General features: G+C 46.3%; 1 pseudogene; it reads left to right on the top strand.

The window, feature by feature from the left end:
- The first annotated feature begins 48,725 nt into the window (after window positions 1-48,725).
- On the top strand, window positions 48,726-101,565 carry LOC144762370 (uncharacterized; annotated as a pseudogene).
- The last annotated feature ends 42,614 nt before the right edge of the window (window positions 101,566-144,179 follow it).

Genomic DNA, 144,179 nt, shown 5'->3' on the forward strand with positions numbered 1-144,179 from the left:
ATGATCCCTGTTTGCCCCGTTTCTAATGTCCTGATGAAGACTCGCATGGCCCAGGCTCAAATAACCACAAGGCCCTAAGACGAGTCGAAACGTCGACGCTCTATATATAAAAAACCTGGACCACCTTTCTCTCTATACTTATGTGCAGATATTAATGACATATAATTTGTCCTGAATAATCTATGAGAGAGTTCTTTTTACTAATTGCGTGGCCAGGTTACGCAGTACGGTTGAATGTGGATCCGTTACTGTTTTATATAAACCAATTTGATAATTTTATGTCACTTCTTTGAATTTCTTTTTCTTTCTAATCACCTCACATATCTTACTGCACCCTTTTGCTATACTGCACGCCTTGTTCGGGGCAACCAATATTTCATATTGATGTATAACCTGAAATATGTGTTTTGTTTGACCCAGAGACAATAGATTCAAATATTGCTCCTGTATCTCAAGTTGATGCTGTTGCCTTTATGTTTTTATGAATATATGCATACAATGGACAGAGCTGATTCCTGTATATGTTCGAAATTTATATAATCAAGGATTGGTTACTGATTGATTCAGTTTATTTAACTATAGAGGTCTTGGACCACTGTTGTTTAATACCGTACTCCAGTTTAAGGCATGACAAAATATTTCTTTCGGTGTGCCTGTCACAGTTTCAAAGGTAATCCATGGGCCACAGCTGATTTGCAGTTCTTCCACCTTAACCAGGGTCACCAAATTACCCCAGAAACAGTATGATCTCCATAACTTGAATGCATCCAGGCCCAAATGTATAAAAAGCTCGCTGATGTGAGGATGTAAACACTGTAGTTTTTTCCGAAGTCGATAGGGATTGTTTTATTCAACTTGATGTGACGCACATGCCCTCAAACTTGCCTCTGCCTGCTTTGTGACACCAGTGGAACACAAGGGGATATGTGTAACGACTTTAACAACAGACATTTGCAATGCAATAGGTCTCGCAATTGCGAGATTTTGAGCTATTGGCATTGTAAATGACAATGCCTTTTATTTCTGTGTTTTGAAGCTACAAATACAAGGTATTGCCATTTACAATACCAATAAGTCAAAGTCAAAGTATCTCAAATGCAAGACCTATTGCATTGCAAATGCTTGCATTGTTGTAAAGTGCTCTTTTTTTTAATAATGGGAGATGCACAAAAAGCGACGCAAAGAATAAGCAACCAAAACAATCAGAGCAATGAGGTGGCGGTGGTGTTCCCACAATGATGGCTTTGATAATAATTTAACTGTTCATCAATGTCAGCTACTTACAAAAAACAAAATACATTGGCTTAGACTAGTTTACACTACCAACCTTATAGTCAGTACAAGTATAAGAAACATTTAGCAATGCAGGCACAGACACCTAAACGTGTACAAAGAGTTACTGTGTGTCTTTCTTAAAGCTGATAATTACACAGCCAAACATAAAAACTGGAGACAACAGGGCTATTTCAAATACTAGTGCACTCAGTACAAGCAAAGGTAATGAACACACAAGTTAGGGTCCAATCCTTGAGCTATCTCAGCAGAGAAGGGATAGAAAGTTATTTCCAACAGGTTGCATGTTTACGCTTGTTCTCTGGGCAGGTGCGGCTGCTCCGTGTCGGTGTATTTTATCTTCAGCACTTTCACCAAAAACAGATAGAAGTGGGGGCGGGTGGGGGGTGTCAGTTCAACAAGTCTCTTAGAAGAAGTTTGATGCTCAGAGTCAGATGGTGCCACAAATACTACTTTAATTTCATTAATATCTTGTCTGGTTTTGTGTTTAAATACATGTCATCGCCATTTCAGACAGGAGTAGACACAAGGCCCCCACTAACTACATCAGCCCCCAGCCCTGGCTCCTGACCCCATCCAAATCCTGTTCTCCAAACCCCAGGCAGCCCCAGTCGGGAAGCAGCCCCATGGCCGTCCCCTCGCCTGCCGATGAGGGGGCCTCGGTAAACACAATAAAAAGTTTGTGATCTGCCATGGAGGGGCACTAAAAGGAGCCATTCGTCTCCCACATTCTCCACATCTGTAATAATAGTGCATTTAGAGCTGCCATTTAAAGCTAACACACCAGTGGCCCATAAAGCGGGAGCCATGCAATTAAAAACAAGTAGTCCCAAAACAAAACTGACAAATCCCTACAGCGAAATAGAACTGTAGTTGGTCAGTGCTGCTTCAGATAAAAACAGAAGTGATGCATTGGACCAGCAACCAATAGGGATGCCGGAAATAACAGGGCTGCATAAATAAGCGAATTGCAAGAAGCAGGAAAGCAGCAGGCGGGATGACTCTCGCTATACAGATTACTGTATGTTTCGGAGAGGCAGCGCAAGCGCGCTGCCTACGTGAGACCTAAAAATGTGCGTTTCACAGCATCAGGCATTTCAGTGCCTTCTTCCCAATAGTAAAACAGGAATTCTTCTCAGCGCAGGCAAAATTCCACAAGCGCCCTGCTTCGACATAAGCCTGATATGTTGCCTCATATAATGGTATGTTCTCCAAGTGCCAGCAAGCTGTTTATTCCACCTCATCCATTAGCTGTCTTCCTCAACTGTTCTGACAGCTTGAATAATACATTAATACATTACATTTCCCCGCAACATTCCGATGTAGAACCTAGCTACATCACAATACTCAAAGTTCGGCCCAGGGGCAGCATGTGGCCCTCTTGCCCTTTACATGAGGCCTCCGGGTCAACAGTAGCACCGGGCTGCTGTTTACTTGACTCAGCACTAACATTTTGAATATGTTAATTAAACAGACAAGCATTTATTTACAGGTTAATTGAAGTCAAAGAAAATAAGTAACTAGCATGTCCTGCACAGCTTAACTTTAGAAATGCCTTCAGCTCAAAAAAATTATTGTAGCAAAAGGGTAAAAATATCATAAAGTCTAATAAAAAATAAAAAATGCATTTCATTAACATTAAATGTTTCACCTTCTTACATCATATTAGAGCAGTGCATTGAAAAGTGATAGTTTTCAAACATGAGCATTCTCCCCCCGAGTACATTGCTAATAGAGAACTATGAGGCAAGTCAGTTGTTATGTGCACTCTCTGGGTGACCTGGGTTTCTATTTACATGAACAACATCATAGCTTATTAAATCTAACACAGGAAAATGTTTTGTACAGCACATACCCTGAAGTCCTGTATTTTGAGGTCCTCTTATATGCGATAATGAAGAAAAAGGAAGGAGAAATAAAACAATTACCTAGGATTACACAATTTGGTTAGGTGGAGAAGTCAGGATGAAGTCCAAGTTTTTAGTTTCAAATTGTGTAATTCAGACACTAGGAGGTTCATTACGATGTCGGGTGGAACGCCTCTGCCCAACACCGTCTCGGATTCGGAACTGACTGACTTGCAGTTGGCAGTTCTGACCAGCGGATTACGATGCAACTGAACACTGTTCGGTCGGATTCCCATTGTTTCCTCTGGGAGCTCGTGTCATGCCCAAGAACCGGCCATAACACAGTCTCCTATGGGGAAATGGGGTGTGTTTGGAAAACCGTGCACCTTGTCACAGGCACTACATGGTGCCTGCGACACAGTGCCGGGTTTTACAGGGGGGTACCTTGGGTACCCCCTCGGCCACCAACCGTAGGCCGTAGGGGCAAAAGGGGCCTTCCGACCGAAATCACTTTCCGACAGCCTTTCTGTGTCGGATAGGCCAACGCTGGGGTTATGGTGTGGTTCCGGCTGACAGGAATAATCCTCGAGTCAGTCGTAACCAAGACAAAATGACCAGTCGGTTTACGTTCTGACCGCAAACATCGCAATCGGGCGGTCGGACCGAAAAACTGACCAAGTTGGTCGAAAGGGCTCCAACATGGTCACGAAGATTCCGACTGTCGGGCAGAGGCTTTCTGCCTGTCATCATAATGAGCCCCTAGATGTAGATGCTTCACTTCCCCTAAAACCCAACCCATGACCACCCACCTGCTGACTTCAATGGACCCCTTGGTCACATCACAGACCAAGCTTTGTGGCCCCTGGGAAAATGATTGTGAGTACTCATGCTCTATTACAAGTGTCATGGGAAATAATCGACTTTTAATTCTAGGGATGGTATATCTGTTATATTAGTCACTGAGTAAGCATAAAAAACCCTGTTTATCACCCTTATGTGTCGCCACAATGAGTGATTCAAATAACAATGCTTTAATAAATATGTGTCTAGCTTTGCATGCTAATATGTATGGACATCAATATGTGTAGTAACATGAGGGTGGAGCCTACAGAAAACACTTGTTTTTAATAATAAAGAGTGTGATTTTAAGTTTGACCGGTGATATCCTTCTGCCTTAATACAAGTGCATTACAATAGATTAAGGCAGAAGGGAGAGCCATCAGGTTTATAATGCAGTAATGCAACTACAAAACTTTGAATCATACCCAACGGCAATAATGTTTTGTAATGGGGCAGATGGGATATCTGTCACATTACTGATGTAGTATGCCCTCAAGAAAACTGCAAACTTGGCTTTTTATCAAGTGGTTCATGAGCCTCACACTCCTGTGGTACACCTAAAAAGTATTGGACATGCTCATATCTCAATTAAACATGACATGATGTGTTGCCTCAACTTGAAATTAGTACATGAACAGACATTGTGCATAATTTTGGCTTTAGCATATGGGTAGACGGTCACAAAAGTGACAGATGTTCCATCTGACTTTCTACAAGCGCTATATAATATACAATTTTAATAAGGAAGACAGGATATCCATTATGTTTGTGATGCAGCAACCAATCTGGCAACATCAAAATCAAACCACTTATGATGTCAGATTGCGTGCCCTTTCTTGAGATTAGTAACCTAAAATGTATAAATTATGGACCTCTTTGATGTGTGCAGCTTTTATTTACCTCTGTAGTATGTAACTGATGTGTGCCTGTGTCTGATTTCAGCTTTCTTCAAGGCAAGCAAAGGAGAAGATGCTGGCCACACTTAGGGGGAACAGAAGGAAGACCTCTGGGAGGTGTAAGGGGGAGCATTCAACACCAAGGGACCCACTGTCAAAGAAAGTGATGGAGCTGGCCAAAAGGCTAGTATGCATCCAATTCTGAGGCCTTTGACTCATGGTGACGGCCAAAAAATCACAGGCTACTACATCTGTTCCTATGGCCGCTACCATCACTAGCATCCCCAACTCACTCCTGACTCCCCGATACACAACCAGCACCCACTCTGTAAACAGAGTAAGATCCCTGTCACTCCAGGCACCCATCCTTCTGCCCCCACCCACCAGCATTGAAATCAAAGGAGGCACTGAAGGTTCTTAAGAACCTCTCTCTGGGGCAGACAGGCTGCCAATCTTCAGTTGTGTGAAGTGATTGATATCCTAAATGACATACGTTTTTTCTATTTGCCTCACAGAGAGTTCTTGTATCTGCTAGTATTTCTTCTGACACCATTGCTTCCAGAACACCTGTCCCTATACCTCCATCTTCCCTATTCCAACCCCTGACCCCATTCCACCCCTGATCCCATTCAGAGCCCACCGTGATTTCTCCTGCTGATCCAATTCCTCCACCTCCCTCCTCTTCCACCTGTCCATGTATCAACGATACCCCAAAACACTCTCATACTCCCACATCTCAACATTCCTGTAGCAGTCCTCTCCAGAAACTCCTGAACCTGCACCCCCTAAACACAAATCCTGAAAACACCACCCTGACCCACAAATTTAGTACCCGAACATCCATATGCTCCAGGAGGATGGAGAGCTCTATGAGGAGTGCACTACTGCTAAGAGGCAAAGGAAAGCTAAAGGCCTGGAGCTTATTTATAAGCCTGTGATACAGCACTATGTTTTCTTCCCCAAACCAATGCTTTGATTTCTGTTCTTTTTTTGTTGAAATACTTTTATAAACCCAGAGGAATAAAATTGCGGTTTTCCGTTTTAGTTTTATAAAAAGTTCTACTTGAACCTTATTGTGCCTTTTGTTCACTTCCATTTCCAGGTCTTATAATTTCATAGGTGTTGCATTGTGTAAGATGCCATTTATTCTCTTTCGTATGTGTGTTAAAGAAACTGAGAAATGTTCTTGTGAGGGCCTGGTGCATGTGGCCTTCAGAGTGGAGTGAGTACGACTACATTTAACTTTATTATGTGGGAATACTTTCACATATTGGAATTCAAATATCGTGCATGCTATACATTATGTATGCCTACACTTAGGTTAAGTATATGACCAAAATGTGTGTCATGTCAGTGTGCGTTCTGACCTTGATCTTATGTGCCAAATTAAAAGACATCAGATGGTAGTGATAGTAGCGATTGGGTTGTGGTAATATATACTTAGGGTACATGGATGCATCATATGATTGTCGAGTGTGTGATAAGTGGATAAAGGGAGATCAAGGGAAAGCTCAGAATAATTATGCGATTTATTCTGTAACACTTCAGTTTGGAGATATTCTTAGAATCCATTTATGCTGTAAAAACTGTAATCAGCTTAGTTTTATAGTGCTAGCATTGTGTATACCTGAACAGGAAGATTTAAAAAGAATTGTGCATTTACTTGCTGACTGGAAGGGTAGGGAATAACAAACTTTTATTAGGAAAGTATTTACTATGGCTATGTAGTGTGAGGCATGTGATCAGATATGGTAAATTGATGTCAGTTATGGTTTGGTGTACATAAACGATATTTTAGTGCCATTAGAAGTTAACATAGTGAATTTAAAATAGCTTAGAAAGTTGTACCTACCATCTATTTTGTTGTGCTTTGTATAGTTGTTCATCCATCACTATCATTATTATTTTGACAGAGTAGGTTTTGTGGTTGTTGTGGGCATTCTTCATTGATCAGACCAAACAACTAAGCATTCTGATAGTTGTAGTTTCACTTTACCTATTAGAAGTATGGGCTTCTAAGTCTCATTATGCACAAGGTTGGTGCCTGAAAAAGCACACCAACAGGACTGCCAATCCCTTCCATAACAACGTAAACAAATGACAGCTAAAGTATTTCAGTGCCACATAATAGTTTGCAGGTGTCCCAAATAATATTGCTTGTGAGAAATTAAATCTCATTATACAAATATAGCAATGCCTCTTGTCTCCCACAAGCCTCGTACTATTGGAAAAATGTGAGTGAGTTGGGAGACCATTAGGAAAACTAACTTGAGGACATTCTTACCTGCCAGTGACATGGGTAGCAGGGAAACGTTCAGGCAGTCTTGTTTTTTTTACCTCTATGCATGCTGGGCCTTGCAGATCCCTAATTGTGTCATTGTCATTATAGTAAGCCTTCTCATAAGCAAAAGGGTGTACTTGACCTGTGTCTTCCATCAGAGTGCACAATAGGTCCGGATCCAGGAATTTTTATTTGGGTGGGCCAAGGGTGCATTTGGGTGGGCCACTGCGGCAGTCATGGCCGGCATGACTCGCAGGGGGGAAGGTAGGAAGGGGGTCGCGCAGGGGTGGTTCAATTTATTATTATTAATTAAAAAAACATTTTAACTTACTTTACGTCGGCCGGGTCCCACGCCTCCTTGGCTCCTGCTCCCCTGCCTCCAGCAGGAACAGGAAGCAGGCAGTCAGGTTACCTCACCAAAGCCAATCACAATGCTGTAACCAGCGTTGTGATTGTTCGGTACGCCGCCCAGCCTGCATGGAGAAGGGCAGAGTGCACATGACTGGTTTGGGCGGCACGAGAGGGCCGACAAAATAGTCCTTGTGCACTCAGGAGTGGGCACACCACTCCTCCTATGCCCTGCTCACAGAGCAGCCCCCTCACCCGCAACCAAACATAAAATGGTAAGAACTGAAAGTTATTACTATTTTATGTTTCTGCTTCTTGCACTGTGAGAAAGCAGTGGGGCGACGCTCCTCAGTCCTAGTGGAGGAGCCGACCCTGCACTGCGGGCACAATTTGTTGCTTCTGGAGGTAGCCTACAAGCCCTACATTACATCATATCCTCCTCAGACTCCCTCACTACCACCCTCCACCAGTTTTCCTCATCTCTCTGTAGCCCCCCCATGGTCTCCTCCTCAGATTCCCTAATTGCCACCCTCCAACAGTGTCCTTCATCTCTCCGTAGCCCCTCTCTCATATGCATTTCATTTGCTGTTCAGCGCAACTCATAGTGTAGGGTGTCACCGTACTTTACATCACGCACACATTATGCAGTGACAATGAATCATACAAGTATGTAAATCAGCCTATAGGGAATGTCACATAAGCCAATGAGTATTATCAGGTGTAGGAATCACGTCATCCATACCGGTGGGCAGTATATTTTAAGAGGGTTTGGTCTGGATAAGCACAACAACAGGATTTAAAGCATACCGCAGTGGTGGAGGGGAGGGTGGATTTACTAATTAAAATGTATAAAACCAAAAACAAAGCACAGCACCAATAGAAGAACCAACTGACCAACAAAAGTCAGTAATGTGTTTTAATTGCCCAAGTACATCATGACTGAAAACAATCCAAATGGCAAGAACATAAACAGCAAATATTTATTTAAACAAGTTGACACGTAGTTGTAGAACATCCCCTGCCGACACATGTTTCGTCGATAAACGACTTTCTCAAGGCTGTTGATAAAACAAATACATCTGATTCTCTAACTAATCAAGTAAGCATAATAGTACAATAGTTCAAGTTCAGGCATTTGTATAGCGCACTACTCACCCAGAGGGTCTCAAGGCGCTTGGGGAAGGGGTTCATTATTTGTCGAATAGCCAGGTTTTAAGTTCTTTTCTGAAGGAGATGTGGTTTTGAGTAAGGCGGAGGTGAGTGGGGAGTGAGTTCCAGGTCTTGGCCGCAAGGAAGGAGAATGATCTGCCACCCATGGTGGATTTTCGGATGCGCGGGACTGCGGCGAGGGCTTGATTGGACGATCTCAGTTGGCGGGTGGGTTTGTAGAAGGACAGTCGGGTGTTGAGGCATTCGGGTCCTAGATTGTAGAGGGCTTTGTGTGCGTGGGTGAGAAGGCGGAAAGTAATTCTTTTGTTTACGGGAAGCCAGTGGAGGTCTTTTAAGTGTCCGGTGATGTGATCTTGGCGGGGGATGTCTAATATGAGTCTTGCTGATGCGTTTTGGATGCGTTGGAGTTTTTTCTGTAATTTTGTTGTGATTCCGGCGTAGAGGGTGTTCCCATAATCCAGTCGACTCGTGATCAATGCGTGGGTGACAGTCTTCCTTGTCTCGAGGGGGATCCAGCGGAAGATCTTTTTGAGAATGCGAAGTGCGTTGAAGCAGGAGGATGAGACTGCGTTAACTTGTCTGGGCATCGAGAGAGAGGAGTCTAGGATGAAGCCCAGGTTACGTGCATGGTCTGTGGGAGTGGGTGCTGTGCCCAAAGCAGAGGGCCACCAAGAGTCGTCCCAGGCAGAGGGGGAGGATCCTAGGATGAGTACCTCGGTTTTGTCTGAGTTGAGTTTTAGGCGGCTATGTTTCATCCATTCGGCTACTTCTTTCATGCCTTCGTGAAGATTGGTTTTGGCGGTGTTGGGCTTTCTGGTGAGGGAAAGTATTAACTGGGTGTCGTCGGCGTAAGAGATGATGTTGAGGTTGTGTTGACGTGCGATGGAGGCAAGAGGACTCATGTAAACGTTGAAGAGGGTGGGACTGAGTGAAGATCCTTGTGGTACGCCACAGATGACTTCCGTGGCCGCTGAGTTGAATGGGGGAAGTCGAACTCTTTGAGTTCTCCCAGCGAGGAATGAGATGATCCAGTCCAAGGCTTTTCCTTGTATGCCAATGTTGCTGAGGCGTTGTATGAGGGTGCTGTGGCAGACTGTGTCGAAAGCGGCGGAGAGGTCGAGTAGAATGAGGGCCACAGTTTCTCCGTTGTCTAGTAGTGTTCGGATGTCGTCGGTCGCTGCGATGAGGGCGGTTTCGGTGCTGTGTTTGGACCGAAATCCGGATTGAGATGGATCGAGGGAGTTGTTGGATTCCAGGAAGGCGGCGAGTTGGCTATTGACGGCTTTCTCAATGACTTTGGCCGGGAATGGGAGGAGGGATATGGGTCGGTAGTTTTTAAGTTCCGAGGGGTCTGCTGTGGGTTTCTTCAGAAGGGCGCTGAGTTCTGCGTGTTTCCAGCTATCTGGAAAGGTGGCAGAGTTGAACGAGCAGTTGATGACGTCACGGAGATGGGGTGCGATGATGGAGTCAGCTTTGTTGAAGATGTAGTGGGGGCAGGGGTCGGTTGGCGAGCCAGAGTGGATTGAGTTCATTAGGCGGGTGGTGTCTTCAGTGGTGATTGGGTTCCAGTTGCTAAGGTTGTTAGTTGGCGAAGTAGGATCAGAGGGGGGTGGGGGGGGCTGATCGCTGGGGGTATTCTCGAAGCTGTTGTGGATGTCGGCAATTTTGTTGTAGAAGAAGGAGCATAGCGCATCGCAGAGTTCTTGGGAGGGGGTGATGTCGTTAGATGCAGCGGTGGGGTTGGTGAATTCTTTGACGATGTTGAAGAGTTCCTTGCTGTTGTGAGAGTTGTTGTCGAGGCGATCCTTGAATGCTGATTTCTTGGCGGATCGAATCAGTTGGTGGTGTTTGCAGGTGGCTGCCTTGAGGGTGGCCATGTTGTCGGTGGTTGGGTTTTTTCTCCATGTTTTCTCCAGGGTGCGGCGTAGTTTCTTGAATTTTTTAAGGTCTTTGTTGAACCAGGGAGCCTTTTTGCTGGCTGATTTGATCTGGTGTTTTTCAGGGGTGCTAATTCGTCAGCACTGTGGGTGATCCATTGCTTGAGATTGGTGGCCCCTTCGTTTGGGTCCAGTGAGAGGGAGGGAGGGTTTTGGTTTAGTGATGTGAGGAGTTGGTCTGAGGTGATTTTGTTCCAGCTTCTCCGAGGAATAGGTTGTGGGTGGTTGTGGTTCAGGGTGGTTTTGTAGCTGAAGTGAACACAGCTGTGGTCCGTCCAATGGAGAGCTGTGGTGTGATCGAAGGAGATATGCTTGCTGGAAGTGAAGATAGGGTCGAGTGTGTGTCTGGCTGCATGGGTGGGGGTGTCAACAAGTTGTTTGAGTCCGAGGTTGTCCAGGTTGTCCAGAAGGGTGGTGGTGTTGCTGTCGTGTTTGTTTTCAAGGTGGTAGTTGAGGTCTCCCAGTAGAATGTAGTTCTCGGAGGCGAGGGCATGTGGGCTGACGAAGTCCGAGATGTCATCGCTGAATTGAGTGCGGGTACCTGGAGGTCTGTAGATGAGGGTGCCTCTAAGTGTTGTCCTGGGGTCGGTGTGGATCTGGAAGTGGAGATGTTCGGCGGTTGCAAGATTATCGTCGGAGCTGGTCGTGATCTTGATGGTGTTCCTGTGGACGATGGCGATGCCTCCTCCTGTTTGATTGAAGCGGTCTTTTCGGATAATCTTGTAGGCGTCCGGTATGGCTATGGCGATGTCGGGTGCTGATGATGTGTTCATCCATGTTTCTGTGAGGAAGGCGATGTCCGGTGACGCAGTGTCGAGTAGGTCCCAAAGTTCAGTAGCGTGTCTGTGGATCGAGCGGGTGTTCAGCAGGATGCATTTCAGGTGGTTAGAGTCGGAGCTGTGTGTGGAGGAAGTGGGTTTGGTGAGGGTCCTGAAGCAGTTGAACTTGCAGGAGAGGCAGGTGAATGGGCCGTGGGTACGTCCTGGGGTGGCTTCGCAGCATTGTGGTGTGCGTCCGGGGTTGAGGGCGAGGAGAGTTGCGGCATCATATGTGATTCTAGATCGTTGGGTACTGCGGGGAACAGGGGGTCTGGCACTGGGCGCGGTCCAGGCGCGGACGGGCACAGACGGGCTTACCTTTGGCGCACCTTCGGCGCGCATCGGGCGCGACCGCTGCGCGTGACCGCTGCGCGCATATGCATCTGTCATTTGTGGATAGTGGGAGGGGAGGGGCGAGGGAGGGTCAGCTGGGAGGCGTGGGCGGGGTGTAGAGACGGGCCAGGAGGCTAAACAACAACAGCAAAATGGCCGCAAAATAAATGAAACCAAAACAGGACGAGATTGGGGTGTGGAGTGAAGCTATGGGCAGTAGTGGCACCGGCGCGATCAGTCAAAAAGTAATTTGCAGAACAGTGCGAGCAGAGCGGTGATGGAAATGTGCAATAGAACACTACGATTGAATTCAGGCGCAGAGAAATATGAGATGCACAGTGAAGCTTACGATTTTAACCAAGCACAATGAATGCAGTTTCAGCAGTTAGCACAATAGGGAAGGCACCTTAAATTAGTCCATGCAACACCGAAAATATTTTCGCAGAAAGTGCCAATAGAAAAAGAAACTGAGAACCGGAGAGACCCGTTAGAAAGAAAAGAAAAAGAAAGTGAGTTATGAAAGGAAAAACAAGATCTTTCCCCAACTTCATAGAAATCCGTGATCAGATGAAACAGAGCTTAGAAACGGTTAGTGCATAGAGAAAACCACCACCATGTCACATCTCTACATGAGGTCATACCTCCATAGTCTTGTGAGGTTAAGAAGAGAGGAAAAAGCAAGGATTTTAAAGCTTATAAGTATGCGTACCTTAAAATTGCAACTGAGTGGTGTAGAGTCCACAAACACAAGCTATTTAGTTAACGATCAAACATTTGCCAACAGTACTAGGCTGTCTCTACTGATCCGTATGAGTAAAGACCTGGCAGCGAAAGGGAAAATGTAAAGAAAGGGGAAGAAAACAAAATGGTAAGTAATATAATAAATAAGTAATCAATTCTCAATTGACCTTGCTCAGAAGTGAACCTAACATACCTTTAGAAATATCATGAAATCGGGAAATCCACATAGGCACCCCCTTTTTTCTCTCTCCTTGCGACTTCCCTGAAGTAATGGAAGTAACTGTAACGGTCTGTGAACACAAGACATAAAAAACTACTTGCTCAATAAGCGTGAAAAACCGAATGTATCGACCTAACCCTTCAAACCTCCCTCGGCGTGTACTTATTAATAACCTGAAGGCAACGTCACAGAGCACGAAAGTAGGAACAAACACAGCCTCTCAGTTGCACAAAGCAAGAGAGTATAAACAAATACAGCCTCTCAATTAACCCCACTTCTAAAATCGCTTCAATTGTCAATATAGTTATCCCGTCATCTTATTTGTTTAGTTAAAGTAAGTTCGGAATTGCCCATTGTGCTAGTCGGTTCACAAGACAACGACAACAAAAGCTCCTTGATAGATTCCCGGTCCATTCCCCAAGATCTACAGAAAAATAGTTACAGGGGTATGGAAATAATGAAATAATGTTGCTCCGCATTTAAAGATACTGCCCACAGCACTTCGCAATAGGCTACTCCGTACTGAGAGACCGAGCCTGCCCGACCACCCAGATAGACCCGCTTACCAACAATTATGCCACAAAGTAAATATGGGGGCATCTTACTTTGGATAGTAAAAAATAGAGTACAAGGTCCCCTTTACGCTGGACGTTTGAAAAACCAGGATTAAGGGCTTCTAGATAAATGATCTGTCTTGCTCCGACATCTATGGGAAGGTAGTACAAAGAGAACAATGTAGAAGTGTATCTCAACACCTCTCGCGCAGGCCATCCCAATTTAACAACTTAGACATAACCACCCTTGCTTTAACACTCACCTGTGCTGTATGCCTAACTAGTTCCCGACGTATACAGAGGAAGTGCAACCGTTCGCTAGGTCAGCACTGTCTATAAAGCAGGAGGCATTTGGCGTGCGTCAAAAACAGAGCAGTGTGCTTGTGACGTGCTAAGCACTGTACCCCAGTGCATTGCCATACTTGTAGTTTAAGTAGATCCCTATCTAACTACGCAACTGTGTTTATAAGTGTTTGTTGCTCGTTCTTATAGTAGCTTGGAATTCAGTCTGTTCCTTCACAATGGTATATGGTATAGGCAACATCGAGAGGTAGCCATGGGCCCTAAATTTTCACCCTCCTTTGCAAATCTGTTTGTAGGCTGGATAGAAAACAATTTCATTTGGTCTAAATGTCCAGCATCTCTGATGAATTATGTAATTTATTGGGGTCGCTGTATAGACACCGTCCTCTTAATTTAGACAGGTGACATTGCCTCATTAAATGAGTTTTGTTCCTTTCTTAATTCCAACACGTTTGACATCCAGTTCACGCACCATCTACATAAGGAAGAGATTAGCTTCCTTGATCTCAAGCTGTATATCAAAGACGGTTCCATCCTTTCTGCACTACATAGAAGAATTCTGTTTTGCATGTCAACTCGATACCACTCCGGGAATTCACACGTCTAAGACGGAATCGCAGTGAGGATGAGATATACAAGAAAGAACTATGTTAGGCAATCAAAAGATTTAAATCTAGAGGATAGGATGGGACAACACTCGAAAAAGCTGGAAGGAAGGCACTTGGTCTAGATAGGAGCCGTCTGCTGACCCACAAATCTAAGACAAAGATTAACAATAAATATAAATATAGGGTGTCTCTGGTTACCACCTACAATTCAGCCAGTAATCAATTCTACAAAATTGTTCATATGCATTGGCATGTACCAAGATTGGACTCAGATATTAATAAGGTCATAAATGAGAGACCTAACATCATTTACAAACAAGGCCAAACTCAGAGAAATATTCTAAGTCCGAGTTTTTACACTCCCAAGCAGGATAAGAGGGGAATTACCTGGCTAGGTACACCTCCACTCGGATTTCACAAATGTGAACACTGTTCCGTCTGCCCACATACATTGGACAGAATTAAGAGTTTCATATACAATACACCGACAGAGCACAGGATCAAATCCTTTTTGAACTGTAACACAAAATTCATTGTCTATTGCATTGTCTGCGTATGTAAGGGAATCTACGTGGGTAGTCCAATGCAGTCGGTGAAAGAAAGGATACAGAAACACTTACAGGAGATCAGAAATGGAAACATAAGTTATCCATTAGCAGTGCATTTTAATGCTATGCACAATGCAGCTGAACTACCCAGTGTGAGAATTCATGGACTAGAGACAGTTTTGGATAACCCTAGAGGGGGGGACAAAGTTCAGCACTTAGGCAAACTAGAGGCCTCTTGGATTTGTAAATTGAGATCTGTAGACCAGGGCCTCAATACTGACAGACAAATGTATGGATTTCTTAGAGACTGAAGCTCATGTAGAGTTTCACCTGTTTATTGCCATGTATGTGTTACCTGTAAGTGTCTGCGAATCATATGATAGGCACATGTCAAGAGATCCACTACTATCGGTCTCCATGAATTTCTTTAGAACGCTGTGACTGCCTAACAGTCATGATTGTTGTTATTATCAATGGATATCAATTGCATGCCAATGCATATATGTACTTTTAGTATAACCTTAGCCTGTCAGGCCTTATGTTTACTCAGGAGTGGTTATTATTATTATTGTTATAATTGCATTTATTGAGCGCACAGCTACCCGGAGGTTTCCCGGCGCTAAAGCAAACAGAAAGTGAGTTAAGTTTAAGAGGGAATGAGCACGCATGTTTAAGTATTAAAAAGCCAGGTCTTAATTCCTTTACGGAATGTCAGGTGACAAGTTTCAGATCGCAATGATTGAGGCATGGAGTTCCATAAGGAAGGTGCCAGTAAAGCGAATGAGCGACCGCCCATTTTGGCTTTGTTGACACGGGGAATCTGAAACTTGTTTTGCGTTGAGGATCTCAGCATACGGGACGGGACATAGTGCTGGACTAAAGAGGACAAATATTTCGGAGCTTTACCTGTTTTAATGTGGTGCATTGTGCAGAGATCTTTGAATTTTACTCGGCTCTCAATGCGCAGCCAATGCAGCTTGCGCAGATGGATGGCGGCCGAGGACCTAGTAGGCAAATTACAGATAAGGCGCACTGCCATATTCTGAACAACCTGAAATTTCTTTGTTACCTCCTTACAGGCACCCAAGAGCAGAATGTTCCCGTAGTCCATCCGTGAGATGACAAGGGCCTGGACCACAGTCCTCAGGGTGTCAGCTGGAAGCATCCACGAGATTTTTCTCAGCCACCTTATGATGGTGGTGCAGTTGGCAGAGACTTTTACAACATGTTGCTTCAGTGACAGCTGGTTGTCAAGAAGGACCCCGAGGTTACGGGCTGTAACTGAAGGGGTAGGAACAGGGCCCATCTGATGAGGCCAATGTTGCGGGCCCCAGAGCGATGGATTTGGGCCGAATAAAAGCAGCTCTGTTTTGTCACCATTCAGTTTTAATTTATGTCTGTGCATCCAATTGGAAATTTGTATCAGCCCGGACTGCAGGGAAGACGTGGGGAGATGTTTATTAGTGGATAGTGAGTAGACGATTTGTGTATCGTCTGCGTAAGAATAGATCGTGAGGCCTGCTTGCTCTGCCAAGAAAGCAAGAGGTCTCACATAAAGATTGAAAAAAAGAGGGCTGAGGATAGACCCCTGGGGAACACCGTGAGGGGAAGTGAAAATAGAGGAGACAGAAGTGGAGGAAAGGACTTGAAAAGTGCGATTAGAAAGAAAGCTAGTAATCCAGGCCAGAGCAGGGCCATCAATACCCACCGATTTCAAGGTGGACAGCAAGATGGAGTGGGAGACGGTGTCAAATGCGGCACTCAAATCTAGCAGAATGAGTGCCACTGTATCCCCGTTGTCCACCTGTCTTCTGATGGTTTCGGACACACCAAGAAGCGTGGTCTCAGTGGAGAAGCCAGCCCTGAACCCGGATTGTGAACAGTGAAGAAGGTTAGAGGATTCAACATAAGAGGTAAGAAGAGAGTTAACGTGCTTTTCAAGAACCTTAGAGTAGCAAGAGAGCAAAGAGATAGGATGGAAATTAGAGGGATTGTTTGGGTCCGCGTTGGCTTTTTTTATCAATGGAACCACCATCGCATGTTTCCATTCGTTGGGGACCGTGGCTTCGGCCAGTGAAGCATTCAGAAGATCCAGAATGATCTGGAGTGTGGCTGGATCCAAGGTGCACAGTATTTGTGGAGGCATAGGGTCAAGAGGAGAGCCAGATTTTATTTCATGCAAATATTTGTGAAAAAGTGCGGGTGAAATCGGCTCCCAAGAGTGGAGTTGAGGGGCAATGGGAGTTAAACTAGATGCATCGACGAGACAAGGGATGGGTAGTTGAGGATCAAGAGTGGAAAATACACTGGGAGTAGCGCTACAAATAGCATAGATCTTCTCTATTTTCTCCAGAAAGAAATTTGCCAGGGCATTACATTGTACTGTGTCCAAACAAGGGTCTTTAGGTGTAGAAGACATGCCTGAAAGATCTTTTACTACTTTAAACAAGGCCTTCGGTCGATTCTGGGCATTGAGTAGAGTAATATTAGCATGGTTAGCTCTGGCAGTATCACAGGCAGAGTGATAAACAAGAAGGGCAGCCTTATATCTTGCTTTATTATCCGTACAGTAATTGGAGCGCCAAATGCGTGGTTAGGATGATGGACCTGCATACAATTTGTGATTCGCTTCATGGAACTAAATTTGATTGATGAGGGTCTGTATGAACCCCGGTACCATTTCCTATACTGCTTAGTCTGAACGAATATATGGCCACATCATATCATTTGATGTTAGGTGTTGTCTGGTCTCAAACATACCACTGAAGTTGCAATATTGTGTGTTTCCTCCCTCAATGAAAATTTGTAATGTTCATAATGATATAGAACAATGAGATACAATTATCACCTGCTTTCAACTTTCTTTATGGGACTTTTTTTTCACTTCTATTAACTAATACCGCATATATTAGTGACAGTTCTCAGGCAGGGAACTGTTTAGTGATTGGGTTACTTTCAGATTCTCTGATGCTCGTGTTCTTTACACTACTTATATACTTTACTAGATAGGACTTGCTACCGATATCCATCAGCTTCGGTGATTTCTCCGCTAAATCGATACATTTTTACGTTACTAGACTCATGTATAGACTTTGTATAACCTACCCTATTGTTAGCTCTCTCTAGATTTTTAGACTTTGTAATTGTTTCTATGGGACTTTTCTCCTTTACTAACGAATACCGCATATTTTAGTGATGGTTCTCAGACAGGGAACTGCTTAGCGATTGGGTTACTATTGGATTCTCTGATGCCCGTGTTCTTGACACTACCTATCTACTTTACCAGATAGGACAGGTTACTGCTACCTATTAGCCTCGGTACTTCTTTGTTAGATTGATCAATTCTTTACCTTACTGGACTCATTTATAAACTTTGTGTGAATCTACCATGTTAATTGTACGCTCTTGAATTTTGGACTTCTTAAAATGCACTGTTAGTATTCGATCTTTTATCGAATTTTGCCACTTATCATAATGATTGGGTTATGCTCGCCGGTCGGTAGAAATGCTACAATGGTCATGAATAGGTATGCAAGGGTGGGCCATTTGATGACAGATTTAATCAACAGACTGAATTCCAAGCTACTATAAGAATGAGCAACAAAAACTTATAAACACAGTTGCGTAGTTAGATAGGGATCTACTTAAACTACAAGTATGGTAATGCACTGGGGTACCGTGCGTATTAGGTCACAAGCACGCCGCTCCGTTTTTGAAGCACGCTAAATGCGTCCTGCTTTATAGACAGTGCTGACCTTGCGAACGGTTGCACTTTCTCTGTATACGTCGGGAACCAGTTTGGCATACAGCACGGGTGAGTGTTAAAGCAAGGGTGGTTATGGCTAAGTTTTTTAATTGGGATTGCCTGCGTGAGAGGTGTTGAGATACACTTCTACATTGTTTTCTTTGTACTACCTTTCCATAGATGTCGGAGCAAGACAGATAATTTATTGAGGAGCCCTTGAGGCTGGCTTTTCAAATGTCCATCGTAACGGGGACCTTGCACTCTATTTTTTACTAGCCAAAGTAAGATGCACCCATAATTGCTTTGTGGAATAATTGTTGGTAAGCAGGTCTGTCTGGGAGGGTGGGCAGTCTCTGCCGCTCCGTACGGCGTAGCCTATTGCGTAGTGCTGTGGGCAGTTTGTTGAAAAGCAGAGCAACATTATTTCCTTATTTCCATACTCCTGTAACAATTTTTCTGTAGATCTTGGGGAATGGACCGATGTTTAAAGTTTAACTTTTTTCTCTTGGGATGTTTAAAGTTTAACCTTATGTTTAAGGCCAGATATGTCCCAGGGGTGAATAATAATATCACTGATGCACTATCTTGTTCACAGTGGCAGAGATTCTATAGGCTTGCACCAAGAGTGGGTGCAATGAATACAAGGAGCTTTCGTTGACGTTGTCTGGTGTACCGACCAGCACAACGGGGAATTCGGAACTTACTTTCACTAATGAAGTAAGATGCTGGGATAACTATATTGACAATAGAAGCGTTTTTAGAAGTGGGGTTAATTGAGAGGCTGTGTTTGTTTATACTCTCTTGCTTTGTGCAACTGAGAGGCTGTGTTTGTTCCTACTTTCGTGCTCTGTGACGTTGCCTTCAGGTTATTAATAAGTACAGGCTGAGGGAGGTTTGTATGGTTAGGTCGATACATTCGGTTTTTCACACTTATTGAGCAAGTAGTTTTTTATGTCTTGTGTTCACAGACCGTTACGGTTACTTCCATTACTTCAGAGAAGTCACAAGCAGAGAGAAAAAAGGGGGTGCCTATGTGACTTTCCCGATTTCATGATATTTCTAAAGGTATGTTAGGTTCACTTCTGAGCAAGGTCAAGATTACCTATTTATTATATTACATGCCATTTCCGTTTTCTTCCCCTTTCTTTATATTTACCCTTTCGCTGCCAGGTCTTTACTCATACGGATAAGTAGAGACAGCCTACTACCATTGCCAAATTTTCTACCATTAACTAAATAGCTTGTGTTAGTGGACTCTTCAACACTTAGTTGCAATTTTAAGGTACACATACTTGATAGCCTTTGAAATCCTTGTTTTTTTTCCTCTCTTCTTAACCACACAAGACTATGGAGGTATGATCTCATGTGGAGATGTGACATGGTGGTGGTTTTCTCTATGCACTAACCGTTTGTAAAGCTCTGTTTTATGTGATCTCAGATTTCTATGAATTTGGGGAAGGGTCTTGTTTTCCCTTTCATAACTCACTTTCTTTTTCTTTTCTCTCTACCGGGTCTCTCCAGTTCTTGGTTTCTTTTTCTATTGGCACTTTCTGCTAAATTATTTTCGGTGTTGCACGGACTAATTTAAGGTGCTTTACCTCTTGTAATATTATGGTTACTTGAAAAATTAGACAATCAGATGTATTTGTTTAATCAACAGCCTTGAGAAAGTTGTTAACCGACGAAACACATGTCGGCTGGGGATGTTCTACAACTACGTGGCAACTTTTTAAAATAAATATATGCTATTTATGTTCTTGCCATTTGGATTGTTTTGAATGATGATGTACTTGGGCAATTAAAACACATTATTGACTTTTGTTGGTCAGTTGGCACTTCTTTTGGTGCTGTGCTCGGTTTTTGGTTTTCTAGTTTGTACGTGCATGGAGGAATTTTCCTTTCTGCCCATGGGGACACCGTGGATGGCACAGTGTTGAGTTGAGCACGCCACATGACATATAGGTATATAATTGTGAAATACGTTAACAGAGGTGCTGACTGTTCTCTTAGTTACTAATGCCATCACTCCGATATTATAATTAAAATGTATATCTGCCCAAACAAACTCTTTATAGCAACATTAGAATAATGAGTGACTGGGGAAAATCTAACTATATCGGAACACACAAAAAAAGAAGTTCTAATTATATCATTCAGATTTATAAGCAGCTCTTTGATGACAGTTCGTAGGTCACTGTCCTGTTAGGATTGTAACTTCTGAACTGCAAGTAACAAAAGGATCTCTGTAACAAAGACAGTAACCCACTGAGCTATCCACTGAAAATGCAGTTTATCTGCATTTCAAAAATACCAACAGACAAAGGATTGCTCTCTAGCAGGATCATTAATCACCAGGGTTATCTGGACATTTTTACTGTTGTCTTGCATTCGTGGCAGAGCCAGTCATGAAAATGATACAAACGATTTAAATGAAATATACACGGCATACACGAAGTATGTGTCTTGCTGGGCCCTCATAGATTTTAACAATATGAACAAATAGCCACACATTCTCAAAGCATACAAAAAGTATGTATCTTGCTGGGTCTTTGCAGATAAAAAAAAACGGAATAGCCACACATTCTCTTACCTACTCCGTTGGAACTCTGTCTCACAGCCTGATATGATAAGCAGCTGATGCGTTCAGGAAAGGTGACTCAGGATAAACAAACTCCTTTTCTCCAGGGCTGAATAGAGAAAAGAAAATATCCACACAGCATGCAAAGGTTACCTGGTGCTAAAGAAAGGATTTACCCCCTTCCCCTTACCCTTATTCTACCTGCACGAGGGGGCGGGGACACAGCCCACCTTTCGCAAAGGAGATGCGTGATTGGGGGTGTCTGTGAGAAAGAGCGCACGCCCAATCATGCAACACATAGAAAAAGAAGAAAAAGAACGTTCAGAGGAACGTTTTAAATTTCAGTGGCATTTTCTGTTGGCCTTCATGTCGTCACTGCGAGGGCCAAGGTTCATGTTTGGGTGGGCCTGGCCCACCCAGCCCACCTGCCAGAACTGGGCCTGCCATACAAGACTAGTCATGCGAGCTAGCATTATCCCTATTCTGGTCACTGGAGAGCAGTCCAGAAAGAAATATGAACCTCATCCACTGAATTAAATCACATTTCGGAATCTTGCAGCGTCTAAAGCCTACTGCTGTGAGGCTGGACAGATGGGCTGATGGAAGACCCTGTCACACCTTCAACAAGAGAGGAAAGGCAGTGGCGTAATGCAAAATGATGTCCCCCGCAGAATATGATGAGTGCCCCTAAGTCTCCCATATGTCACAGATATTCATTAGCCTGCCGCTGAAAGGGGGCCCCATGAAGTATTGGGTAGGCCCCTGAAAGGTTGCCCCCCCCCCCGCGGCTCAGGGCTGCAGGGGTCTGCGTTAAACCCCTGAGGAGAAGCAGACTTTGAGAGTGGCAGGAGAGGCAGGCGTTCTTTCAGTTTATGCATTTGTAGTACTGACTGCTACCACTGGCGAGTCTCGGGCAGAAGACATTTTTAAGAAACACTAGATTTCGAAATGGAGGCTTGGAGAGAGACAGACTTGCCCGGTCTCCTCCTGGGCTAGTTGGGCATGGTGGTGCATTCTGGCAACTTTCCGGGGCACTGATTGGGCAGACTAGGTGGGTGGGAGGTTTAGTGGGTTTTTTAGTTACTGAGGTGGCTGTGGGCAGCCTCTTTGGCTATTATCACAGCCAGGTGTAGTGTGTGGTTAGCATCTGTCATCTAGGTAAGTCAAAGAGGTAACACATTCATTGGTAGGTGGTTAGAGCTAATTATAATTTGGAGATATGGCAGGAGTGAGCAGAGGAGTGGAGGCTTTGAAGATACTCCATGATGAGGGTAATAAAGACTTATTGCAGAAAGGGGTTTTAGAACAGGCCTAGGGTGGTATAAAATGCCCTAAGAGGGCATCTTCTGGGGGTGTGGCTGCTGCCGTTTTAGCCTGCTCCTCACCTTTGGTGAAACCGAACAAATTTCAACCAAAAAGTGCCAGCAGGAGGCAGGAGTATTCTGTACCTGCTGTGGCTGTTAATGGTGATGAGCATGAGGCCGTGTTTTTATCCATGCGGTATGGAGGGAGGTGCGTCGTTATAGGAGCGAGGAGGTCCGTGATTGGTGTAGTTGTGCATGCTATTACGAGAGCGCGTTGGTCTGGGGACGAGGCCTCCTGCACGAGGCTATAGTGGTAGCCAAGCACCAGCAGGGGGATGAGGTTGCCAGGTTGAGTGCACATGCACTGAGTCAGGCAGCGCTTGGCGAGTGTAAGAAGGAAAGATTCTTCTAGCATGGTTACCCTACTTTTTCCCTGGTGTCAGTGTGTTTCTGACTTATTCTGACTGGGAGCCTGCTAATTAGGACCCCACTCACTGTGCTTTCTCCGTACATTGACCATGGCAAGTAGTTTTGTACATCCACAATTGGCTACTGGTGTACCCTTTTAAGTCCCTAGTATATGCTACTAAGGTACCCAGGGCATAGGTACACCAGGAGTCTCCCATGGAGCATGTATTGTGCCACCCATTGGAGTCCACTTAAATTGTGACTACAAGCCTGCCATTGCAGCCTGTGTGAGTTTGTGCTTGCACCTCTCACAACAGAGTTTCCTCATATCTGAGGTCACTACACTTAAAAACCTATAAGTCACCTCTATGAGTGGCTCTGCAGTCCTTAGTGCAGGGGGCTTGGTTATAAGTGTGATGGTGCCCCTGCATGAGCAGGACACCCCTACAAACCCTGGAGTCAATTCTCCAGGCATTGTAAGTGCAGTCAGCCATTTTAATGCAAATAGTGCACATCATTCATTACGAAATGTCTAACTATACAGTGGCTGCACCGAACTAGGTCATGTTTGGTATCCAACATGTTGAAATCATACCCCCAACGTCGATTTCAGTGATGGAAGTATGATCCCATGTACTGTGGCTCCCTTGGGATACCCCCCTGTACTCCTAGTAACAGCCTTTCAGGGTCTGACAGCAAGCTAGTGATGCTGCTGACCACATGCACAATCCTTCCCTCCTGCTGCTTAGCCAAGCTTTAGTAGGCGAAGGTAGAACAATAGGTTTCCTGTCACAGAGAGGTATGACCACCTCCCAGGTAGAACTTAGTTTATTGGTCTGGGGTGGGGGCGCTGGGGCGCTTGCTTGCTTCACTAGAGTGCTTTGAAGGAAACATTTGGTGCCCTACTTGCATGCTCCAGTTTGAGCCAGTTCAGAGAGCCCTCAGGTCATGCTCTAGTGCGAAACTGGACAAACAGCTTGGGAGAATTCCCCTCTCTGTCCAGCCCCTCCTCAGGGAGGGAGCCTTGAGTCTTTCCAACCCTTTCCATAGGGTACTTAAGGGCTTACCTGTGGGTGAGTAGTCTGATTAGTAGTGGGGCAAGACTCAAGACTGAAACCATGTTACTCTTCGACCATCTGGACACTATCCGTTCACCCATGACTCGTTTCCTAATACCTTTAGATTCGTATAAACATGCTTCAATATTATGGATCCCCAACAATCTAGTAAGCCACATTTGAAAAGATGGTGGATTTACATCTTTCCAACCAGCAGAAATCAATATACGAAGAACTGCAACAAAAATAAACATCAAAGTAACTTCATCTTCTCCTAATTTTAAATTTGCATCTACACCAAAAATCATCAATGTCGGGGATAATAGGATGTTGTGGCCGGTTAAGCTTTCCCAGAATCTCCCTATCTCATTTTTAATGGTCTCAAGACATATACAGGAGAAAAACATATGCAGTAGGTCCGCTCGTTCCTCATTACAACGGGGGCATTTATCATTTTCAGTCAATCCCCAAGCATATAGTTTTGATGGCGTATGATATAAATTAAAAACTGTTTTATAATGTTGTGCACGTAGGTTAGATGCTCTTAATACCCGTTTATTCATTACCAGAGCAAGGTCTAGATCTGCCTCTTGGTCGTTTAATTTGGAAGACCAGTTAGTTTACATCTTTTCAATATCGTCAGGAACGATTTCCAATAAACAGCTATAAATAGTTTGGATCTTATTTCTATCCCTTTCTAGAATCTTGATCAATGGAAGTTCCTGAGAGGTAACAGCTCTTGGTCTTAAAGATTGTATAGTACGAGCTAATTGGCCATATAGAAGCCATTGACTCCTAGGAATGCCATATTTATTCTGGAGTACCTCAAATCCCAAAACCTTGCCTTCTTCCATAATATCTCCCAAAGTAAAAATTCCCATTCTTTCCCACATCATAAAATTCCTATCGCCTTTCAGCTGAAAGAAGATACTAGAATTACGTAACAGTAGGTGAGGGTTAATTCTTGAGACATGAAAAAATTTTAGAACAGTATTCCATGTCTGCCACTAGCTAAACAGAGTTTTTAATCGAGTTTTTTTGTAAAATGTCCGTGCTAATTCCCTCCGAAGCAGCCCTGGTGCTCTATCACCCATAAGCATTCTAAAGATTGGGATAGGATTTTCTTCTGATAAGGATCCAGTTCTTACCTCAGCTTTTGACTGCACTAAAATATGCATTTGAAGCAAAAGGCATGACCAATGATATAGCCGCAAATTCGGTAAAGCCATACCCCCCTATCTTGCGAAAGGGACATATAGTTAGTGGATCGCCTTATCCTGCCATATTGCCATATAAATCTTATAAATGTGGACTCCAGATTTTTCAGGATTTTATCTTCAATTAGTAATGGGATTGCTCTAAATAAGTACAGCACTCGAGGAAACATTAACATTTTAAGAGCATTAACCCTCCCTATCAGAGAAAGGTGAAGCACATCAATTCTCCTTAATTCCTTATCAATAGCATTTATTAAGGGGATATAATTCTCCTCAACTATTTTTTCCACTGAGGCATGAATCTTAACACCCAAATAAGTTGCGGATTCTACAAATCTATAATCAGGCCTGGTTATGTTTTTGGAACAGATAATCTGGGTCTTTGTATCTTTTGCCACCTTGATCAGGATAGATAGAGCCTGTTGCGGATTGGTAGTAATCACAGCTAAGTCATCCGCATACGCCAGGATTTTATTAGAGTACCCATTATGTACAACTGGTTCAATTCCTGGATTGGCCAAAATCTCCTGAATTAGCGGGTCAATGTACAAGGCGAAGAGAATCGGGGAGCAGGGGCAGCCCTGCCGCGTCCCTCTCTTGATGTTTATTATCCCTGATTTCTCACCATTTACCATCACTCTAGCTCTTGGTTCTACATACATTGCCCGAAGGGCTTCGATAATTTTTGGACCAAAGCCTCTACCAGCCAATATATCCCATAGAAAGCTCCAAGTAACACGGTCAAAAGCTTTCTCTGCATCGAGCAGGATCATTGCCATCTCTCTTCCCGCTGCAGCCCGAGCATCAAATAGACTAATGGCTCTAATTACATGGTCCGTCGTTCCACGGCCCGGAACAAAACCGTGTTGCCACGGAGAGACAAGACTACCAATGATCCCACTCAACCGATTAGCTAAAATTTTTTAATATAATTTAGTATCTGAATTTATTAATGTAATGGGCCGATAAGAACCCGGACTGGTCGCTGGTTTCCCTTTTTTATGGAAAATTATAATAGTCGTTCCTGCGCTCCTGCGCCAGAGTAAAAAATCCCATTAAATAGATCCAGTAGTAGAGGAGAGATCTCATCTTCTATAGTTTTAAAGACTTTCAAAGGTATTCCATCTGGTCCGGAAGCCTTCCCAGAGCTTAGCCCCCGAAGTGCAGCAAGAACCTCGTTCATTGTAATATCTTTATCTAAGTCCTCCTTGCATATTCTGTCTAATTTGGGGCCTCTGTCACAAATTTCTCCACCTTCATTGCTTCCAAGCTTTTCAAATTAATACAGCCTTTGATAAAAGTGTTCAAATACTCTACGAATATCCTTCTCTTCCGTATACTCTATGCCTGCTTCTTCAATTTGAGTAGTAGTCGTCTTTGTCTTCGCTTGCCTTAGTCGGAGGGCTAGAGCCTTACCTGCCTGTTCTCCAGTCTCATATCTCTTAGCTCTTGAAGATTGAAACTCCCTGATTGTCTTCTGTGTTATTTCTTTCTGAAAGTCAGCTTTCACAACCATTAAAGCTTTTAAGCTCTCTGCGCTGTCTCTCCCCATCATAATGTCCTTCACATGTTGTTCCTCTGCGCTCCCTACTTTCAGCATTAAGTTATCAACTTGTTCTCGATCTTTTTTCCTAAGTCTTGCAGAGCAACTTATTGTTTCTCCCCTTAGAGCAGCCTTAAATGTATCCCACACTATATTCCGGGAAGCACTACATCTATTATTATCAAAGAACTCTGTTACCCATTTTTTAAGATGTTCAGTAAATCTTTTATCCATTAATAATTTTTTTTCAAAAGACCATGGATTTCTTTTTCTTTTCAAGCTGCTCACCTCATATGTTATTAATAGTGGATTGTGGTCCGAGATTACCTTTAGGAGTTTCGTGATATTTACTTTTGACAATTCTGAAGAAGAAATAAGGACATAATTTAATTTTGTATGTTTCTGGGCTGGATTGGAAAAATATGTGTACCCCGAATGTTGTGGTTGTTTAACTAGCCATATATCCTGTAATCCATGAGAATTTATAAGAGCATCAACTGAGCGATAAACCTTAGGTTTCCGTCCAGTATATGGTTTTAAGGTCCCCCAATCTGCCGAGATATTAAAATCGCCGGCAACTATTAGCGGGGTGGGCCATCCTACTAATTCTGCCTCTAAAAAGTCAAATATATCAGGATCATCCTGATTTGATCCATAAATTATACAAAGTGTTACACCCAGTTCCAGTTCTGCTATTACCCACCTACCATTACCATCCGACAGTACTTTTTTTGCCTTCCCCAGAGATGTTCGAACCAAAATTGCTACTCCCCTAATTGTAGAAGTCTGAGTTGAACAAGCAACTAGCTCAAAACCATTGAGATAAAGCAAATTACGCTTAGCCCACGGAAGGTGAGTCTCTTGTATACACAGGATGTCAATATTCTCATGTTTAACTAAGTAGGCCAACCTCTGTCTCTTTTTCCAATCATTCATGCCTCCCACGTTTATAGTACAGATCTTAACATTTGCCACTTGATGGAGTTAAGGTTCCAACAGCTTGACCCAACTTCTTTTTAAATAACCACAGCCAACAATTTTGCATTTCTTTGTATAATTGATCAACAATAACAGGTACTGAGTCCCTTACTTTACCACATAACAACAAAAATACGTTTTGTCTTATCCTGCACCACTCTCCATTTTTTCCCTTTCTCCCTCGTCCCTCTCCCCTACCCCCATCACCACCTACCCCGTGCTCCCCCACCCACTCCCCCTTCAGGTGGCCCCTGGATCCCCCCTACCCTCCCGGAAATGCGAGGCACTCAGTCCTAGCTGAGTGTATGATGGAATGCAGTGTAGGCAGTGAGGACAGATTTTTAATAAACATCAAAACATTTCTAACTAGTAGCTCTAATTGAGTCTAAAAATTCTTTAGCTTTTATCTCCGATTAGAAAAACAAAGTTTTCCCGTTATGAATAATTTTTAGTTGAGCCGGATTAACCAGGTATGCCTGCATATTTAAGTCCTGAAATTGTTTTATCATTCCTCTCAGACGCCAGCGTCTCTCCACTGTAGTGTGGCAAAAATCTGGCCTCACAAAAAACGAAATTCCTTCCACATTACGTTTAGCATTGGGTCTTGCTTTGTCAGAGATGGCTTGTCTTAATATAAAGTTCCCAAAGTAAATCAGAATGGCTCTTGGTAAGTTTCCTTCCTTAGCACCTCTCCTCAGATTTTGCGGTGTACGATGGACTCTTTGAATTTCATTGGGCCAGTCCCACTCATTAAGTTCAGGAAATGCCTGTCCGAATAATTTAGTCACAAATGTTCTAATATCGGAGCCTTCGGCCCCTTCGGGAATTCCCAGAACTCGCAGGTTATTCCTGCGTTGTCGATTTTCCATCTGTTCAAGTTTCCATTGGATATCCACCAATTGCGCATTTTGTTGTTTAGTACTGGAAACAGCCACTGCCCCATCGGATTCTACCACTACTATCCGATCTTCCAGGTTAGCCACCCTATCGTTGGTGTTAGAGCATGCCTTTGACAATTTCCGCACTACACCTTGCATCTTTTTCATCGCGGAATGAGCCTTCTGATTATCTCTACGGGTTTCTTCCCGGTGGGCTATAATTTCTTGATGTATGGATTCTAACAGCGATATCTGGGTATGTTCGTCATCCATGTTATCCTGGTGAGGGTGGTCGAAGGGGAGCTCCCAACTTAGCTCCCGTCGTGTGGTCTGCAAGCCATTATTCAATACTCCAGGTGCTTTCATGGCTGTGGCCGGTTGATCTATCTCAGGGTCACTTTCTGAGTCTAAATATGAGGAGCAGGCCTCGTCTTCCTCCTCAGACCCTTCTTGCTCATCAGATGCCGAGAAAAAGGCCTCATTAGAAGCATTTTCTTTACCTTCTTTGCCTTCTCCTGCATCATCTATAACCCCTTCACCGCCTTTAGGCAGGTCTTCATTACTCTTGCCACACTGAGCTTTAGCGCGATTACATTTGCCCCGTTCTTCATCTCCTGTGCTTCCTCCTTGCTTATGAGAGGTCACTGTCATAATTTCCGCCTCCTGAAAGTCATTCATAAATAGGGGCTCTTTTTCGAGGATATTAATGGGTACATATAATTCATCTACCTTGTCCGTATTCAGAGCCTTTCCAGTATCCCCTGCAGTGGGGACACACCTTCTGTACCCCCAGCTGTACTTATATCCGTGACAGTCTCTTTCTCAGGAGTGTTATTAACCGCAGTAATCCCCCCCCGACCCCCTTCTCCTTACCGGACTTTACAAGCATTTCCGCGATTGAGATTGGCGGGGGTCGGGTCCGGGCAGCGTTCTGCTGCTGTTGCTGCCTTCTCCTGACACGCTCTTCAACCAGAGGAGTACGTGTTATCCCGGGTTCTGTACCATCCTCGGCAAACATCTCCTCTCGTAACTTCTTCCGTGCCTGTGCAGCCTTGTTCGTGGCGTTCACCTTCGGAGCCATATCACAAGATGTTTTTCGCCGCACGGGGTCGCGGAGTTCCAGCAAGTCACACCAGTTCTGTGCTACACCTTCGCCTTCGCCTCCGCCTCCACCTTCAGGATTCCTCTGACCACGGCAGGCACGTCGGAAGTTGACCCGCCCTCTGAGCGGAGCTCGTCGTCTCCACCTGGGCTGAAGGTAAGACCAAACCTCCGCTAGGTCCCGTAATAGCCGTATTGCCGAGCCGCGACAAGAGAGAGCAGAGAATACCGGCTGCACATTTATCATTCTTTATATCCGTTTTGATGCTGCTGACAATTTGCCTGAAAAAGTTTTGCGTAAAAGAGAGTTCAAATGTATTTCACACGCCGCAGTGCTACACGTTTGGCATCCCGGCTAACTTCATGTATTGGAGCTTGCAGCCATACGTCCTCACTGCTCTGCTGCTACAGCCGTAACTAAACGACCGCCATCTTGCCCCTCCGTTTGCTCCTGCTTAACACTCCTTCAAGATAAACCTGAAGGCTGCTGTCCACAGCTACCACTTTGAGAGCTTTCTAAGGTTATCAAAGACCACTAATACCACCATAAGGTTGCCTAGATTAGTGCAAGGTGCACCAGTTAAATAGGTTTGCACCATAAACTAAGCCAGCCTCCTACAGTGAGCTTCACTTGTCATAGGCGTTGGGTGCCAGTGACATTCCTGCCCCTGATTTGCCTGTGAGTGGGCCGTTAGAAACGCCGGACAAGATGGTGGCGCCCATACCTGTTGCCAATCAGATGAGATATAGGATTCCGATTCTGAGGATGTGGTAGGAAGATGAGTTTAGGAGGGTTGGCATGTTTTAAGAAGTCAAGTTGATGTTTTAGATGAGGTTGCTATCCCTTATTCCTCACAGATTATCATGCCTAGATGAGGAAGTCCCATGCTGAATAAAGTATAATGATGGGAAGTGGATTATGGGGTGGAACAACAGTTTGTAGGAAATCAGTTTGGGAACATAGTGGGAGGCAAGTCTGCTAATGTAGGTGGTAAGAGTTTGGTGATAGGTTCAGGTGTTAACTCAAGGGGTTGATGGATTTTCTTGTCTAATGAGGCTTGGGAGTTTGTGACAGGGCAGCCCAGGGTGGCTGAGGGACCTGCTGGTTGTGACAATCATCAAAGCTGGGCAGCTTTGGGGAGAATGGCTCACAACAGCCTGGGTGCCACCTGGGCACAGGTCCGAAGAGAGAGCAGATCGTACAGCTTGACATCAAGGGAGACAAGATGACCACATAGGGTCTTGGATGGAGGAGTTGGCAAAGGAGTGCAGCCAAGCACTAGCCGGGACGCTTATGCTTTTGGGGACCTGGTTGGGTTTGAAGATGACAATTTGGATTATGATAAGGAAGGGTTGTTGGAGGAAGAGGAATAGTGGAAGATGAGATTGGGGGACATGTGGGTCCTGCTCGGGTAATGGAGGGGGGATAAGATGTGCATTAAAAAAAAAGTATTTGTGTTTTGCTGAAGTGAATGAAGAGGGCTTTTAGAAGTCAAGACAGGGAAGACAAGAAGAAAGAGAGGACTGAAGAAAAAAAATCCAGCAGTGCCTTGAGGTAAGTCGATGGCTGGCGGGAGCCAAAAATGAGGTTGAACGTAGAGAGAGCGATATTGGTGGGTGTGGTCAACAGCCCAATTAATACCATACCCGAGCACAGGTAATAATTTGGGTAAGGACTAGTCCTGGGAGGAGCATGTGGAGTTTCACCCCGCGGAATTTCGTGGAGTTACCGAAAAATGAGCGGCGGAGTACACTGGAAATATGTTTTTCTTGTCAAACAATAAATGGCATATTATTCTGTCTTGCCTCAAGCCTCTCCCACCGTGCCTCTTTAGCAGCCCGTGACTAGATTTTGACACTTTGCCTGTGCCACTCAGGTCTGCTCTTATGCGTGCCTCAGTCGTTTCTACCCTGTGGCTCCTCCTATTAATTTCCCTGTTTTTCAATCTTCTGTCTCTGTCTGGCACACTCCCCTATTTCATATGTCTTCCTTCTGCCAAGGCCTTCTTTCTGCCCCTGGTCCCATTGTTGTAAACCATTTTAGGACACTATTGTAACTTCCCCGATTCATGACCTTATATTGGTATACATCACTATGTCCTTATATAGGCATAAGAATCATAACCATATTTAGAAATAGCTCATGCAGTCCAAATACGGCATGGCTACTTCCACTAGTTCTGAAAATCTACAACAATTTCTTGGAAAACTCGGCTTCAGCAGCTAGGGACTTTCCCTTGCTCGAGAACTGACTTGTCCAAGAACTCATGGAGTTTTCAAAGAACCGAGAATCTTTAATGACGTTATTATGTCCACCTTTACGTCAAACTCGGCAACTTCAAGGTATAAATATGCCCACACTTGCCTTAGCAAACACACGGTAGTTTGGAGCAGTTCGACGATCTACTTGCCCGACGCGCCCTGCTACTGCAAGTACGGAAGGGAGCCGACCCTCCAGCAGACGCACTGAGAGAGACGCTGTCTTTTCTCCTGCCGAGAAATCCAGCTCCAGTGTTTCCAAGCTACCCTTGCGGGTCCCGAGACTGACCTTCCTCATTCCAAACTAAGGTACGGAGCTGATTAGACCCTAAGAGAAATCTTGGACAGATTCTTGGCAAAAAAATACTATATTTACGCTACACCTCACTTACTTCTTCTCTCGTACTAGGCTTAGGTTAGGTACATCGGGTAGGCGCATTTCAGAAGCACCAGTTGAGTACTTTTAGCCTTTGTTATTTATGTATGTATTTATCTATGGTTTAGGAACCATACAATGCTCTTACAGTGTTATTTTATTCTACTCTTTTTACTGTATGTATTATATTTTACAACCAGTTTTACGATTGTAGTAGTTAATTTCTTATGCTTGAGAAAGAAGACTGTTCAATAAAAATTAAGTCTAATATATTTGATAGAGACCTAGTTGACCTCAGTCCTACTTCACATCTATAGGATATGTTATTCCAATGCGCAGAGCCTATTGGGAATATAGGAACTACACTACACCATGCCATCTCCCTGCCAAGCTGTACAGTTCACTGTACTTCCTTTCTGACCAGCGCCTTGAGTCCTTTGCCTGTGCACATTCTTCTGAGCAGTGCCCTCTATTAGCTGTGCACTTAATATCTGGTGGGTGCCTCTTTTCTGTCCAACACTTCCCTTCTAGGCATCAGAAGCTTACAGTGCACCCTTACTTTGACATAGTAGACTAGTGCCATGAAGCTCAAGCAGCAGAGGTTCATGTAGACGGTGTTAAAAACAGATCAGATCATGTGGTCCCGAGGTACCTTGGGGGTCCCGATGGTGATTACCGTGGGGCCAGGTTCTGGTTTGTTGGGTGTCATGGTCAGGAAGTCCTCACATAGGTACGTGGTGTCCATGGTAGGCACGAAGAGAGATGGGGCCAGGGGCAATCACACCGACTTCTAGATAAGAAAGGTGGAATTGGCTTGGTACCACTCCAGGGAGGTAGGAGGAAAATACCATAAGGGGGCACCAGGTAAGGACTAAGGATTAGATACAGGAACAAGACCAATTTTGCTGCATGCCACCTAGTAGCTGGTAATGGGTTCTGTTCTGCGGCCTGCAGGCTCTGCTTGGTATGGGTACAGAGGCAGGCTTAGCACTGGCAGGGCAGTGAGGGGTGTGGAGCTGTGGAGTTTAGGGGTTGCCCGGGAATCTATTAGGCAGCAGCATGCCAAAGCGCCCAATGCCAGTGCAGCCTACAGAAACCATATGTTAGGGGTTAGCAGTACACTACCAGCTGAGCTGACCTGTCCCCATACAACTCTTTATCCGCCTTCCTCTTACTCTCAAGAAGTGATTGCCAAGCCGTATATGGACTGGTCTTCTGCAGAAGATGCTTCCTGGTGGATACGGTGTTTTGTTTTGGGACGCATCATACTGGAGGAAGGTATAATGAGATAAGGAGAGAGTGCAAGGACAACTTAGAGATGTTCTTGTCAGTTCTTATCTGGGGAAAGGTCTAATATCAAGTACACTCAGGCAAGCTGGAAAGGGAAACTCCGCTATGCGGTGGTCAGCGGATTTTGTCATAAACTCCATGCTCCAAGCAGAGCACAGTTTCCCACCCACCCCTAGTAAAGACATGACTATACATACGGTAGCTGATGGGGCTCAACTGGGCGGAAAAGTGTTTAGTCTGATCCACGTTTTATCTCCTTCAGATTATGTACCCTTGCTGAGATAAGCCTTCCCTCTGCCCCCATGAAGCCTTAAGACCCACAATAGGAGTAAGATCTCTTTTTGTGGTCTCTTTTTATGTGTGTTTGTCCTGTGTGTTATAATTTGAAATGCATGCATTTCGTTCAGCTCACGCTAATGTCTGTGAGTCATGTTGAGTCACCCACCCATGATTTTGGATTGTGAGTGACCGATTTAATATCGATTTTTTGTCACTTAGCACACCTTTATTGATTTGTGTGTCTGAGTGAGCCAAAAAGGGCTATGTCTTAGTATATGTTAGCCTGCTTTTTACAATAAACCAGCACCATATCAACGGAATATAAGCATGGATTTGTTCTAGCACATTGCTGGTTTGAGTATGTTCAGACTGGGATGCACATGAAGCGAGTAGATACGTGAGAGTCAACACTACGTTACAGGCACGTAATTTGTTTGTTTATGACTGCTTTCTCCTTTTCCTCCCACAGGTCTTTTGCTTTTTCCTCACCTAATTTAGGTTTGAGGTATCACCTACTATAGATTTTTGTTAGTAGGTTTTAGGAATCTAGGACTGGATGCACGTTAGTGTGTGCAGACCACCCATTTTCCTTTCCCTTTTTTCTGGTCCTGACGAAAACCTGGAAATCACCCCTCATAGGTTGAAACATGTAGACCATTCACATAGATAGATACGGTCATAAAAATCTTTTCGTATCTTCACACCTTTTTAATATTGTCCAGTAGCTTTTGAATAAAATCATTTTCACATAAGTTATATCAGGACGATGGAATTGGGACCATCGCAAACAGTGGGACAGTGAATGGATGGCTTGGATATGGATGAAGCGAGTGAGAGGCGTGAACATGAAATCCCAGAGCCACGCAGGATGGGACAGAATAGCCTTTGCATGTTCTTTGATATGTCACTTGTGAATGCAGTAACGAGATGTTATCCCCTAGTTTGGACGCACCAGGAAACGTGGGGGGAGGGAGAGGGCTTGGGAGGTTAAGGGGGGGAGGGGCGGGCATGGGCTCGAGGTACGATGGGTCCTGATAGACTTGCATATCCTACGAGGAGCTGTATAATGATGTTAAACAAATTGAAGTTTCCCTGCATGTAGTATACGAATGCTTAAGCTTATGTTTTTCTACTTCTAACGAAACGATACGGGATAAGTCACGTGCACTTAGCCGGATAAGATATGTTGGGGGGGGTGAAAAATGAAAATGGACTGTACTTTGTATGATGAAGGTAATGATAAGATGTACATTGTGATATGCAGCCGCCAATAAAGAGTTTAAAAAAAAAGAAAGTTATACCAGGGCAATTTTTAACATCACTTTTTGCACCATTCACACAAAAAAAACAGCTCCACTGTAGTTCAGGTGTTGCAGCACACCCTGATGGCACTCGGCCATCAGGGTGGACCCCGATGATGAAGCATGTCACCAACCAGGTTGGTGAGTGAGGTTTTTTTTACAAAAAGAAAATATTTCTTTTTCATTGACATCCCATTCAGAACCTTTTTTTAGGTCCTTGTGGTGATACTCCTCTTTTGTTATTTCGATAATAAGTCCAGGGGACTGGGAGTATTTTCCATTCACCAATGTGAATAAATCCCTTACTCTCTCTTTTTGCTTATACAAGACATCTTGTTGTCAATGGGCTCCTTACCGTTGAGCGTGCAATGGCGTTACATGTACAGGGGAGCTCAGGATTGTCTGAGGATAATACCGATAGTGGATCCGCCGGAGGTTCAGTGTGTTCAAATGAGGCAGTATGCGCGGTGGCAAAACAAATAAAAGGAGCGCGTCCTGCGGTTCTTTAATTTTGACTCCATCTTACATTTGTCGTCAATTTGTGTTGCCTTTACACAGGCTGCTCTATTCATGAAGTGTCTCTGCCATTTGGACTGCAACGTGTTGAAACCCCCCTCTGTCCGTTTTTGAAAACCAATCTCAGACACCAGCTGGCCTAACTGCATACAGACATGTTCTGCCATTACTGATTGACCTATAGGTGCTGCAGTTTATTGACTTATGGGTTGGGCAGAAACACACTTAAGGGGGACGTTTTGGTTACATGATGCCTTGTTCTGAATGTATTCCTATTGGCTAATATTTTGCAGATCTTGTATGTCCATATTAGGTATTTTGCATGCTTGCAAAAGCTAGGACTGCCCCTTACTTTTGTGCTGAGTTTGTAACCCTAAGCATATAAAAGGCCTCTGTGTTTTGTACTCTTTAGACTGCCTCATTCAGTTGCGAAGGCTCCTGGGTGACGTAGTCTCACTTAATTAAGTTTAATAAAGATGTCTTTTCATATTTCAGCTTCTGTGCCAATTTCTTTGTATTAGTGAGACCCCTGAGAATGAAGATTACAGCTCTTCAAATGGCGCGGCCAACGTGGGCTTCATCAGAGAAGTGACATTCTGAAGGAGTGATCTTGTCAGGAGACTGAAATCGACTGAGGAGGACATGGCAGGATTCTACTACGAAAGTACTCTGTGCATGGAGATTCTGGGGATTCTTTGTCTTTGCAGCCCAGTATATTTCTGATCTTCCTGATTTTGATCCTCCACATGATGTCACTCCTGACTGAGAAACCTTTTTGGCGTGAGTATTCTAAAAAAGGACCGTTAGGTAATTTAGGACTTGGCAGTTAGAATTTGAACAACCTTTTGATTGGTAAAATTAAGGTAGTTTAGTAACGCTTACTGTAGCTTTGGAACTTTGGAATTTGTGTTGGCCAACTTTTGATTTGTATGGATTTGATATGCAAATTGCAATTTGTGTAGACAGGTAATGAGGAGATTTTTCTCTATTTGGTTTTGTTGAACGGTGCACGTACGAAAAGTACATTAAGCACTACTTTGATTATAATATTGTATATTCTGCAATATTTTTGGCATGCCTGTTTTCAAAGCTCACATAGAAGAATGTGTTGCTTTATTTGGAAGGTACCATAGTGTGATGTGAAATTAATTAGCCGGCTCTCCTAGAAGGAATACCTAAATAGGTTTAGGTATACAAACATATTTCTTCCTTGGTGATTCTGTATTAAAATATGGACATAATACATACAAGGATCCTGTTCTGTGCAATTTTATGAATGAAGATATGCAGAGCGATTTTTGGTGTTCTGTTAGCCAACGCTAGTGAATTGAGTGTATTTTCGCTTCTTGGACATACATCAGTCTGTTGGGCTGTTTTCGCAGTCTTTTGGAACACAATTGAGAAGCGCTTCTTGTAAATATGACTTACAACTAGTATTTACAAATGGTTTGGTTTAAGTACTGTCTGTGGGCTGTCCTTTGTTTCTGTTCTGAGTATTGGTTTGTGGGTTAAATGTGTGTTTAAATGTCTATGTGGTTTTCCCATTACTACAATTTCTGTAAGTGAATAGCGATGGCGCTATTCACGAAATAAATGGCTAAAGCGCGCCGTATTGTGTGTCTTGAGTGTTTGACCCCTTGCTGTTTATGTCTGAAATGAGCTCAATGTCTGTTCGTGGTTTTTTTCTTGATGTTTTCAGTCTATTAAGCAAAATGACTAAATGCTTAAAAACTAAAATGTAAATTCACTTTCACTAGGAATAAAAAAAAGCCTCAAAATCGAAATTGGGTGTTTTGTAGAAAAAGAAACTTTTTTTTTTAATTATTATTATTTTTAAAGTTTTCATCCCATTTTACAATATTTTCCATTACAGCACAAAAAGAGTTCAAAACATGAAATCATATTCATACAATACATTTTCGAACATAAATAACCAATTTGCTACAAATCATAGCTTTTAACATTGAGTGCTTTCTATCTACTCTTTTCTCTGTCTATTTTTCCACTGATCTAGTGGTTGCCAGATTCTATCTCCCAATGCTCTCGCTCTCCAACCCTTCCTTTCATAGATAGCTTTCTCCAAATTAAACGTGGAGATCAGTCTTGCTATCCACATTTGAAATGTAGGGGGAGCCCTATCGAGCCATGCCCTTGCAATTCCAATTCGATAGACCGCCGCTACCATAAACATAAATTCTATATGGTGGTCCTCTGTCCCTCCCGACACTCCTAAGATTATTATATCATCCGTCAATTTACTCTTAACTCCCAATGAGTTCTCCAGAAAGTTTTCAATTGCCATTTTTAATGTATGTAATTGCGGGCATTGAGCAAACATATGGACAATGTCCGCCTCTCTTGAATCGCAGCGTGGACAAGTAATTCCTGTGTCTCCACCCCACTGTGCAATTCTGGCTGGCGTATGGTATAAGGAATATAGTGTCTTATAGTGTTGCGATTGTAATGTCGCAGAGCAAAGAACTGTGTGCCCTAAATCCAACGATATCTGTAGATCTTCCGCAGTTGCGCCCACCTTTACCGCCCATTTGCTAACAAATTTTTCTCTATCGTCGGTTTTTAGTATATACAGTTCTGCGTACAACTGTCGAATTGTACAGTGGTCCGCTCTCTCCAAATAGTCCATAATTCTACTGTGCCCAAACCCTATTAATCCACCTCTTTTATTTGCAAAGTAGCTTCTTATCTGTAAATATTGAAAAAAATTGTTTCCCATTATCCCGTATTTTGATTGTAAATCCTGAAATTGTCGAATCGCCCTCTCCGTATCCAATAGATCCCCTATCTTCTTGATCCCCTTGTTCTCCCAATCCTTCATAGTTGCATCCCTGAATATATCTCCTGGTAATGAATGATTACCATAGAGGCGAGTATAGTAATTATATCGACCAATGCCAAGCTTTTTTGCCACCACCTTCCACACATTATATGCTGCTTGTAAAGTCTTAAACTTAGTATGTTTGAAGTAATTAAAATCAACCATTTTCAGCAGGCCGTTCTCGGCTTCCTCCCCCACTAGTGCTCTATATACATTCGTGTAACTTAATCTACCAACTTGGTTCTCTTTACCCCCGCCACCTAATAATCCTTGTGTATACTGCAAAGCTGCTGCCCAATAATAGAATCTAAAATCTGGAGCCCCCCATCCTCCCTTCTCCCTCAGAAGTACCATGTATCGATATGCTCTTCTAGTCTTGCCTTGAGCCCTTATCAATCTGTTAAGTATTAATTCCAGTTTCCTGAACCAAGCCTGATCGAAAAATAGTGGAATCGCTCTAAAAAGGTACAGAAATTTCGGAAAAGTGATCATTTTAATGACGTTTATCCTACCCATTAATGTCAGATGTAAATTATGGATCCTCTCAGTGTTTCTTTTTACTTTCTCTAGTAGTGGATTCATATTAAGTCCTACTGGACTATCTAAGTCGGTGGTCACCTTTACCCCTAAATATGTAGCTGCGGGGACTATTCTAGTATCTTGGTGTATTGTATACTTATTCTGCACAATCTGGGTTTTACCTTTATTAATCGAGTAGCCTGCAATTATCCCAAAGTTCAAGGCCTCCTTCTCTATTTCAGTTATCGATCTCCCTGGGTTTGATGTTATAATAGCCACGTCATCCGCATATGCGAATAACTTATACTCGCTACCATGTAGCATAACTGGGTATATATTAGTATTGCTTGCAAGTTTCCTTAAAAATGGATCTAGATATAAGGCGAATAACAAGGGGGAAGCTGGGCAGCCCTGCCTAGTCCCTCGTCTGATCTGTACTGCCTTTGTGTAATTTCTGTTTATTCTAACCCTTGCTGTTGGCTGTTCGTAAAGGGCCTGTATTGCCTTGATGTAGCCCTCCCCTATCCCGAACCACTTCATAACCCTCCACAAATAGTCCCACGAGACCCTGTCGAAAGCCTTCTCAGCATCGAGAAATATAGCCGCGACAGGGTCCCGTGTCACCTCTGCGGCATCCAGAACAGTAATCATTTGCCTGATGTGCTGTGTCGTGCCTTTCCCAGGAATGAAGCCATGCTGTGAAGTGATGACTAACCCCTCAATAACCTTGCTTAGCCTTTCAGCTAGTGTTTTAGAAAAGATTTTTGTGTCTGCGTTTAATAAAGTAATTGGCCTGTAGGACCTGGGCTCTAGGGCTGGCTTATCCTTCTTTAAGATCACTATAATATCTGCGCCTGCCCATGATTGCGGTACCGATCGGCCTGCCTGTGCCTGTCTGAAGATCTCTAACATTTCTCCCCCTAATAAGTCCCAAAATATCTTATAAAATTCAACCGGTATTTGGTCTGGCCCTGTAGCTTTCCCCGCTGGAAGTTTATTCACAGCCTCCCTTAATTCTTGTAGTGTTAATGGGAGGTCTAATTCCTCTTTGGCCTCCAGGTCTAATATATCATGATGTATCCCTGTCAAGTATTCTGTTATCTTCTCCCCCATATTACTTAGATTTGAATCATACAGGTTGTCAAAAAAGCTCCTAAAAACCTCCTGTATCTTCTCTGGTGTATTACCTAAACTATCTCTAATTTCCTTTATATCTCCTGTTGATAAATTTTGTCGAGTACGTATTGCTAGGAGGTGTCCAACTCTTTCATTAAATTCATAGCACTTTTCTTTTTTTGTCAAATAGTTCCCCGCGGCTTTCTGTGCCAGCCTTATCCCTGCCTACGCTTTGTTCACTTCTATTTCTAATAGTATTTCCTCTATTGGCTCTCGTTTAGATATAGCCTCGATTAATCTCTCTTCTAAAATCCCCTATTCCCTCATCCTATTATCCATCCTGATCTTATCCTTCTTAGTTCTTTGTAATGTGTAGCTTAGTGTTTCCCCCCTAGTCCCGGCCTTAAATGCATCCCACACCATATTAATCGTAGCTGTGTTCCTATTAACCTCCCAAAATTGGGGAATCCATTCCTGCATATGTCTAATATATCCAGGGTCCCTTAATAGACCTCTCTCAAATGTCCATACGCTGTTTTTCCCCCCTCTCCTAATGGCCAAAGGCAGATTTAGCACTAATGGGTTGTGATCCGAAACTACCCTGGGCAACATTTCTAATTTAGATTCATTCATTATTGATCTTCATATTAAAAAATAATCTAATCTCGCTACCACCTTGTGGGGGGCTGAATAAAACGTACTCCCTGTCCCTATTGGGTTCTTTTCCTCCCACACATCCACTAATGCATTATGTAGCGCCATATTGTATATGGCCGTACATGTTTTTTTCTTTCGCCCGACATATCCTCCTATATTCGTCATACTCCCTCCAACCAAGCCGTTAATGTTAAAGTCTCCACAACATATTATCGGCTCGGGCCATAATGCAAGTTCCACATCTAGAAACTCAAATATCCCTGGTTCATCATCATTTGAAGCATAAACTGATACCATCGTGTAACTACCAGCCTGAGTTTCCACCTCCACAATTACCCATCTTCCATCTTGGTCCTCTTTTTTTCTTTTGAGTTTAACAACCCCTTTTTAGCTAATATAGCCACCCCTCTTGTTCTAGTATCTTGTTTTGTGTGGGCAAGAATATCAAACCCCATTTGTTCCAGCAAAAATGTTTCCTTTCCTGCAATGTGTGTCTCTTGCAGGCACATTATCTCTAGTCTGAGCATTCTAAACATGGCAGCAACTTTCTGTCTCTTATCTCCATTGTTCAGGCCGCAGACATTTATAGAAACAATCCTTAATGCCGTTTATATTTTCCTAAGTTTCTCCATCTCGAGCATCGCCGTGATTTCGTTCTTCCTCTACAAGCTCTTAATAACACTCTTAGTAATACGTCCTTCTCCCTCTTATTTATGTTCCCTTTTTTGATTTTTTGTGCCATTTTCCCCCAGATTCCAGCCTCCCCCTTCCCCCCCTCTACCCCCCTCCCTCCCTGCCTCGACCCTCCTCCCACATGTCTCCCACCCCCCCTTTAACAGGCAAATAGGTCACACATGACCTATATGTGACTACTGTGTGATGTAAAGTCGCCCCCCTCTCTTTCCTCCTGGTCCATCTTCTTTCCCCTCAGCCTATTCTGCTGCTCTGATTCCCTATACTACATCTCTGTCTTATCATTAATGCACAGCTAGCAAGCAAGACCTTTATCTGTTTCCTCTTCCCTTGTTCGTCTCCGTAAGTTCTGTTAGGTATTCTCCCGTCTTTACTTCAGAGAAAAACATGTGCGACCACCTGTAATAATCTTTAGCTTTGCAGGAAACATCAAGTAGGCCTCTGCCCCTTGTTGCTGGAAAGGTGTTATCAATTGTCTAAGCTGCCACCGTCTCTCTACAGTCACGTGGCAGAAATCGGGTAGAGCAAAAAAGGTCACTCCCTGGACTGTCTTTTTGGAGTCAGGTCTGGCTTTTTCAATTATTTCAATTATTTCTTGTCTTGCCAAAAAGTTCCCACAGAAAACTAACATGGCTCTTGGTAGATTATCCTGTCTACCATCTTTCTTCTTTCGATTTGTCAGTGGGAACCTGTGTGCCCGCTGGACTTCTAGCTCCCATTGCCATTGGGTCTCTGGAAAAGCCTCTTTCAATATCTTAATAACAAATCCTCTTGGGTCCTGCCCCTCCACTCCTTCCTCAAGCCCAAGGATTCTTACGTTGTTCCTTCTTTGGCGGTTTTCAAAATCTTCGATTTTCCACTGTAAATCCTCTGTTATTTTTGACTGTTCCGATTTGAATGTCTGCCAGTCCGTAATTTCGTCCTCAATTCTGCTCGTCCGCTCTTCTACCTGTACGACTCTCTCTTCCACCTCCTCGTATTTTTTATTCATTTTTCTTATTGATGCTTGAATTTTCTTTGTATCATGTCTAGCTCTCTGGCTCTCTGTTCTCGCTTCAGCCTGCATTTGTTTTAGTGTATTAAATAACATGTCCATCGTAGCATGTTGAGAGACTCCATATTCTCCTCCTCCTGTTGCACCGCCTTCCCCCTGTATAGCCTCCTGATAAACCCCTGAAGTTGCGGAGTAGGCCCATAAAAGTTTTTTATTTGTTATATCTGGGGAGCCCCCTCGCCTTGCGGTCGGTTTCCTCCTTTTCTTTGTGTTTCTATTATCACTCCCCTCTGTATCTGTGCAGTTTTCTGTTGAGCTCTTGCCTTCCTCTTCACTGGGGGTAGTATCTGAGCCTTCATTGACAGAGAACAATTTGTCACCTTCACGTTCTCTCTGCGATTCGATACTCGCTAGGCTCCCCCACTTTGCACCCTTGAGCTGGTTCAGATTACTAGCCATTTCCTCTTCTACCTGCAGTAGAGCATCGAGCATCTGGGCATTATTAGCGTTTCCTGCCCCCTCTGCCGCTCTGACTTCATCTGTTTCAGTCCTCTGACTCCCCTGCTTGCTCTGATTGCCGCTCACCTCTTTCAGCTCTCCTGTCTCTGATGCTGTCTCCGCTGCTCCTGCCAGAGACTCGCCGCCCGTAGCTGAGTTTGGATGTTGCTTAGGAACCGAGACGCTTACGTCCTTGAGGACGTCTCCCATTGCGCTCTCGCTCGCTTCTCCATTAGCGTCTTTGTTGTTGCTCTCTGCTGAGGCATATTTTCCCGACGATTTACTCACTGCAATCACTGCATTTGCTGGGGACCTCGCACTGAATGACTCAGATAAGGTAGGCTGTCTGAGGGATGAGTCTTTGATTTCTTTTGCCCCCGCTGCCTTGTTGCTTCGTGCAGGTACGGATGCGTCTTTGTTTGGATCAGTTGTTGCGAGCGGAGCCTCGTTCTGTATTGTAGAGGATTTCATTTCTGTTTTTCTCTCCCTCTCCGCTTTCCTTTGTTGTGTTTTCTGAGCCATGGTAAGTGCTGGGGTCCCGCGTTTACCTGGAAAGGGAACTTTGGGTATTGTACCAGGTCCTGACAGCTTGCTCGCCGTGACCGCTATAGTCGGCATTTTCTCCTTTTCTTTATCCGATTTGTCATTCTTGCCTCGCTGTGACATTCTGCTCAGGCTACTACGAAGCGCTTCCCAGTGATCCTGAGCAGTTTTAATCACTGTATCAATCACTGTCAGAGTTCTTTTTTTCAATCTCGTTTCTGCAAATTTTAATCCTCCACGCTGTATTCTGACTTGCCAGGCGAGCAGCCACATAACCAGCGCCGGCGTATCTTCAGGGCAGCATCCACGTCCTGCAAGTCAGGAGAGGGAGTATATGCGACTCTCCACTACACCACACTAGCGGCCATCTTGCCTCCATTTTTTACCGAAAATCGACATTCCTCTGTAGAAAAATAAACTTATAGTATTTTTTACTTACATACATTGTGTTAGATATTAACAGGCAAACACTTCAGCTGAAGTAAATTTTTGCTGAATTCAAACGCATATTATAGAATTAATATGTTTTAGTTTTAAATAGATTGCCACCGTGCTCATGTTACAAACATTGAGAGACAAGCTAAATAGACAGGAATATTTACTCAAGCCAGGACTTTGCCCTCAGTTGCACGGGTGAAACTTTGCATTTCAGAATGTTGTTTTAAAAAGGTTCCAAAACTAAGGTTCATTATTTTGTATTATAGGAAGACATTTCAATTAAGGGTTTTCCTCTCTTTAAGCATTTCTGTAAGTATATTCGTGGCTCTGTTGCTAAATAATAATTAACCCATGTAATGAAGAAACGTTTAAAAAAAAAAAAAGAAACAGTAACAGATGCTGAAACAAGATAAGGCATGTGCAAGGAAACTAAAAAGTTAACAATGTCTTGAACATTGATTGGCAATCTCAGATAAAGATCAATCAGGGAAATTGGCTTTGTGAGGTCAGTTTCAGGTGAAGAGGTCAGTTTCTTGCAGTTCATTTCAGAGTAAACCTGGTTAATGTGTACATGAACTGGGGAGGCCAATGCACCTTGTTCGCCAGGCTACCTTTGCAGGCCTACGTGGCTCAGAGCAAAAAAAGAAAATGAAGTCAGATTCGAGGAATTACAGAACCTTAATATGTGGAATTATCAAAAATGATTGGGTTTATTAAAAATAATTATTAATTATGCAAATTAATTATTAAAAATAAGTGCTACGAAATTCGTTTTTTACTATTCATGAAGCTTAATACTCATACTGTGACCTTCTAGCATTATAATTTAATTTAAGTTATGTTATACTGCATAATGAGGACATTAGCATATAGAATTTCACTTGGTGCAGGCGTGAAAAACTAATTTTTCTCAGGATTTGCATGAGATATGTCTAATGTCCAATCTCTGCAATTTGTAAAGAACATTCTGAGGATGATTAATATGTATCACAATTTTAGGATCTTTATTTTTAAGTGCCCCAAATATTAAAGCCGAATTTGGGTAAAATGTGGGCATTCTTGCCATTTAAAATAGCTTTAAAGTGCTTTAGGCTTCAGTAAATGCATACATTTAGGTATAATACAAATTTGCAGGTTGTTCCCATTTGGGTTTGCTTTTAAATGGCTCAGTGAGCCAATGTGCCTGGTGCAGAGGTTTGAGTTTAAGATCAGGGTGGAAGGTTTTAACTTTAGCTGGGCCAATTGAGACGTTCATCCATTTAAAGTTGATGAAATAAGGACCATTGCAACAAGCATTTGTTCTCAATAAATTAAAGAAATTAATTCCAAAGGGAAAATATGAAAAAAGGGTTTCTTTGAAAGTCCCAACATCATGCTAAATGCTCTGCAGAAATGATACATTTGTATCTCTGCTCTGAAAAAATAATGTCCGCTAGTTGCTTTTATTTGACAGAAAATGAGATATTGCATTAAGTCTTAGACAGAAAATAAGATAAAGCTCTTTATTAAAATTTTGAAGGCTACATGCCTAAGTGAGAACGATTTGCCAATTAAGAATTATTTTTCACAAACGAAATTGTGGCACAAAGCTAACATGGAGTGTCAGTGAAACAATTTTACTTTTAGAAAGTTCAAATTAGGGTGGCTTAATGTTGCAAGCTGACTGACAAGATGGTAACAGTTAAGTAATGGAAATTTAGTTTTGTGTTTATTAATGTGTATCATGTTTTGTCTTCTGATTAAAAGTTATAAAGGATATTTGTTTGTTATGAGAAATGTCTCTCTTTTGTGTGTTGTGTATTTTTTTTTTTTTGCTTCTGCCCACATATCATTCATGGATTGTTCTGGGTGATTTTAAGGCTGACAAGACATGTGAGTTTGGTTCGTTGAAAAGAGATGTGTTTGCGTAACTCCTTTGGAAAGGAATGGTCATGTGATTTTCATGTTTGTGTATTTGGTCCTATCATGAATTGTTCTTTCTGGTCCTGTATGTCAGCAGTGACACAGTAGAGTGTATTGACAGCCGATCACAACTGACTAGTGACCACCTGCAAAAGGAGAGTAAGGAAAGTAAAAGAAAGTGTGAGGAAAGTAAAAGAAAGTGCGTAAAAGAAAGTGTAATTTTCATTTTAAGCCTGACAAATTAAGCAGGCCTGAATATTGGGTTTTGGGCTGTAGGTTCACAGTGCATAAAGTGCATACAATGGTGTTGTGTGGCACCGCTTATTTACATATGCTATTGTACTTTGTCTATGCTTTTTGTGTTTGATATACAGCGCGTATATCTGATGGCTTGGCATATGTGTGTTTTTTATTTTTTTATTTTATGTATGTTTTTGTTTTATGTTGCTGCTTTAGATACTATTACAAGTTCACCTGTGTTGTGAAGTGTTCTACATGACGATGTATATCGCTGCACAACAGTTGGGTGAATTTGCACTGATACTAAATTTCAGAGATATGATTTTTCATGCTGTGAACAAGACAGACAACACTTCACCAGTGCATGTCTATTTTGGCTATAATGGTATTGAAGAAAAATAACAGAGATATACAGGATCAAAGTGTGTCACCTGCAATTAGTCACAATACTGTCCTCTTCTCTTAAGGAACAGGCAGCCCTAGATTTATGTTTTCTTGATTGGACCTAAGGATGAAATTATAGATTTGTGGCTCTTGCTAAAGGTGACCTAAACTTTTCATTTTTTCCCTGAAAAAGGAACTGGAACATTAGCTGAGTTTACCGTATATGGTGTAGCGGCCAGCGGTAGAGCTAACATTTGTGAACTATTTTTGATTTTTGTTCACCCAAGTAATTCCTTGTTCTTCCTATAGATTTTTTTTTTACCGCTTCTCCCCTGACTGATGTTGCATTGCGCCGAGCTATTGGGGATTTTAGCTGTGTCCTAGTTCCATTTCCCTTTTCCAAATTCCTTTCACCAGTTGGTGTATTGCTCAGGTTCACACTTCCAGACTGCAGTAATGTACCAGAGACCCCATATAATGTATAATCCCCTTTTGTATGACCAGACTGGTTTTCAAGAATTTTCTTTAGGCCTACTTTGATGTTTTCCAGTCTGACTGTCAGGGTAGTGATGGACTGGTTAACTAACTCAATACTATAGTAAGATAAGTTTTCCACCTCAATAGGAGACACCTTACGTTTTTTTGAATATGACAAATTCAATGCCTATTCTAATTTGGTTTTAAGTTCCTTTTTTCTGCTGCTTTAATTTTTGGTGGATTAGATATGGTCTAAATGATGGAAATACCAGGACTCTCTAGTTCTTGTTTTTTGTTTCCACATTTTGATCATTAGCTTTTGTATTGCATAGTCCACCTGATGCACAATTATTAAAGGGAGGTATCGACATGTCCCTGATAATATGTATTATGCAATTTCTCTTTTGAGGTGTTGTAGATAAGGAATTTAGGAACACCTATATGTAATCATTGAGAGAAAAAAATGTGTTTACCCCATTAGACGAGGCCACCATATGTGAGGACATCCATTCAGATAGAATTCCCATGTCGCTATCTACCCTTAGATGGTGGAGGATATGCTCTCACATGGGAACCAATTGAAGAGGCTAGAGGCACTGTTTTGCCTACTGCCTTTGTCTTTGTATTGCCTTTGAGAATGACAGTGTATTCTAGACCAGAAATGTCCCATGATGTATGGCCACTCCTTTAAAGATTGCAGGCCACCTGCTTGCAGTCCCATTGTTTTTTTTTTAAAACCTTTATTATATTATGCAAAGTAGAACATGCGCAGGCCTACAACCACAGGAGCCGGCCGCAAATATAGGGATTAAAGCCAGGAGACATGCACATTTACACGACCAAGCAGGATCAACAATATGAGTACCACATGTGATTGTACGTGTCTCAAAGCAAAAGGATATAAAAGATTTTCATTGTTTAAGAGTATAAGGAAGCAGTAGTGGCTGCGTTATCAATGGCGTCACACCATACAGTAAAATGAAGAAGAGATGGGGTGGGGGACGTACCCCGCAGTGCAATCAGAACCAGGCGATAACGCTTACAGCTATCAGAGCCACACGTTCGCCGAGGCAGAACAGGAGCAAAAGGCAATAAAACAGCAAGCGATGTAACAGAGCACCATCCCAAAAAACCCACCCACCGAAGACAGAGAGGCATAGGCAAGTATAGACGCCGGATAGAGAAAGAAGTAAAGTAAGGAGAGACAGCCAACCCTACTGAAGAGGAAGAAGCCCTCCCAAATGCGGAAAGAGAAAAGAGAGAAAGGGACCATAGAACAAAACAAACTAAAATAACAAACCCCCCCCACACCCGCCACCCCGCACCCCTGTAATGGCTACGGCCTACCCCACTAACAGCGTGCCTGTCGCCCCGGAACTGCCCCAAAGAAGGGAAAAGAGAGAGAGTGGAGGAGGAGAATAACAGACACACTCCCAGCCACTTTCACCCCCCGCCATTAGCGACCTCCCCGAAGCACATTGGCCACTATTAAAAGCAAGTATTGAACGTCAACATGGGGAGGACATCAACCAAAACCACCCGACTCCCTGTGAGATACACGGTACAATCCCGGCATAGAGACCTTAGCGTAGCAACCCCAAAATCAAAGTCAACCCTGGCAAGTTCGGTCCTTCACGGAAACACATATCGCTGAAGTCACAACAATTACAAAGAAGAGATGCGTCTCAGGTCGGTCAAAGCAGTGGTAAGGGATCGAGGACAGAATACGAGATGCAGTCAGCCCTGACCAGTGCGATTCCGTATAGTGACCCATGTCTTCCGAGCCACAGTAGTCCTAAGGTAGCCGAAGCGTCCATAGCAGTTCGAGTCAGCAAAAACGGAACAAAGACCGGACACAAAATGGCGACATCCACATGTCCAACAGGGAAAGATGAAAGAGAATGGCAGACCTCTCCAACAGTCACGAGAGAACAGTTCTCGGCGATCAGAACCTCCGGCAACGATGTTCCACCGAGCAGGGATCGTGCAGGGAAAGCTAACTACGGTTGTAGGTGCAGCATGGACGAGGCCAAAACCATCCAAGTGGGCTAAATCAAGCTGCCGCTCGGTAACCTCAAAATGGTTGGCCAGACCGTCCACCGGGACCACAGTGCGCTGTTCGTATGTCGCAGCATCATTGTCCGGTCGCAAGTAGATGTTTTCCAGTTTTGCAGCCATTCGGGCATACGTGACGGTGAATTGGGAGTGGAGCGCCCCAATGGCGGCCATGACAGACCTCAACGATAGTGCGCCATCCGTCCCCTCCATCTCCCCCTGCAAAGAGACAAAGCAGGACTCGAGCCCCGGACCCACCTCCGAGGCTCTAGGCACACACTGAGCCGATGACAACAGCGGGCGCTCCCCCAACTGGCAAACTCGATATCTTCGCCGCCCGCGGGGGCCAGCCCTCCAACCCCGTCCTCTCCAGCAGGGTCCCGGGCGTGCGTCCCCGGACCGCGGCTCAGGATGATCACCGTATGTCACGATACCGTATCGTCAGCGCCAGCTGGTGACTGGATCGCAGATCGGAGATACAAAAAAAAAATCCGATTCCGGAAGACCGGACGAAACCCTGGTACCATAGCCGATGTTGATCGATTCCAACCCGATTGGGTTAGAAATCGATGTCCCGGCGGCAGCCCTGGAGTAGGCCGAGAACGGAACACGACATAACTCCGGCACCGAATAAGTGAGAAAATCCGGGATTGCACCAGCGGTATCAGGCGTCGGGTGTGGGTAAAGGATAAATATCAGGAGACAAGAGCCGCCGACGGAGGTCGACGGAGCCGGGAGCTTACGCGGCCATCTTGGTCCGTAGCGTAGCTCCTCCCCTGCAGTCCCATTGTTATACAATGAACTGTTTTTGCACTTAATTGAAGGAAACTAACAACTGTGTCACATTACCTACGTCACTAGGTTCTGCGGGATTAAGTCATAATAACCTGCGGAACTCACCCACAATCCCATCAGTGACAGCTATAGATGAAAAGTCCCAGCACCCAGAAAAGTAGCAAGACTGGACAGCGATCGCCAGCGTGCCATCAGTGGTATCTCCAACGTATTCATCAGAAGGCGTTGAACATCAGAAAAGAAGGAGGAGCTGATTTTGCCACAGAACCAGAGTTTCAGTGCAAAAGAGCGAAAGAATTGAGGCTTCAGTTTTCCACCTGTCATGTGCTGGTAACCTCTGACAGTGTGCAGTCCCTTGAGCCCCTTGGCCTGAGTTTTGGCCACACACCCCCTTTTCTTTGCTCCAACGGAAAGGCAGTGCACCGGAGGATCCAAGATTGGCAAAAGGCACTACATTGTGGTACCTATGATTAAATGAAAGAGCAGCCCGAGCATCCTCTGACACTGAATAGAGAGTGTTGGAGCCTGAAAGTGTTGCTGAGTGTGAAAGTCTGTTGCTCTTTCCCGATTAATAGTACTTGGGTCTGCATGAGATGATCTGTGCCCATGACTAACGAAGAGCACAATAGCTGTAGTGCCTGCAGCACAGGAAATATATTGGTGCACTGCATTGAGACATTGAGACTTTCAAGTGAGCTGTGAGTGTTTGCCAGGAAGGCACTCCAACGGATACTGAGAAACACCATTTTCATGAAAGGGCTGAATGAAGAGGCCCATGCGGAAGAAAACAACAGAAGCAGATTTGATGGACAATAGAAGCCTGCCAGAGAGGCTTGGATGGACTCTGGGTATTTCCCGTGCGCTTGCATAGAATGGGTGTTTGGAGACTGATTCTTATTGTTTTACTGGCATTGTCAATAGTCACTGAAATAACTAGGAGCCCTGAAAATGTTTGCAAAATAATTTTAGGGTTTGCTTTTGCCTAGGGTTGTGAAAAAATATGATAAACCTGTTTGTAATAGTGGTCATTACTTTCTTTTGCTATCTGAATGTTAAATGCTTTGTTCTCTTTGTATTCCTGCTGATAGTTTATATATACCTGTTTGTATAAAATGAGTAGAATGCTCACCTAGCAATGAATTAGAATTTGCCTGTGTAATGGCAAAAGGAGGGTCTGAGGTTCTTTAATTTTGACTCCATCTTACATTCGTCGTCAATTTGTGTTGCCTTTACACAGGCTGCTCTATTCATGAAGTGTCTCTGCCCTATGGACTGCAACGTGTTGAAAACCCCCTCTGTCCTTGTTTTGAAAACCAATCTCAGACACCAGCTGGCCTAACTGCATACAGACATGTTCTGCCATTACTGATTGACCTATAGGTGCTGTAGTTTATTGACTTATGGGTTGGGCAGAAACACACTTAAGGGGGACGTTTTGGTTACATGATGCCTTGTTCTGAATGTATTCCTATTGGCTAATATGTTGCAGATCTTGTATGTCCATATTAGGTATTTTGCATGCTTGCAAAAGCTAGGACTGCCCCTTACTTTTGTGCTGAGTTTGTAACCCTAAGCATATAAAAGGCCTCTGTGTTTTGTACTCTTTAGACTGTCTCATTCAGTTGCGAAGGCTCCTGTGTGATGTAGTCTCACTTAATTAAGTTTAATAAAGATGTCTTCATATTTCAGCTTCTGTGCCAAGTTCTTTGTATTAGTGAGGCCCCTGAGAATGAAGATTACAGTTCTTCAGTCCTAAATCAGCACGGAGTAAAGTAAAGTAAAGTAAAGTCCACATTTGTAAAGCGCACAATCACCCGTAAGGGTCTCTAGGCGCTGGGGGCCGTCGGGAAGATTAAGCGAGCTATTGCCCAGAGTCACATGGTGCTGGGCAGACCCCTGCCGCCGGAACCGGGGATCGAACCGTGGTCCCCAGATTCCAGCGTCAGTCGCCCTGGCCACGGCGCCACACCTCTCCCATTATGTTCCTTCGGACGTGTGATACAAATGGGCACAAGTGCTCTATACCTGGTTGTATGGGGATAAAGCCGTGGTTACTTTGTCACTTTTATGTCTCTTTTTAGCGTAGGTTCAATTGTACTTTCACTGGGACACCAGACACTATTGTCTAAATGTTTAGCTTTTGTACAAACATATTTGTCTACCAAAACACTCATGTATGTATTGTGTTATATACTTGATTTCTATATAATAATTTCACTAATTGACTTAACCTTGCATGTGTGTAGGTAGCTTTCTTTCTGACATCCCTCCAACCCTTTGCAAAGAAATTGTGCGTAATTCTATTATAAATATTCCTTACCATTCCACAGGAGCCATTGTTTTCTCAAATAGCCTTCATACCCAGGCTCCTAGTGAGTAGGGTCCCCTTGTTTCCTTCTTTCAGTGTGTTTTATACTGGCACAGATTGATGTGGGCCTTTCAGCGGTGACAATGTCTGGTAAGATGGCGGGTATTTCCTTTTACGGCATTTCTGGGGTTACCATCCTATGAAAGGGGAGGTTTGCAAAAGGATTGTTGCCGGTTGGGAGAGGGAAGATGGTGCACGTTTAGACAGGCAGAGACCGATTTCAGGTAAGTTCCTGGGAGCCATCATTAGTTAGTTGGAGGGGATATGTTTCCCCCCTTGGGAGGTTGTTTTGTTTTCACTGTGTTTGCTTTGGGTGTTTTTCGGGCCTTTAGTATTTAGGAATTTCTGGGAACAAGGGGAAAGGTGTGTTTACTTTCTTCGTATGTTATGGTGTGTGATGACAGAATCAGGGTATGGTTGGTGCAGTCCAAAACAGATCATTTGGGCAGGGGTCATGAAGTGCTTTTGGAAAAGAATTCTTCACCTATATGTTCTGTAGTGTGTTGGTTGTCCTTTTGCCGTTTTCTCAGTAATTACACACGCCGAGTTTTTGTTCATGAGGATGGGTCTAACCTAACATATTTTCAGGTATTAGTCATATTGAGGTTGGCACTAGATAACTTGTGCATCTTTGCAAATAAGAATGTTACACATTCCTTTCGGATAGGAGGTGATACAGAAGGAAGACAGAGAGGCATTTCTGAAACTGGTATAATGAACGTGGGTCGATGGAGGTAGCAATGCTATAAGCGCTACATGCTATTAGATGTGCTAGACATTTGACATCAGTTGGTAAGTGTTATGCTGTTACGTTTTCATGTTCTTTGGGTTTAATTCAGTTTTCCTTTTCAGGCTCTCTTGCAGGGCCCAGCAGTGGCGTTGCTTCAGTCGGGATAGTGTATCTTTCGTTGGTCAGTTGAGCAGTGTAGCAGGTGGTGTCGCAGCATTTTGGTCAGCAGCTTGGGCTGAGCAGAGCTCGAGTTGTGGTTTGGTGGTGGGGTAAAAATGGAATGAGATGGGATGAGCTACTGGGCACGCTTTCTAGAAAATTAGAACAGGTTTTTGTCCCTATTTGTTAGTTTTACATCTTTGGGAGAATGATCTTGTGACATTTTTGGGGATTGTTTTGCTGAAAGCTTTGAAGGTGGATTTAGCGAGGATTAGGGAGTGGTGGTCAGGTACTACCATTCTGTGGATGGCGTTAATGCCTAGGAGATCTTGGAGAGGGGCAAATAATCAAGGGGATGTGAAAAAGCATAGGAAGAGAGTCAGCAGGGAAAAGAGAGGCTTTGTGTGTCTTAAGATCTCAGTTTTTTTGTCAACAGTTTCTCATTTTTTTATTGTCAACAGTCTTTATTGAAATGTTCTCAAAAGCATATCATTACATAGTGCCATTCCAATCCCTTCCTTCTCTTCAAACAATGTTAAGCTATAGGGTGGTACTGTTGCTTTGTTTTGGAGAAGAAGAATGCAAACAACTTTAGTGTAGAAAGCTTAATAGCACTATTGATCTTTTTCATACATTAGTCAGAGAATACTATAATTCCTCTTAACTCTGCCCTACCGCCCCTCCCCCCAAAACCTTGAGGGTGCATAGAGTTTCACCAAAGCGCGTTTGAGCGTATGGATCTGTTCATAGGGCCCCTGGAGCTGTCTTTCCTATTTTGCCTTCCCAAGATCCTCTCTCGCCCTCCGATTTCCTAAAATTGGTACGCGTAGGGCACACAAACAGAGGGAGGCCCTGCGATAAATACTCAACTAGGGGTCCCCATGTGTATTTGAAGTTTCTGAAGGTGTCAGCTAGCACACTCACCATTCTCTCCATAGTGAGAGCTTGCCATAGTTGAGAATTCCATTGGGTCATTCTGTTTCCCCTCCACCAGCAGTGCCATTTTGGCTGACCCTAACACAGCCAGAGATGGTCCTAGCACTAACCGTTTGGTGTTTGAGAGTGTCAGATCTAAGACTTAGTAGGGTGACCTCAGGTCAGAGGGGATGGGATAACCCAGTATATCCTTAATCTGTGCCAGAATCCCTATCAGAAGGGTCGGATCGTTGAGCAGTCCCACCAAATGTGCCTACAATCCCCTTAGAGTCCAAATCATCTCCAGCATAAATAAGAAGTCTCGAGAAAGATCAATTTGAGTTTCATAGGGTAAATGTACCAATCATTTAGTGCTTTATAGTGAGCTACTCGCGTTCCCATGGAGTGATTGAATTTTTGTATGTCTAGATATAATTTGTCCCACTGTTTGTTTGTGATGTTTACCCCCAACATGTGCTCCCAGGGTGGCCTGTGTCTGGGTTGCTCGGTATGCAATGTGGACTTCAGTATCTTATAGAGGTGCAAGATTGTTCTTTTTGTGCCTTTTCTAATTTCGCTAGCTTCTCTATGGGTGTGAGGTCCCTAGTTGCTGCTTCCCTAACTCCCCTGGTGAGGACCCAGTGGCTAAGCTGAGTGGCAAGGTTTGAATGTGACGATGTCCCAATTATGGAACAGGTCAGAAATCGTACGGCATCCCCCTTCCTTCCATGCATTGAAGGGTCCTGGTTCATATGTGGATGGAAATGATGGATTATAGTGTATGGGTGTGAAGGGTGATGGGAACATAGTCGAGGCAGATACCCTGTGTATATCTTTCCACACCTTAAGTGTGGTTTTAGTAGGTGTACTTAGGTAAACATTAGGCAGCCTCTCCACTTTGGGTTTCCACAGTAAGTCCCATATGCTCCTCCCCACCACCGCCCTGTCCATATGCAACCAGTGTTTGTCGGATTCCCGGGATGACCCTTCTGTAATCACTCTGAGCTAGGCTGCTTTGTAATAGAGATTCATGTCTGGTAATGCCAGGCCCCACTTGTGTTTGGATAGCCGGAGTTGTCAAAATGCTAATCTTTACCTTTTCCCTCCCCAGATAAAGCAGATGATCAATGATTCTAATGTGGCGAAGAACCCTTGTTCTATCTCAATCGGAAGGGCTTGGAAAATGTATAGTACTCTAGACAGCATCATCATCTTGATCGCCTGACTGCGACCTAACAATGATAGATCCTTGGGAGGCCATCTATGATCTGCTTCCACTTGTTGGAGAAGTGGGGGATAGTTTGCCTTATAAAGGTCCTGTAGCCTAGGAGTTATTCTAATTCCCAGGTACTTGATTTTCTTTTTAGCCCACTGGAAGGGCGTGGAATTGACCAGTGTTACCATATCCCTCTGCGACAGAGTGAGGTTCAGCAGATAAGACTTAGTAATTTTAACCCGTAAACCAGCTACTAGTTCAAACGCCTCAACTCTTCCTTTACCCTTACTTTATCAAGGCATGAAAAAGGAAGGGCCAAGCCACGTGATCGAAGGCCTTCTCAGCATCTAGCACCAGAAGAACCACTGGTACTAATTTTATGTTCACCTTTCCACAAGATTGAAGACCCTCCGTAGATTGTCATGAGTTTGACTGCCTTGAATGAACCCAAACTGGTCCGGGTTGACCAGTTCTGCCATAAGCGAGTTCAGCCTACTGGCCAGTATCTTTGTGTATATTTTGGCATCCAAATTGAGGAGTGCTTTTGGACGGTAGGAGCTGCATAGTTGAGCATCCTTCTCGGGCTTGGGCAGCACTGAGATAAGGGCCTCCCCCATAGATGTCGTTACGCTCCCCGACTCCGCGAAGGAGTTATATAAATTTACCAGTTGTAGGATTACCTCCAACCCGAAGGTTTTGTAAAACTGGGCCGTCATGCCATCCAGACTTTGTGATTTATGTGATTTTAGGTTACCTATGGCACTGCTTACTTCCTCCGAGGTTATTGTTACTCCCAATCCGTCGTTCTGCATTGCCGACACCTTCGGAAGCTCCACCTCCCCCAGGTATCGCTCTTTCTCGGTTATTTCGTAACACTCTGCTTGGTACAAGTTTTGGTAAAATTGTCCAAAAGCGAATGCATTATCAGGCTCTGTGGTTGCTTTATCCCCCCGATGTACTTATGTTTTCTATATAGTCTCTTTCACTTGGCATCCTTAATTGCCTGGCCAGGTGTGCTCCCACCTTATTTCCTTTCTCATAGGTAGAGGTTTTGAGTCATAGTAGAGTTAACCCTGCTTCATTGCTATGTAATGTTCAATTTGCCCCTGAGGGTTGTTACCTGTCTTTCAGGGCTCAAACTAGGCTGTCTCTTGTGTTCCCTTTCCGCCTCTTTCAGTTCTGTCTCAAATGCCATTCTTTCTTGTGCCCTGCGCATGGTCAATTCTGCATTAAGCGTGATGCATTCTCCTCTAAGGACTGCCTTGAAGGCATCCCAATTAGTAGCCTGAGAGGTATCGTTGAGGTCATTTCTAAGGAAATGTTCCTTTATGAACTAGCGTAGTTTGTCGCGCAGAAAGGGGTCCCTTGTAAGGGCCATCGAAAAGAACCGTCTGTTGTATTTTGGGGAGGACTATCCTAGGCCAATGTCAATGTACATAGCGCATGATCCGATACGGTGATAGGGTGTATGGAGCTGGTCTACAGTGCTGGGTTTAGATTCTTACTTGCACAAATGTCGTTGATCCTAGAATAGGACCCGTGTGTATGAGAAAATAAAGTATTGTCCCTATCTAGTGGGTTTGGTGAAGGTGCTAGAAGCCACCCTTTGGGATTGCATTCTATCCAGGACTGCCTCCCATGTTAAATTGAAACCCCTAATAAAAAAACGTTGCCCTCAGCAAACTCCCCCAACCATGATAGGACCTTGGATAGGAATGCAGTTTGATTTGTGTTGGGCACATAGATGGAGGCAAATGTACAAAGATGGCCTTGCAATTCCCCCTTAGCCATCACTAGCCTGCCCTCCTTGTCTATTGTGCTCCCTTCCAGCTGGAACTTCAGAGATCTGTGAAAGAGCTGTGCAATCCCGTAGTGCTTGGCCAATGAGTGAGAAATAATTAGTTATGTTCTGTGTCTTAATTGGTGTTCCTCTGCCCTTTTCATGTGTGTTTCCTGCAGTGCGATGACATCATGCTTCTGGTCGTGGAGATATTTCCATAATTTCTGGCATTTGCCAGGGGAGTTAATCCCCTTCACAATCCAAGTTAGCAAGGTAAGCATCATTTGTATTTAATGTTTGGGGTACTGTGCCAGCTTGTATTCTGTAAAATCAGCCTTTTATTGGGGTCCCCCATCTCTTTTTCCTACCGCTAGTGGTCACCTCATTAGACCCACGTTCCCCTCCATACATACGTCTTGTGAATAAAAGACCATCTGTGCACCCCCAACCGTAATAACAAAAGAGTCCTAAATCTGAACTTTTGGGGTCAACCTGACCCAACTTCTCAAAGTAAACAGTCATAAAGTACATTTATTGTGTATTTAACGTGGCGATATTGGTCCATGTCCGCATATGGCGAGCTGTAGATTGTTGCTATCAAGCCACCTGCTCCTGGGTATCTTTCAGAGAGGTAGTGAGCAGTTTACCTCCCTCCCCTTTTTTCCCCCACCAGAAAGTCATCGCAACCCTCACCCCTGTTTATCGTTACACAAAGTAGAGATCTGGTACCCCTCCTGCCCCGACCGCCATAAAACTTCATGTGTGATCCCATGGATTCAGTCCAGGCCTTCATCTATATAGTGAGGCTTTGAGTAGTTATATCCCCCCCTTTTCCAGAGCGCTACCTCTTCTCCTACCCCTGTTTGTAATAGCAGAAGTTAGTTATCAGTTCTCTCACCACCCCTTGACACCTCCAAACCTCGTTCCTGTAGGGCTGGCCCTAACGGAATCTGCTGCACTTGGCAAAATGTTCAGGGATCAATCTCCTTGATCTCTTTGCATATTCCTACTCTCCTCTGTGAAGTCATTTTTTCTTTGGAGATTTCAACCTTCTCTGCTCCTGCCATTGTCCTTTTCTATTTGTCTCCAACAACTTTCTCCCGGTGTCGCCTTCCATGGTTCCATTTCCCAGTTCTTCAAGGAGTCCTAGGCCCAGGAGTTCCACCGCTTCGATATAGGAGGTACAGTGGTGCTGCCTATTATGTAGGGTAAAAGCGATTCCAAAGGGGTAGGCCCATCTGTGTTTTATTTGATCCCATTGTAGCTGGTCTGTGACTGGTCGAAGTAGTTGCCGGCACGCCAGCGTCGCTGGTGCCACATCCTGATACAGATCAGACTTGAAACCTTGGAGAGATATCTCCTCTTTCGATCTTGCTGCCTAAAGGAGTGCCTCCCTCTTCTTATGGGAGTGTAGTTTAGCCAGGCCGTCTCGTGGTCGCTTATTCCCTCCAGAGAGTGGCGGGCCCAACCTATGCACCCTGTCCAGTTTTATCTTTGTACCTCCGGAGCCGAGCGCCTTTCCAAATAATCCCAAGACAAAGACTTCCAGGTCTACCACTTCCACTCATTCTTCTAAGTTCTTCAGGCGAACAGTATCTCACCGGGCCCTGTTCTCAAGATCCTCACATTTTATGATATTGACTTGTAGCTGTTTGTGGAGCCCTTTTGTTGTGTTTTCCATCTCCTTCTTTTTATGCTCCAATTCTTGAACTTTAGAATATACTTCTGGAGTGTGACTGCTGACTGAGTCAACATCTTTCTGCAGCAACGTTAGCTTGCCCTGAATGTCAGAATGTAGTGCTTCCTTTGAGCCCTCTAGGTCTGCCTTAATTTCCTCTTTGAGCTCTTTCTTGGAGTCTCTTAAGGAGGCCAGCAGGTCTTCTTTAGTGAGCACCATGTCTCCCTCCTGTATGTCTTCTGCAGGTGTCCCTTTCATCTCAGTAGGGGTGAAGTTGCTGGAGACTCAATTTGTCTGTGACTTTTTGTGTGGCATACAGTCCGTAGTGTTTACTAAGCGTCTCCTCCTAGGCTGAATGGTGTTTCGTTGTGTGCTGTAGTCCCCTCGTTTGGGCAGCACTTCCCGAGCTTGCGTTTCTCTGTCGGGCAGAAAATGTTATCGGGTCACAGGCCTATGTGTGCGGTGGTAGACTCAGTGTCCCCGTTTGCCAGCTCAATTGCTCTTGTGGGTCTACCTTGTCTTAGTGTCCCAGTGTCTTCCATAGGCATTGCACACTTAGAGGGGGTTCCTTCCGTAGCAAGCATTGGGGAGGGTCATGTTGGGTCTCACGCCCTAAGCTGGCCAACAATCTTGGGTGGCTCGTGTAGGCTGTTTCCCCCTGCTTAGAGATCTTCTACTACAGGGTTTTGAGAGGCAAGATGGCGCCCGCTTAGGAGGTTGACTGCAGCATTAGCGATCCACTGTGGGTTAGGTCGTAATGCGAAGACCCCTACAGGATCATTGAAAGCAGCAAACCACTTAAGGTACCCAGAAAGAAAATATCCTCCCTACCCCTCTATGTTGGGGCCACGAAGCCCTTATAACAGACTCCGGGTAATCCTTATGAAGATTGGGCTACGGATAATTAAACGCTCCGTTTTGAAGTACCAGTTTTACCTGGCAAGCCAGAGTTCTCAGACCAGCGGAAGAATGGCCCCGAAGATAGAGGCGACAGCGGCAGCCCGAAAATTGCGAGGCGAAGCTACCGCGGGCTCGAACATATTGTAGCAAACACCCGGTGACCCGCAGCAGATGCTCACGCCGGATCCGCCAAGGAGGGGGGAGAGGCGGGGCATCGGGAAAGAATCCCCCAGCCGGCCCCTCAGTAGCCGACATGCTGCTGCGTGGGAAGAAGCCACAGACCGAGGCAACAGGGGCGGCAGCGGGACCAAACGTTGAGAAGGGCGCAAGAGGAAAGCGAAATGAAGAGGTGAGCCCAGGCAAGACCCATGATGCTCCTCAAGGCATCCCATCCACTTTAGTCATAAGGGATATAGGGAACACTGCTCCGCTCGAAGGGCTGGGGGCTGATGCTGTGGACCCCCCCCACCGCCAGGACACCGGTAAAGAGTGGAATGTCCCTTTAAAAATTAACAATGGGGGGATGGCACACGGATATACCCAGGGCGCTACTGCCCCCCCCAGGGTTAATTCAAATTGCTGAAAATAATGACAAGAGCACAGATATCCCGCATTAAACTTCTACACTTGGAGGAGTAGTAGATGGAAGGGGACTACAGCAACCTGCCCATATGTTGGAGCTTAGTGATGCGATGTTGGTAATGGTAGTGGACAAGGATAGAATCAATCTGGATAAAGATAAGAAGCCCAGGGAATATTTATTTTCCGTCTCCGAGGTTGCAGAGTGGTCCGGCGATGATCGGAGTAATTTGGATTCAGACCTTGAGGATAGTGATCTAGACCTCCCCACAACAGATAAAAAATCCAATGTGCCGTCAGATACACAAGGTCGGGGAAGAAAGGACCTGAAATGGGACTATTCACCTGCTACCCCATTTTCAGGCAAACCCCCTTTGGAAACTGGTGCTACTCCCCCCAAGCTGGAGGTAATACATCAGGCCATCCTCTCCCACAAGGAAGAAACTTGCTAGGACAGTCGCAAGACGCAGGCCACAATGAGAAAAATGCAAGGGGTCATCAGGAGGCTCTCCAAGGTATGCATAAATGTAGGTGAGAGGGTGACGAACCTTGAGGAAAGAATAGTTTTGACTGAAGCAGAAGAGGCCAGCGCATCGACCCAGGTGGAGGCTCAAGGCTCGCAAATTAAGGAAATCCAGTGGAAGCTGGAGGAATTTGAGAATAGGCAAAGGTCGGACACTAGAGCATACGTAATGGATTTGTTTAAGTCAGCCTTTGCAGAGCTGCTTGAATGGAACTGGACAGCCGAAGTCCAAAGAGCACACCACACCCCGTTTAAGCTACGAACTCCAGCAAGAGAGGGGGATAAACCACGGTCGAATCTTGTATTCTAAGGGAATTTCCTCCTGCGGCAGGCAATTTCAGAGAAGGCCAGACCAGAAGCAAGTAGATCAAGTGGGGGGGGGGGTCTCGTTTTTTTGTTCGCCCCGACTTCTGCCACTCAACGGTAGAGAGACGCTGGAGGCTGAGACAGTTAATAAAACCGTTCCAGGAGAAGAATATCCAGATCTACCTCATTAACCCGGCACAACTCAAGGTGATCCATGTGGGACATACCCGGTATTTTGCTTCCGAGATAAGACTAGTGAATATTTGGATGCTGTGGACAAATAAAAAAAATGTTTTGGTGTGAAAAAGAATGTAGGAAAGGGAATTTGAAAGAATGTAAAGGAGTCTGGTCATTTAGGATCTATGGTTCAAGGATAGGTTGGGTGGAGGGGGGTGTTAAGAAGTCTTAGAGTCATATAAACTGTGGTTTGCTGGTTCTGATCTTTTTTGATTAGTTAGGATTGAGGGGGTAAAGTTAAAGTATGTTGGATGGCCTGGAAGCACCCAGGCCGCTAATGCTGCATACATCACATGCACAGACCTAGGTCTGAGCGCTTCATGAGGGTGGGGGGAGTGTGGGGGAGGTGGGGGGAAGGATGAGGGGTAGAGGGGGTGGGTGGGGCTGGGAAGGAAGGGGGAAAAGCTACAAAAAGAAAAAAATGCCTGGTGCTATTTTGTTTTTGTTGGTTTAGGGCTTTCTGTATTTAAACAGTTGTATGGACTGTTTCAAAAGAGATGTGACAACCCAGTAGGGACAAATGGGGAAACCTAAGATATGCATAGTCAATATTGGGGGCTTAAATGATTGGAGGAAGAGGCAAAGGTTGGGGCATTTTGTTAGGTCGAATTATATAGATGTGTTATGCTTACAGGAGACCGATCTACCATGGGCAAAAAACATCTTTTAAGCATAAGAGGCTTCGATTTGTTGGCTGTTCCTCACAGACATCCACAGTTAGAGGGTTCGCAATACTGGTTAAATCCACTTTGGGAGGGGCATAGCGCCACTTGGCAGATACTTTTGGGAGGTGGGGACTTGTGGAACTTGACCTAGGATTTACAATATGTACGATCTATGGCCCCAATCAGGGCGATCCTGAGGTATTGGATCTCTGGAAGTGGAATTAACGAACTGCCCGAGACCTGTTATTATAGTGTGCGGAGATAGTAATATTTCTGACGACTTTACAAATAATGCTGCTTATGTAGGTCATAAGCCTAGGGTATTTAGAGTACTAAGCTCATTAATTAAATCACACTGGCTTGCAGATGTCTGGGGGAACAAAGAACATAATAACCCGGGGTTCACGTATTTTTCATGCCCCTTCAAGAAATACACTAAGCTGGACTATTTCTTAGTTTCCTCAATAGAAGTGAAGAGAGTTAGCATTAATAATCTGCAGAAAATGATGTCAGATCATAGTCCATTAATTCTGCAGTACGATCAACTATTTTAAAAAAAAACACTCAAGGTGGACTTTTGAGAGGCTGTTATTAGCTGATCCCAGATTCGTAGAGCATTTAAGGAAATGGGCCCAAGACTATTATGATATGAATTGTTTCAGTGCATCCGGGAACAATGCCTGGAATGCATTTAAGGCAGCCTTGAGAGGTGAAACAATTAGCTTCTTGGCCAGGCTAAAGAAAGAGGCTCAGCAAGAAAATGAGAGATTCGTTTGCCAGCTAGCAGTGGCAGAAGAGCAACATATGAGGGATATCGGGCAGGGGAGCGAGGCTGCGGGAAGCCAGCAGAAGATTCTTACCATAAAAGCAGAGCTCCAAAAGTGGATAGCTCAGAAAGCTGCCGATGAATATCAGACCCACAAGGGTAAGGTCTATGAGACAGGAGAGCAGGCGGGCAAACTATTAGCACTTCGGATTATGCAAGGAAGCAATAAGAACATAATATCAAAATCAAATCAAATCAAATCAAATCAAAATCCACTTTATTTGATTAATAAAAATCATAAAAGTATGCTATACATAATACAAAAATACATAATTAAAAACGTTTTAAGAACAGTATCAGAAAAAATTTGTTTGTCTGTATACATACAAAGATGATGCCAGAAATTCATAAAGGTGCTGCCAATAAAAAAGGAAAACAATTTCACAGTTATATCAATTTATCCCTTTCATTGTAACTCAGAGTGTTAGGTGATCTGGCGCCGTTTGGCCTGCCAATCTAGTCTTCCTACTTCGTACAGATGCAACAAGGAAACTTGCGACACCAAACATGACTACCGGAAATTCCATTAATTGTACGTAGAGTAGTGCTGGTTTAGACTGCAAAAATCCCTTGTCTTTTAGCAATGGAAAAATAAACTTTAACCTACCCCCAATATAAAAGGGACAAAAAAACATGAAATGCATCGTGTCTTGAAGTGAGTGGTCATCACACTTACAAGGTGCAGCATCCTCCGGCCTACTCTGGCCTACTCCACCCCTTCAGATAATAACAAATGAGTCTGATTAAAGCGGAATTTCGTTAGCAGCCATCGGTGAAAGGGAATCGTTACAATAGTGAGATATGGTTGAATGGATAGAGACGAAATAAGCAGGTATTGGGCCCTTACCATCGATTTTCTTAATTCTATCGCTTCCCTCTCCAGCTCTCTCATCTTTATGAAATTAGTTTTAACCCAGTTTAGGTCAGCTTTTATCAAACCCTCTGGGTTTGTATATATCTCTGGACGTCCTAGGGACCAAGATGTTATTTTAATGAAGGACAACCACTGGATGTCCGTAACTTTCTCTAACTTCATACAGTCCCTCATGATCTTATGGTTCAGGGTAAGATTGGGGTTCAACCACGTTCTAATCCATAATAAGATAGGGGCCATGTTTATTATATCTGAGATATAGCCCATACCCAACTCAAGGTGGACCGCAAAGGTAGCCGTTGATTGGGAAAGGGCTAAAAGGGCATGGTGGAATTTATTTTCCTCTCTCTGAATGGAATCAAGTTGTTTGTAGCCCCATATTGCAGCCCCATACCTTGCAATTGCGATTGTTTTAGCTTTGTATATGGATAAAATCGCTTCACACGGTTTACCCCCCAGCCTTTTAGCAAAGCCTAATATTGCAGCGGACGATCTTCTCACAGCTGTTACTTTAGTGGAAAGTTGGGGGACCCAGGACCCTTTGTCGTCAAACACGACCCCCAGAAACGTAAAGACTTTCACTCTAGAGATTGCAGAATCATTGCAGTAAAATGTTTTAAAACTGTTCTTCCTTGAGCCAAGTGACATAACATGAGATTTTCCGTTGTTAATCACTAAGTCCAATGATTTCATAAAAACCCCAAAGGAGTTTAGTAGTCTTTGTAGCCCAAGAGGGTTCCGTGCTAATAAAACGGCGTCATCCGCGTATAGGAGTACTGGGATGGGCGTTCCTCCCATACGCGGAATGTCTGCTGTCGCCATTGCCAAATTATCTTCCAAGGAATTGATGTATAAAGTAAATAACATAGGGGCCAATATACACCCTTGGCGCACCCACCTTCCTGATTTAAACCCCGCCGTACATTTCCCCTCCTGTGTCATCCTTATGGTAGCATTCAGGTCCCTATGTAACTCGGCCACAGAATACACCAAAGCCCGGTCAAGGCCTAGATCTAAAAACATGGTCCACAGCCTCGACCTATTAACTAGGTCAAAGGCCGTGGACAGATCCATAAAGCCCCCAAAAAATTGATCCCTTGGCAGCGACCGTATATTTATTAATAAATGTAAATTGAGACATTGGTCCTCCGTGCCTCTGCCAGCTCTAAAGCCGTATTGCGCATTTGATAGGATGTCTTTCTCAGAGGCCCAGGCTGTTATTTTAGCTAAGATTACTTTCCCTAGAATTTTAATCGAAAAATCTAATAGAGATATTGGCCTGTAGCATCTTGGATCTCCCCTTTGGCCCTTTTTAAATACGGGGATAATGATGGAACGTGACCATGAAGCCGGGAACCCATTTGAAGTCGATGAAGCAGATGAATTAAAAACATTTGCTAGTATTATGGCCCAGTATTTGGGATTGGCCTTATACATGTCAGAGGGCACCCCATCAGGGCCATGGGCTTTATGACCAGCCGTACCCTCTATCGCTTTCCCAACTTCCTCTACAGTGAATCTCAAAGACAGTAGTGGGGACTCTGTGATAGGGGGCTCAAATATTTCTATCTCTAAGTTGCTGCCATAGATGTTTTCGAAGTGACTTAGCCAGTCCTTCTCTGCAATGTTAACTTCTAGCAATGCTTTTTCGGTGCCAGTGAACAACGGATTGTTAACAATTGCCCAAAACTTGGAGCTATCCCTCATTGTGGCCTTATCCATTAATGCTACCCAAGCCTTTTTTTAATTTCATTTTTGCGTGTCTGGACGGTGGATTTATACTCTTTCCTAAGCAGCGATACTTGATATTTATCCCTGGGTTTCTTTTTAAGGGCCTTCATGAGCAGGTTGTGGGCTCTGGAGCATTTGTGATCAAACCAGCCCTTTACTGGATGGACTTTATGTTGGGTCTTTACTGTGAGTTCATTAGCCACCTGTCAACAAATCTCTTAATAGGAGGCAATTACATCCCCTCCATACTTAAGAGGATCAGAACATGTATTTAATTCAGCCCCAACCTTCATACTAATCGTATTAAAAAAATCTTCGGGAGTGACTTTATTCCATTTTAGCCTCCTCCCTTGATCTTTAACATTGACCTCAATTAAGATTTCTGAGGTGGCCATTTTATTAAGAAAAGAGATATTATTATCGAGTTCTAACACTACAGGATTATGGTCACTGAAAGTTGAATGTATGGCATTATAAAATATTACAAGACTTAAGAGTCCAGGAGATATAAATATATAATCTATAATTGATTCGCTATCCCTAGCTCTGTACATTACAACACGGTCACTCCTATCAAAAAACCCTGCCTCGAACAAATCAGTATTTGAAAGGAGATCCTCCAGAGCTTCCCCCTTAGTGTTATGTTCAAAATGTTGGGGGGTTGAATAGTCGGGACCATCGTTATCTCTATACTGGCAGTTTAGATTGCATAGATGTACGTTACACACGGCGCTCTCCAATTTCCTGGAAATGCATGAGATCTTGCACGCTACTCAATCCGGCTTCCGTCCAAATCTCAGTACAGAGACAGCGCTCCTGGAGGTGTCAGAAGTTATTAAAGGGGTACTGTACTCCGGGGGCAAGGCCATGCTGGTCATCTTGGACTTGTCGGCGGCCTTTGACACCGTTCCCCATGAGGGCCTTCTCTCCAGACTCTATGAGATTGGCCTTAGGGGGACGGTGCTCAGCTGGTTTTCATCTTTCCTAGCAGACCGCCGACAAACGATCTGGGTCCCCCCAGACTCGGCCGTGATGCCGCCACTGGGAGTCGGGGTCCCGCAGGGCTCTATATTGAGCCCGACCCTCTTTAACATCTTTATGACCCCTCTGGCGGCATTGGTGGAGTCGTTTGGGGCCCGGATCGTATCCTATGCCGACGACACACAGCTCCTCTTCTCTTGTAAGAGGGGAGGAGATTTTAATGGAGAGAGTATCCGGGACTGCCTTGGGGCTGTCTTTAGATGGTTTCATCTGAGCGGCCTCAAGTGCAACTCAGAGAAGTCTGAGGTACTCTTCTTCGGGTTTGCGTCGGATCCTGACTGGCTAGCTTGGTGGCCTATTAACATGTTTCCACCATCCTGTCCATCTCTAGTAGCTAAGAACCTGGGGGTCAAGTTGGACAAGGGTCTGACGTTGAGATCCCAGATTCTAGGGGTGACGGGCACATGTTTTGGCCTCCTTAAAATGCTGAGGAGGTTTCTACCCCTTTTATCTGAAGAACATAGGAAGCTGACCGTGTTATGTTATGTTATGTTAAGGGGGTGCTTATAAAGCGCACTGTCACCGTGAGTTTCATGGCGCTGATTGGGTGCTGAAAGGAACAAAGGGACTTTAGCTAGATTGTGGGAAGAGCCAGGTTTTTAGTGATTTGCGGAATTGGATGAGAGTGTTAGAAATCCTAACTGGGAGAGGAAGGGAGTTCCAGAATTTGGGGCCAAGGTAGGCGAATCTCCGACCACCAGATCTACAGAGTTTAATGGAAGGGACAACCAAGAGGTGTAAGTGTGATGATCTGAGGTTACGTGAAGGGCAATAGGGCCGAATGAGGGATTTCAGGAAAGCGGGGCAAGAGCCAGAGAGAGACTTAAAAATAAGGCAGCCAAGCTTGAAGGCAGCCCTTAGGCTGACAGGGAGCCAGTGCAATTTGATGAGGAGGGGTTTGGCAGACTGCCATTTCGGTATCCCGAGGGCCAGTCTCGCCGCCTGGTTTTGAATGATTTGCAGCCTATAGATGGAACATTTAGGTAGACCATGATAGATGGAATTCGAAAAATCCAGGCGGGAGAGGACGAGGGCCATGATAACTTGCAGCAGAGCATCGGGGGTGAGGAGGTAAGCCACCTTCCTAATCCTGCGCAGCTGGAACATGCAGGAGGAGACCACCGTCCCCACCTGCGGCCCGAGAGATAGCCCAGCGTCAATGGTGACCCCGAGGCTTTTCACCGAGGCCACCGGGATAGGAGGGGAGCCAAGCTCTGCCGGCCAGAAATGTGGACCCCAATGGGCGGCACTCTTGCCAGGCAGGAGGAGCTCCGTCTTTCCTGGGTTCAATTTGAGCTGGTTCTGACACATCCACTGAAGGATGTGGGACATAACTGCCTGGAAATTGGGAATAGCAGAGGGGGAGTTTAAAGAAAAGATGAGTTGCAGGTCGTCCGCGTAGTTAAAGACGGTGACGTCCCACTGCCTCAGAGAAAAAAGAAGAGGGCGAAGATAAAGATTAAAGAGAAGGGGGGATAGAGAGGAGCCCTGGGGGACCCCACAAGGCAAGTGCTCCCTGGGAGCCCTGAATGTGCCTAGGCTGAGGGTCTGAGATCTCCCAGTGAGGAAGGATTTGACCCATGCCAGCGCCAGGCCCTGGATGCCGGCCTGTTCGACACGGTGGAGGAGGATGTTATGGTCCACCGTGTTGAAGGCGGCCGACAGATCTAATAATACCAAGGCCTGGGGGGACCGTGCAGGCTCTGATCGGTTCTAGGTTGGATTATGCTAATGTCCTTTACCTGGGCCTGCCAGAATATTTGCTGCAGCGACTCCAGGTTGTGCAGAATGCTGCCGCGAGAGCCATTTACGGCCTAAATAGGCGAGCCAGTGCGGCTGGTCTTCTGCAGACCTTACATTGGCTGCCCATCCGTAAGCGGATTGCCTTCAAGGCATTAACTTTGGCCTATAAAGCCCTCCATGCTGTTGGAGCTAAGTATCTCCAAAGGAGACTCGCCTTTTACCATCCGGCCCGTTCTCTCAGATCAGAATCTTTGTTCTTGGCGACGGAGCCGCGCGTAAAAAGAGCCCGCATTGGAGGCCGCTCCTTTGGACTGCTGGCGCCACAGCTGTGGAACACCCTGCCGCTGACACTCCGTGGAGCCACTAGCTTACTTGCATTTAGGAAAGGTCTAAAAACTTGGTTATTTGCTCTTTAGGTTGTTTCTTTCCTTTTTTCTGTTATGCTTTTCACTCTGTTTTTATCACTGTGTTGTGTTATTCTGCTGTAGGTCTCATCATTAAAGCGCCGGGACACTCTTTTTGAGTAGCCGTGCGCTATATAAAAACAAATATAACATAACATAACATAACATAACATAAAATCACCGATCAAAATAAAATGAACAAAAGTGGTTTGATTTTCCTTATATACAATTAAAAAGTTGGTCAATGTATGGAGATGCTCATTTGGGGACTCTCCTTGCATTGAGTTATAAAAATTAATGAGTAAAAATTTGGTGTTATTTATCAGAGTTACTTCCACTATTAGGTAATTAGGGGAGAGGGAGTCGAGCACTTTAGCTGTGCCTGCTATATTAACTGAAATCAAAAACATAAGTCCCCCTCTGTCTCTCCCAGCAGTCGAGCTATGGGCAGCTGACAATGACTCATTGTCAGTGAAATTGCTCTCCCACCCTCGCAGCTCCACCATTAAGTGAGGTGCCCCTGCCCCTGCACTCTTGAGTGTTGGTGATCGAGGCCCTCCTCCACCCGCAGGTTTTCCTGCGCCTCATCCCTGGTGGTCCAGTGGACCTCTGTCTCCTTTCTTTCTTTCTGCTCCTTCACTCGTTTTTCTCCCCTTTCTATCTTTCACCTTTCTGCACCTCTGCTCTTTTGCGCCTTATTCCTGCTCATTTCCCTTTCTCTCCCTCTGCTCCTTCATTCGTTTTCACTCGTTTTTTTCCCCTTTTTATCTTTCACCTTTCTGCACCTCTGCTCTTTTGTGCCTTATTTCTGCCCATTTTCTCTTTCTCTCCCTCTGCTCCTTCACTCGTTTTCACTCGTTTTTTTTTACCCTTTCTATCTTTCACCTTTCTGCTCTTTTCTGCATCTCTGCTCTTTTGTGCCTTATTTCTGCTTATTTTCCCTTTTTTCTTTATCCCTTCTTTCCTCCCTTTACCTTTCCCCGCCGCTACTGCCCCCGCGGCCCCTCCCACCCCCCAGCACGACCGGCCCAATCCAGCTCCCCTCCCCGCTCCCGCCTCCCAGCTGTCCAGCCCTCCCCGACCCCTACTTAATGGCGGCCACTGCGCGGCCGCGGGCTGCGGGCGCGCCGCTGGTGCACCGAAGGCACGTCAAAGGCAAGCTCGTCTGCGCCCTTTTGCGTCCCGTCCGCGACCAGCACCAGGAACCCTGGACCTCCGCCCCGCCAACGCTACGACCCAGCAGCACTCCACGCACTCAACCCAGGCTGCAACAACAACTGCAAGCTAGCATCACCAGCCGACACCCATGGACCCTTCAGCTGTCACCGCTGCCGGCACACCTGCAGCACCGCCAAGAACACGGATCCAGCACAACCCGCCCACAAGAACACAACCGAACCGAAGACCCTGCAATGCATCCTCCTCAACGTCCGATCCCTCCACAAACACGCCACAGAAATTTGGGACCTCCTCGACAGCACAACCCCAGACGTAGCATTCTTCACCGAAACCTGGACCAACACCACCTCGGGGCCGGACATCGCCATTGCCATCCCCCAAGGATACAAGATCTACAGGAAGGACCGCCCCATCCACCCAGGAGGAGGAATCGCCATCGTCCACAAATCCAGCCTCCGCCTGAGCACACTCCCTGATGAGTCCACAGAACTGATGGAACACCTTCACTTCAAGATACTGGCCAGCCCCACCGCCGCCCTCTGAGGAACCCTCATCTACCGACCCCCTGGACCCCGCGGACCCTTCGCCAACTCCATCACGGACATTATCTCCCCGCAGGCCATCGCATCCACCAACTACACCCTGCTGGGAGACCTCAACTTCCACCTCGACAATCAACTGGACCCCAACACCACATCCCTCCTGGACAACCTCCACAACATTGGACTCCGCCAGATCGTGACCGAACCCACGCACTCAGCAGGACATACCCTCGACCCCCTCTTCACTACAGGAAACTCCATCACCTTCAGCCACACCACCGAACTCCCATGGACCGACCATCGTTGCGTCCACTTCACCTTCAGAACACCCACCATCCACAGACACCAGCACCTGCTTCCACAAAGAAACTGGACCAAAATCACCGATGACCAGCTCACCTCCTCACTCACCAACTCCACCCCAACCATCGCGGAAAACGACGACCCCAACACCGCAGCCCGAACCCTGCATAGATGGATCTCGGACAGCACCAACACCATAGCCCCCCTCAAGAAAAACAACAATACCCGTGCCAAGAAAGCCAGATGGTTTACCACCGAACTTCGAGAGTCCAGGCGCACATGCCGCCACCTCGAAAAGGCCTGGAGAAACACCAAATCCACAGAAGCCCACAACAACTTCAGAGCCGCCACCAACACCCACCATCAACTCATCAGAGAAACGAGGAAAAAAGCGATTGAAGACAGAATCTCCACCCACGCACACAACAGCAAGGAACTCTTCAGCATCATCAAGGAGTTCGCCCAACCCACCAGCGAGTCTACCGACATCCCTCCCTCACAAGACCTCTGCGACAAACTCAGCATCTTTTTCCACCACAAAATCAAGAGCATCTACGACAACTTCGACGAAGACAACCAACACGCTGAACCCTCACCAACCACCCCCGACACCCGGAAACCAGCGATTGATGACTGGACAGCCCTCACCACCGAAGACACACTGAAGACAATGAAGTCAATCCACTCAGGGGCCCCCACGGACCCCTGCCCCCACCACATCTTCAACAGAGCCGCCAACACCATTGCACCCATGCTCCGCCAAACCATCAACCGCTCCCTGGCGACCGCCTCATTCCCCGACGACTGGAAACACGCCGAGGTCAACCCCCTCCTAAAGAAACCCTCAGCGGACCCCACCGACCTCAAAAACTACAGACCCATCTCCCTGCTCCCGTTCCCAGCGAAAGTCATCGAGAAAGCCATCAACAGCCAACTCGCCACATTCATTGAAGAACACAACATCCTCGACTCCTCCCAATCCGGCTTCAGAAAAAACCACAGTACGGAAACCGCCCTCCTTGCCGCAACAGATGACATCCGCACCTTACTGGACAAAGGAGAAACAGTAGCCCTCATCCTCCTCGACCTATCAGCGGCGTTCGACACAGTCTCCCACCGCACCCTAATACGCAGACTCTACGATGCAGGAATCCAGGACAAGGCCCTCGACTGGATCTGCTCCTTCCTCTCCAGCAGGACGCAGCGGGTCAGACTCCCCCCTTTCCTCTCGGACCCCACACCTATCACCTGCGGAGTCCCCCAGGGCTCCTCCCTCAGCCCGATGCTCTTCAATGTCTACATGGCTCTACTTGCCCCCATCGTCAGAACCTACGGACTCAACATCGTGTCATATGCAGACGACACCCAGCTCATCCTCTCCCTATCCAACGAGCCCAACACCGCCAGACGCAACTTTCGAGAAGGCATGGAAGCCGTCGCCAAATGGATGAAAAACAGCTGCCTACAACTAAACACCAACAAAACAGAAGTACTCATCATGGGCCCAAACCCCGACGCCTGGAGTGACACCTGGTGGCCCACCGCCCTCAGAAACCCGCCAACCCCCACAGACCACGCACGCAACCTGGGAATCATCCTGGACTCCGAGCTCAAAATGGACCGCCAGATCAACTCTGTCTCATCTTCCTGCTTCCACACCCTCCACCTCCTTCGTAAGACCTTCAAATGGATCCCCCTCGAACACCGAAAGACAGTCACTCACGCCCTGGTCACCAGCAGACTCGACTACGGCAACGCACTCTACGCCGGAATAAACAAAAACCTCATCCGCAAGCTACAGAACACCCAGAACGCCGCCGCAAGACTGGTCCTCAACCTGCCAAAACACTGCCACATCTCCCAGCACCTGCGCACACTCCACTGGCTCCCCGTCGAGGCGAGAATCACCTTTAAGATGCTCACCCACGCACACAAGGCCCTCCACGGCACCGGACCAGCATACCTGAACAGCCGACTCAAATTCCACGCACCCCAAAGGACCCTACGATCAGCCCAGCTTTCCTACGCTGTGATCCCCCGCACCAGAAAGACCAGATCGGGAGGCCGCTCCTTCTCCTTCCTCGCGGCCAAAGCATGGAACGCCCTTCCGCTCCACCTCAGACAGACAACATCGCTCCCCATCTTCGCAAGAAACCTCAAAACCTGGCTCTTTGACAGACCCCCTCCTTGATGGAATGGAACCTGCACCCCCCCAAACCCCCCCACCCCTAGCGCCTTGAGACCCTTACGGGTGAGTAGTCGCGCTTTAACAAACTCCTGATTGACTGATTGATTGATGTATACCCATTTACCCAGAAGTTGCACTCCCTATCCCAGGTCTCCTGTAGCGCAACTACATCGTACTGATTCTCAATATTTAACCAGACATTATCGTCTCTTTTTGTGCGTAGCCCTGCTACATTCCAGCTTAACATTTCTACCGTTCCCCCCCCGTCCCTTCTATGTTGTTTACAGTATTATGTTGGGAATTTTGGGACGAGCTAGCTGAGCCAGCCAGTCAATCAATCTCCCCCACCTTGGACAAAGGGGAAAACCGATTCGATAGAACCAGACCCTCCCTGGGCTCCTTACTAAAAGAGTTGTAAGACTTAGATAGCGACCCCGATTTTTGTGTTACCCAGCTAGGTTGATAGACAGGGCTTCTTTCAGGAGGCCTACTTAGATCACATGAGTTCTGACCCGGGTATCTCTTCTCTCCCGAGTTACTCAATTTAACCCGTGGATAGAAGAAACCCAGTGGCATGGCTCTAATACCTCCATCCTCAGGGTCTAATTTTGAGGCATCTCAGAGAAGACGTGTCGCCTCGTTCGGGTTGTTAAAATTCACAATAAGGCAATCTCCCTTCAGATGTTTTTGTGTATAACCCAACCACCCTACACGTCTACCCATGATTATACTAGAAGAGATGTTTTTTTCCCCGGTACAATTATCATTACACCAGATCTTTAAGTTTGTTAACAGTGTGTCCGGGGACTCAGCCTCTCCAGCTTTCAATGGGGGGATATTTACTAGTATAGCAACAAAGGGTGTAGCTTCGGGGGGAAGATTTATAGTAGGAAGGGGTACCAAAGATTTTTCATCCCAAGAATCCCACCTAGTTTTCAAGATCCTCTTGGGGGAGGTAGGGTTTTAAGGGCATGGGGCCAACAACGGGGCCTTGAGGGCATTGCCATCCCGGGATGATACTGTATTATTAAGAAGCATTTCAGGCCTTTGGGGCTTAGTTAAGGATTGTATTGCACTCCCACCGCTCGCTCCTGGAACCCGAACTATTTGGGCCTGGGGATTAATTTGAGAGGAGTCTACTGGTTGGGGAGGGGGTTGTTCCTTTGCTAACAAGAAAGCGTTTAAACGCTCAAATTTTTTTAAGATCCCTGCTACGCACTCATTCAAAGTGTCAATAATGTCTTTAGGTATCTGTATCAATGTCGCTACCAATTTCTCTGTGAAAATGTTCTCCACCAGGTCCCTTAAGGAGTCTTCTAGATGGGTGGGTAGAGTTGTTCCTCTATTCGGCAGGGTAACATTTGGTGGCTTCACTTTTTTATACTGTCTCTTCCCGCGATTCTTCGCTGTGTTTCGCCCTCCACCTGATAGCCCCAACGTGGTCGAGGTGTTAACAAGATTGACCTCCTCCGGGTCAAGTGGGGTGGTAGAGTCTGATGTTATGATACTCTAGGGTGGTTCGATTATAATCCTCGGCTCCAGGGGGATGTGCCTACTAAGAGGGCTGACATTGACAGGCAGCCCCTGTGTTTGTGGGGCAATGCCTTCCAGACGCAATTCTCGTTCAGTGTTTGCAATTTCAGTAGTTAATTCCCCGACAGCAGAAGTTAAGTAGGAAAGTATGCTAGCAGAGTTACGTGGGACTTTCGCTTTTACTCCCCCTCCATTAATAGATGTTTGTAGTTTTTACTTACCCATGGTGTTCCTTGCACGTAAGGGGGGTGGGCCGACCCAACCCTCGTCGACCCCGGACGGCCACAGACGCCTCGACCTCTGCCCGGGCTCCGCCCGGCGATGCCCACGCGCGTCCCGTGGCGCGGGAGGAGCAGCTCGTTTTTATGCGCCTCCGGGCACGGAAATGTGAGGCGGCAGTCGGCGTCTCCATCAGGCAGGCAGGGGACGCTGGGAGATGTAGTTCTTGGTCGCTCTCCCCTCTCAGCAGCCGCGATTTCCAGCAGCGGCGGCGGGTGTGAGCAAGAGTGTCCACAGGTCCCCCTTGGAAAGCAGCCACACAGGTGGATGTTGTACGATGCCCCCAATGAGCTTAGGCCCCTGCTCCGCCGCAGGAGCAGCTTGTTTTTATGTGCCTCCGGACTCGGAAATGTGAGGCGGCAGTCGGCGTCCCCGTCAGGCAGGCAGGGGACGCTGGGAGATGTAGTTCTTGGTCGCTCTCCCCTCTCAGCGGCCGCGATTTCCAGCAGCGGCGGCAGGGGTGAGCAAGAGTGTCCACGGGTCTCCCATGGAAAGCAGCCACACAGGTGGATGTTGTACGATGCCCCCAACGAGCTTAGGCCCCCCCATAATATTAAATATACGTGAGGGGGGTCAAACTACACGGAGCCAGTTTATATTCTAAAAGCTTTTTAAAACTTTTATCAAAAATTGTATAAAGAAGATATTGGACCAGATGCTCCTAGCCTGGAGTTCGAGGATATAGGCCGCCAGCTAGTTAATCTGGATAGAGAAATTCTGGATAATTACCTGGTAATAGGTGAAGTTTTGGAAGCACGACAGGAGTTAGCAGTAATAAAGGCTGCGGGCCGGATAGTATCCCGCTTGAAGTTTATAAAAGTATCCAGATTGAGATCGCCCCTATCCTGCTGGATTTATTTAATGGTATAATCTGCTACGGTCAAATCCCAGAATCCTGGAAGGAAACAAATATTATTGTGTTCCATACAAAAGGGAAGCCTAAAGAAAACTCCAGATCGTATCGTCCAATATCCCTCATCAATACGGATACCAAGATCTACGCCAAAGTTCTTGCTAAAAGGCTGGGAAGGGTCATAGGCGGTCTGGTTTCCCCATGGCAGCATGGGTTTATCCCAGTTCGAAGGACAACTGACCATATTAGGTGGGCCATCACGCTTTTCGATGTGCTGGTTGCCACAGGGGAACAGATGCCCATGATCCTCCTAGACACGGAAAAGGCCTTTGACCGCGTCACGTGGAAGTATTTGTGGGGGATATTGGAACAAAGGGGCTTTGGCCCTAAAACAATGAGAGCTATCAAGGCCATGTATTCTGATCCTAAGGCTAGAATTCAGATAATGGGAGGCAGTTCAGAAAATAAGTATATCTCTGGGGGGACACATCAGGGATGTCCCTGTTCACCAATTCTTTTCGCCCTGTACATAGATCCGCTGGTACGGAGAATACTAGGTTGTGACGATGTCAAGCCAGTAGTTTTTAATAGGTTCATGACTAAGCTGTTGGCCTATGCTGACGATCTGGTCATAATCACCCCGTAACCAGACAGGGCTATGACAGTTGTCACATGGATAGCCAGGGAATTAAGACATTGTACGGGGTACCTTCTGAATGAAAGTAAGACCCAGATAATTTGTACTAATAATATCAGAAGGCACGATGATAGAGGCAGTTTTTATGAATGTTATCTGGCAGTATGGTAAAATCAGGCTCTCTACGAAATACCTGTCTCTTCCACAGGAAAAGGGAGGGTGGGCAATTCCAAATATTAGATTTTACGATTGGGCTTGTCTGTTAAGTGAGATGGCAATTTTATTTGCTCCTGCCACAAATCTGTCTGACACCCCATTTGGCAATCAAATTCCTCCTTCCATCTTCGAATTGTTGTTGGGCAGAGAAGCCCTGGGGCTTCTGCTGCGGAAAACTGATAGGCGCTTGTTGTAGTCTTCCTTCCGGTTTACATATTCTGGTGGTACATTCCTTCCCCCCCTTTTTACCATTCCCCTGTTGGTATGTCCCACTAGAGCTTGCCTTAGAATGTTGGCATCTCTCAGGCAGTCTTGGAGAGTGGGTGACAGAATAAAGACTACTCCTACCTTCTCTTGCCTCAGAGTGATCTTCTTTATAACACAGGCGACGAAAACGGCGCAGGGGGCCCAGATATCACCTCCCCTTTCAGTGCTCTCTCCAATCTGTAATCAGGTGCTGTTGTGATGTTCTTGCTGTTAAGCTGACAGTTGAAAGTTCCTGTGGAGATCCATGTTCGACGATTCAGCTGCTAAGAAGTTCATGGAAGTTAAGTCAGCCAGTGCGCAATCCTGTTTGGCTGCAGGAAGCTGTTTACAGGTCTGACGAGCGTGCTCCCCTCATCATTTAGGAGTCATCATTGCGGACCTTATCGGCACTGAGTGCGGGTCTCCTGTTGGGCCCATTCTTCCAGTTCTTGTGGAGATCGTAGCTGTATAGTCATCAGCCGCCAGGGGTAACGTGAGAACATCTGCGCTGCGGCAGCTGTAAGGCTCCGTTCAGCTGATTCATGTCATCGTGTGGTGTGCTGCGGCTTATCCTTCCGACTCCTGCGGCTTCCTCTTCCACGTCTGACGGTATTTCTCCTCTTCGGGGGCCTCAGTGTGCTGCCTTTTGCTACAGGGGTAGTTCCTGTCAGACGAGGCTGATGTTACCTGGTGCATGATGGAGGCTCCTCACTTTATTGGGGTTCCGGTGTGTTCGCCTCTTACGCCCCGGTAGTTAATCCGGTCATAGGCATGCCCTATGCCCCACCCGCCTTTACGGAGATCGTTTGCTAGACGGCCCTGCTGTTCAAGTTTCCTCACGACCCCCTGAAGCGCTCTACCTATGAACCTGTCTATATTGTGGGTCACCTGGTGGTTGGCTGCATTCTTCTATCCGTCAGTAACCACACAAGTAAGACTGTTCTAATTTATCCTTTTCAATTAATTGTTTTTCTGTTAGCCTCTGTGCTTTCCCCTGTTAGGAGAAGTTCCTATTTGGCAAGTTTATTTGGCTGCGCAGCTTATATTCGTATGTCTCCTCCATCTGCAACGCAAGTAAGACTGTTCAGTACGATTTTTACGATCTGCTGGCCCAGGACTTCCTTTCATGTGACTCTGTGCTGCCAATTTTGAGTACTTTCGTGGTGATATGCATATCTGTTGTGGGTGCTGGCAATTTCTCCCATCTTGCTTGTGCTTTGTTCATTGCCATCGGTGATATGCACACCTTCTTTTGTGCCCTTATTAAACCTATCTATACTCTAACCACCTCTGCGTACCCTTTTCCTCCTGTGTGTCACTGCGCTCTTCACGGTGATACACACACCAGTGGACTTCTTTGCTCATCCTATTGAACACTGTCCTGCGTACTGTCCTGTTTCCTACGGTGACACGCACACCATTTGTCTTCAGGGAAGGTCATCTGGCTGTGTGTCTTCATGATGGTCCAACATTAAAACCACTATTTATTATCATTATACACCCTAAGAGCCTTTGTACTTCAGTACGCCCTGTACGTTGTCTATATCTTCATCTACATGCGGTATCGCCTGTGTATAAATCCATGCTAAATGGGACATGTTGACATTCTACTTTAAGTCAATTAACCTGTTATATCCTTATAGAGACTCCTACATCTCATGGTAATTGCCTAATTTTTTTCAACTGTGTTTTCTCAAGTTTCAGGATACCATGCTCTGATTGTATTTACGTCTAATGTTGGGGTGTTTTGACCTTTTGGTACATCATAGTTCAAATCTGCAGTGATATAGTACAATTTGTGACATCCTAATTCAGATAGTATTTACATTGTACTCCAGTACTTCACATACAGTCAGCTTTGTACTGTTAGTACGTCAATAGAGTACTTTATTGTGTTCATATTAAGTGCGCCCCTCCCTCAGTAAAGTGTACATATACTTTATCCACCCCCTTCTGTAGGATTTGTTAGACGCAGTAGGACTTCCTGCCATTGGGTGCCACTGTACCTCTAAGTAAACATACAGTGAGCACTTACATTGTACCTTTTCCTCCGCCTTTAGATTTTAAGGAAGTTTTTCCCTCTCCTTCCTCCATGGCTGCTTCATCCATGAGTCAACCACCCTCATTTTTAAATGATATTGGGGTTCCTGAAATCCATTGGAAGGATTGGATTCACTTATTTGATTCCTACCTTATCGCTATTGGGGGGAAAAAGTTCTCTGCTGTTCGAAAACAACATGTCCTGTTGCACAACCTTGGGGTCCAAGGTAGGAAGATATACGATACCCTACCTGATCCCGAGCTAGAAGATGACGAGGTTGATTTGGATATTTTCAAAATCACTCTTATGAAGTTGGAAAGTCACTTTGGTGACAAAGTAAACGTCGTCCTAGAAAGGCACAAGTTAGGCTGGCACCATTTAAAAAAACTAGGAATAATGCTTGACCCTAATAATGTAGATCAAGAGTATCTGAGTAAGAGAAAGTAATCTTGCATCTGCCTTAACACATTTTGTAGGGTGGGTTTGCAATGCTGTGGAATGTAAAGGATATGCTTTCTAGTATATTTTTAGGAAGCTATTTGACTAAAATTGTACTTGGGTGACCTATGAACAATATCTGTCTTGTTTCTGTAGTAGGGGATCTTTGTGTATAGTCATAATCTAGTGAATAGTTCCGCCCATGTGCGTGGACCCCGTAGCAATCAAAAATAATCTCTCAAATTGTCCTCAGTGCAGTCCTGCATAGACACTTAAGAGAAAATTAAAGACAATAATGCAGCCTATACCTGCAAGGCTACACTGTCCAGTTCTTCCACTAGAAATGCAAAGGATAAACCACCAACATCACATTTAACACAGTCTGCCAAGTTTCACCCATAGAGAAACTTCCCCTTTACAAAATCCTTGGAATGATAGAGAGGAAGGGATGGACAGACAAGCCCCCATAGGCTGCCATTATGTGTCTGGAAAAGGGATACCGTGCCTTTAAGGAACTCTCCAGAGACCCTCGGTATCCCATGATGCACAGCAAACTCCTTTTACTTTCAGTTCTTTTTTCCGGCTCCTGCTAGCAGGACCCTGGAGCATTGAGCTCTCCCTTTATGGGTGTTTTTCAATTGTTTGGCACTTTTAAAGTGGTTAGAGTGTTTCACTCGACGTCTGACTGCTTCTTCTACCTGTTTCTGGAGTTTTTGGCCAGTTTTGCCCATTCTTTTGTCGAATATGCCTGACCTGTTCGATAAGTGTCCTGAGTGTGCCAGGAAGAAGGCAAAGTCAGACCCTCACAGGGTGTGTATCCTCTGTCTCCCTTCCTCTCATGTTCCTGAAGACTGTGAGATTTTCCAACAATTCTCCAGGAGGACCCTGAAGGATAGAGAGAAGACCCGGCTCCAAGGACTGGAGCTCAGGAGACAGCAGGACCAAGGTGGGTCTGGGCATGGAGGGACTTCATCCTCAGCCCGTGCGTTGGCCTCTGGGGGGCTCCCCAGCCAAGATATGGCCAGGAAACGACGCAGATCTCCGTTGACGTTGATAGCCTCGACGTTGGCATCGAGAGGGTTGACCACCATCTGCTCCCCGTCGTCCCAGGGCTCTGGGTCGAAGCGACGTCGCCGTTCGACGTCGAGGGGACTGGCGTCGACACCTCAGACGAGGTCGACGTTGAGGACCGTGTCGACATCAAGATACCGTCGACGTCGGGAACACCGGCGCTCACCGTCAAGGCGACACTGCCGTTCGCCGTCGAGGCCGACGTCGAGGAAGAGAGGCTCGACATCGAGGGATGTGTCGACGTCGAGACGTTCGACGTCGAAAAAGAGGTCGACGTCAAGGAAAGAGAAGTCGAGGTCCAGGGGACGTTCAAGGGACAGGACTATGTCCCAGGACTCGGTAGTCACCCTGTCCTCCGCATTCACGAGCCCACGGTCGCGGCGGCACCGGCGCTCATCTAAGAAGAGATTGGCCTCTAGAACATCAAGGCCTGTGCAAAGGAAGAAGAGAATAGTGGTGCGGTCTGCGGACTCTGATTACTCTCAGACCTACTCGCCTTCTAGGCACAGGATGCCTATGCCTCCTTCGTTGCCTAAGAATCCTCCTCCTCTGTTGCCTAAGGATCCTCCTCCTCGTAATCCTACTCCTCCTCCTCCGCCTCCTCTGCCTCCTCCGCCTCCTCCGCCTCATCTTCCTCCTCCTCCTCCACCACCTCTTCCTCCATGGTGGGCATCTTTGCCGCGCCTTCCATCGCCGCCTACGTGGCCTCCACAACCTAGGCTTCCGGTTCCCCTCCAGTACGGCCAGTGGATGGCCCTAGGCCTAGGAGATCAAGGTCACAGTCCAGGAGGAGACACCATTCAAGGAGTGACCGTCGCTCTTCAACGCGGTCAAGACACCGTCACCGGAGGGACAGGTCCAGGTCCCATCACAAGGACTCTTCCAGTGCTCGGGACTACTCACCCACCTTATCGGATTCACCACTTACGAGGGTGTCACCGGTGGATGACATTGTGTTGTTCCAAGAGGTGTTGTTGAGAGGGGCGGCGAAGCTGGGAATTATGCTGACAGTCCCCACACCTTCTACGTCAGTGATTTTCGAGACCCTGCACAAGAAGCAGTTGTCTTGTCCCTTGTTGCCCTTGGTGCCAGGGCTGGAGGAGCCGGCTATGGAGCTCTTCCTGACTCCGGCATTGACGAAATCTGCTCCTTCCCGACTGCAGAAAAAATACAGAGCCCCAGACTCCGATCCGGCGTTCCTTAGATCTGACCCGGAGCCGGATTCAGTGATCATCACGGCGGCTAGGAAGCAGCACGCTACTGCCCCGTCCCCTATGGTGCCTCCGGACAAGGAGAGCTGTATGATGGATTCCGCGGGAAGGAAGGTGTGTGGTACGGCAGCAACATCAATGAAAGCCGCTAGTGCTACGGCTCTCCTGGGTCAGTATGACCAGTCCTCATGGGACTCCTTACAACAGTTTCTGAAGCACCTTCCTAGGGACAAGAGGGAGGACTTTCAGGAAATCAGCAACGAGGGCATGATGGTATCCAACCAGGTGATCAGCTCGGCTGCAGATTCCTCTCTCCTGGCGGCTCACGGCTACTGCCACGGGATTATTCTTAGGCGTCATGCCTGGTTGCGCCTGACTTCTCTAAAACCGTTGGCGCAGCAGAGAGTCGCCAACCTGCCGTTCTCTGGTGCTACGCTATTTGGAAAGCATGCAGAAGAGGAGATGGCCCGCATGAAGGCAGAGGCTTAAACCCTGACGCCCGTCGGGTTAGAAAAGCCGCAAGAGAAGAAGACCTTCCGCCCCTTCCAGAGACGTTTTGGTGCCCAGGGTAGAGGGCAAGGCCGTCAAGCTGGGCAGCAGCAACACCAGCAGCAGCAGTACCAGCGGCGTCCATTCCAGAAACGCCAGAGGGGTAGAGGCGGCCAGCAGTTCTCCTCGATGCCTAAAGGCCCGGCCGCGCCTAGGTCCTGAGGTGCTACTTCTCCCTCGTTCGTTACCTGCTCCGGTGGGGGGAAGCATACAAAATTACTTGGCAGAGTGGAGAAAAATTACTCAGGACAAGTGGGTGCTGAATATTGTTTGCAATGGATACAGTCTTTGTTTCACCAGCCCGCCTCCAGCGATTCCACCGGTTTGCTCGCAGTTCCAACTGTGCGAGCTTCAGGTGGAGGCGGCTACCCTGTTAAGAAAAAGGGCAATAGAAGACGTCCCTTTATCTCAAAGGGGAAAGGGTCTTTGCTCTCGGTTCTTCCTCGTGCGCAAGAAGGACAAGAACGAGTTCAGGCCCATTCTGGATTTGTGACAAGCAAACAAATGGATTCGCAGAGAAAAGTTTTGCATCAGATTGCACCACATTTATCCTCAGCTGCAAAGGGGAGACTGGCTTTGCACAATAGATATGCAAGATGCGTAATTCCATGTGCCCATTGCACGGAAACACCGGATGTTCCTGCGATTTCTGGTCGGCACCAATCACTATCAGTGCACCGTACTACCGTTTGGACTGAAGTCTGCACCCAGGAAGTTTTCCAAATGCATGGCAGTGGTGGCAGCGCACCTGAGAAAGAACAAGGTGTTTGTCTACCCGTACCTGGACGACTGGTTGATCAAAGCCTCCACCTTCCAGGAAGCGCAACTGCACTTCAACAAGACGGCTGTTCTGTTGAGCCAGCTGGGGTTGCACATAAACATGTCCAAGTCTGTTCCCATGCCTGTCCAGTGCCTTCAGTACTTGGGAGCCTCCATTGATACTCTATCAGCAAGCGTGTCTCCTTCGGAGGAGAGACGCTTATCGATCCTTCGGAAGGCTCAGGCTCTCACAGCTGTTCCATCTACAACAGCGAGGACGGTGTCTTCTCTACTGGGGTCGATGGCCTCTTGCATCTTCCTCACGCCACACGCATGCCTACATATGAGGCTGTTGCAGGAATGTCTGGAGGATCAGTGGGACCAGAGGCGGGGGAGCTGGGACGACAGGATCAAGCTGTCTCTCCACGCTCAACAGTCCCTGAGATGGTAGTGCTCCGCAGAGAATCTTCTCAAGGGGGTTCCATTCCACAAGGGCATTCCCACTCAGACTGTGGTCACGAAGCTTCTCTCTACGGCTGGGGAACGCATTCAGACCATCTACATATCCAGGGAACGTGGTCCCCGACGGAATCCACGTATCACATCAATTTCCTGGAATTAAGAGCTGTTCACTTGGCACTGAAGGCCTTTCATCCGTCCTTCCAGACCAACTCCTTGCTTGTGCATACGGACAAAATTACCACAATGTATTACCTCAACAAGCAGGGGGGCTTGAGATCGCGCACCCTGTCACAGGAAGCGCAGGCGATCTGGCACTGGCTACTTGCCAGAGGACTGACGATAACGGCTACCCATCTGCCTGGTGTGTAGAATGCTCAGGCGGACACACTCAGCAGACTGGTGCAAGAAAACCACGAGTGGGTTTTAAACGACGAAGTGCTAGGAGACACCTTCGACAGGTAGGGCACTCCGGACGTAGATCTGTTCGCCACCGCCAAAAATAGAAAATGACGAGACTTCGCCTCCAGGTATTACCAACCGGGGACTCTGGGGAATGCGCTATGGATCAGCTTGTCGAACAGCTTTCTGTACGCTTTTCCACCCATTCCCCTGATTCTGGCGGTGCTCATCAAGCTGTCTCAGTCCAGAGCACAGATGATCCTCATTGCTCCGGAGTGGCCCCGACAGTGGTGGTTCACGGACCTGCTTCACCGGTCTATCCTACCCCACATGCAGCCGCCATGTCGGCCGGACCTTCTCACGAAGTTCGGGGGGCAGATGGTGCACACAAACCTCTCATCGTTGAGTTTGGCAGCATGGCTCCTGAGATAGTGCAATATGGACACCTGAATCTGCCTAAAGGATTGCATGAACATTCTCAAGGAAGCTAAGCGGCCTTCCACTAGGACGTCTTATGCCTACAAGAGGAAGAGGTTCTGCATCTGGTGTACTTCCAAAAACTATGATCCGACGACCTGCAAGGAAGATGTTGTCCTTCAATATCTCTTGCATTTGGCTCAGTCCGGCCTTAATTTTCAATCTATTAAGGTTCACCTCGCAGCGTTAACTACGTACAGGAAATGTCCCTCACAGACTTCCTTCTTCTAGGTCCCTGTGATTAAGGATTTTTTGGAAGGATTGAAGAAAGTGTTTCCTCTTGTTCGGAGTCCTAGCCTTCCTGGGATTTGAATGTGGTGCTGTCCAGATTGATGAAGGATCCTTTTGAACCCATTCATAAGGCTTTACTGCAGCACTTATCGTGGAAGGCGGCTTTCCTTGTGGCCATTACATTGGCCGAGGGGTGAGTAAATGTAAATGTAGTATACTTGTATAGTGCACAAATCGACCCCAGCTGGGGTATCTCTGCGCTTGTACGCATACCGCTGTGAAACCCTTCCTGACTTTTCCCTGTGAAGTGCCAACTCCTGGGCACCCCCAAGGTGAAGCCGGGCATCCTAGCGTTGTTGGGGCCGTTGTGGAGATTAAGCAAGCTATTGCCCAGAGTTGCAGAGTGGGACCCATGATTAGACTAGGCACCGAGGCGAGAATTATCAGGTCCGAGGAAATTGAGCCCAAGACCCGCCAAGGCGGGAATTGAACCCTGGTCCCGGGCTAGACCTCTGCATCAGGGTCTGCCGCTCTAACCATTGAGCCATACTTCTCCACGCGTGAGATTCAGGCATTGTGTTGTCAAGAACCTTATACTGTTTTTCATGCTGCTAAGGTTGTGATGCGTACTCACCCTAAGTTCCTTCCTAAGGTGATCTCTGATTTTCAGGTTAATCAGTCTGTAACTTTACCTACGTTTTTCCAGAATCCTTCCACTCCAGCGGAAAGATCTCTTCATTCCCTGGATGTGAGAAGGGTATTGAAATTCTATCTGGATAAGACCAAGGATATTCGTAGGTCAGACCAACTGTTTGTCAACTATGGGTTGGTCAGGACTGGTCTTGCTACCTCGAAGCAATCCATCTCTAGGTGGATTGTGTCCTGTGTCCAATTATGTTACTAGAAGGCTAATAAGACCTTAGGAGGTAAGCCTAAGGCACATTCCACCAGGGGCAAAGCGGCTACAACGGCTTTGCTTCGTAATGTTCCCATTGCAGAGATCTGCTGGGCTGCCACTTGGAAGTCGGTCCATACCTTTGCTAAGCATTACTGTCTGGACTCGGATGCCAGAGCAGATGCTCATGTTGGGCAGACTTCGTTAAGAAATCGGTTTGCACAGTAGTAGTGTTGTCTTTTTCTCCACCACCGGTAAGATTGTTGGGATGGGCTTGCCATTCTATTCACTAGATTATGACTATACACAGAGATCCCCTACTACAGAAGGAGTAGTTTCTTACCTGTAACTCCAGTTCTGTAGTAGGGGTATCTCTGTTATAGTCATAAGCGCCCGCCGTCCTCCCCGGTGGAGAAAATGGTACTGTAATGTATGCTACAGGCCTTTCTTTATACACCTTCAAAAAGAACTGAAAGTAAAAGGAGTTTGCTGTGCATCATTGGGATACCGAGGGTCTCTAGAGAGTTCCTTAAAAGCACGGTATCCCTTTTCCAGACACATAATGGCAGCCTATGGGGGCTTGTCTGTCCATCCCTTCCTCTCTATCATTCCAAGGATTTTGTGAAGGGGAAGTTTCTCTATGGGTGAAACTTGGCAGACTGTGTTAAATGTGATGTTGGTGGTTTATCCTTTGCATTTCTAGTTGAAGTACTGGACAGTGTAGCCTTGCAGGTATAGGCTGTATTATTGTCTTTAATTTTCTCTTAAGTGTCTATGCAGGACTGCACTGAGGACAATTTAAGAGATTATTTTTGATTGCTCTGGGGTCCACGCACATGGGCGGGACTATTCACTAGATTATGACTATAACAGAGATACCCCTACTACAGAATTGGAGTTACAGATAAGAAACTACTCCTTACTCTTGTTTGCTCTTTACGTCACTGTATTTTGCCAGTGCGGATGCCTTGTTTTTCTTCCCTTCCCCTTTTCCTCCATCACGGTGTTGCAGGTTCTCTTGGTTGTATGCTGTTCCACTATGACTCTCCTGACATCATCTTTTTCTTTTATTACATTAGCGAAGGGAGATGTGTTGTAATCTTCCTTCCGGTTTACATATTCTGGTGGTACATTCCTTCCCACCCTTTTTACCCTTCCCCTGTTGTTATGTCCCACTAGAGCACGGGTACTCATAGTACGGCCCGCGGGCCGGTGGTGGCCCGGCAAGCCTTCCGTGGCGGCCCGCGGACCATGAGACATCCTACCCGGGTTTTCAGAGTGTCTGCAAACACTCTGCTGCTCTGTGGGGGCCTGCCGATTCAATCGAGTGAGGCCAGAGTGGAGCTGCAGGGGCGCTAAGAGGAGGAGAATTCAAATGCAAATGGTCTGTGAAGTGCTGTGAAGTGCTCGGGTGGGGGCTGTGTGTCTGTGCGCGCTGGGGAAGCTGGCTGGGGAAGCTGTCTCAGCCCGTGACAGAGGGAGAGGGAGGGAAAGGGAGACCTAGAAATGGAGACAGAGAAAGGTACGAGAGCGACCGAGGGAGATGGAGTGAGGGAAGGGTATCCTAACCACGGAGATGCCTGTGTCCTAGCTGCATTGCTCTCTCCTCCTGTGAAGTGCTGTGAAGTGCTAGGGTGGGGGCTGTGTGTCTGTGCGCGCTGGGGAAGCTGGCTGGGGAAGCTGTCTCAGCCTGGTGACATACAGGCAGGATTAGATGACAGAGGGTGACAGAGGGAGGTACAGGGACAGAGACAGAGGGAGGGAGGGAAAGGGAGGGAAGACAGAGACAGAGGGAGAGGGAGGGAAAGGGAGACCGAGAAATGGAGACTGAGAAAGGGAGGAGGGCGATCGAGGGAGATGGAGTGAGGGAGATGGAGTGAGGGAAGGGGAGTGAGGGAAGGGGAGTGAGGGAAGGGGAGTGAGGGAAGGGGAGTGAGGGAAGGGGAGGGAGGGAAGGCAAAGGAGTGAGGGAAGGGGAGTGAGGGAAGGGGAGTGAGGGAAGGGTAGTGAGGGAAGGGAGTGAGGGAAGGGAGTGAGGGAAGGGAAGAGACTGAGGGAAGGGGAGGGAGGGAGGGAGGGAAGGGAGTGAGGGAAGGGAGTGAGGGAAGGGGGTGAGGGGAGGGGGTGAGGAAGGGGAGTGAGGAAGGGGAGTGAGGAAGGGGAGTGAGGAAGGGGAGTGAGGAAGGGGAGTGAGGAAGGGGAGTGAGGAAGGGAAGTGAGGAAGGGGAGTGAGGAAGGGGAGGGAGGAAGGGGAGGGAGGGAGGGAGGGAGAGAGGGGAGGGAGAGAGGGTGAGGGAAGGGGAGTGAGGGAGGGAGAGAGGGTGAGGGAAGGGGAGTGAGGGAGGGAGAGGGAATAGGGGGAAGGAGAGAGGGAGAGGGAGTGATACAGTCAGAGTGAGTGAGACAGAGGGAGACTGGGGAGGGGGAGAGGGAGATAGAGGGATGGAGGGAGGGAGGCAGAGAGAGAGAGAGAGAGAGAGAGAGAGATAGGGGGAGGGAGAGGGAAAGAGAGAGAGGTGTGTATGCCAGGTCTTGTAGCTCAGTGGACGAAGGCGTCTGCTGCAGGGACCTGTGTTCAACCTCATGGTCACAGTTTTTTTGTTGCTCTAGCCACGCCCCCTCCCCCACTGATCCCGCCCCCACCGGTGCGGCCCTCGGACACATACCACACTGTAACTTTGGCCCCCGAGAGAAAGTTTGTGAGTACCCATGCACTAGAGCTTGCCTTAGAATGTTGGCATCTCTCAGGCAGTCTTGGAGAGTGGGTGACAGAATAAAGAATACTCCTACCTTCTCTTGCCTCAGAGTGATCTTCTTTATAACAGCGATATTATAAGAAAATGCGGTATAAGGTTTTAGATAGTGTCTGGGACATCTGGAAGCTAGTGCAAAGTTCAATGGCAATTCCGAAAATTAGCTACTATTCACCACTATGGAACTCCAGTATTTTTCCGCAATTTAGTAACGACAGGATCGGGAGATTCTGAGAGCAGCAAGGAATTAAAAGATTAGGCGATATCTTTGAAGGAGATAGCCTGATGAGGTTTGATACTATTCAGCAGTAATTTGGCATCCCGGCTAACCAAGGCTTCAAATTCTTGCAGATCTATAAAACTCTAATGGGTATTAGACCACGGATTTCCTCAGGGTGCAGAATTAATATGATGGATTATTTATTAGGTGGTGGAACTAAGATCAAAATGGTATATAGGTCCCTATTATCAGGGATTGTAGTGTAGCTCCTATTTTCCCAATAGGCTCTGCGCATTGGAATAGTACCTACAGCAGTAAAGGCCTAGGCCAGACGTTAACTAGGTCTACTACTGTCGATGCTAGACTTAATTTTTGGGTTTGCCAGCTAAGCTCAGAGTTCGCTAGAAACTTTCTCGAATGTTCAAGGAAGGATTAACTTCCCTGATTAGACAAGAAGGGATTTAGTTTCTGACAACCATAGAACATGACAACTTTGCTCTCCCCTAATCAAGAGTCAATCTCAAGAGTCGTGTGAGCACAAGGCAATTATTTTACTCAGTCAGTACGTGCATTCTTAGTCTCATCAGAATGTAGAGAAAAGGAAGAGACGGGCGTGTTCAATAAAAGATGTTATTTATTGATCAGTCTCTTTTCTCGTACAAGAGAAATGGATCGATATTATTGCAATACTTATAGTTAAGTAAAGTGCATACATTAGAAGCAATAGTATAAAATAATACTGTAAAAACATTGATATGGTTTCTGAGCCATATGATGTTTTAAAATGATTAAAATATATTTACATACACATATACATTTGACTAAACGTACTCAACTGGTGTTTCTAAATACGCCTACCCCGTGTACCTGACCTAAGTCTAATACGTGGGCGGGAATAGAAAGTTACAGTTTAAGTTAAGTTTGTTTTTGCCAAGTGAATAACTAAAGAATTCTCTAGGAGGGGTTATTCAGTTCTGTACCTGGAAGTTAGGATGAGTGAGGAATGGTATCTCTTTCTCTGCTCTCGATATTCCAGGCTGCCTGCGAGGGCTACCCGGAAGCGCCGGTGCTGGGTCTCTCGGCTTGAGATAGCAGCGCGTCTCTCAGCGCGTCAGGAAGGCGGGGCTGCTGCCTGCGGGGTCTGCTTCTGCTCTCGGCATCGGCAAGTATGGCTGCTCCGTCTTGTCACCACGCGTGTGTTTGCATAGGGCAAGGTCGGCAATATTTATACCTTAAAGGTGCCGGGATTGACGTAAGGATGGACATAGGTACGTCAATAAAGATGTCATACGACTTGCTCGTTAGCACATTCTTTACTAAAGTTCTCTGTGAAATCAAAACAATGGCCGCACGGATTATCCAGGTTGTCATAGGTTTGATTTGTTATGAGAACGTCGTATGCCTTATCAGGGGCTGGAGGAATGTCGCTTGTCTAATTAGATCTCAAGCGTTATGACCTAATCAGATAACACGTTCCTGTGCCGTAGTGTGACTGCGTCAGATAACGGTATCTGCATCATGGGGGATTTCTTGCCTCATGGGCTGACTGTTAGTTGACTAGCTAGGTAGTTTAACCAGAATAGGGTCAGGAATAGGGGGATCGATTCAGAACCTATAGAAATACACGACACCCACTCCACGCTAACTATGGTCATATCTACTAATCTATGCATAGTATAACATAGTACAACATACTATAGAGTATAGTGTATACCTTACCACCCCAAAATACATAAATGCATTTTGAAATTTTCAAATATACTGAAAAATTGCAGTCATATATATAGTATGCACTTAAGCTATGAATTAAATGCAAAAGTAAACATGCATTGTTATGCATTATTGCTTTTTGGTATATGAGAAATACACATGAAATGGCTCTTAATATGGCTATACAGAAAAAAAGTCGAAACCATTTCATCACATAAAATATATTGTGAACATACCAGCGGGCAGCTAAAGTCTATATAAAGTCTATAAAGTATCTAAAAAAATAGAAATCTTAGTTCTCTAGGAATAGTTTCTTACTTTAAGCAGAAGATCAGTGTCCCGGTGAAAAAATATATAGAAAAATATTTTAGGGGCTTGCTGAAAAAAGTTGCTGTCCGTGAACTGGATTGTAATTGTTCATGTGACTTTATTTTTAAAGTTGAAGGCCGAATTCAGGGAACGCCGTGTGCGAGTTTACTCAAAAGTCTCTATTTCTGTTCCGGAGAGAACATCATATCATTCAGGCTTTCGAAAAAACTGTCAACAGCTTCATGGGAAAGTTCCTCTAAGTCGGAAATAGGGGTAACCATGCATTCGTGCGCATGATTGTCTCCATTGACATTCTGATTTGCATTGCTGACAGAAGGTCGTACCTGTTCGATGCTGCTTTCATCTTGAACTTCACTACTCTTCAATCGCAGTGGTGAAGATTCCAGGAATGCCGTCATCAGAATTGGCAGCCTTTGAGGGCAGCACAGTGCGTGAACCTTGGTAGGAACCAGCAGTGTATCTGCATCCACCGGCGCATCCGATTGTAGCGTCAGACAGGTGTCTAACACGCATTCTTCTCCGCATAGCAGACACCTTAGTACAGGTAAAACACACCTTTGCCACATTGGTCGAAATGATAGAAACCAAGTCATGTTCAGGTCTCTAAGCCGGGAGAGTCCCAGGATTTTTGATATCCGGTCCCGGTATCCAATGGCTAGGATCGTATCTTCCATTGTCGCGAGAGTTTGATCTGTGACATGGGTTGCCATAACGAAAAATAAGGACTAGGAATAGGATTCCTGCAATTAGTCCCAGGATCAGGGGAAGTCCGCCAAAAATCGAATGGACGAAATCTGGAAAAATACCCAGTATGGCTTTGAATGGTGTTAATGCCATCGAAAATACTGTCTTAAATACCTTTGAGACCCCAGTGGTATCAGAAATATTTAAGATTTCGCTTAGGATTTCCGCGAAATGTACGGGGGAATTAGTTGATAGTAATGTATGTATCTCTGCAGTCGTCCTTGCGACTTGTAGATCATACGTTTCTTTTGATGACGTGAGCCTTGTAGGCGTCTGAAGAAGCACTGTTTTCATTCTGCTTAAAGTGTCTATTCGAATAGAAGTAATTTTCAAACCGGGCCATGCCCTTGCCTCCCTGTCTGGAAAGGAGCTGGGGAACAAAGAACGTCCACAGCACTTGACCTTCGCTGTCGTAGTGACGAGATAAGGAGTCCCGGGCATAAGACTACAGCATCTGCGGTCTACAATAAGAATGTAACTCCCATTATAGAGTCTTTGAAAGAATGGTTCTATTTCAGTTGCAGGTGCGCCTTGCTGGTGACATGAAAGGTTGTATGAATTCCCTTCACAGGCTCCGTGCAAACTAATACCGTTACATAGAAGCGTGCCGCTTAGTGACATAGCACAATTGTTGCCACTAAGAAACACTTTCTGTCCTTTATTACTGATACATGCATGTGAATAGGGCAGGTTCCAAGTTGTTTTAAGGTACCCCTTTCCCAATTTCTCGTACATGCCAGCCTGTATATATTTTTGGCAGTATTGAAACCTGAAGGTTGAGATTGGAATATTTATGATTCCGTGGATTATCCATTCACTGACAGGTCGTTCTGACATTGTCATTGGTAATCTTTCTAGTTTTTCAATGCTCAAGATTGTATAATCAGCACCCTTCTGCGCCATACCGATTTGTCTATCAGTAAGGTTAAAGATTTGGAATAGTGACGTTGTGTTGATTAAACGCCAAGGCACGTAGCCTGAACGCAGATTTTGTAACGTCCAGCCAAGCTGTACAATAGAACGCAATTGTGACTGACCATGTTGTAATAACAGTAAGTCTTGCGATAATATATCGATTGCTGAAGACACAATGCTGTCCAATGAAAAAATTCTGGAGGACAGAGTCATTAACCCATTGTCCACTACAGAAAGTGATTTTTCCAAATTAATACGGTCAATTTCCCGTATTCTTTCTGCTGTCTCAATTTGAGTAACCTTCCAGGCCTCATTGTATGCTGCGTATACAGAGGCTGCTATGAAACGCTTTTGACGCTGTTTGCGTGGTCCCAGTATGAAATCACGCAAGTCAGCACCATCAGTAAGTAAAGTTAGGTGTTGCTTAATTTCAGGCAGTGTGGAAGTTTGAAGCCATTGAAGGCATAATTTGCCCACACTGTAGGTTGTTATTATCCCTGGGTGATGTCTTTGGGGATATCTAGGGTCTGGCCTGGTCATTTTGAAACCCTGTGTTTTATTCAGGAATCTATCTTGACAGTTATTTGTATCTGTGGGCCAGATCAACCATTGTTTCCAATCAGGATGTGTTCTGTTTTGGTTAAGTATATGGTTTATGTCTATTTCTTCATCTGTATCAGAGTTATTGCTAAACATTGTTGGCTTTGGAATAGACAGGTTATTTAAATCTTTGATTTTGGCTAAGCCAAGACAGGTGGTTTGTTGGACAGTGTCATTTAAAAATATCATTTGTTCTGGGATCATGCAGGCTCTAAACAAAGCTTCTAAACCCTGTACTTGCCATTCTTTCGTCCCCCAAACACTTTTCAAATCAACATTTTTGTCCCAATAATCAAATCCAAAAGTATTCATTTTTTCAAAGAATGAGTCAGAATAAATCAATTTTGTGTTGGTTATCATGGTTTTGGTCCCTGTCTTGTTTGACAATTTAAAATAAAATGTTTCCGCATTACTTGTGTTAAAACCTGAAAAATATGAATATTTGCCATACACGGTTCTTGAGCTCCCTTTTGGAGGTGTAGCACAATGTTCCCATTGATTAAAATTTAAAACATTTCTAGGTTGTGCAGACTTATGCAAGAAATGGTTACCATAATGGTTATAGCAGTACATGCTGTCATAATTTGTAGAACCCTGCAAATAATCATGTTTTGTAAATTTAGCAGACATTACTAAGTCAGACATCATATTGTTAATACTTTCAAAGTCCCAATCATCAGCAAATGAGTTTGGTTTTGCAAAGTCACTCAAGGAGATCTTGATTTGGTGTGGATATTTCAGGATCTCGACCGGACCATAAATTTCATAGTCAGTGTTGTCCCAGGCTACCCCACCAGGTATTGGAATTGCTGTGAAGTTGGCTGAAGAAAGTTCTGAAGAAAGTTCTCGTTTCTCGACGTGTGAAGATGTGTGTGGTTTGAGCACCAAGTTGATGTTCTGACTTGCTGTGTCCATTTTAGCATATTTTCCCTCAATGAAGCGTCCCAAGGTAAATACCATGATGAGCCAAAGTATGAGGATAAATGCACCAAAACCCACCCAAAATTCAATCCATGGAGAAATCAGATATGTTTCTTTTAGTTGTTTCAAAAGTTCCTTTGCTTTGTCTTTAAAGGATTTTGGTGATGGCTGTGTCTTTTGTTCACTGAAGCCGTCAGAGGAATCATCGAAGTTGATGAAGTAACCAGATGCAGTTCTATCAATTGTTCCAATTGGTTCAGGATTTTTGTTTCTTGCATTTTCACTTGGTACTTCAGTATAGATTGGTGTGTCTCTGCTAAATGTTTTTATTTGGGGTTTCAGAGGTCTGAGTTCTATTGCATTGTTGCATAGTCCTTGTTGTTCTTCTGTAGGCGTTTCGAAAGTGATGAGCCTCTTTGTTAGGACCTCTGTACTGGTAGCAAACCTTGGTGTTCTGCTACTTCTTGGGAGTCCACTTGGCCTACTGTTTGTTATCGGCCACATGTTGTGGTTTTACCAGGTCGATGGATACAACTCGGTTCTCCTTTTTTCCAGCAAGTGGCGGTAGTACAACTGATCTTGTCCCGTTGACAGACAAGACAGGAACTGCTTTTCTGTAAGAAGGCCCAAATTCCTTCTTTACCGCGATCTTCTCCCTGACTAGATCCCCGACTTTTGGAATCCAGACAGGTCTTGCTGGGACAGGTGGTGAATCTTCAGTGGTCGTTGGCTGTTGTTTCAACTGTATGTTGCTCAGGTCTTTTCTTGTTTTGTTTAAGTCCTGCAAAATAGCCAAACGGTCTTTGACATCAAAGCTTTTTTCTGTTACCACTGAAGTCTGACTATCAAGGTCAGAGATCAACATCCTAGTTCCGAATAATAATTCGTACGGACTGAATCCCTTCAGAGAATTTCTTGGCAAGTTATTTAGACTACGTTGGACACTTATTAGATGTTTGACCCACCCAGCTCCCGAACCTAATATCCTTTCTATTATAGATTGCTTTCTGTCTTGGTTTTTTCTTTACACCATCCCATACCCTCAGGAAGGAAGTGAGAAGATTCCCGCTGGGCTGTGCTCATTTGGCCATTCTTTCCCCCCCCCAGGCTGGATTGCCTGAGAAAAAGAAAAAAATGGTCGAACGTAGCATGCTCTTAGCGTATATGCCATTTAGACTCGCAAATCTTGTATAACAGTCCGGACGTCAGCCGAGTGCTGTGGATCTACATTATAAGTGGGAACTAGCCTGTATATGTTAATCGCAAGCCATTCTTTTTGCTGGTAATATTATCTGCCTTGATACGACGAGGTATTAAACTGCTTCTCTCCCCACTGCGATCTCTGTTGCAGTTTGGGCAGTTTTTTACAAACATGGTGTAGTGCAGGCTCATGCCTGGCCACCAGTACCGTGATTGTAATTCTTCCAGAGAATCTTTTAATTTATGGTGTCTGAGACCCTCGCCCATGTGTGCGTCTGCGATTAACAAGTTTCTCCTGTCCATGTTTGGAATCACTCTATCCCCCACTCCAGGGATTCGAGCAAAAGGAATGGAGTTTGCATCTATGATGTATGTGTAATTGAGTGGATAGTTGATCGGTAACGCTGAGCAGTCGCCTTTTGATGACGTTTTCACCGCCAGCAATGTTTCGCCGTCAATGCATTTTAATGTACGCTTTTTCCGATCTACGGGAGCCGGTTTACTGGCTGCCGTTGCGGCTGTTTCAGCCAATGAATTCCCTACAACGTGAACGCCATCACGCTGGTGACTCAGTGAGTGTGTCACGTGAGTCTTTGGTAGTTCTTTTTTCAAAAGAGCTACCTGTTCCCAGAGCAGTCTCTGCTTTATTGGTGCATCCGTGTCATCTTTGTAACCGTTCTGAATCCAGGTCTGCAAATCCTTGTTATATGCTTTGACGCAGAAATATGAATCTGACACTATAAGTGTCGGGAATTCGCGATCCGCATTATCTAGCGCCATTTTCAAAGCTAATATTTCAGTTTGTAGTTCTGAATTAGTTTCTACTGAGTGTGATTTTGTTAATAGAGGTCTTAGTTTACCTCCGTGCCACACTTCTTTTGTAATCTCACATGTGGGATTGTATGCATGTTCTCCCCAAACGGAGGGTTGAGCATGTCCGTCTGTATAGATTACACAGGCGTAATGTCGTAGAGGCAGAATGTCGATTGGCAGAGGATACGTCTTTTCATATTTTAGATTTTTCAATTCTTCTAGTTCTTAAAAGACTGTCAACCAGGCAATACTTGATAATTCATATCCTCCGTACTGGATTTTCAGATGGGCAATTCTGGATTTTTTGAAGTTGAATTCGTAACCCTCTGCAGCGAAACCAAGTATTATGGTGTTCACTCTTTTCAAGTGAGTCTCCAAGTCATCATCTGTTAAGTAAATGTCATTGACATAAGATAATGCTTCATCATCATATTGTTGTAGTAATTCTGTTACTCTCGCTGAGAATACCCCCGGGCTATTCTTGTACCCCTGGGCTAACCGACAGAATTGTTTTTGAGTGCCATTTACTGAGAATGCAGTTAAATATCTGCTCTCTGGTGCTATGTTTTGACAAAAGAATCCGTTGGAGATGTCCAAGGTTGTTTTGTATTTTTTGCGCACTATGTTATTCATTAGTGCAGCACTGTGTGAGTTTTGCACTGCAAAAGTTTTGCAACATGTGTTAAGGTGTCGGTAATCCAAAACTAGACGGTACGAATTGTCTGGTTTGGAGACCGGAAACAAAGGATTGTTCATTTGTGAGGTGCAAGTTTCAATCACCCCCTGGTATTCTAGCTGATCTAGTATTTCATTTACTTGTTTTTTAGCTTCTTGCTTAATTGGGTACTGCCTTTGTGCAGTAGGTTGTGATTTTAACTGGATTTTGTGAGGAGGAGAATCCTCATCCCATCCTACATGATTTTTATATAAAGCAGGTGCTAAGGCCACTGCCCACTTTCTAGCAAGTGTGTATTTTTTATGAATCGGTATTTGATTCGAGAAGGCAGGCATAATTACTTCTTCGCCATGAGGGCACTCCCTGACAAACTCTGGTGGCCAGTCTTTTTCAGCTAGAAGGATGTCATAGCCTTTGGAGAGGTTATCCCAAAATAGTCCCCTTATTTTCCTAGTCTTATCTCCCTCTATACGTAATGTTATCTCGTATATCTTGTGGGGCTTGCTAACTCTGGTGTCTGCAGTTTCCACTTGAAGATATTCATTCGTGTCCACTGTCTCCAGATGATTCATAAGGACTTTGCGAGCTATGCTCACCTCTGCTGCGCTGTCTAGCATTGTCTGAGCCCACTCTCCGTTTTTCAGTTGTGTCCTCAGTATTCTCGGCATTGTTAACTACCTTGATACTGGCTACCTTCTTTTTGGGAAATTGTAATTTCTTTTTCAGTTGAGCAGGTTCCTTGTCTTTGGACTTGGCGTGCTCTTCTGATCGTCCTCTTCTTTCCGATTTCTGCGAGGAATTCTGAAAAGATTGAGAGGGACGTGTATCAATGTCTTGATATCTATCAGGTTTTTTAATATTATCCCTATTTCTAAGGTTATATCTATTCCCAGAGGGTTCACTCTGGGGTGACCTTTGTCTCGGGTTTGGAGATTTCTCTCTTCGCCTAGGAGACCTTCCTCTGGACTGGAATTTCTTTTCTTTAGGATTGGATTGTTTGTTTCCATCCCAGTTCTTTTTTGGTGAATTATTATTATTAAAAAATATTTTTTCTGGACTTGTAGTCAGTTGCGGTTTTACTGGTATTCCACCTAGACTATCTCTGCCTAGTTCTTCATAGGATTTTTCTATGATTCTGGCAATTTCAGCTGGTTGGTCTGCTATATCTGTCTCTTTTAACCTCTGGCGGATCGCCACGTTTGCTGCTTCACCCTTTATATTGGCTAGTAATATAGCCGAGACCTGCTTGAAGTCTTTTAGTAATTTCATACCAAGAGTTAAAGCAGGTTCTGGACCGTATTCATCTTGAATTTGTTTTAGCATATCTGGTATTACCGAAATGGATGGAACACCGTGCGTTTTTGTGTAGATGGAAGCAAAGACTGTACCCCAAGTGTCACAGTCCTCAATGTGTGGTGCGATTCCCATTGGGAGACATATAGTCAGAATCCTGTGTTTTTCCAATGGGGTGGTGTCAGGAAACACCGCCTCTATTTGGGTAATTTTCTGTGCCAACCAGAATGGTATTTGTTCCCGTTTAGCTGGAACTTTACCTAGGCAGGATTGGATGTTCTGTGGTGTAATTTTATTTGTGTTCCCCTGGTGAGGGGTCAGCTGTGGAAGTTTAATCGCTGGCTGAATTGTTGAAGTCCGCATTACATACTGAACTAATTGTCTGTGAATTTTTAGTAGTTGTTTTAGCTGTATTAGCAGCTCTGCTGCAGGCATTCTTTCGATGTCTGGATATGGTGTGTATCCGGCTAGGACCGGCCACGCTGCTCCTGGTCTTCCTAAAGGACCGAGCCTTGTAATGTGATTATTATGTTTTAGGGCGCCATCAAATAAGAGCAAATGCTCTTGGAATTTGAGTGGTACTTCCACCTCCTCGAAAGGAGTGTACTCATTAGGAGGTTCCTCTACTTTGTAATAGTGGAAGTACTTTGTTATAGTATTAGCTGCTGGAAAATGTATCCATGTATAGTATACCTCTGTCTGCCGATATTCGTGTGCCTCGATTACGAATATGACTGTGCCACCTCTAGGTGTCAGTCCATTTTCTATAAGTTTTAAGGTTATAGATCTCCTTTTGGCGACCGGAATGAGTATTATATCCGCGTCTGCTGCTTGCATGGTAGCATCAGCATCTGCTATTTCAGTAGCTAATCTAGTAACCTCTCGTTCTTCATCGCTGTTCATTTTGCTGACAGGATGGTATTATGTTTATTTGTAGATCAGGTTTCTTTATGGAAACAGAGATTAGATGCACAATATTTTGGAACTGTTTTATCCTTCAACGTTGACTAGACCAAGAACCATACATAGGAGTTCCCTCCTGCGAGGTTTTGGAGGATATTATAACCTTTCACCCACTCCAGACGTCTTTGGAGTATTTGGGAAAAGGGGTCTGAGTGAGAAAGCACGACTGAGTTACTCTAAATGTCTTACGTTAGTTTTATCGCCCTTTCCAAACGCGTTGGGCGCCATGTAGTGTAGCTCCTATTTTCCCAGTAGGCTCTGCGCATTGGAATAGTACCTACAGCAGTAAAGGCCTTGGCCAGACGTTAACTAGGTCTACTACTGTCGATGCTAGACTTAATTTTTGGGTTTGCCAGCTAAGCTCAGAGTTCGCTAGAAACTTTCTCGAATGTTCAAGGAAGGATTAACTTCCCTGATTAGACAAGAAGGGATTTAGTTTCTGACAACCATAGAACATGACAACTTTGCTCTCCCCTAATCAAGAGTCAATCTCAAGAGTCGTGTGAGCACAAGGCAATTATTTTACTCAGTCAGTACGTGCATTCTTAGTCTCATCAGAATGTAGAGAAAAGGAAGAGACGGGCGTGTTCAATAAAAGATGTTATTTATTGATCAGTCTCTTTTCTCGTACAAGAGAAATGGATCGAAATTATTGCAATACTTATAGTTAAGTAAAGTGCATACATTAGAAGCAATAGTATAAAATAATACTGTAAAAACATTGATATGGTTTCTGAGCCATATGATGTTTTAAAATGATTAAAATATATTTACATACACATATACATTTGACTAAACGTACTCAACTGGTGTTTCTAAATACGCCTACCCCGTGTACCTGACCTAAGTCTAATACGTGGGCGGGAATAGAAAGTTACAGTTTAAGTTAAGTTTGTTTTTGCCAAGTGAATAACTAAAGAATTCTCTAGGAGGGGTTATTCAGTTCTGTACCTGGAAGTTAGGATGAGTGAGGAATGGTATCTCTTTCTCTGCTCTCGATATTCCAGGCTGCCTGCGAGGGCTACCCGGAAGCGCCGGTGCTGGGTCTCTCGGCTTGAGATAGCAGCGCGTCTCTCAGCGCGTCAGGAAGGCGGGGCTGCTGCCTGCGGGGTCTGCTTCTGCTCTCGGCATCGGCAAGTATGGCTGCTCCGTCTTGTCACCACGCGTGTGTTTGCATAGGGCAAGGTCGGCAATATTTATACCTTAAAGGTGCCGGGATTGACGTAAGGATGGACATAGGTACGTCAATAAAGATGTCATACGACTTGCTCGTTAGCACATTCTTTACTAAAGTTCTCTGTGAAATCAAAACAATGGCCGCACGGATTATCCAGGTTGTCATAGGTTTGATTTGTTATGAGAACGTCGTATGCCTTATCAGGGGCTGGAGGAATGTCGCTTGTCTAATTAGATCTCAAGCGTTATGACCTAATCAGATAACACGTTCCTGTGCCGTAGTGTGACTGCGTCAGATAACGGTATCTGCATCATGGGGGATTTCTTGCCTCATGGGCTGACTGTTAGTTGACTAGCTAGGTAGTTTAACCAGAATAGGGTCAGGAATAGGGGGATCGATTCAGAACCTATAGAAATACACGACAGGATCCAAGATGATTTGGAAAAATTTGAAGCCTCCTGGGCGAATAACCTCGTGGATCCGGATAATGATATAGATAAAGCACTGCAACTAGCTGGGAAACTCTTCCGCTCCACGAATCTGAGAGCCCAACACTATCAGACCCTTTTTAACTTATACTTTACACCAGCCAAATTATATGTTTGGGGTAAAAGGGAGGATGATAGATGTCCGAGGTGTCTGGAAGGGCCCGCTAACCTACTACATATGTTCCATCAATGTGACAAATTAAGCTCAATTCGAGGGGAAATTGAGAAGTTTTGGGATAGGCTGCTAGGTGTTAAGACCAACCTATCCCCTACCCTGATGATAATAGGAACTGATAGCAATTTGGGGCTCAACAAGGAGGAGTAAGCCTTTGTTTTTATATCTGTGGCGGTCCTCCAGATATTGATTGTGGCAGGTTGGAAAGATACTGTAGCACCATCCTTCCAGATGTGGTTGGCTAGACTCCTTGGGATTCATAATATCAAATCCTCCTTATATATGCCTATGGGTAGGAAAATGAGGGAATTGGGGCTGAATATCTGGGCCCCTATCAAGGGGTGGAGCGACTCCCGCTTATAAAAGTGTCCTGAACAGTTGGGCTGGCAGCGAGTGGAAGAGGGTTTTTATTCTTCATTGACCTCTGAAGGGTGTCTGATATTTATTTTCACTCCTGCAAAGAGATATTAGTCTAGTATTACTCGGTAGTAATGAAATATTTCCTATTTTTTAACAGTTTTTTTTTTTAGAAAGGCATATCCTAGTTTATATATTGTATGATTGTATATGTTTTAAATCTGTGTATATTGGATTTTTAACAATATTGCAATGTAAAGTATATTTATTGTTGACTGTACCAGGTATTTTATTTTTATACATAAAAAAATAAAAAAAGATCTCCTACAGTGAATCTGTCCTTGCGGGGAGGCTAGCTCCCTCTAGAGCTGTGTGGATCCAGTGTTGTGTAGACCCCCAATTAGCGCTGAAAGATTCTTCACCGGTACTGGTAGCTGTGGGTGCATTTATTTGTGTCTGGAGCAGCTTTAAACCTCAGGATTGGCTGCCATGTTGAAGTCAGGCACCAAGAGGTGCGGGGATCCCCCCCCCACGGGGCCCCCAGATGCCATCATCGCCCAGTGTGAGCTTCTTGCTAAACCACCGTTTGCCCCCCTGGTAGATTCTTAGTCTCTGTTAGCCCCGTCGGTACTTGCAAGATGTCGAAGCTAACTGTAGCTCACGTGGCCTCCATCTTGAAGTCAGGCATCGGCCTCCATGTGTTTCCCCCCAGGCTCCCTCTGGACCAGGGGGGCTCCTCAATGTCCCCTTGGTGCAACAGCTGCCTATCAGTCATTTCTCCAGCCTGGGGCCGACGGGGCTCAAGGAGCCAGAAGTGATCCCCATCTGTTGCGCCTCTCATGCAGAGTCGGAGCTCTCACCCTGCCTCCTGGAGGTGGGGCTTACCCGTTTTCGGCACCTCTGGTGGCTCCACGGTTTTCCACTGGCTGCTTCCCTCCTCGGGGCCTTCCCGTTGCACCCCCGGCTTCAGCGAGCTTCCGCAGACCTGACGATTCTGGTTCCTTTTTGCCAGCTCCCCCGTGACTTCTCGCCACCTCCTTTATCTCCGACATCTCTCGGTGTTGCTCATGTCAGGGATTCTCCTCCACTCGTACTGTTAGGTGACTTTTTGCATGTGCTTGCCACGGAGCCTCAGCGGTTCAGGTCTGCTCAGCCAACTTGGCTGGCCACGCCCCGATATCTCTGTTTTGAGGCATTCCGAAATTGTGCAAGAGGATGTTTTGCTTTTTCGGGAGGACGGAGTACATTTATCTTTATTGGGCAATGGATTTTACCTTCTGGAGTTGCACCTCAAAATTGCTCAGCTTTTGGGTGGGAGGTTGTGGGATTGACAATGGGTAGGGTTATCATGGTTTGTTTTTGGTGGGGGAGGAAAACACCTGTGGGCTTTCCTGTTTCGCCGGCTAGAAGGCATTTGTTGGATGGGAGGGGGACCAAAAGGCAGAGAAATGAGAGATCAGGGATATTGCTTAACGACCAAAGGGATGGAGTTGCAAGGGTAATAACGGAAGGTGGAGAGCAGGTCAGAGGGGTACAATATATTGGGTACAAGGTTCGGAGTGGGCAGGATCATCTCTGGAGGGTAATATTTCTTGGAGGGGGTGTTGGCTGTTAGGCTGGTTTCAATGTATTAGTGAGATAGATTAGTTTTGTAAGGCATTTGACAAGGTTCAATATAAATGTGACAGACCTGTTCTATTAAAGCTTCCTTTTACCCCTATCAATGTCTGAGTGTCGTCGTTGCACGCTGTCTCGCCCGATGTAGCTTCAGTGAGTTTAGAATCATTGATTAGAGAACTATGGGCTAGATGTAGGTAGGCTATTACCGGTCGGTAACGGCAGATTTCGTGACACCCTGCACCCTTGACTTTTTCCCAATCTTACCAAATCTGTATTTACCGATTCGGTAATTGACATTCATTCTTATGAGCCTCCAGGCCCATAGGAATGAATGGCAAATACCGAATCGGTAATTACCGATTCGGTAAATACCGAATCTTACCGATTCGGTATTTTTTACCGAATTTATATCTACATAGCAATTACCGATTCGAAAATACCGAATTGGTAAAATTCGGTATTTTCGAATCGATAATTTACAATTACCTACATCTAGCCCTTTATTGCTAGGTAACTGAGAGTTTCTCAGTTCAGACTCTCTAAGCACAAGCCAGACAGAGTTCATTTAAATTCTGATGATGTTAACAAACCATAAATTGCGAACAGGGGATTTATGAGAGGTGAACTTGTATTAGACTAATACATACACCAGAAGTGAAGGAGTGAATGCCCGAAATCTTGTGAACAGCGCAACTGAGAAATACTTACTTAGCTTGCAGAGAAGGCGGTCTCTCCGGCCTAAAGAAAGGCAGGTACCCAAACAGTGCTTAATTTGTAAAGGAGTAAGTGCCACGAACCCTGTCAGGATACTGCAGCCGTGTGCACCACCCATTGTGCTACTAATGACAATTCAGTCTTTTTACACATTAAAAATTACTAATACCTGCCACCCAAGCTATTTTCATGGCTTTGAGTAGTAGCTATTAGTCGTTTTTTAAAGTATGTAGAATTATTAAACAACTGTTGTTGTGTCCATCCCAAAATTGGACAGACAGCGCCACCATGTGGCTGGCTATCATAAGTCCCGGTGTTGACAATTAATTGCAGGTGCCAAGCACAGGAAACCCTCAGCTCAAATTAAGCACTGGACCCGAACTGATAAATTAGCGAAGATCTAAAAAGAGAGGAGACGATCAGGAACTTATATGTTTATATATTTTGGAAATTACATTGTTGCAATACTAGTGTGGTTTTCAGAAAGTTAGATTATCATGTCCAAAATCAGTAGTACACCGGATAGAGAACAAGGACTATTAAAATAAGAAAGAAACCTGCTAGTCATTAATGCTAATTTGTTGGGGTGTACCAAGAGTAACATTGTGGCTTCCTAGAGACTTGTGGTGTTACACTGGGGGAGACATTGCTTACACAAAGATAGTTACTAAACAGGTAACCAGATATTGTTTTCTGAAAATATAACTGCTAACAAACCTGCACATTGCATTCCTGTGAACACCAAATACAGCAAAATATGCATCAGGAATTGCACTTAAACACAGGAAATGTATTATCATGCGAAGAGCTACGCTGCCCATAAATGCACTTTCACTTGAGCCATTATGAGCCATCAAGCAGAGGACTGGCTGAATTTCTGATGTACCAAAGGTACAGCAAAACAGAAATCACAAAGTCCACCAAGCAAGGGTAGGTCAGAAACACAGCAATCTTAGCAATCCTAGCTAACAATTGCAGCTGAAAGCCTGTCTGTTGATTGGCGCAGGACACTCACAGTATGTCCTTATACATGTTTAAACATAGCTGTCGGGGGCGTGGCTAGCCAGCCAAGATGGAGGTCGCAGCCCGATAGAGCTCCGGAGCCTCCCGGGGGAACCCACTCTGTTGGCGCTGTTTCAACTGCGCCTGCACCTGTCCGGGAGTGGGGGAAATGCTGCTGATACCCCTGAGCTTTCCGGGGGACTGTCCCAGCCCGACTGCACGCCCGACGGTGGTGAACTGGGGTGAGGCCTGCCTGTGGATGCGAGACGGCCGAGACCAGGAGCTGCAGTGAGGGTGGGGCTGTCTCTGGTGGAGCCACCTCTGGGGGACTGTGAGCAGGGATCCTGAGGTGGGGCCAGGCCTGCGGCCCACTGGCTACGGCTGTACGCTGAGGCTGAGCTGATCGAGGCTGAAGACTCCCGGGTCACTGCCTGCGCGGCGGCCGTGATCGCGCACCCTGTCACAGGAAGCGCAGGCGATCTGGCAATGGCTACTTGCCAGAGGACTGACGATAACGGCTACCCATCTGCCTGGGGTGTAGAATGCTCAGGCGGACACACTCAGCAGACTGGTGCAAGAAAACCACGAGTGGGTTTTAAACGACGAAGTGCTAGGAGACACCTTCGACAGGTAGGGCACTCCGGACGTAGATCTGTTCGCCACCGCCGAAAATAGAAAATGACGAGACTTCGCCTCCAGGTATTACCAACCGGGGACTCTGGGGAATGCGCTATGGATCAGCTGGTCGAACAGCTTTCTGTACGCTTTTCCACCCATTCCCCTGATTCTGGCGGTGCTCATCAAGCTGTCTCAGTCCAGAGCACAGATGATCCTCATTGCTCCGGAGTGGCCCCGACAGTGGTGGTTCACGGACCTGCTTCACCGGTCTATCCTACCCCACATGCAGCCGCCATGTCGGACGGACCTTCTCACGAAGTTCGGGGGGCAGATGGTGCACACAAACCTCTCATCGTTGAGTTTGGCAGCATGGCTCCTGAGATAGTGCAATATGGACACCTGAATCTGCCTAAAGGATTGCATGAACATTCTCAAGGAAGCTAAGCGGCCTTCCACTAGGTCGTCTTATGCCTACAAGAGGAAGAGGTTCTGCATCTGGTGTACTTCCAAAAACTATGATCCGACGACCTGCAAGGAAGATGTTGTCCTTCAATATCTCTTGCATTTGGCTCAGTCCGGCCTTAATTTTCAATCTATTAAGGTTCACCTCGCAGCGTTAACTGTGTACAGGAAATGTCCCTCACAGACTTCCTTCTTCTAGGTCCCTGTGATTAAGGATTTTTTGGAAGGATTGAAGAAAGTGTTTCCTCTTGTTCGGAGTCCTAGCCTTCCTGGGATTTGAATGTGGTGCTGTCCAGATTGATGAAGGATCCATTTGAACCCATTCATAAGGCTTCACTGCAGCACTTATCGTGGAAGTCGGCTTTCCTTGTGGCCATTACATTGGCCGAGGGGTGAGTAAATGTAAATGTAGTATACTTGTATAGCGCACAAATCGACCCCAGCTGGGGTATCTCTGCGCTTGTACGCATACCGCTGTGAAACCCTTCCTGACTTTTCCCTGTGAAGTGCCAACTCCTGGGCACCCCCAAGATGAAGCCGGGCATCCTAACGTTGTTGGGGCCATTGTGGAGATTAAGCAAGCTATTGCCCAGAGTTGCAGAGTGGGACCCATGATTAGACTAGGCATCGAGGCGAGAATTATCAGGTCCGAGGAAATTGAGCCCAAGACCCGCCAAGGCGGGAATTGAACCCTGGTCCCGGGCTAGACCTCTGCATCAGGGTCTGCCGCTCTAACCATTGAGCCACACTTCTCCATGCGTGAGATTCAGGCATTGTGTTGTCAAGAACCTTATACTGTTTTTCATGCTGCTAAGGTTGTGATGCGTACTCACCCTAAGTTCCTTCCTAAGGTGATCTCTGATTTTCAGGTTAATCAGTCTGTAACTTTACCTACGTTTTTCCAGAATCCTTCCACTCCAGCGGAAAGATCTCTTCATTCCCTGGATGTGAGAAGGGTATTGAAATTCTATCTGGATATTCGTAGGTCAGACCAACTGTTTGTCAACTATGGGTTGGTCAGGACTGGTCTTGCTACCTCGAAGCAATCCATCTCTAGGTGGATTGTGTCCTGTGTCCAATTATGTTACTAGAAGGCTAATAAGACCTTAGGAGGTAAGCCTAAGTCTCATTCCACCAGGGCCAAAGCGGCTACAACAGCTTTGCTTCGTAATGTTCCCATTGCAGAGATCTGCAGGGCTGCCACTTGGAAGTCAGTCCATACCTTTGCTAAGCATTACTGTCTGGACTCGGATGCCAGAGCAGATGCTCATGTTGGGCAGACTTCGTTAAGAAATCGGTTTGCACAGTAGTAGTGTTGTCTTTTTCTCCACCGCCGGTAAGATTGTTGGGATGGGCTTGCCATTCTATTCACTAGATTATGACTATACACAGAGATCCCCTACTACAGAAGGAGTAGTTTCTTACCTGTAACTCCAGTTCTGTAGTAGGGGTATCTCTGTTATAGTCATAAGCGCCCGCCCTCCTCCCCGGTGGAGAAAATGGTACTGTAATGTATGCTACAGGCCTTTCTTTATACACCTTCAAAAAGAACTGAAAGTAAAAGGAGTTTGCTGTGCATCATTGGGATACCGAGGGTTTTTGGAGAGTTCCTTAAAAGCACGGTATCCCTTTTCCAGACACATAATGGCAGCCTATGGGGGCTTGTCTGTCCATCCCTTCCTCTCTATCATTCCAAGGATTTTGTGAAGGGGAAGTTTCTCTATGGGTGAAACTTGGCAGACTGTGTTAAATGTGATGTTGGTGGTTTATCCTGTGCATTTCTAGTTGAAGTACTGGACAGTGTAGCCTTGCAGGTATAGGCTGTATTATTGTCTTTAATTTTCTCTTAAGTGTCTATGCAGGACTGCACTGAGGACAACTTAAGAGATTATTTTTGATTGCTCTGGGGTCCACGCACATGGGCGGGACTATTCACTAGATTATGACTATAACAGAGATACCCCTACTACAGAATTGGAGTTACAGGTAAGAAACTACTCCTTACTCTTGTTTGCTCTTTACGTCACTGTATTTTGCCAGTGGTGGATGCCTTGTTTTTCTTCCCTTCCCCTTTTCCTCCATCACGGTGTTGCAGGTTCTCTTGGTTGTATGCTGTTCCACTATGACTCTCCTGACATCATCTTTTTCTTTTATTACATTAGCGAAGGGAGATGTGTTGTAATCTTCCTTCCGGTTTACATATTCTGGTGGTACATTCCTTCCCACCCTTTTTACCCTTCCCCTGTTGTTATGTCCCACTAGAGCTTGCCTTAGAATGTTGGCATCTCTCAGGCAGTCTAGGAGAGTGGGTGACAGAATAAAGAATACTTCTACCTTCTCTTGCCTCAGAGTGATCTTCTTTATAACAGCGATATTATAAGAAAAGGCGGTATAAGGTTTTAGATAGTGTCTGGGACGTCTGGAAGCTAGTGCAAAGCTCAATGGCAATTCCGAAAATTAGCTACTATTCACCACTATGGAACTCCAGTATTTTTCCACAATTTAGTAACTACAGGATCGGGAGATTCTGAGAGCAGCAAGGAATTAAAAGATTAGGCGATATCTTTGAAGGAGATATCCTGATGAGGTTTGATAATATTCAGCAGTAATTTGGCATCCCGGCTAACCAAGGCTTCAAATTCTTGCAGATCTATAAAACTCTAATGGGTATTAGACCACGGATTTCCTCAGGGTGCAGAATTAATATGATGGATTATTTATTAGGTGGTGGAACTAAGATCAAAATGGTATATAGGTCCCTATTATCAGGGATCCAAGATGATTTGGAAAAATTTGAAGCCTCCTGGGCGAATAACCTCGTGGATCCGGATAATGATATAGATAAAGCACTGCAACTAGCTGGGAAACTCTTCCGCTCCACGAATCTGAGAGCCCAACACTATAAGACCCTTTTTAACTTATACTTTACACCAGCCAAATTATATGTTTGGGGTAAGAGGGAGGATGATAGATGTCCGAGGTGTCTGGAAGGGCCCGCTAACCTACTACATATGTTCCATCAATGTGACAAATTAAGCTCAATTCGAGGGGAAATTGAGAAGTTTTGGGATAGGCTGCTAGGTGTTAAGACCAACCTATCCCCTAACCTGATGATAATAAGAACTGATAGCAATTTGGGGCTCAACAAGGAGGAGTAAGCCTTTGTTTTTATATCTGTGGCGGTCCTCCAGATATTGATTGTGGCAGGTTGGAAAGATACTGTAGCACCATCCTTCCAGATGTGGTTGGCTAGACTCCTTGGGATTCATAATATCAAATCCTCCTTATATATGCCTATGGGTAGGAAAATGAGGGAATTGGGGCTGAATATCTGGGCCCCTATCAAGGGGTGGAGCGACTCCCGCTTATAAAAGTGTCCTGAACAGTTGGGCTGGCAGCGAGTGGAAGAGGGTTTTTATTCTTCATTGACCTCTGAAGGGTGTCTGAAATTTATTTTCACTCCTGCAAAGAGATATTAGTCTAGTATTACTCGGTAGTAATTAAATATTTCCTATTTTTTAACAGTTTTTTTTTTAGAAAGGCATATCCTAGTTTATATATTGTATGATTGTATATGTTTTAAATCTGTGTATATTGGATTTTTAACAATATTGCAATGTAAAGTATATTTATTGTTGACTGTACCAGGTATTTTATTTTTATACATAAAAAAAATAAAAAAAGATCTCCTACAGTGAATCTGTCCTTGCGGGGAGGCTAGCTCCCTCTAGAGCTGTGTGGATCCAGTGTTGTGTAGACCCCCAATTAGCGCTGAAAGATTCTTCACCGGTACTGGTAGCTGTGGGTGCATTTATTTGTGTCTGGAGCAGCTTTAAACCTCAGGATTGGCTGCCATGTTGAAGTCAGGCACCAAGAGGTGCGGGGATCCCCCCCCCACGGGGCCCCCAGATGCCATCATCGCCCAGTGTGAGCTTCTTGCTAAACCACCGTTTGCCCCCCTGGTAGATTCTTAGTCTCTGTTAGCCCCGTCGGTACTTGCAAGATGTCGAAGCTAACTGTAGCTCACGTGGCCTCCATCTTGAAGTCAGGCATCGGCCTCCATGTGTTTCCCCCCAGGCTCCCTCTGGACCAGGGGGGCTCCTTAATGTCCCCTTGGTGCAACAGCTGCCTATCAGTCATTTCTCCAGCCTGGGGCCGACGGGGCTCAAGGAGCCAGAAGTGATCCCCATCTGTTGCGCCTCTCATGCAGAGTCGGAGCTCTCACCCTGCCTCCTGGAGGTGGGGCTTACCCGTTTTCGGCACCTCTGGTGGCTCCACGGTTTTCCACTGGCTGCTTCCCTCCTCGGGGCCTTCCCGTTGCACCCCCGGCTTCAGCGAGCTTCCGCAGACCTGACGATTCTGGTTCCTTTTTGCCAGCTCCCCCGTGACTTCTCGCCACCTCCTTTATCTCCGACATCTCTCGGTGTTGCTCATGTCAGGGATTCTCCTCCACTCGTACTGTTAGGTGACTTTTTGCATGTGCTTGCCACGGAGCCTCAGCGGTTCAGGTCTGCTCAGCCAACTTGGCTGGCCACGCCCCGATATCTCTGTTTTGAGGCATTCCGAAATTGTGCAAGAGGATGTTTTGCTTTATCGGGAGGACGGAGTACATTTATCTTTATTGGGCAATGGATTTTACCTTCTGGAGTTGCACCTCAAAATTGCTCAGCTTTTGGGTGGGAGGTTGTGGGATTGACAATGGGTAGGGTTATCATGGTTTGTTTTTGGTGGGGGAGGAAAACACCTGTGGGCTTTCCTGTTTCGCCGGCTAGAAGGCATTTGTTGGATGGGAGGGGGACCAAAAGGCAGAGAAATGAGAGATCAGGGATATTGCTTAACGACCAAAGGGATGGAGTTGCAAGGGTAATAACGGAAGGTGGAGAGCAGGTCAGAGGGGTACAATATATTGGGTACAAGGTTCGGAGTGGGCAGGATCATCTCTGGAGGGTAATATTTCTTGGAGGGGGTGTTGGCTGTTAGGTTGGTTTCAATGTATTAGTGAGATAGATTAGTTTTGTAAGGCATTTGACGAGGTTCAATATAAATGTGACAGACCTGTTCTATTAAAGCTTCCTTTTACCCCTATCAATGTCTGAGTGTCGTCGTTGCACGCTGTCTCGCCCGATGTAGCTTCAGTGAGTTTAGAATCATTGATTAAAAAACTATGGGCTAGATGTAGGTAGGCTATTACCGGTCGGTAACGGCAGATTTCGTGACACCCTGCACCCTTGACTTTTTCCCAATTTTACCAAATCTGTATTTACCGATTCGGTAATTGACATTCATTCTTATGAGCCTCCAGGCCCATAGGAATGAATGGCAAATACCGAATCGGTAATTACCGATTCGGTAAATACCGAATCTTACCGATTCGGTATTTTTTACCGAATTTATATCTACATAGCAATTACCGATTCGAAAATACCGAATTGGTAAAATTCGGTATTTTCGAATCGGTAATTTACAATTACCTACATCTAGCCCTTTATTGCTAGGTAACTGAGAGTTTCTCAGTTCAGACTCTCTAAGCACAAGCCAGACAGAGTTCATTTAAATTCTGATGATGTTAACAAACCATAAATTGCGAACAGGGGATTTATGAGAGGTGAACTTGTATTAGACTAATACATACACCAGAAGTGAAGGAGTGAATGCCCGAAATCTTGTGAACAGCGCAACTGAGAAATACTTACTTAGCTTGCAGAGAAGGCGGTCTCTCCGGCCTAAAGAAAGGCAGGTACCCAAACAGTGCTTAATTTGTAAAGGAGTAAGTGCCACGAACCCTGTCAGGATACTGCAGCCGTGTGCACCACCCATTGTGCTACTAATGACAATTCAGTCTTTTTACACATTAAAAATTACTAATACCTGCCACCCAAGCTATTTTCATGGCTTTGAGTAGTAGCTATTAGTCGTTTTTTAAAGTATGTAGAATTATTAAACAACTGTTGTTGTGTCCATCACAAAATTGGACAGACAGCGCCACCATGTGGCTGGCTATCATAAGTCCCGGTGTTGACAATTAATTGCAGGTGCCAAGCACAGGAAACCCTCAGCTCAAATTAAGCACTGGACCCGAACTGATAAATTAGCGAAGATCTAAAAAGAGAGGAGACGATCAGGAACTTATATGTTTATATATTTTGGAAATTACATTGTTGCAATACTAGTGTGGTTTTCAGAAAGTTAGATTATCATGTCCAAAATCAGTAGTACACCGGATAGAGAACAAGGACTATTAAAATAAGAAAGAAACCTGCTAGTCATTAATGCTAATTTGTTGGGGTGTACCAAGAGTAACATTGTGGCTTCCTAGAGACTTGTGGTGTTACACTGGGGGAGACATTGCTTACACAAAGATAGTTACTAAACAGGTAACCAGATATTGTTTTCTGAAAATATAACTGCTAACAAACCTGCACATTGCATTCCTGTGAACACCAAATACAGCAAAATATGCATCAGGAATTGCACTTAAACACAGGAAATGTATTATCATGCGAAGAGCTACGCTGCCCATAAATGCACTTTCACTTGAGCCATTATGAGCCATCAAGCAGAGGACTGGCTGAATTTCTGATGTACCAAAGGTACAGCAAAACAGAAATCACAAAGTCCACCAAGCAAGGGTAGGTCAGAAACACAGCAATCTTAGCAATCCTAGCTAACAATTGCAGCTGAAAGCCTGTCTGTTGATTGGCGCAGGACACTCACAGTATGTCCTTATACATGTTTAAACATAGCTGTCGGGGGCGTGGCTAGCCAGCCAAGATGGAGGTCGCAGCCCGATAGAGCTCCGGAGCCTCCCGGGGGAACCCACTCTGTTGGCGCTGTTTCAACTGCGCCTGCACCTGTCCGGGAGTGGGGGAAATGCTGCTGATACCCCTGAGCTTTCCGGGGGACTGTCCCAGCCCGACTGCACGCCCGACGGTGGTGAACTGGGGTGAGGCCTGCCTGTGGATGCGAGACGGCCGAGACCAGGAGCTGCAGTGAGGGTGGGGCTGTCTCTGGTGGAGCCACCTCTGGGGGACTGTGAGCAGGGATCCTGAGGTGGGGCCAGGCCTGCGGCCCACTGGCTACGGCTGTACGCTGAGGCTGAGCTGATCGAGGCTGAAGACTCCCGGGTCACTGCCTGCGCGGCGGCCGTGATCGCGCACCCTGTCACAGGAAGCGCAGGCGATCTGGCAATGGCTACTTGCCAGAGGACTGACGATAACGGCTACCCATCTGCCTGGGGTGTAGAATGCTCAGGCGGACACACTCAGCAGACTGGTGCAAGAAAACCACGAGTGGGTTTTAAACGACGAAGTGCTAGGAGACACCTTCGACAGGTAGGGCACTCCGGACGTAGATCTGTTCGCCACCGCCGAAAATAGAAAATGACGAGACTTCGCCTCCAGGTATTACCAACCGGGGACTCTGGGGAATGCGCTATGGATCAGCTGGTCGAACAGCTTTCTGTACGCTTTTCCACCCATTCCCCTGATTCTGGCGGTGCTCATCAAGCTGTCTCAGTCCAGAGCACAGATGATCCTCATTGCTCCGGAGTGGCCCCGACAGTGGTGGTTCACGGACCTGCTTCACCGGTCTATCCTACCCCACATGCAGCCGCCATGTCGGACGGACCTTCTCACGAAGTTCGGGGGGCAGATGGTGCACACAAACCTCTCATCGTTGAGTTTGGCAGCATGGCTCCTGAGATAGTGCAATATGGACACCTGAATCTGCCTAAAGGATTGCATGAACATTCTCAAGGAAGCTAAGCGGCCTTCCACTAGGTCGTCTTATGCCTACAAGAGGAAGAGGTTCTGCATCTGGTGTACTTCCAAAAACTATGATCCGACGACCTGCAAGGAAGATGTTGTCCTTCAATATCTCTTGCATTTGGCTCAGTCCGGCCTTAATTTTCAATCTATTAAGGTTCACCTCGCAGCGTTAACTGTGTACAGGAAATGTCCCTCACAGACTTCCTTCTTCTAGGTCCCTGTGATTAAGGATTTTTGGGAAGGATTGAAGAAAGTGTTTCCTCTTGTTCGGAGTCCTAGCCTTCCTGGGATTTGAATGTGGTGCTGTCCAGATTGATGAAGGATCCTTTTGAACCCATTCATAAGGCTTCACTGCAGCACTTATCGTGGAAGTCGGCTTTCCTTGTGGCCATTACATTGGCCGAGGGGTGAGTAAATGTAAATGTAGTATACTTGTATAGCGCACAAATCGACCCCAGCTGGGGTATCTCTGCGCTTGTACGCATACCGCTGTGAAACCCTTCCTGACTTTTCCCTGTGAAGTGCCAACTCCTGGGCACCCCCAAGATGAAGCCGGGCATCCTAACGTTGTTGGGGCCATTGTGGAGATTAAGCAAGCTATTGCCCAGAGTTGCAGAGTGGGACCCATGATTAGACTAGGCATCGAGGCGAGAATTATCAGGTCCGAGGAAATTGAGCCCAAGACCCGCCAAGGCGGGAATTGAACCCTGGTCCCGGGCTAGACCTCTGCATCAGGGTCTGCCGCTCTAACCATTGAGCCACACTTCTCCACGCGTGAGATTCAGGCATTGTGTTGTCAAGAACCTTATACTGTTTTTCATGCTGCTAAGGTTGTGATGCGTACTCACCCTAAGTTCCTTCCTAAGGTGATCTCTGATTTTCAGGTTAATCAGTCTGTAACTTTACCTACGTTTTTCCAGAATCCTTCCACTCCAGCGGAAAGATCTCTTCATTCCCTGGATGTGAGAAGGGTATTGAAATTCTATCTAGATATTCGTAGGTCAGACCAACTGTTTGTCAACTATGGGTTGGTCAGGACTGGTCTTGCTACCTCGAAGCAATCCATCTCTAGGTGGATTGTGTCCTGTGTCCAATTATGTTACTAGAAGGCTAATAAGACCTTAGGAGGTAAGCCTAAGTCTCATTCCACCAGGGCCAAAGCGGCTACAACAGCTTTGCTTCGTAATGTTCCCATTGCAGAGATCTGCAGGGCTGCCACTTGGAAGTCAGTCCATACCTTTGCTAAGCATTACTGTCTGGACTCGGATGCCAGAGCAGATGCTCATGTTGGGCAGACTTCGTTAAGAAATCGGTTTGCACAGTAGTAGTGTTGTCTTTTTCTCCACCGCCGGTAAGATTGTTGGGATGGGCTTGCCATTCTATTCACTAGATTATGACTATACACAGAGATCCCCTACTACAGAAGGAGTAGTTTCTTACCTGTAACTCCAGTTCTGTAGTAGGGGTATCTCTGTTATAGTCATAAGCGCCCGCCCTCCTCCCCGGTGGAGAAAATGGTACTGTAATGTATGCTACAGGCCTTTCTTTTTACACCTTCAAAAAGAACTGAAAGTAAAAGGAGTTTGCTGTGCATCATTGGGATACCGAGGGTCTCTGGAGAGTTCCTTAAAAGCACGGTATCCCTTTTCCAGACACATAATGGCAGCCTATGGGGGCTTGTCTGTCCATCCCTTCCTCTCTATCATTCCAAGGATTTTGTGAAGGGGAAGTTTCTCTATGGGTGAAACTTGGCAGACTGTGTTAAATGTGATGTTGGTGGTTTATCCTTTGCATTTCTAGTTGAAGTACTGGACAGTGTAGCCTTGCAGGTATAGGCTGTATTATTGTCTTTAATTTTCTCTTAAGTGTCTATGCAGGACTGCACTGAGGACAACTTAAGAGATTATTTTTGATTGCTCTGGGGTCCACGCACATGGGCGGGACTATTCACTAGATTATGACTATAACAGAGATACCCCTACTACAGAATTGGAGTTACAGGTAAGAAACTACTCCTTACTCTTGTTTGCTCTTTACGTCACTGTATTTTGCCAGTGGTGGATGCCTTGTTTTTCTTCCCTTCCCCTTTTCCTCCATCACGGTGTTGCAGGTTCTCTTGGTTGTATGCTGTTCCACTATGACTCTCCTGACATCATCATTTTCTTTTATTACATTAGCGAAGGGAGATGTGTTGTAATCTTCCTTCCGGTTTACATATTCTGGTGGTACATTCCTTCCCACCCTTTTTACCCTTCCCCTGTTGTTATGTCCCACTAGAGCTTGCCTTAGAATGTTGGCATCTCTCAGGCAGTCTAGGAGAGTGGGTGACAGAATAAAGAATACTTCTACCTTCTCTTGCCTCAGAGTGATCTTCTTTATAACAGCGATATTATAAGAAAAGGCGGTATAAGGTTTTAGATAGTGTCTGGGACGTCTGGAAGCTAGTGCAAAGCTCAATGGCAATTCCGAAAATTAGCTACTATTCACCACTATGGAACTCCAGTATTTTTCCACAATTTAGTAACGACAGGATCGGGAGATTCTGAGAGCAGCAAGGAATTAAAAGATTAGGCGATATCTTTGAAGGAGATATCCTGATGAGGTTTGATAATATTCAGCAGTAATTTGGCATCCCGGCTAACCAAGGCTTCAAATTCTTGCAGATCTATAAAACTCTAATGGGTATTAGACCACGGATTTCCTCAGGGTGCAGAATTAATATGATGGATTATTTATTAGGTGGTGGAACTAAGATCAAAATGGTATATAGGTCCCTATTATCAGGGATCCAAGATGATTTGGAAAAATTTGAAGCCTCCTGGGCGAATAACCTCGTGGATCCGGATAATGATATAGATAAAGCACTGCAACTAGCTGGGAAACTCTTCCGCTCCACGAATCTGAGAGCCCAACACTATAAGACCCTTTTTAACTTATACTTTACACCAGCCAAATTATATGTTTGGGGTAAGAGGGAGGATGATAGATGTCCGAGGTGTCTGGAAGGGCCCGCTAACCTACTACATATGTTCCATCAATGTGACAAATTAAGCTCAATTCGAGGGGAAATTGAGAAGTTTTGGGATAGGCTGCTAGGTGTTAAGACCAACCTATCCCCTACCCTGATGATAATAAGAACTGATAGCAATTTGGGGCTCAACAAGGAGGAGTAAGCCTTTGTTTTTATATCTGTGGCGGTCCTCCAGATATTGATTGTGGCAGGTTGGAAAGATACTGTAGCACCATCCTTCCAGATGTGGTTGGCTAGACTCCTTGGGATTCATAATATCAAATCCTCCTTATATATGCCTATGGGTAGGAAAATGAGGGAATTGGGGCTGAATATCTGGGCCCCTATCAAGGGGTGGAGCGACTCCCGCTTATAAAAGTGTCCTGAACAGTTGGGCTGGCAGCGAGTGGAAGAGGGTTTTTATTCTTCATTGACCTCTGAAGGGTGTCTGATATTTATTTTCACTCCTGCAAAGAGATATTAGTCTAGTATTACTCGGTAGTAATTAAATATTTCCTATTTTTTAACAGTTTTTTTTTTAGAAAGGCATATCCTAGTTTATATATTGTATGATTGTATATGTTTTAAATCTGTGTATATTGGATTTTTAACAATATTGCAATGTAAAGTATATTTATTGTTGACTGTACCAGGTATTTTATTTTTATACATAAAAATAATAAAAAAAGATCTCCTACAGTGAATCTGTCCTTGCGGGGAGGCTAGCTCCCTCTAGAGCTGTGTGGATCCAGTGTTGTGTAGACCCCCAATTAGCGCTGAAAGATTCTTCACCGGTACTGGTAGCTGTGGGTGCATTTATTTGTGTCTGGAGCAGCTTTAAACCTCAGGATTGGCTGCCATGTTGAAGTCAGGCACCAAGAGGTGCGGGGATCCCCCCCCCCACGGGGCCCCCAGATGCCATCATCGCCCAGTGTGAGCTTCTTGCTAAACCACCGTTTGCCCCCCTGGTAGATTCTTAGTCTCTGTTAGCCCCGTCGGTACTTGCAAGATGTCGAAGCTAACTGTAGCTCACGTGGCCTCCATCTTGAAGTCAGGCATCGGCCTCCATGTGTTTCCCCCCAGGCTCCCTCTGGACCAGGGGGGCTCCTCAATGTCCCCTTGGTGCAACAGCTGCCTATCAGTCATTTCTCCAGCCTGGGGCCGACGGGGCTCAAGGAGCCAGAAGTGATCCCCATCTGTTGCGCCTCTCATGCAGAGTCGGAGCTCTCACCCTGCCTCCTGGAGGTGGGGCTTACCCGTTTTCGGCACCTCTGGTGGCTCCACGGTTTTCCACTGGCTGCTTCCCTCCTCGGGGCCTTCCCGTTGCACCCCCGGCTTCAGCGAGCTTCCGCAGACCTGACGATTCTGGTTCCTTTTTGCCAGCTCCCCCGTGACTTCTCGCCACCTCCTTTATCTCCGACATCTCTCGGTGTTGCTCATGTCAGGGATTCTCCTCCACTCGTACTGTTAGGTGACTTTTTGCATGTGCTTGCCACGGAGCCTCAGCGGTTCAGGTCTGCTCAGCCAACTTGGCTGGCCACGCCCCGATATCTCTGTTTTGAGGCATTCCGAAATTGTGCAAGAGGATGTTTTGCTTTATCGGGAGGACGGAGTACATTTATCTTTATTGGGCAATGGATTTTACCTTCTGGAGTTGCACCTCAAAATTGCTCAGCTTTTGGGTGGGAGGTTGTGGGATTGACAATGGGTAGGGTTATCATGGTTTGTTTTTGGTGGGGGAGGAAAACACCTGTGGGCTTTCCTGTTTCGCCGGCTAGAAGGCATTTGTTGGATGGGAGGGGGACCAAAAGGCAGAGAAATGAGAGATCAGGGATATTGCTTAACGACCAAAGGGATGGAGTTGCAAGGGTAATAACGGAAGGTGGAGAGCAGGTCAGAGGGGTACAATATATTGGGTACAAGGTTCGGAGTGGGCAGGATCATCTCTGGAGGGTAATATTTCTTGGAGGGGGTGTTGGCTGTTAGGTTGGTTTCAATGTATTAGTGAGATAGATTAGTTTTGTAAGGCATTTGACGAGGTTCAATATAAATGTGACAGACCTGTTCTATTAAAGCTTCCTTTTACCCCTATCAATGTCTGAGTGTCGTCGTTGCACGCTGTCTCGCCCGATGTAGCTTCAGTGAGTTTAGAATCATTGATTAGAGAACTATGGGCTAGATGTAGGTAGGCTATTACCGGTCGGTAACGGCCGAATTTGGCCGTTACCGACCGGTAATAGACTTTTCCAAAGTAGGAGGCTTTTTTACAGATTCGGTAAATAACGAATCGGTATTTACTGATTCGGTATTTACCGAATCATCATTTACCGATTCGGTATTTACCGAATCGGTAAATGAGATGTAGGAAGCACTGTAAACAGTGCTTCTGGGCTTTAAGGATTCGTTATTTACCACCAACTATTAGTTGGTGGTAAATAACGAATTCCTATGTAAATGCAAATATGTGCATTTACACCTGTGCCATGTGACAGACATACATGCCCTTAGGGCATGTATGTGTGCCACATGTGCACACAAGCACTAATCAGGGGTGTGCAGGGTCTCACCCTGCACCCTTGACTTTTTCCCAATTTTACCAAATCTGTATTTACCGATTCGGTAATTGATATTCATTCTTATGAGCCTCCAGGCCCATAGGAATGAATGGCAAATACCGAATCGGTAATTACCGATTCGGTAAATACCGAATCTTACGATTCGGTATTTTTTACCGAATTTATATCTACATAGCAATTACCGATTCGAAAATACCGAATTGGTAAAATTCGGTATTTTCGAATCGGTAATTTACAATTACCTACATCAAGCCCTTTATTGCTAGGTAACTGAGAGTTTCTCAGTTCAGACTCTCTAAGCACAAGCCAGACAGAGTTCATTTAAATTCTGATGATGTTAACAAACCATAAAGTGCGAACAGGGGATTTATGAGAGGTGAACTTGTATTAGACTAATACATACACCAGAAGTGAAGGAGTGAATGCCCGAAATCTTGTGAACAGCGCAACTGAGAAATACTTACTTAGCTTGCAGAGAAGGCGGGCTCTCCGGCCTAAAGAAAGGCAGGTACCCAAACAGTGCTTAATTTGTAAAGGAGTAAGTGCCACAAACCCTGTCAGGATACTGCAGCCGTGTGCACCACCCATTGTGCTACTAATGACAATTCAGTCTTTTTACACATTAAAAATTACTAATACCTGCCACCCAAGCTATTTTCATGGCTTTGAGTAGTAGCTATTAGTCGTTTTTTAAAGTATGTAGAATTATTAAACAACTGTTGTTGTGTCCATCACAAAATTGGACAGACAGCGCCACCATTTGGCTGGCTATCATAAGTCCCGGTGTTGACAATTAATTGCAGGTGCCAAGCACAGGAAACCCTCAGCTCAAATTAAGCACTGGACCCGAACTGATAAATTAGCGAAGATCTAAAAAGAGAGGAGACGATCAGGAACTTATATGTTTATATATTTTGGAAATTACATTGTTGCAATACTAGTGTGGTTTTCAGAAAGTTAGATTATCATGTCCAAAATCAGTAGTACACCGGATAGAGAACAAGGACTATTAAAATAAGAAAGAAACCTGCTAGTCATTAATGCTAATTTGTTGGGGTGTACCAAGAGTAACATTGTGGCTTCCTAGAGACTTGTGGTGTTACACTGGGGGAGACATTGCTTACACAAAGATAGTTACTAAACAGGTAACCAGATATTGTTTTCTGAAAATATAACTGCTAACAATCCTGCACATTGCATTCCTGTGAACACCAAATACAGCGAAATATGCATCAGGAATTGCACTTAAACACAGGAAATGTATTATCATGCGAAGAGCTACGCTGCCCATAAATGCACTTTCACTTGAGCCATTATGAGCCATCAAGCAGAGGACTGGCTGAATTTCTGATGTACCAAAGGTACAGCAAAACAGAAATCACAAAGTCCACCAAGCAAGGGTAGGTCAGAAACACAGCAATCTTAGCAATCCTAGCTAACAATTGCAGCTGAAAGCCTGTCTGTTGATTGGCGCAGGACACTCACAGTATGTCCTTATACATGTTTAAACATAGCTGTCGGGGGCGTGGCTAGCCAGCCAAGATGGAGGTCGCAGCCCGATAGAGCTCCGGAGCCTCCCGGGGGAACCCACTCTGTTGGCGCTGTTTCAACTGCGCCTGCACCTGTCCGGGAGTGGGGGAAATGCTGCTGATACCCCTGAGCTTTCCGGGGGACTGTTCCAGCCCGACTGCACGCCCGACGGTGGTGAACTGGGGTGAGGTCTGCCTGTGGATGCGAGACGGCCGAGACCAGGAGCTGCAGTGAGGGTGGGGCTGTCTCTGGTGGAGCCGCCTCTGGGGGACTGTGAGCAGGGATCCTGAGGTGGGGCCAGGCCTGCGGCCCACTGGCTACGGCTGTACGCTGAGGCTGAGCTGATCGAGGCTGAAGACTCCCGAGTCACTGCCTGCGCGGCGGCCGTGATTGCTGAGGACCCCGAGTGCCTGGCCCGGAGCTGAGGCGGAGGGTGGAACTGTGCGGGGCCTGCCCTTGCGGGTGGGGCCTACCCTGTGTCGGGCCCGCAGCGGCCCTCGTGGAAGTGTCCGGACTGGTGGGTGCTGAGGCGGTGAGTGTCCGAGAAAGGGTCGGAATTGACCTGGCTAGAGTCTGCTGCGGAGGCCGGCTGGTATTGCGTTCGGGGAGGGCACTGGATTGCCTTCTGCCTCCTGGGCCTGTCAGCGTCCCCCCGAGGCTGCGCAGGTGAAGGCTGACGACTGGAGGATCGTGCGGTGGCCCTGCTGACGGTGGCCCGATTGGGGGCACTGCTGCGAGGCCCGAACGCAGGCTTGGAGGATTGTCCTGTGCCCTGATTGGCCCTGACCGTGACTGCGTTGGAGGACGCTGTACACCCGGCAGCTTTGAAGGACCTCACGATCATTGGGAACAGGCCTGGAGCTTGGGCGGGCGCGGCCTGCCAATCGCCTCCCTGGATTGTGGATATGGGAACAGAAGACCGCTGCCATACTAAGGCCCAAGCAAAGCTGGTGTGATTAGAGCCCGTGCTGCCAGACAGCTCTTCTGTGGGGCCCAGTGGATTGACGTGGTGAGTGGTGATGCTCCTTGGGGGGCTCCCCCCTTTCTTTTGACTGTGCCCCCCCCTTTTCCCCTGCGTGCCATCCCGGGTTTGTGTGCAGCCGCCTGTTTCACGTGGGAGAGACCGTGAGGGGACTGTTTTTTGGTGTGCGGGCCCCCCTCCCGCATGGACTTTGCCCGGGAGACCCCAGATAGGACGCATTTTCTTGGGGGTAACGCTGTGTTGGGGTGCCCCGATACTCCGTGGACTATCCCACTTCTCCTGAGGGCCACTCTGCTGGGGCATTGGATAGAACTATTGCAGCCTGGCGTATCTGCCCAGCGTTAGAGCCTTGACCAACCGCGCGACCCTTTTCCCGGTGACCCTGCGACATAGCCCTATGGGCCGAAATTGGGCGAACGGGCAGGAGAGGAGAGACGGCTCTGATACTCCTGGTGCCATGTCAGGTGCCGTGGGCGGGGGCTCTGCGACAGGGGCTGCCTTGACCGGAGATGTGGAGGACCGGCCCCTGGACAAACTGGACATTATACTTAAGGAGATAAGGGAGTCCAGGTCGGCGATGCAGCTTCAACTGGGCACTCTTACTACCAGATTGAATATCCTGAAGGCGGACCACGGCAAGTTGGCAGACAGGGTTAAGGATCATGGCCAGACCTTGAAGGAACTCACGCCGACAGCGGCAGAGCACTCTTCCTCTTTACAGCAGCTCCAGCAACAGGTTTCCACGCCTATGGAGCGGGTGGAGGATGCAGAAGGAAGAAACCGACGCAGCAACATACACATTATCGGTTTGCCAGAACGCTGTGAGGGGAACCAGGCGGCAGCCTTCATGGAAGAGTGGTTCCGTGACCACGTGGCAATTGAAGGCCTCTCGCCGTACTTCTGTGCGGAACGGGCGCACAGGATTCCGACTGGTCAACCTAAGCCTGGTTTACCGCCCCGCCCAATGATTGTTAAAATCCTTAACTACAGGGACCGGGACACTTTGCTGCAGAAGGCTTTCCAATATGAGAACCACTGTGTGTACTTATACCCCGATTACACAATGCTAGTCCAGAGACAAGGGTCCTCATACCAGGCTGTGAAGAAGAGACTGCAACAGGCACAGCTCAAGTATGCACTTCTCTACCCTGCCCGCCTTAAGGTCATTCACGAGAAGAAGACACACTTTTTCGAGAGTCCTGCGGATGTTGAGGAATGGTTGGAGGTGATGTGCATAGGGACCAGTCAGGCAAGCACACTAGAGCTGTCTACGCAGGGCTCCACGTGTAGCACGGGGTGGCCCGCCCGTCATTCCCAACGGTCTGGTCGGAACGGCGGCGGTACGGGTCCATCACGGGAACAACAGCGAAAAGACCAAGAAGGGGCACTGGCTGTGGCAGGTGCCTTTCGTGAGGACTCACACAAGATTACTACCAACTCAGAAGACAGTACATTGCACTCGGACTCTGAGCACAGTGCGATCCTGTTCCCCACCATTACGCCTAGGGCGGCGGATGACATGTTAGATAATTAACTATTGCTGCTGATGCCTTGTCTCTACCAAATACGCTTACGAACAGTGATGTGATTGCTGCTGGGTTGTTTGGGATGGGCCTGCTGTTGGGGTTTTTTGTGTCTATGTTCCCCGGGACATATCGGAATTAATCCTTGTTAGTGTACCAAGGGCTGGGTTTCCCGCTTACGGCCTTGTTTATGTGATTCTTAACCTTGTAATGGTCGCTGACCTAGATTGTGGGCCATGGAACTCCCGATGGCTTGGGGTCAATTCTACAGGATATTTATACATTGCCACTACCTCCACATATATCGTTTTATTCTCCCCCGGGACGGAGTACCGTGGAGCCATTGGGCAACGATGGTTGGCTGTACTAAGACCATGCACATGGCAGGTCACCTCCCTTTTCGAGTATGCACCTTTATTTGTTCTATTTGTTTGTTGCATTATTGTTGGGCCCAGAGCAGTTCCAGCGCTGTGCCGGGTTTAGTTAGAGTTATGGGGGATAGGGACTCCTGGTCAGACTCACCTGGGAACCCACCACGGGAGAGGGCAACATCTTATCATTGGGGACATGCCACATACTGAAGAGACTATGGGGGCCTATAATTTACTAACGTGGAATGTACGAGGGCTGGGAGCCATTCAGAAACGCCACCGCATTTATGCGTTCCTCCTTCACAACCAGACGCACATCGCGTTTCTTCAAGAGTCCCATCTCACGGATTCTGAAACGCAGAAGTGACGGAAGAAATGGCGGGGTAGCATTTATTTCACGAACTACTCTGCCTTCACTAGGGGGCAACAATCTGGGTAAGACATGGGACTCCGTTTATTGAGCTTGAATGCCGGGCAGATGACCAGAGAAGGTATATGCTTGTGAAAGGTACTCTGGATGGTTCCTTGGTGGTCCTGGGAAGCATCTACGCACCACACTTTGAACAAGACAGATTCCTGGGGAGACTGAGTGTAGCTATGGCTGGCTGGCACTGGATTCCTTGGGTGCTTGGAGGGGACTGGAATGCAATACTAGACTTGGGATTGGATAGATCTCACCCTCCACTACAGGCCTCTGCAGCATGTAAACTGACTGAGCAATTCACCTCCTGGGTTGATGGGTGGACACTGTCTGACGCCAGGCGGGCCCTCCACCACACACATAAGGAATACTCCTTGTTCTCCCCAATACACAATCTCCATACTAGAATAGACCGATTTGTATGCTCCAGGTCTCTCCTCACTACAACAAAGGAGGCAGAGTATTTGGCTAAGACCTTTTCTGATCATAGGCCCCTGAAACGTACATTCCTGTGGGGCAGGGTACTGATACCAGTGCCTACCTCGTGATTGAACCCCCGTCTGCTCGAGGATAACCCCTTTTGTATGTCATTAACCACTACTATATCCGACTACTTGAGGGAGAACTGGAATACTGCCTCCTCGAACCTGATAGAATGAGACGCCCTGAAAGTAGTGGTCAGAGGAGCGATAATAGGGCAGCTGGTGGGGGTCAGACAAGAGGTGCATCGTAAACTGTGTGATGTGGAAGACAGGCTGCAGACTCTGGAGAGGGCGGCAGCCCTTGAACCATGGGAGGAAAGGGGAGCTACAAACTGCCCATATAGACCATGCCGAAACGCTGGAAATGCTTTGGACGATAGATTATAGAGACTACCCCCAACGAAAACACACTGAAGCCGATAGATCTGGCACCGTGCTTGCACGTCTAGTGAGGGGTCGTCCTGACCCGCCGACTATAACAAGCATTCACACCCAGGCGGGCGCCATAGTCAACACACAGCTGAAATAAATCATCTCCAGGCATTTTACCTGCCCTCCACACCAATAGTCAGTGCAGAGTTGAATGCGTTCTTACAGGATCTCCCCTTTCCGGTGCTAACGGACGACATCCGAAAAGACATTGATGGCCCCATTACCCAACACGAGATACGGGCAGTGATTAAGAGCCTGAATCGCAACAAAACACCAGGGATGGACGGACTTACGGTGGAGTTTTATCTAACTTACTCGGAACTCCTAGTGCCGGTCTTGGAGATGGTCTATAGGGTGGCCTTTGACACCAGTCGCCTGCCTGACTCCACTATGCAGGCGCTGGTCGCATCCATTCCTAAGCCGGGACGAGATGCTCTAGACATGAGTGATTATAGACCCCTATCGTTGCTTTCCACAGAGTATAAGATTTTAAGTAAGGCCCTCGCCACTCATATACAATCGCACCTCCCCACACTTATTCACCGGGATCAATGCGGATTCCTTCCAAATCGCAGTACTTTCCTGAACACCCGCAGACTGCATTCTATAATGGCGGCTACTTCGCATGATCTCCCTCGAGCGGGATGTATAGCGCTTGACCTGAAACAAGCATTTGATTCCCTTTCCTGGGACTTCATGTTTGAGTCTCTAAAACGGTTTGGTTTTCCGGACCACTTTTTGAACTGGGTCCGCCTATTGTATACATCGGCTATGGCCAGGGTACGCACTGACCGATACATTTCGGAATGCTACGAGGTGCACAGAGGTACGAGGCAGGGCTGCCCCTTGTCCCCTCTGTTGTTTGTGATTGCCCTTTAACCACTGGCTCTAGCCCTTCGAAGTACTGCGGACCATCTGGGCATCCCCATCGATAGGACTCAGCACCTTATATCTATATATGCGGACGACATCCTCTTATACCTCCGCAACTTGACAGCCGATAGCACCCCACTATTTGATATATTTGACACATTTGAGAAACTGTCAGGACTAGCGATAAACCCCATGAAATCTACCTGCTTCTTCTTCCGAGAAACGCCACAATTAACTCACGTACGATTTGGCACTTACTCTATCCCAGTCGCCCCCGCCACTTTTAATTACCTGGGTATACAAGTGTATAGGACATCCGAGGATCAGATAGACGGTAATATTCTGAGTGCAATAACGAGGCTCCGAAGTAGTATGGGGTTCTGGACTTCTCTGCCCTTGTCGGTGATGGGCAGAATTGCCATTTCAAAAATGGTTATGCTCCCCCGCCTTCTATATTATTTTGTGAATATACCGATGACTCTCCCTCAGTCTATTTTTAATACGCTGAATACTATCTTGGTCACTTTGATCTGGGGTAATGGCCGGAGACGGATTAGTTTTCGGAAACTCCAGCTGTGGACGGCAGCAGGTGGCATGGGAGCCCTGAAATTTTGGGGATACTATTATGCTAGTCAGCTACAGTGGCTCTCCTAATGGACTGCCGGTAAAAACCTACACGAAATCGACTTCACGCCGGAGAGATTGGATCGCGGGGAGCTTCATTCTTTGTTGTTGCCCAGGGCCCGGATTCCTCCAACATGTCCCCCGTTGCTCAAAACAGCCCTACATTGCTGGAGGAAAGCTCTCGCCTACACGTTGGCGGAGCCACCTTATGCGGTGAATATTCCTTTACTGGGCATCCCCACACCACACGGTAGACTCACATGCACCAGACTACGGGGATGGACGAATAGTGGGGTTGAGGAGGTGGGTTCTTTTTTCAGGGACGATACTTTGTTGGACCACGAATCCTTTGTGCAGATTACTGGGGCTCCACAATGCCTATATTTGCTTCATGCCACGGTGCCGCACTACATTAGAACCACATGGGCACCGCAACGCACCATACCCACACAGCATGAATTAGTACACCTCTTATATTACATGGGACTTGGACACCATCTAGTGCACTGGCTCTATACTGGGATTAGGTCACACGCAGCAATTTCACTCCTGACCCTCAGAACTCGCTGAGCAGAGGACTCTGATACGGAAATTACGTACAAGGCATAGCGGACCATGTTAGAACATCCCAAAAGAGTCTCACGCAATGCCAGACTTAAATGTATTGAAACGATGGTGCTCCATTGATCCTATCTGACCCCTAAGACAATACATTGTATGTTTCCGGACTCCCCCCACAGTTGCCCTCGTTGCGGAGGTGACGAAGCGGACTTCATCCAGAACCCGAAACGGACTCCCATCCTGCCTGATCCCAACATGGCATCTACAATGGAACACAGACCGTGAAGCTCCCACTGCGCACAACCTAACTCAAGGATTCCTCAAAGGTCATACTAAAACTACAAGAAGACTGACCCCGAACCACCTAACTCCCCACAACTGCACTTCTCCGCTCAATGAAACAAACTTAGATCGTCACCCCCTTCACCCCGAACACATAGCAATCAACGCCCACCCCCCCCCTCGACGGACCCAGAGCTTCTCGAATACGCTCCACCTATTTCGCAAGGCCCCACCGCCGTCCACCATGACTATCGACCACTACCCTCTGTCCTCCCCTCTCATTAAACGCCACGGACCAAATTCCTTCGCTATCTCCCCCCCCACACAACATCTCACCCAATGCAAAAAAATCCCTTAAGCACAAACTAATCAGGCAATTCCCCGAATTCCTCTTCGCAGATGTCTACCACTGCCCCTCAAAAGGTCAAATAAAAATGGACCTCATCTTTCACACTGCCAGACCAGGCTACTGGATCTCGATCCTTAGGGAAAAACGCCTAGTCACAAAGACAACGAAGACATTACATAGCTGCAAGCTCTCCTTCCTCACCCCGAACCACACACCTAACCGCGGGATCACCTCAGTGACCATATACTCCAATGGCACAGTCGTGATCCAAGCCAACAACGCCAATCTGGAGACCTTTGACCACCTATTCCCCTCCCTACTGGCTAACCCTATCACACCTGACCCAGCCCAAGTACACCAGCCCACCAGGACTATCAACCAATCCACACCACCCCCCAGGTACACAATCACCTCCATCCACCCCTCACCTCCCTTAAAGACCCCTGAAAACAAAGACACAACCCCACCACACATCACGGCCCATCCCCCAGATATACCCTCGATGCAGAATACCCCCCCAGCAACCCTAGCGCACTATAAGGCCAGCCCCAAGTCACACCACACCCAACCTGCACTCTCCCCCCTCAGGAATAACAGCCCTGCGCAACCCAACCACTTCACCCACCCAACCCAGATCTTGACTCAAGTTGCCATCTCAACCCAATCGGACATCCTAATTGAACCCAAAACCCAACATAACCACAACATCTCCGTAAACCAACTACCCCCCCACAGGAGGTCCCACACGACCGCCTCACCCGCATCGAAAACCAAATCAACACTATAATTCTAGGCCTGAATCTCATCCTTACCACCCTCGCAACTCCCCATAACACCCACCCAAAATCCCACCCCGCACCCCCCGAAACGCACGCCCCCCAAGATCAACCACCTCAACACCCCATACCGACTCACACCCCCTCTCACCTTCCCAGGCCAGGAGACCTAGCAGAGTGACGAAAGCCATGACCACGGAAGAGGCGCTCGAACTAACCGCCTCTTACACTACACACACCTCCCTGCCCAGCCAGTCCTCCATACAGGTAGTCACTGGTCTCAGAAACGAGCACCCCCCTCGCAAACCCCCGCGACCCCCGGTCGCCCTCATCACCATCCCCACCGAACGTAAGAAAAAAGAAGCTCCCCAGACCAACTGCATGCTCATAAACTGCAGATCCGCCACCAAAAAGTCGACGGGGCTAGCGGAGACCATCCTCAACCACAACATAGACGTAGCATTCATCACGGAGACCTGGCTAGATGACACCTCCCCACCTATCCTAGACATGCTTGTCCCTCCAGGTTACACCATCGTCAATAAAGATAGGAAGGGCCATAAAAAAGGCGGAGGTGTGGCAGTTATCCACAACAACAACCTTGCAGTGGTCGAATGTGACACCTTCGACTACAACTCCTTCGAATGCCTCACTACCAACATCAAAACCAAGGACAACAACTTACTGCAATGCCACCTAATATACCACCCCCCAGGCAACAATACTATGTTCACAGAACAACTTTCAAACCTAATTGCCAATTGCTCCCTCAAAGAGTCCAACACCATCATTCTAGGGGATCTCAATCTGCACTGGAACAACGAGAACAATACCTCAATAAGATCCCTAAACGAACTTCTCCAAGCGAACAACCTCTACCAACACTGCTCAAAAGAGACCCACAACAAAGGGGCAACTCTAGACGCCATCATCGCCAGGAATGATGCAATCTCCATTGAAGACATCCTCCCGGTAGACTGGTCTGACCACCATCTAATCCTATTCCACCTCACGCAACAGATCCAGTCCCATACCCCAATAGCAACTCCCTGCTCATGGTCCAGGAATCTATCACAAATTAACTCAATGGAACTAGAAGAAAGAATAGACTCCTCCTTATCAATCCCCACAGAAGGTCTCTCAACTACCGAACTCATCTCACACTACAACACCACCACATCCGCCATACTAGACCAACTGGCCCGCCTAAAACAAAAAAAAACCAGGAACATCCCATCGAGAACCTGGTTCAACAAGGACATCAACGAGGAAAGGAGACTCCTCAGAGCCACAGAACGACATTGGAGAAAGAACCCCTCCTTTAACAGCCGTGAGGAACTCAGAGCAATGAGAAAAAGGTATAAGAACCACATCAACAATGAAAAAACAAACTTCTTCTGCAATGCGCTAGAAAAGGCAAAGAACAGGCCAGGAGAACTCTTTGATATCATCAAAAAACAAATCTCCAAGCCATCAACGGTCCTTGCTCAACCCTCCAAGACCCTATGTGACAACTTCGTCTCCTTCTTCAACGAAAAAATAACCAAAATCGAACTATCCCTAGACATCAACCCGACTCCGATCATCAACATCAACCTAACTACAACACTCACCACCTCTGACGCTTCACCCTCTATCGCCTGGCCCTCTTTCGACCACGTCCACGAAGCCGAGATCCTCAATCTAATATCATCCTCCAAACCATCCACCCACAACCTTGATCCCATCCCCGCCCAAATGGCCAAAGACCTCAAACTCACCCTTGCTCCAATCTGGTGTAAAATCATCAACAGCTCCCTAAAAACAGGCATCATCCCGGACTGCCTCAAAGTGGGCCAGGTCACCCCCCTCCTGAAGAAACCAGGTCTCGACTCAACTTCAAGCCAGTCTCAAGTCTACCCTTCCTAGCCAAAATCCTAGAAAAATGCGTACTTCGCCAACTCAACAACCAGCTCGACAACATCAACCTTCTTGACCAAAACCAATCAGGCTTCAGAAAAGGCTACAGCACCGAAACCGCAATCCTGAACATAGTTGACGACATACGTAACTCCCTTGACTCGGATCAGTGCTGCCTACTCATCCTCTTAGACCTGTCAGCAGCGTTCGACACGGTTGACTACAAGCTCCTCATCAAGGCCCTCAAAGAACGAGTAGGCGCGGTTGACATGGTCCTGAAATGGTTTGACTCCTTCTACAAGAACCGCTCCCAAAGAGTAAAAATAAAATCGTTCTCATCTGATCCTCTCCCTGTGTCCAGAGGGGTCCCACAAGGATCCGTTCTCTACCCTCAACTCTTCAATATATACATGGTCCCCCTCACCACCATACTGAAGAAAGACAACATCCCTTTCCACCTCTACGCGGACGACACACAGATCTACATAGAAATCACGTCCCACAATGACATCCGAAGACTCAATAACACTCTAAAAGAAATCCAAGACTGGCTAGGGATGAATCACCTCAAACTTAATCAAGGAAAAACAGAGATCCTCCTCATCTCTAACGAAGACAACAACCCACAAATAACTGAATGGTTGAAAGACATTGACGCCCTCAGTGGAAATCTCACCTTGACCAACTCAGTAAAATCCCGGGGAATCACCCTGGATCACAAACTTACTATGTCAAATCACATCAAGAACTCCGCGAAAAGCGCCTTCCTTAACCTGAAGCTCCTCAATAAAATCAAACCTCACATCCCACAAAAAGACCTCCAACAAGCCACCCAAGCACTGGTCCTGTCCAGACTGGACTATGGAATCGCAACCCTAACCGGCACAGCCATATCCCACCTAGCGCCACTAAAAACCACCCTCAATGCAGCAGCCAGAATGGTCTCAGGTGTAAGGAAATTCGACCACATATCCACCGCACTCAACGACCTGAAATGGCTCCCAGTGGAATTGCGCGCAAACTTCAGAACAGCCTGTCTCACACACAAAGCCCTACACACAGGGAAACCGGAATATCTAGCCTCCGAACTCAAGAAAGCTGGTCAATCCAGAAATCTCAGAAGTTCAAACTCCCTGCTACTCATCCCCCTGAAAACCCGGAAACAAAGAACCGCCAGCCGCTCGTTTGCCGGCAACGCCCCGAAAATTTGGAACTGCATCCCAGTGGACATCAGAACTATCCCGTCCTTTCCTGAATTCAAGAACCGCCTAAAAATACTCTACCTCAACCGTGCATTCCCGAACTCTACCTCAATAGTGCAACCGAGAACCTTAACTACCTCATAAACACTACCTCAACAACGCAACTGGAACCTTGACTACCTCAAAATCACTACCTCAATTCCGCCCCTCAGGCGGCTGTTAGTTCACTGAACTTGTATGATGTCTGTCTATTTTTTACTGTACTATTTCGCACTCGTCTCTCCCAATCAAAATGTGAAGCGCTCCGATACCCTGGGGTCTGGCCAGCGCTATAGAAAACTCAAAAAATAAAATAAATAAATAAAATAAAGTAAATGATGTGGTCTTGTCCTCGACTGCGGAGTTATTGGACGGCGATTCGCCACGCCCTTACCACAGTGATCCAAATATCAGTCCCGGACAAGGCCTTACCCTGCCTTGCGGGTCTACGTAGACGTTCAAAGGCGCAAAAAGCTAGGCTGAAATTCCTAGACCTTGCACTCATTTTGGCTAGTAGGGCCATAACAATGCGGTGGAAGTCACCTAGATCCCCTGCGGTCACTGTATGGCAGACAGACTTAGTACAATGGGGTCGGGCGTAAGGAGCTGCTCTTAGGAAGGAGGAAGAGAAAGGGCTACTTAAGCACCCTATAGCTTTGGAATGGGAAACCATGCTGATCAAATTGGAAGCACTTGATTTAGTCCCATTACAAGTGGCAGGGTCTCAGTAAGGCGCCTACCTTCCCAGACATTTCTTGTGATATAGGCCCCTCTGACGGGTGACTGTATCTGTTCCCTGTACCCCACAGTTTCAATCAATCAATCAATCAGAATACTTGTAGAGCGTGCTACTTACCCGTGAGGGTCTCAAGGCGCTGAGGGGAGAGGGGTGCTGTTACTGCTCGAAGAGCCAGGTCTTGAGGAGTCTTCTGAAGGCGTGCATGTCTTGGGTTTGACGTAGGTGGGTAGGGAGGGTGTTCCAGGTCTTGGCGGCGAGGTAGGAGAAGGATCAGCCGCCGGAGGTTGTTCGTTGGATGCGGGGGACATCGGCGAGGGCGAGGCTGGTGGAGCGGAGCTGGCAGGTTGGGGTGTAGAAGTATGTGTCTGCTGTTCAGGTAGGCTGGTCCGGCGTTGTGGAGTGCTTTGTGAGCATGGGTGAGGAGCTTGAAGGTGATTCTCTTGTCGACGGGGAGCCAGTGTAGGTCTTTCAGGTGGGGGGTGGTGTGTCTGCAGCGGGGGACGTTGACGATCAGTCAGGCGGAGGCGTTTTGGATGTGTTGTAGTCGTCGTAGGTGTTTGGCTGGGATTCCATCATAGAGTGTGTTGCCGTAGTCCAGTCGGCTGCTGACGAGGGCCTGTGTCCTCGTTCTATTTTGTTTCGGTCGGGATCCACTTGTAGATCCTGCGGACCTTGTGGAGGGTGTTTTAGCATGAGGAGGAGACGGCCCTGACCTGTTTAGACATGGAGAGGGAGGAGTCGAGGATGAATCCTAGGTTGCGTGCATGGTCGGTGGGTGTCGGTGCTGTTACCAGTGTGGTATCCACCAGGAGTCGTCCCAGGCTGAGGGGGTTGTTCCGAGGATGAGTACCTCCGTCTTGTCCAAGTTCAGTTTCAGACGGCTGTTCTGCATCCAGTCGGCGACGACCTTCATTCCCTCAAGGAGGTTGGTTTTGGCGGTGTTCAGGTCCTTGGTGAGGGAGAGGATGAGCTGCGTATCGTCGGCATAGGAGATGCTGTTGAGGTCGTGTTAGGGGGGCCATGTAGATGTTGAACAGCGTCGGGCTGAGGGATGAGCCCTGGGGGACGCCGCAGATGATGTCGGTGGCTTCGGAGCGGAAGAGCGGGTCCAGTCAAGGGCCTTCTCTTGGATTCCGGCATCTAGGAGGCGTGCCTTTAGAATGCGATGGCAGACCGTGTCGAAGGCGGCCAACAGGTCCAGGAGGATGAGGGCTGATGTTTCGCTGTTGTCTAGTTGGCGCCTGATGTCGTCTGTGGCGGCGATGAGGGCTGTCGGTGCTGTGGTTTCGTCTGAACCCGGACTGGCACGGGTCCAAGATGTTGTCTTCCAGGTGGCGGGCCAGTTGCATGTTGACGATTTTCTCGATGACCTTTGCCGGGACCGGGAGCAGGGAGATGAGTCGGAAGTTATTGAGGTCCCTGGGGTCCGATTTGGGCTTCTTGAGGAGGGCGTTGATTTCGGCGTGCTTCCATCTTTCCGGGAATGTAGCTGTTTCGAAGGAGATGTTGATGATCTTCCGTAGTTGGGGTGCGATGGCGGAGTCTGCTTTGTTGAATATGTGATGTGGGCACGGGTCTGACGGAGATCCTGAGTGGATAGAGTTCATGACCTTGCGTGTTTAGTCGTCGTTGATGTTGGCCCAGGAGGTCAGGCGGTTGGAGCTGGTGGTGTTCACAGGGGGAGCGGGGTTTGGCGTAGTCGAGGTGGTCATGGTGTTGAAGCTGTCATGGATGTCAGCGATCTTGCGGTGGAGGAGGATGGCTAGTGAGTCGCACAGTTCTTGTGAGGGCGGTATGTTGTTGGCATTGGCGCTGGGGTTGGCGAGTTTTTTTACGATGCTGAAGAGCTCTTTGCTGTCGTGTGAGTTGTTATCCAGGCGGTTTTTGAAGGAGGATCTCTTGGCTATTCTGATGAGGTGGTGATGTCTGCGAGTGGCGTCCTTGTGGGCTGCGCGGTTCTCCGAAGTGCGTTCGCGGAGCCATGTCTTCTCCAGTTTCCGGCAGGCGCGTTTGGAGGTTAGAAGCTCGTTGGTGAACCAGGTGGCTCTCTTGCTGGTGTGGTTGTTGGAGAGTTTCCTGAGTGGGGCGAGGGTGTTGGTGCAGTCGTCTATCCACTGTCTGAGGTTGTGGGCTGCGGCGTCTGGGTTGGTGGGGTCGGTAGGTGGGTTCTGGGCGAGGGTGGTGATCAGTTGGTCTTTGGTGACTTAGCTCGAGCAGCGGCGAGGCAGCTGTTGGGTGTGGTGGTGCGTGGTCGGTTTGTTGAAGGTGAAGTGGATGCAGTGGTGGTCGGTCCAGTGGAGTTCGGTGGTGTGGTCGAAGGTGACGTTGGTGCCTGTTGAGAAGATGGGGTCCAGTGTGTGGCCAGCGGCGTGGGTGGGTGCGGTGACGAGTTGTCTGAGGCCGAGGTTGGCGAGGTTGTCGATCAGGGTGGAGGAGTTGGCGTTGTTGTTGTTCTCGAGGTGAAAATTCAGATCCCCGAGGAGGATGTAGTCTGTGGAGGCGAGTACGTGGGTGCTCGCGAGGTCGGCGATGGAGTCGCTGAATTGTGTTCGGGGTCCGGGGGGTCTGTAGATGAGCGTTCCTCTGAGGGTGGTGGTGGGGTCGGTGTGGATCCGGAAGAGCAGGTGTTCGGCGGTGTTGAGGGTGTCGTCTGTGTGGGTGGCGACCTTGAGGGTGGATTTGTGGATGATGGCTATTCCTCCTCTGATTCCGTTGGTGCAATCCCTGCTGGTGATCTTGTAGCCGTCTGGGATGGCTATGGCGATGTCGGGCGCCGAGGAGTCATTCCACCAGGTCTCGGTCAGGAAGGCCACGGCTGGGGTGTAGGTGTCTGGCAGGTCCCAGAGCTTGACGGCGTGTTTGCGAGCGGAGCGGGTGTTGAGGAGTATGCATCGGAGGTATTTGGGACCGGTAATGGGAGGTTTGGTGGTCCTGTTGCAGGTGAAGCTGCAGGTGTAGCAGGTGAAAGGTCCGTGAGTCCATTTCAGTGTGGCTTGGAAGCAGGTGTGGTTTCGCCCGGCGTTGAGCGCGTGGAGGGTGCTGGCGTCGTAATGGATTCTGGTGTTGTGGGGTTCGCGGGGTCCAGGGGTTCTGGCGCTGGGCACGGTCCAGGCGCGGATGGGCACAGACGGGCTTGCCTTCGGCGCGCCAGCGGCGCAGCCGTGCAGCTGCCGCATTTGAGGCAGGAAGGGAGGGAGGAGCAGCTGGGAGGCGGGTGCGGGGTGGCGAATCAGCTGGCGAGGGGCAGGGCCGCAGGGGGGCAGCGGCGGGAGAGACTGGACACAGAAAGGAAAAACAGAGGGGCAGGGTAAAATGCCAACAACGAAAAATACAGCAAGGATACCAATGAGAACAGAAATGAGACAAGTACAAATGAGAACAGAAATAAAACAAGTACAAATGAGAACAGAAATAAAAACAGTAAAGAGCAGGTGCAGGCGAGAGCCCAGGAGCACCCAGGCTCAGAGGGACTCGAACTCACGGCAGCAGCGGGAGCGTGGAGGGAGAGGGCACGGGCACACAGGTGGAGCTGTGGGGAGCGAACTGGCCTGCAGGCAGAGTCAGGGGTCGCTCCCTGTCAGTTTGAGACATATAGGAAGTTCCTCTCGGGTGGTGGCACTATCTGGAGCAACTAGACCAGGAGTGGGTGGAGGTGGGTGGAGATCAGGCCCGGACTGGCCGTTGCGGGCACCGGGCAATCCCCCGGTGCGCTGCAAGGGTGGGGGCCGGTTTTGGGCCCTGGGGGCCGGTTTTGTTACAGGGCCGGTTTTGCAGCATAGCTGCAAAATCGGCCCTGAAACAAAATCGGCTGAAAACCGGCCCCAGCAAAGTGCTCGGTCGCACCCCCAGGGGGCCGGCCGAGCACTTTGCCAGGGCTGGTTTTGGTTCTCAGTCCGGCCCTGGTGAGGATTGGTTTAGATAGAAAGTTTTTATAATGTTCATGTTTACCTATAAAATTACAAGTCATTGTATTGACATTGGAGCTGTACTGCATATACTTTACAAATGATATGTTGAGTCTTGACCGCAATGCTTGGGTTACCTTTCGAGTAGATATACTGTTTTATAATTGTGCTATGTTTATGTCTACTATTCGTTTTGCATGCAAGGGAGGGGTATAATCGGAAAAGGCTGTACGGTTTATTATGTCTCTGTCGATGCCATCATCATTTCTTGCAGTCGATAATAAAGAGTGTTAAAAAAAACATAGCTGTCTAAATTAAGGTCTGCAGATGTGATCCATGAAAATTCCACTTCACTTATTTTAAATAAATTATACATATTAAGAATAACATTTGTATTCATTATTTTGTCTGTAAATTGCTTCTTGAGTGTTACTATGTTTTGGTTTAGGAATCGTTTACTTGTGCCACCAACACGTTTTTCAACAGTGCCTTGGCTTTGCTAACTTCGAAAAGGTCATGAAAGATTACTTTGCATTGTTTCTGCTAGCTTTGGCGTTGTTTCCATTTTAGTAGTCTCAAAACCTCCATTAATCCGCCCAAAACAATTCGTCACTCATAGGAACCCAATTGGGCTGTTTCTGAAACAAGCCGGAATAGCATGTGTGCTCTCGAGGACTGCTGCTCTCAATCCATCAAGAACGGACTAAGAAAGAATGCAGTCGTTCTACTATACAGCAGCACTTAGGCCATTTAAAAAAAGAAAAGTATGATGACGTTTGTACAATTCTAAAAACCTGTAGTATTACTATTTCCTACTACGCAAAGTTCAGTTGGATATAACAACACTGAAAACAGTGATGTGTAACCGAGTCCAGCAGAAACAGCCGCTGTGACGTGCTCTTTGATTGTCAGCATTATTGTTTCTACGGTAGGAAACTTTAGCACTCCCACTAATGACTCGTGTGGACACAAATGTCTTTAAATATAAAATACAAACAGTAAGTAACAATTCATCCCTTATTTCAGATGCTTCTCCCATAACAAATCACACTGCCTCAAGTTTCGCGCGCCGTGCCGAGTCAGCATTTACCATCTGCGACACTCCCTTGTGAAGAGTGCTGATCGACGGGCTTTCAGAGCTTGCAGCGTTTTTCTGCATGTCTGATCTTACCTTTCCTTTGATACACCCTTTCTTCACTAATTCAGACATTACTGTAGAGGAGTTATGCAAATGCATGAATGTTGATGGAAGAGATGGGAGGATGCATAGCAGTGTGCTACAAGGATACTCCTTTCTACGGAACAAGTTCATTTAGATTTGCAGACCAGTGGTAAGTTGTTTTAGCTAGTATTCGTTCTGTGTGATGTATTGTTAATGGGAAGCCTCCCACTTACGCCTGAATCCTCACTCTGGGGGGCTTCAGAAGTTCCATAGCATCCTCGGACGGCCAGGGAGCACCCCAGATCTCAAGAACTAACCTGTGATGAAGGTGGTCCTGCAGGGATCAATTAAAGTTAGGCAGCGGCATCTCTAGAAGTGCATTGTGAGGGACAAACACATTGAGCGACAAATAATACTGCTTGGTCAGTTACAAAGGTTAAATAGAGCTGGGACATGTGTCTAGAGACGCCAGTGAAGTAAGGCCACTATTCCTATTTCCTATCCAAATACCATTTCGTTACCACCAGTAACCACCTCTTCGTAGGAGGGGACTTTGTGTTCCCGGCACCGTCCACTCACGACGCCGAGCAGTTGATCGGCGTCGAGGAACCCTTCTGATGGGAAGTCTGTGGCTACTCACCACGTGTAAGCGAGGGACGTTGGTCCTTTTTTGCTTAGTTTTGAGTATTCGCATGCCTACTAATCGGCTAGGCGGGGGCCTTTGGCCCCATAGTCCGTGAATCCCCGTGCCTTGATGCCGGGGATGCATCTTCCTCGAGTACGGGGAGTCCCTCTCCGACTCTTGACTGGTTGGCGGTACTTAGCTTTGGTCCGCTACCACTTGCCAGGAGGTTCTGGCTTCGAATGTACTTCTGACTTGGTCGCAGGGGTGGCGGCACGTAGACGTCATGCTGTGGCCCGCTGTTGCTGGGCGGTTGTGGTAGGATCCTGTTGTATTCTCTGCACTTATGTTTGCTGTACCCCTTTAAATCCTACATTCCATAATCCTGATGTCATCATCTACTGTATTCCTGCCCAGTCAGTTAGCTCCTTGCTTTCTGATGGGACCACCAGTTATTCTCTGTAGCGCATAATAAATGCCCTATCCAATTAATTATATATTGTTATCTACTTCTTTACTTCAATTACTACACTTGGCGACGATAAGTGAAAGGAGCTGAACAACTACAGAGGGAGGAAAACTCTACTGGTGAGAAAAGAACCACGCAAGTTTAAAACCTTTGAATAAGAACTGAGATTGGAAGCTGTAACAAAGAAAATTCATAGACAAAGGAAGAAATTTTGTCTGTCAAGACTTGGAATAAAAGCAGCGAAAGAAGAAGTGCGGGTTTATAGACCAACAACTGAAAATCAGCAAGTATTGTGACAGCAGTTTGTGTCCAGCACTACATGTGCAGAAAAGTTTTTTTTTTTTTTTTAAGTTACTTGAATGAAACTGTGAACCAAGTCTTTTCAAACTGGAAAATTTAGCTATAACGAAAGAAACGAAAAACAAAAAGGAAACAGAGACTGTGAATTGAAGCATCGTATGCGATCAAAAGGAAGTGTAACTCAAACGAAAACGGCAACTGTGAGTAAAAAAAAACAACAAAAAAAAACAAAAACCCTTTTAAAATTGACCCGTACTTCTAGCAGAAGTAACAGACAAGTTTGGCCCCAAGCGTCTTTTAAAATTTGACTCGTGCACGAGGAATGCTTTAAATCGGCTCGCAGCTCGAGCAGAGACATTTATCAAAGGCATCATTTAAAAAAGTGACTCGAGCAAGGAAACGCGAGCCTACTTACGATTAGAATCTTCCTGACGACACCATCAGTACTGGTAACCCCGTTTACACCGGAGACGGAAGGAAAAGCAAGCGTCACAGCAGGAAGTGAAGTGACGTAACGACGCAACGTGGCGGCCATCTTGAAACAATACTTCGTCACTAGGCAACGCGTCCTGCCGGAGCAACGCGTCTCGAAGAAACTTTGCATCCGAGTAAAGGAACAGAAATGTTCTCCTTTCTGATTCAGAACACAGTGAGTTTAGCAGTATCGAGTGCTGCTATTTTAATGAGTGTCCTGCAGTCAAACAGTAACGAAGGTATTTCATAGCGAATGTACACAACACTGTGAAAGTTACAAGACTGATTTCTATTAACCAATATCTGGCACATATAACATACAAGACTGATTTCTATTAACCAATATCTGGCACATATAACAACAAACCCTTGACTTGTTTATTTATTGTATGTTGAGGCAACAAACCAAAATATTACGAGTATCCAAACCACTTAATATCCATCTTGAGGAATCTTCACATCTAAGGATAAGAGATAAGAAGAAGGATTAGTCTTAAGATGGAGAATATTAACGTGATAGTACCTCCCATGTTTCTGCAGACAACTGGGGATCCACCCATAGAGTGGGATGAATGGATAGACATTTTCGAAAATTATATAGAAGCGCTTGATGGGAAGGATTTCAGTGCGACTAGGAAAAAAGCACTCTTGTTAAGCGCTTTAGGGAAAGAAGGTCAACGTTCCTTTAAATATCTTCCAGTTGGACTAAGCCAGGATGGAAGAGCAATAACCAACGTGTACACAGAAGCGAAAGCTCGCATGAAGAAGCAGTACGCGAAAGAAGTGAATATCGTCATGGCGAGACATAAATTTTACACTCAACCCCAAAGGAATGAAGAATCAGTAGACCAATTTGTAGCTAGGTTACGTGAGTTATCCATTAAATGTAATTTCGGAGAAATAAGGGACGAAATGATACGTGACTCTAAAGAAAGAAAAGTGTAAATTTGCAGTAGAAGAAGTTGAATACCTAGGATATACCTTGTCTGTTGACGGAGTCAAACCCAAGAGAGACTTATTGGACTCTATCAGGAATGCACCAGCTCCATGTGACAAAGATCAGTTGAGGTCTTTTCTCGGCCTCATCGAGTACTATGCTAAGTTTGTGAGAGATTTTGCAGAGAAAACCGAAAGGATTAAGGTGTTGTTGAGGAAAGGATGCAAGTTTGTATGGGGTGTGGAACAGGAAGAGTGCTTTAAAAAGATCAAAGTTGAGATTTGTGAGGCAGGCATCTTGACACCCTTCGACACGAACCGTAAATCTGTTTTGACAGTGGATGCGAGTGCTGTAGGGGTTGGTGCGGTTTTAGCTCAAGTACATGAATCTGGACTCAAGACTGTAGCTTTTGCTTCAAGGACGCTCACGACGGCAGAGAGGAATTACTCTATAATTGAGCGAGAGGCTCTAGCTGCAGCGTGGGGTTGTGAGTATTACAGAATGTACTTGTGGGGGTTCAAGTTTACGTTATTGACAGATCACAAACCCTTGGTTAAAATCCTTTCACCTGGTGGGGCTGGAAAAGGTTCGGCGAGGTTAGCCAGACTCGCTGCTAGAATTCAAGAATATTTGTACAAAGTTGAGTATATTCCAGGTTGGAGGAACTGCCAAGCTGATGGGCTCTCTAGACTTCCACTACCTTGGGAAATAGTGGACAAGTTAGGAGTAGAATCACTCAATTCGGAAGGGTCTGTGGCTGCTGTGGATGAGATAGTGGACATGTGTGCTGGGGCGATTAGTAAGAGTTTGTGGAATACCTCCATGGCTAAGGATGTAGTGTTGAGTGAAGTAAAAGAATTGATTGTGAAGGGTGCAAGGAGAGAAAGTTGCTTATCCCCTGCACTTCGACCATATTTGAAAGTTTTAGAACAATTATCAGTTTTAGATAAAGATGGTTTCATGATTTTAATGGAAGATAAATTTATTCCTCCACAGGAAGTGAGGTTCATTATAGGACAGTCTCTCACTAAGAGAAGAGTTAGGGAAAATTTTTGGTGGCCCGGAATGGACTTAGAAATTTCCCAGTGGGTGGAGAAATGTACAGACTGTTTGGAGAGTGAGCAAAGACTTAAAGTCGGCAGTCATACGAGTTGTGGCTCTATAGCAGATCCAGGGAGTTCATGGCACACCATATGCCTTGATTTCATTGGTCCGTTTTATCAATTGGGTCAAGATATGAGATTTGGGTTAGTAGTAGTTGATGTTTTTTCGAAGTGGTTAGTAGTTAAATTCATGAAGGAAATCACTACTAATAGCACTATTACGGTGTTGAGCGACATTTTTAGAGAGGAAGGTTTCCCAACAAGAATTATCACCGATAATGGGACGCAATTAACTTCCCTGGAGATGGCTAATTTCTTGGGAAAATGTGGTATTGCACATTCTAGGACCTCACTTTACAACCCCCAGGGGAATGGAATTGTCGAGAGAGCAAACCGAATGGTTAAGGGTGCGATTCAGATGGCGATCTCTTCTAGGACAGACGTAAGAGAATTGGTTAATGATCTAGTTTGGGCCTACAGGACTACCGTAAATGGTGTTACTGGTATGATCCCTTTTAGTGTCATGAGAGGGCGTTCAGCTGGTACTAAACTTGTCGCTGCATGGATGAAGGAATATCTTAACACTGAAGTTCCTAATAATCCTGTCAACCCTGACAAAGTAAGTGAGCCAGATGAGAAGTGTAAATTTGCAGTGAATGATTGGGTGAAGGTCAAACCTGGTCGAGTGGGTGTCGGGTTGACGAAGTTCAGGGGACCATTTAAAGTCAAGTCTGTTCATAAAAGGTTTGTGACGCTATTTAACGGTGAGAGTTGGAATCTGAGGCGTGTGGCGCTGTACAAGAAGGCTGAAAATGATGGTACTGTGCCTTCTAATGAAGTTAGTGCTGGTAGAGCTCAAAGAGTGAGAAGACCTCCGGGTTACTTACATGATTTTGTTTGCAAGTGAGCTCTCTCCCTCAGTAAAGAAAAGCATATGCTTAGTATTTAATTTTTTTTATTTTGTTTCTTATATACGAAGGGAAGAGGATATGTTGTATTCTCTGCACTTATGTTTGCTGTACCCCTTTAAATCCTACATTCCATAATCCTGATGTCATCATCTACTGTATTCCTGCCCAGTCAGTTAGCTCCTTGCTTTCTGATGGGACCACCAGTTATTCTCTGTAGCGCATAATAAATGCCCTATCCAATTAATTATATATTGTTATCTACTTCTTTACTTCAATTACTACAGATCCCTGTGTGGGGGTGTTTTCTTTACCGATTTATGGTTCCCCTGCCAAGAGACAGAAGGGAAGCCTTACACGAAACCTGATGGTTTCAGTTCTAAGCATCGGTGTCGGAGCAGAGTTTTCTCTCCGGCCGACCCCCAAGTATTGTGGGTTTGTCCTACTTTGCCATACTTGTTTTCGTCGGACGTCTCTGCAGCCTGCGGCTCAGCAGGGTGCTTCTACTCTCCCGTTCTTTGGGCAACCCTTGGGCTGCCATGGGGGTAGTGAGTGGCCCGCATAAGTCTGACTCGGGACTTTTGGAAGGCTGTAGGTTTGGGGCGTGGAGACCGGCTTGCGGCCTCCTTCCCTTTCTTGCGGCGTTTTTCCTCCCAGGGTTTGTCTGTGGTCCCGGGCCGCCTTTAATACTTCACAAGGATATTGTGCGCATACGTGGGAGAGCTTGTTGCTCCTCGGCGAACAAAGGCCGGCCGGGTCTAAGTCAGTCTTCGGTTCATCAACCCTTCTCCAGCTATTCCTCCGGTTAGCTCGCGGTTTCAGCTGCGCGAGCTACAGGCGGAGGCCGATATCCTGTTCAGGAAAAGGGCGATAGGAGACGTGCCTCTGTCTCAAGGGGAAGAGATCTGTACTCCTGGTTCTCTCTGGTTCGCAAGAAGGACGAGAAAGAGTTCAGGTCCATTCTGGATTTGCGACAAGCAAACAAGTGAATTCACAGAGAGAGGGATTTCGCATGCTATCGTTGCATCAGGTTTTCTCCTCAGCTGCAACAGGGAGATTGGCTCTGTCATAGGTCTACAGGATGCGTGCTTCCGGCGATTCCGAGTCGGCGCCAATCATTATCAGTACCCAGTACTGCCAGTCGGGCTGCCCTCTGCGCCCAGAACATTCTCGAAGTGCATGACGGTGGTAGCTGCACACCTGAGGCTAAACGAGGTGTTTGTCTACCCGGACCTGGACGATTGGTTGATCAAGGCCTCCTCTTTCTCGGAAGCTCTAGCACACTTCCAGAAGACGTGCGTTCTTTTGAACAAGCTGGGGTTGCACATCGACATGTCCAAGGCTGTCCCGATTTCGGTCCTGTGCATATAGTACTTGGGAGCCTCCATCGATACGCTGTCAGCAAGCGTGTCTCCTTCGGAGGAGAGACGATTATCGCTCCTTCGGAAGGCTTAGGCTCTTATAGCCGCTCCATCTCCAACAGTGGGGACGGTGTCTTCTCTACTGGGGTCGATGGCCTCTGGTATCTTCCTCACGCCACACGCACGGCTGCACATGAGACCTTTGCGGAGTGCTTGGAGGATCAGTGGGATCAGAGGAATGGATCTTTGAACGACAGGATACGGCTGTCTCTGCATGAGCTTCAGTCTCTGAAGTGGTGGTGTTCGGCGGAGAATCTCCTCAGAGGGGTTCCCTTTCACAAGGACATTCCCGCACACACTATCGTGACGGATGCGTCTCGCCACGGCTGGGGGGGCACATTCCGGAGACTTACGGGTACAGGGAATGTGGTCCCCGTTGGAGTCCACGTATCATATCAATCTCCTGGAACTCAGAACTGTTCACTTGGCACTGAATGCGTTTCTTACGTCCTTCCAGACCAACTCTCTGCTTGTACAGACGGACAATACGCCCACGATGTATTGCCTCACCAAATAGGGGGGTTCGAGATTGCGCACTCTGTCGCAGGAGGCGCAGGCGATCTGGCGCTGGCTTCTAGCCGGAGGACTGACGATTATGGTTACCCATCTGCTAGGTGTGCAGAAGGTTCGGACAGTCGCACTGTGCAGACTGATTCAGGAAGACCACTAATGGGTCATAAACGACGAGGTACTAGGAGAAGTCTTCGCATGGTGGGGGACTCCAGACGTAGATCTGTTCTCCACCGCCGAAAGCAGCAAATGCTGAGACTTCGCCTCCGGGTACTACCAGCAGGGGACGCTGGGGTATGCGTTATGGATTTCCTGGTCGAACAGCTTTCTGTACGCTTTTCCACCCATTCCCCTGATTCCGGCGGTACTCATCAAACTGTCCCAGTCCAGGGCGCGGATGATCCTGATTGCCCTGGAATGGCCCAGGCAGTGGTGGTTCACAGACCTGCTTCACCGGTCTCTCCTTCCTCACATACGGCTGCCGTGCAGGCCGGATCTTCTCACGAAGTTAGGGGGGGCAGATGTTGCACCCCAACCTCTCGTCTTTGAGTTTGGCGGCATGGCTCCTGAGTAGTGCGTTATGTCCATTTGAATCTACCAGAAGTTTGTATGGACATACTGAAGGAGGCTAGGCGACCTTCCACTAGGACTTCTTATGCTTACAAGTGGAAGAGGTTTTTGCATCTGGTGCAAGTTCAAGGACTATGACCTATGGACGTAGAAGGACGATGTCATCCTTTCATATCTTCTACACCTGGCGCAATCTGGCCTTAATGTCCATTGCATTGAGGTTCATCTTGCTGCGCTGACTGCCTACAGGACATGGCCTTTACAGACTTCCTTCTTTCAGGTCCCTGTGATCAAAGTGTTTTTTGGGAAGGCTCGAAGACGGTGTTCCCTGCTGTCCGGCTTCCTTCGCCTTCATGGGAATTGAACGTGGTGCTGTCCTGATGGATGAAGGGGATTTTTGAACCTATTCATAAGGCTTCATTGCAGCACCTGTACTGGAAGGCGGCGTTCCTCGTGGCCATTACATCGGCCCGCAGGGTGAGGGGAATAAAGGCGTTGTGTGGCCAGGACCCTTATACTGTATTTCATGCTGCTAAGGTTGTTCTGCGTACTCACCCTAAAAGTTCTTCCGAAGGTTATATCTGACTTCCATGTTAACCAGACTATACCTTTGCCTACGAGTTTTCAGGGTCCTTCATCTCCAGCGGAACGGTCTCTGCGTTCCCTAGATGTTAGGAGGGTGTTGAAATTTTATCTGAATAAACCCAAGGA

This window comes from Lissotriton helveticus, chromosome 1_1, assembly GCF_964261635.1.
Source record: "Lissotriton helveticus chromosome 1_1, aLisHel1.1, whole genome shotgun sequence".
NCBI classification, from domain to species: domain Eukaryota; kingdom Metazoa; phylum Chordata; class Amphibia; order Caudata; family Salamandridae; genus Lissotriton; species Lissotriton helveticus.